This window comes from Pangasianodon hypophthalmus, chromosome 3 (assembly GCF_027358585.1).
Source record: "Pangasianodon hypophthalmus isolate fPanHyp1 chromosome 3, fPanHyp1.pri, whole genome shotgun sequence".
Classification (NCBI taxonomy): Eukaryota; Metazoa; Chordata; class Actinopteri; order Siluriformes; family Pangasiidae; genus Pangasianodon; species Pangasianodon hypophthalmus.
The window spans coordinates 16,709,170-16,837,287 of NC_069712.1; the positions used below are offsets into that span (position 1 = coordinate 16,709,170).

The window sequence follows — 128,118 nt, forward strand, 5'->3', positions numbered from 1 at the left end:
TGTCCTCATCTGTATTGACGTCATCCTCGGCCTCATAGAGAGGGACCACACTGTGAGTGTGTGTAGTGCATGCTTTCCGTGTGGTACATGTTTTTCCATAGACATATTTGTCTTGTGATTCACACTGTAATGTAACGAGGACAAAATACAGATACTGAACAATGCTTTTCCAGTAACTGTCCTAGCAGTTCCACAATCAGCAAAATAAATGTGAACACATTTATAACACAATATGCTGTAATAATTGGTGGCATATTGCCACAGTGGGTAGCATTCCTGCCTCACAGCTCCAGGGTCCTGGGTTTGATCATGAGCTCGGGTTACTGTCTGTGCAGAGTTTCGCATTATCTCCCCGTGTCTGCATGGGTTTCCTCTGGGCTTTCCGTTTTCCTCCCACTGTACCAAAACAAGCACATAAGCAGAATATAGTCAAATTTATCTAGTATTTCCTATTATATGTTCATAATAAACCAAATATAATATTATTAAGCAAATTAAGATTATCAAGATTAATTAAGATTATTATTACAATATTCAATCTTAAAATGCTTAAAAAACTAGTATTCTGTTGGCAGATCTCTCTTAAAATTAATGCTGTCTAGAAATAGGTTTAAAGTCTAGAAATAGGTTTGATAATCTTATATTTAGTTTACTGTAATCCTGTAATAGGAAATACTAGATTAATTTTACTATAATCTAGACATTTTCACTTGCAAAGATATTGTTTTTTGCAGTATAAAGAGATGAAAGTGAGCAAGTAGGAAAATACGACCATAGCAGTCCAAAATGCGTGGCCTTAATAGATTCATAAGGCAAAAACTTGAGTATGCATTTGTTTAATTTTAACAGCAGGAACATTAACTCGACCAAAAACAATGGTGACATGAGATCATATTTATTGCAAGACACCTGTTTAACTAACTGGGGTAGAGTGATAAGGACAGGGGCAATAGAGGTGAGTGAACAAAATGTGGCTATGATAGAGGTAGAAAAGAGAAAAAAAAATTACCAGACTGACAAGAAATATTTCCAACATGGTAATTTGCAAATTTTTTGAAATTCACCTGGTCTTACTAAAGCAAAATTTGTTCCTGCTTCTTTTAAGTTATTTTTTTTTAACCATCAATTTTAATGAAGTATGATCTGGTTTCCTCTTTGAACTGCTCATAACATACACCCACCTGCAACTGCTTTCTCAGATTAATGTGAGTGAGATTGTGAGGGAGATGCGGCTCCAGCGCCATGGGATGATTCAAACCAAGGTCAGTAAGCCAAGCTGCTAGTTGTAAAGTGAAATGTATAAAATTACACTGTGACTTACTATTTAGGATTTCATAGCCCACACTAATTAGAGAGTTTACAGATCTGAAAGCTGCCAGCTTCCCACCCATCCCTGATAACCACTAATGTATCATCTCTGATTTAAGCAGCCTATAATTAGCTGTCTCAGTGGAATGTCTCTCTGTTTCAGGAAGGGCATGTGTTTGCTTTTGTATACTTTGATATATGATTTACAGACACTGATATGAAAATTGCCCGGGCAGGGTTTCATTAATGAGACTGACTTACTGTTGTTCTTTCTGTTTCCAGGAACAGTATGTCTTCTGTTACAAAGTGTGGCTGGACGTGTTGCAGAGCATCTCCCTTCTTCATGGCAACCAGTGGCAATCAGAAACCCCCTTGTGAATGAGTGAATGAGTTCTGGCTTTTTTCCACACTAAGTTATTCCACAGTTTCCTCAGTGGGGCGACAGCTCTCATCTGTTTGAACGGTGTTGAAATACTGTTATATGAAGTTAATCATGTGCACTGAGTTTGAGTTTCAGTGCTGTTCTGATCATTTAGTATTAAATATATGGCACAGGAAGCACCCTAGACATTTTCATCAACTGTGTTATGACCTTGTATGACTCGATTTATATCCTCACCAACCATGTATAACTCAAAGCACAGATTTCCTAGCCATCAAAGGCCCTCTGTTATTTTGCCTTGAATGTGTAGTCAGGTACAATCTACTAAATATATGGAAATGTGTCTTTTAATATGTAATTATACAAACATGTTTAATTAATTGTCATTATTGTTATTACTATTATTTAGACAAGATTAACGCTGCACAATATCATGACAACAGCGACATAAGCAACAGCAACATACGCAAACAACCGATTGATATTTCATGTATGATTATGAAAAATTCAAAACAACTAGAAGTCATTATTATACTTTTCTTAGACATGGCTTAATCATTCTTCAGAGCTATTTTTACTTTTAAGAGCTAAAAATACATTGAGTAAAGTGCCTTTTAATTTGTCCTGTTGAGCAGGTTTCTCAGTTGTCTCTCTCACTGAAGTAAACTAATTTTGGCTGCAAGCTGCCAGCTGACAGAAATAAAAGAAAACAAACAAACAAACAGTTAACCCAAAGAAGAGTGGGTGAATATATGAGCTTAGCAACTAGAGCCTCCTTAATAGCATTTGTAGATTTCCAAACCTCAGCAGCAGGCATTAAATAATGCCATTAATTCCAACATTTTTCCTCATGATAATCTTTTTACTTTATAGTTTCTGTTGTTTCAGTGGTGCACTTACGATCGACTTAAAAAAAAAAAGACAAAAGAAAGATGGTGGTCTTTTCAGTTAAGATTTTTTGTTTGTTTGTTTGGTCAGAACTATATTGAAAATAATTGACATAAGGTAAAATCATGTATAAATCACAATTAGGTAGAAGTTTATGCTATTCTTTTTGCACACAATCACTAAAGTTTGAGTGACTTAAGGATACAGAAATATAAAATTAAGGATTTATATATATATATATATATATATATATATATATATATATATATATATATATATATATATATATATGTGTGTGTGTGTGTGTGTGAGTGTGTGTATATATTTCTGGTATCTACCTTTGCTAACATATCAGATTTTAGTATCCCACTTTTTTTTTCAAATTATTAAACATTTCAATTATGTTGGCAAACTTTAAATGATTGACAACCTAGATAATCCTTAGAGCACACCTGGCATTGAAAAGATGAAGTAGCAGTAGTAGTACAAAAACTGCCAATGTTCCAAAGTCGTTTTCCTATACAGTATATCTCCAAATTAAAGAGGTAGTAAAGAGGTAGACTGCTTATGATTCCAGGTTTTCTTGTCATTTTGTTAGAGTTTAAAATGCTGTGGTAAAACATGATTCATTCTGGTTTCCTGGTCAGCGCAAATATTTGTTGTAAAAAGCCAGAAATTTGAAATGGAATTTATTTAGATGCTGTTACAGAAAATGAACACATTGAAGCTGCTATTTATCCAATATCATTTTGCTGTTTCTGCTGTATTGCTATGATTTTCTAATGATTATTCTTGTTGTGTAGACATGTGCTGCTCTTATTTGTTCACACTGTAGCTATTCAGAGTCCTTGCAGTGTCTTTGGAATCTCTATGGTGAATGTGTTATATTTAGAAACGTTTAAATATCTAAGTAATCTTTTATTTTAGTTATTTTGCAAATAATAAAACTAACAGCCACCCTTACATTTATAAGTGTAGGTATAAAGCAGATAATGAGTGGTTCTGAAGTGTGAACGTTTCAAGTTTAACAGTGTGCTGAGACTATTCTGAAGAGAAGATTGATATAAGACGCATCTTTGGCGGATATCTGTGTCTGCTGATTTCCTCACATGGTTGCAGGTCTCGCTACAGTTTCACCGTTTCTGATGCATTTCAGGAGCGAAACATAAACAGGATTTGCCAGTCAAAGACACGGCACATGAAGCAGGGTGCTCGTGTTCAGCTTTTACTGCTGAATAAATACAGCCTCTCCCATGGCTCATAGTGACTGTATGGAAAGCCTGAGAATGTTGTGTTCAGGAGTGGGAAAAACCAGATCCTATTATTCTTTAAGTTGTGGTAGTGAATTTTTCTTTAATGGCATGTGCAGGGCTCTTACACCACAAAAGAAAAATAATTTTTTTACCTGGAGTAGGAAACAATATGGCTTTGGATTACGGTCTATCTTTGTGTATATTGCTGTAGTTTATTGCCTACATTCAGGCTGTCAGATTTTCATAGAAGCCCATCTGGAATGCATTAACACCTCTGTTTCCATTAAAACAAAGTCCACATGCTCTCAATAAGTTTGTACCAATAAGGCCACTGTGAAATTAATACCAAGCATATTGCTTAAAAACATTTTTATTCATTTAGTTTAGTAAATGCTAGTAATTACAACAAATAGTTTGATTACAAAGTCAATTAGAGTGCTACAAAACTACAATTAATCAGAATGTCTAAAGTAATAAAAAAAAAGGCCAGTATAAGAAGGAACTTCGTGCATTCTATATTCACCTGCGGAGGAAAAGGAAAGTTCATCCGCTGCTGTTACTAAAGACAATGTACACTCTCAGTTCACTGTGAAGTACAGAGGAGTAGGTGTGCTGAAGTGGTAAAGTCATTTGAAACAGTACAATTTGGGGGGAAAAAGCCAGTTATTTACAAGCCATGGAAAGTGTAGAAATGATCTCACAGCCTCCTTGTAAATCCACCAACCGCTGGGTTCACTACGTTGTGCAGACATGACTTTTTCTAGTACAAATGTAAAAATAGAAACCAAATAATGGGCTTGTACCTAACCACTCTAATTCTACTTTATGAATCAGAATTAAAGTGCAGTTAATGTTTACAAAACAAGTACAAGTCGCATTGCTGGTGTAAAATTTGATTACTTGACCCATTCAGTGGGCAAGATGATTTGTTAGTCACTTGTTTATGAATGCATTAAAATTACCAGTGCAGTGAATTAACTGTTGTTTGCATTGAGCAACACAGAAAAATGTGGACCATGCAGGCATGTTGAAATCAGATGAGAATCAGACATTTTTTTCTAATGACTTACCATTTGACTTCTGGGAATAGCTAGAGACCAATATGCTGAAAGCATGTGTCAAATACAAGCAGCTGGAACTTCACTTATGAAAACATTACCTGGAGAGCATCAGAAGATGATGATGATGATGATGATGATGATGAGAGGGGCTAATGGAGGAAGAAGATGTCTGTTAGCCAGTTTCTTTCTCTCTGAGTTTGGATTTTGTGGCTCCGGGGCATGTGATGACAGGAAGGCCAGTAGATGATGTGTTTCACCTCCGCTGTCTCTATGTGTGTCCTGCTTTTTATGACTGGCTCACAGAGATCATGTACAAACTTACCACCATGTCATCAAGACAACATTTTATAATAGATACTTAAGAGCATAAGTTAAAGTGAGCCAAGACAATCCAGAACTTGTTCCAGCACCTTCAGTAACTTGGAGAGGGTAAAACAATCTGAGGGTAATTGTACCTGTGGTATGATGGACAGCAGGAACCAAACTCATAGTCACTGCTTCACGGAAACAATAACACACAAATTTGTTTCACAGGACAAAGCAAGAGCCAATCATGTTTTAGCTTTTATACAATAGCTCTATTGACTTCTTGAATCAGAACGTGTTGATTAATAACAGCATGGCTCAGACAGTTCCATCTGTAATGTAAATGACAGATTTATATTAATGAGCTTGTTCTAATGTATTATCTTTTCTATAATAACAACTCATTCACAGCGACTTGTATGGCAGACGCTCCACGTACACTAAGCCCAATGATAAATAGATTAAGAAAACATTGTTACTTAACAAAGAAAACTGTATAATCTTTCATATTATGGAGCTTAGGGAGAATTATTCAGTCAGTAAGTTTTCCACCACAGGAAAACCATACATCTGCACAGTTTGCACTTTCCAGTTTCTTAGTAACATGACAAGCTGTGCTTCTTTGTCTTATTAACTTCAAGAGAGAGAAAAAAAGAAAAACTTACAATAACCTAGTTGCATAAGTGTGCACACCCCTAAACTAATACTTTGTTGAAGCACCTTTTGATTTTATTACACCACTCAGTCCTTTTGGATAAGAGTATATCAGCATGGCACGTCTTGACTTGCCAAAATTTTCCCCCTTTTTCTTGAAAAACATTCTAGAGCTCTCAAATTGTAAAGGCATCTCCTGTACACAGCCCGCTTCTGGTCACCCCACAGATTTTTAGTTGGATTCAGTTCTGGGCTCTGGCTCGGTCATTCAAAAACATTGATCTTCTTTTGGTTAAGCCATTCCTTTGTTGATTTGGATGTATGCTTTGGGTATTTGGATGTATGCTTTTGAAAGGTTAAATCCCTTTTCATCTTCAGCTTACTAGCAAACACATGAAGGTTTTGCACTAAAATCGACTGATATTTGTAGCTATTCATGATTCCTTCCACCTTGATAAAACCTGCAGTAGTTAGTACTTCTCAGATATTCCTGCAGCTCCTTTAATGTTGCTGCTGGTCTCTTGGCAGCCTCCCTGGTAAGCTTTTGTCTTGTTCTTTTGTAAACTTTGGAGGGACGGCCTGTTCTTGGTAATGTCACTGTGGTGCTCCATTTTCTCCACTCGTTGATGATGACCTTCATGGTGTTCCATGGTACATTTAATGTTTTGGAAATTTTTTGTACCCCCCTCCTGATCAATTCCTTTCGACAGTGAGTACACACTTATAAGCTCTTTGTGGACCATGGCTTCAGCAGTCAGATGAAACCCTTCAAGATGTCAAGAAAATCCTATAGACACAGCTGGTCTTTATTTGGGGTTATTCAGAATAATTTCATTGATGACAGCTGTATGATAATTACTTATGAACATGAGATTGAATGTGATTGGTTCATTCTGAACACAGCCACACCCCCAATTATAAAAGGGTGTACACACTTACACAACAAGGTTATTGTATCTTTTTTTTTCTTTTCTTAGTTTTCCCTAAAATGTTTGTGATTGGTTTTCACTTAATTTTTATCTGTTGTAATTTCACATTATGGGTGGGAAAAGTTCTGACATGATTTATCTTGGTTTAATTTTTTTCACTTGCCATTTTAACAGGGGTGTGTAGACTTTTTATAACCACTGTAGCTGGTGTAACATAAAGGATAACAGGACTTGTCTTGTGGGCATTCCATAACATTATATGTAATTATAAACAGTTATAAAGCACTGTGTGTCATTCATTAATAAAGGTGTTATAAGTGGACTTAACACACTTTGGGACATACTGTTATAGGAATTCCATTTTGGCATGAGTTATTTTCCTATTGCAGCACACCGCCTCATGTTTTATTCCTTACTTCGTCCCCAGTCATCGTCCCCAGTTCATAGTCCAGAGTGCAGTCTGACATGAGTTTGTGAACACTGAAAGGCAGCAGTGTAAACATTCAAAATCACTTAAAATCAAGTTGATTTTAAGAGTGCTGCTGAGTTAACTGTCCATGTTCAACTAACTAAGCCAGTAAAGATGCATACAGTATTCTTACCTTTAATTAAGTCCTTATCATGTTGAAATTTATCAGATTGTGTGTAAATGTAGCTAGCTTGCTGGGTCGGTGATAGGTTAGCTAGCTATCTGGTCCATAAGTGTAATCTGATCTCACAAACACAGATTCAGTGCTACAGGTGCAAAAACCACTAGCTAGGTGAATTAACTGAAAACCATGAAGGGAACACAAATAATATTCTATTGTGTTGTTTAATTTACCTAAGTTTAGTTTGTTAGTTCCAATCAAATATCTCAACTGACTTACTAAATGGTAGCCTGCACATGGAGATGCAAAATATAAGCAATTTAGCTCAACTCACTGATCAATCACCTTGGATAGAAGAGGAACAAAAAAGAAGCTGACTGATTATTTTTGAGGGTATCTTCTTAGATTTTCAATTATATTTTCATATATGTTTATTTGAACGTCTAAAAATTCATGGTGTAATTAAATAGTCAGATATCAAATATACAATCTGATCCTGCAAGTATGCAAGAGTTTTTATTTGGCAACAATTCTGTCTTTTTTTTTCTATATGTGATGATAGATCAAACTACCTTCTAAATATCAGCCATTATCAGCTATTTGGGCTGAAAGAAAGAAAACAACATCAGGTCAACTCTTGGCTGCTTCCTTGTCAAGAAAGTGTTTAGATGAACATGCACCTTTTATTCATGATGGTGAAAAAAAAAAATACTGAATGGTAGCTATGTTAAAAAGTCAAAGCATCCTGGGTTTGGAAAAGAACTCCAAACATATCAGCTCTAACCCTGTGGAAGTAACAGGTAATTATTCACTAATCAAAAGGTCTCTGTACTTGGTTAGCAACAAGCCTATGAATAAAGGCTCCCAACATTTACCTCTGAAAGGTGGTCTGTTGAATGAGAGAAGACTGAAGACATGTCCATCTGAGCCAGCATTGTGTAGCTGGCTGCGGTTCTTGTGTGTTTGTTGTTGATGTTGTCCTTTGTATGAATACACCCCCTTCGGCGTCTCTCTGGTGATCGAGTAGTGACACACAGAAGAGCCATTCAGTGCAAGCCTGAAAGGAAGTTCTCTTAGGCTTTGACAATCCCAGTGATGAGAAAGAGAATAAAGAAAAGTCAAGAAAAGCCAATTATGATAGGCCAGTCTTGTTGGTTTGGTTAGAATTATGTGGCATTCATACTAGAGCTGAAGGTGGCTTTTATTCTCTTATTCCCAAAGCCAGCTTGTTTCAAGACCTCTTTGCTTGTTCAATTGTACTTTGCAATCCAGAGTTTGAAGAACTGCTTGCTTTTATGAGTGGCTTGTAAAAAACAATAATGATAAATATTATATGTCCATTGCATTATCATGGTATGTATTGTATTCAAAGGTTTATATCGCTAAGTCTATATTATGTACCGTATACACCAATGAGCCAAAACATTATGACCATCTGCCTAATATGCCCTGTGGTATCTGGAACTAAGACGGTAGCAGCAGATTCTTTAAGCCTTTGAGTTGTGAGGTGCGGCTGTTGTGGATTGGACTTCCAGCACTTCACACAGATGCTAGATCTGCCATCACTTCCCCAGGTAAATGTTACACACGTGATGTGAAAGAAAATGAGACTCATAACCATTATTCAAATTTTCTGTGGTATGTGCAAAAGTAGTCCTTCTGTCAGTTTGAACCAGACAGGATAACCTTCATTCCCCTCGTGCATCGATGAGCCTTGGCCGCCCCCCGGTTCAATCCTGAGCCCAGGTTACTATATGGTGTTTGGTGTTTCACATGTTCTCCCCAACACTGTGTGGGTTTCCTGGAGTTCTCCAGTTTCCTCCCACCTCCAAAAAACATGTCACGCAGTGGATTGGCTAAAGTGGTTACTGAAGTTGAATGAATGAATTTTCATGTTACTGCTGAGATAATGAAACACTGCACTGTGTAATATGGCATTCATGCTCTCAGATCATGCTCATGCTTTACCCAAACAAGGATGTAGCACATATGACCTGTTGGACCATCCCCGAGCAACTCAGTCCTCAATATATCAGGGCATGTTAAGACACCAATTGAGAGAAGACATAGTCAATTTGATGACTTCAGAGGTAAAATGAAGCAACATTTGTGAGTCAGGTCTGATTTGCATCCTATTAAAGAGTTCAGTGCTCCTCCAAGGACAGGCAAAGTCAATGAAGTAACCAAAAACGATACTGAAAAGCACTTACCGATTAGCCTCTTTTATGTCATTCAGCAACAATCTGCCCTAAAGACAAAAACGGACATCTGTAGGGTAAAAGGAGTATGTTTTGGCATTGGAGTTATGTTTCACTATTAAACTTGCAAGCAAGGATAAGGCCAAGGTTGTGAAATGTGAAAGGTGTTGCAGATGTGGGAATGGGCCTTGGTTTGGAGAGTGATACAGTTAGCCGTTTGCACTCTGTGAGCTCATGTGTTCATTGACCACAAACCATTGTATTGTAGATATGTACTCTGTCACCAAAGTCAGACTTTTTTTTTCTTTCTTTCTTTCTTTCTTTTTTTATGAAAGTTCCCAACTGGACAGATTGCCAACAATGCAACCTCTCTACCAGCCTCACATTGTGCCAGAATGAATAAAAACACCTCTGTGACAGCCATCATCCCCCAAACCCAGCCACTCTGATGAAATAAAAACAAATGAAAGTTTTTTTTCACTCAAAAACAAATCATAAATTCAACAGGGGAAAGTGAATCATCTAGTTTCAGGCTCGTTGGCTGGGTCTCAAGTCTCAGCCCATCTTCCGAGCTCAAATTTTCCACGACATTAGAGCAATTATCATAAGTTCTTCCAGGGAGCGGGAGACATTGAATGAGTACCCATCATTAACATGACTGTGGGCTGGCGCTGTGTTCTCAAATGCATGTCTGTAAAAATGAACACCTTTCTTTCAAAGAGGTGCTGTTATTCTTCTCAGCAACACTGTGTTACTTATTTGGATATTTCACCTCAGTCCAGACCTGTAAATTTTAAGTCCGTGTATAGTGATAATTATGCTGATGTCATTTCCTACCACAACTCAGGCGAACGCTGGGTTGCGTGTTTTGAGATGATTAATCATAATTATATCTCATTGTTTTACAGAGCCAAGTTTAAACAATTTCACATCTGAAGTCAACAGAATCCACACGGCGCTTCCGTTTCTCAGACTGTTGTATATATTGGGGCAGTTGATCATTTTAATAGGGTATAGCAAATAATAAATATGGTTTCAAAGTAATAAATCAAAAGCTTTTTGCAGAGCTTGCTGTATAGAGGCAGACAAAAACCAAATACAGCTAGAATCATGTGCTTGATAGATATTAGTCATTAACAGTAAGACTTAGGGAAGTGGTGACAACAAATTAAAATATAAACACAATGAAACACATGGCCAGATGAGGAACAAAACAATCCCACACTTTAGAACACCAGATGCAAGGTTCATCCAAAGACTATGCACAAGAAGTAATAGCCTGGATTTGACTTTTATGAAGAAAACTTGGTGACAAGGTCCTAATTATTGTTTAATTGCTATGTGTTGGAAACAGCCTAGTTAATCAGGATGCTGTCTTCTATTTGTTAACTTCCGAGCCCAATCAAAGGTATAATTAGCACCTGCTTTCAATTATATTACTGCAGTGTCAAGCTGGAGTTACAAATAGATAAATCATGTCTTGCATCACAGAAAATGTGCCCAAATTAGAAAACTATTATAGTCAAGTACCAGAAACTTAATCTATCCCATGAAGATCGTTTATCTTCATCAAAGAGGGTGATCCTTGAACATCTCAGCCGGGGCATGTAATTGAAAAATGCAGAGAAATGTGATTGTTAGCAGCGATAATAATTCATTATGCAGAGCACCAGGAGCCCAGAGAGCCATTTGTTTTCATTAATGCAATTTTAAATTATGTCTGTGATTAAAATGTGACTTTGACAGCCAGAGGGGCCTTAATCGAGAAGACAGGCCTGATGAGACCTTTAATTCAGGTCACTTGTTTCCAGCATATGAGCCGTGTGAAAGATGCCTTTTACGTACCGCCTTCATTTTGTGCTTGATTTGCTTCTGAGCCACCCAAATTGATGGCCACAGCACAGTGAGCGCATCATTCTGGCTAGCAAAGACACAACAAGCTATCAGGCATCACAAAGTCACCAAAATCACTTTGCTCTGAATTCAATTCAAAAAGCCAGACACAGACTCTCCATTCAGAATCTCAGTGACATTTGACAGAACAAAAGGGCAAAAGTAGGTCACTGTCATACAGATAACATCAAATGACACGGAGTTCTTGTTCCTTCACTTGTCACATGGTACTGGAGCAGCAATACAAACAGCTCTGATAGCTCTGATGCTGAATTAGACTTAATCCATCATAGCACAGTGGAAAGTGAGTAACTTTATCAAATGCAAACTGCCAAAGGTCATTTGATCAGCAGGCTTATGTGAAAAATTCACTCCTTCTGTCTTCATCCAAAAAAAAGACAAAAACCTGGTCTAATGGGATTTCCCTCAGTATGTGTGAGGGGATACAGTTACACAGAGTAATCATGAAGAAGTGGGTGTTTGCCCTGAAATATACTGTATATTTGTTTTTCTGACATTCGACCTCCCATTAGCATGAAATTTTACTGTAACGGTGTTCTTTAGGTGTGAAAAGACAAAATATTATGTTTCTAATCCAAATCCCATGGTAAGAAATATATTGAAAATACAGAGTTTTAGAAAACCAAATCTTTGGCTATGCCACTTCATTTATTAAGCTGAAGGAAGGAAATGGAAATATATCAAAGCCAAAATTCAAGAACCAAATTCTCATTCATTATGCATTAGGAAAGTTACTGTCAATGCTTAAGACAAAATAAATTGATGTTTAGACATTATAAACATATATTTGCCATGCAAATACATGATTATCAATGAATTAAAGTTAAAAGCACTTATTTATATAATTAATTTATGTTATGTCAAATGAGCTTCTCTTGATTTCTTTTCAGTTGCAGTATAGGAAATATATGGTTAATATAGTCAGATTCTGTTTTTTGTGTGTGTGTGTCTTGTAGACATGTCTGTGTGGTTGGCATGCTCTGCTCTGTGCCTCTTATCACCTGCTGTAATGTGTAGTTTCCTGAGGCTCTAATGAAAGGCTCTTTGTTTAGGTCAAGAGAGAACACGGCTGCCAATGACATCATCCGTTACAAGGATGGAAACACTGAGATAAAAAGGGGTTTTATATTTATTCATACTGTACAAGGAACTGCAAAGACACAAGGGAAACACATTGACATGTTCTTAACCCATGTTAGTATAACGTTAGTATGAGAAAATGTACCATGAGATTTCAGTATACCAGTAGGTGGCACAAGTGGCTTCACTGATAACATTCTTTTTTTAAGTTGAACTGAATAGTATTGAATTTAATATGTATAATAATATTTCTAAAATTCTCATATAAAGACAAGTTTAGATAAATTTTCTATACATTTTGGGTATTTTGGCCCATTATGGGATTTTTGTCTTTTTGAAAAAAAAAATAATAAGGAAAAGCCTGTCATTTATGAATGAGAAAATCTCATAAACAGGTTTTTCAGAGTTTTAGGAACGATGCATTTATATGAGCAGGGACTATAGGAGCAGGGTTGTGCACCACATGGGCTAATCCCTGGTGTTTAAGATTTATAACTGGTGAGGTGAATAGGAAATGACTTACATCCTCTTCTTAAATGCAAAATCTACTTGGCCAGCTCAACACACTAAGCACAGGGAGCAATGAGGTCATGTTAAATCAAACTGGCTATTTGTTAATTGCAATTAGTAATAAAAAGCCCATTATTCATGACATCTATGTTTATACATATGCCTCAGTGTTGTAAACTCACTGACAGCATGTACCCTGCATTTACAAGCCTACTTTTCATGTTTTTTTATTCAGCTGTAATGCTATACCATTTAAAAGAGACAGACAATATAGTACAAGAGCCTGTGTGTCCTGATACAGAAGAAACACACAGTTCTTTCTTATAGAACATTAAACCCAGCTCAGATTCCTACACTTCAACACAGTTTAGAAAGAAAGCTCAGGAAAGGAGATAAGATGGTCATAAAGCTAGGTAACTTGGTAACAATATATTCACATCATTGGTTAAATTTCACACTTTTTTATCCAAAAACCACAGAAATATGAGCAGTAAGAAAGTGAAGAGTGAAGGGCTAGTAATGTTAATAATATTTTGTCACATATGGAATCTCAATGAATTTAAAATGGCCAAGATTATATTACCCAAAGTAAAGCAACATGGAGAGGAAGAGGAAAATGAAAGGGATTTAATGACCAGTTATATCAATTTATTATTATTATTATTATTATTATTATTATTATTATTGTTGTTGTTGTTGTTGTTGTTGTTGTTTTGTGTCATGCGTAATTGTGTTATACTGCTAAAAATGCCTGTGCTGTGTAAGAAGAATGTCATTGTGCTCTTGCTCATTTTTAACACACCACAGCCCTGACCAAGACAAAATGGTTACTGAAGATGAATGAATGAATGAATGAATGAATGAATGAATGAATGATGTATCACTAAAATTAGAAATCCCAAAAAGTCTACCTGTAAAACTGAAGACTGAGCCATCCAAAACAGCGGGGATGACATGAAATACTGCTATAGGAAAATAGTAGGTCTGCAGTTCCTGAGAGCATGAGTAAATGAAAGCCCCCCTGCTTTTTTACTGCTGCCATATAAGGTCACTGGCTTTGTGGTTCCACTGGGGTTCAAAGCCATGATTAATGTCATGCAACAATGAATGCTCACTCACACTCCCTTTTTGTGAAATATGAAATTCACAAGTCGTTAGGCAGTGTTGAAATATTAAGTTTGCCACCTCCATCCGCAAAGCAATCCAAAAAGCAATGAGGTCATAACTGATCTGCTACTCTCATTGTAAAATGCCTATATATATATATATATATAAAATGTAGGCCAATTTTTTTTTATTTTTAAATCACTGGTAATCTGTTTGATATGTCCCAAGATATGTCATGCATCCAAAAGTTAAACAATGTTCAAGAAAACTAATTTGAATTATTCACTTTAAATGTGGAAGAATTAATAACACTGTAATGCAAGACAGCACTCAGAATTGTATTTATTTCCATTTAAGCAAAGCTCTGGCACTATTTCACTGGTAAAAATTTCTGATGTGCATTGTGTGCCTTTAGATTTACCTACAGTGTGAGTCACACCACATCGCTCAGCGGGTGTGTGTGACTAATTTGGTATAGAAAGCATTTAGACATGGCAGGGCCTTTAGCAATTTATGCTCATGGGTGGCACAGCAGGGAGAAACGACGGCTTTGTACACAGCATCATCTCTCTATGTCTTATTCAGCCCTAAAGCAGAGGCTGCTGTGTTAGAGACCTGAAGCAGGTTAGCAAAAATAAACTACAGCTGCGATAGTGGGAACGAGGCCCGTATTCTGTTCTCTTTACCCAAATCCCAAGAGGAAATGAGTGTTTAATCCACAGTGAAAGCAGTTCTTTGCTTTGTATAGTTACACAGTTATCACACGTACAAAAAATGTTTATTTATATAATATTAATCTACCCCTTAAAATGTTTGGATAAAATGAACCCAAGCTATAATTAACCCAGGCCTTGATAAGTACTAACACTTTAAATGGAAATCACCTGTTTTGAATGAACTGTCACTTTATTATTACTTTATTAGCTCTTGTGTATGTCAGGATATACATTCAATTTTCAAAGATTAGAGCTGTAAAACTGTAGAATATAAGCTGTAAAACAATTACAACCATTTTTGTAAAAATTTCATATTCAAAATGTTTAACTCATACAGCCAAAAAAGAGCTCAGAGGCCAAAATTCTGCTGCTGAAAAACACCTGCTCATATATGATGACTAATGAGGTAAAGAATTAAAAAGGCTCAGAACACTCTTTATAAATAGCCAATATGCACACATATGCCTTAATATGCAATTATTGTGTATAAATTGTGTTCTACTCCATTATTAATATTTAAACGTTTACTCTATGTGGGTGTGCTGGCATGCACACACACACACACACACCATGTACTGGCATGACAGGAGAAATGTAAGGTTTCTGAAAGCAGACGCCTGTCCAGTGACGACCTCCTGCTAATGGAGTGGTCAGGCAAGGCTTTTATGAAAGGTGTAAAAATATCAACTTGCTCCAAGAAAAACATACTCTCGAGTCCTGACATTTACCCTGGCCAGAGCTGGAGGGCTTGCACTTTACTGAGAGAAAAGCCTCATTGATGAGAACTGCCGAGGTTTCCTTCCATGTTTGAAGTGTTCTGGCTCTGTAGGTCATGGGGAAACACTCGCTTTTTCCACACCAACCAGGCTGGAAGAAGGTGTGCCTGGGGCTATCCCTGTTTGGACAGGAATGTATGAAAGTCCTCAGGAAATGGTGAGGGGAAATCTGTTTTCAAACAAGTTTTTTTTTTTACAGTGGAGGTTTTTAGCCACTGGAGGAAACCCTTTGAGTAAAGGTAATATAAATGGCTGCCCTTTTTGCACTATGGCAAATTCTTTGGATAAAAGTAAAAAAAAAATGCATTAATAATCGTAAATATTAAATATAAATAGGCTATAAATATATGCCACAGAAAGAAAGAGCTGCAAAGTCTTCGCAGCTTTCATTTTCTGCGTTCTGCCCCCTCAGCATGAGTTGCGTAAGCCTTTGTCCCACCATGTTTCTGCACTGAATAGAAAGCCAGTTGAGGATTTAGTTTGGGGTCCTGTATTTTTTTTTTTAAGTGAGCTTTTAGTAGTGGACACCAGTGCTGTGAAAACTAATAGCACAAAACCAGAACTGAACTAGATGGATTTCTTTGGCGACTTCAGCTGCAGTCACTCATGACTCTATCTCCAATTTCAGCATTACATATTTCATTTTAAAAACTTTACAGTACCCAGAGGCCAGTGCTCCACTGTGATACTAGGAATTTAGAACTTCCAGTAATTTAGAAATCTTGGGATATTATTTACCTGGTATCGATCCTTAGAGAGCTATGGATATTTTTTTTTTTACACTTAATTTTACTTTCATTATTTCTGACATATATTACACCTGTCTCACCTCTCTTTTATGCTTCAGTGACTACATCATAGATAATTGGTTTTGCTTTTGCTGAACATCATGGTGAAAATAAGATTATAACTTATGCCATGTGTGAAAAGACACTGAATTGAAGAGTTAAGAAGCAATCTGGAATTACTCAGACTGGCAGATTAGTTTTTTGCTCTGCAGCCAGAAATCCTTTGAAATATATGTGTGATCTTATAGTAAATGATCCAAATTAGCTGTATAGGTTCTCTAACAAAGACTGTTTTCTTTCCAGAGAGCCTGCAGGTAAAGGACATCGGAGCAGCATGTCACACCTGCTACTGACTTGGACACTGCCACAGCTGAGATCAATTACTCCTTAGTTAACACCATGGCAATAACCTGGCAAAAAAAAAAAAAAAATGCGACCAAGGATGACAGGACTCATCAATCTTCTCCTGCTCCAGATGTGTCAGCATTACAGCAAAATGCTGTCATAGACGAGCCACCAGTTCTCAGACACAGGCCACCGTCGTGGTGAATTTATTTTCCTTCCTCTCTTGACATATTATGTGTTCTTTCATCTTTAAACAATATATGAAATGCTTTTTGGATTTCTACATGTGCTCTCTTCTTTCATTTATTTTGCTTTGTATATAGACAAAGAGCTCATAGTTATAATAAGTCTTTCAAAGTGAAGAATGTGCCGCAGGACGTTACGCTAGTTTTGCTCTGTTTGCTTTAAGACCCCTTCGGCTTACTGAGCCATTTCAGCCTGTTGATTTTACTTCCATAACAGTCTCCTACATCAGTCTAGCACGTCCCTGTGCTCTGAGGGCTGCCACTAGGATAAAATTCCTCCAGAGCTAGAGTATGGCTGTGATTGTGCTATGCTTTGGCAGAGGCCGTCACTTTCCCAGCTCACCCTGTGGATGTTTTTTCAGCATGCCCAGCAGGTCTCTTATGCTCCACAATGGCAGCTTCTTTCACAGCCTGAGAAGGCCAGCTGGTGTGAGAGCTAACCAAATAATGGCTCTATCTGCTCCTGCCTACTGACCTGCAGTAGAAGCACACATGACACCCTGTAAACCTGGAGCACAGATTTGTGGGGGGAAAAAAAATCCCGGGAAATTTCAGGGGCTATAAAGGGAATTAAGACCAAAGCTCGGGAGAGAAAGAATTCTTGAGATCATTCAATGTTGCAGAACCACAAGAGCTAAAGCCAGCACTTTTCAGTTTAATGTTCTCTGGTTCCACTTTGTTAAAGATGAAAATAATCAGTGGTGCATGTGAAATCGGCAGCCATTCCCATGCCTATATGGTATCTTACAAAGGAAAAAAAAAAACATAGATAATAAACTTGTCTTGTCACACTATTAGCTCTTTTCTCTAAATACTTTATCTGTATATTTGATATACTCTTAATTTTAGAGCAACTTGAATTAAGCAATGTAAAATGTCATTTTTAATCTTTATCAGTTTAACATTTTTTATTTGTTTTTGATATTAAAATTTGTGTCTATCTATCTTTCTTTATCTTTATTTATCTATGTTATGCTTTTAAGTGATCATTTTGTTCTTTAATCCTGAGAAGTCAAAAGATATCAGTGGTTTCGATCATCACTCATTATCTGCATTTCCTGCATCATTTTTCATCCCTGCTACAAGACAGTTTGCTGCTTCATGTTTGTGTGCATGTCTTTTAATCCTGAGTACACACAGATCTCCAGATCAAAGACTATGAGTCTGTTTTATACTCCTAGTCCTGATGCCATTTGATTTAGGGAGAGCCATTTGACTTTGTTCGCACCATTAGCAATGGTCTAAGCTAGGCAGAGGTTAATGGACAGGGGAAACCATGGCATTTGGGTTAGGGTAAATACCCACAGGGAGCAAAAAGGCCAACTTTCAGAGTACTAAATTACACTGGCCTTTCACCTTGGTAAGTGCTAGATTAATATCTACATCTATATGCACTTAAACATTTCTATAGGAGGACAAATCCGTAGTTCTGGAAAACCTCCCAATATAACAATGTGCTAAATCTTCAAATCCACACTAACAGAGGCCCAGGATCTCCAATAATGGTAATCTAAACTGTAAGCCTACAATGGAGACTGGTCATTCACTTTTTTTTTCTTTGCTGCACACTCAAAATACTTGGTCTGATGGATGTCCTCTTAAAAACTGCACTGGACCTAGCAAAGGTTGAAATAATTCCATGTTCAATGCTCAGGTTTGTTAAGATTGAAGTTTTAATCACAGTGAGTTTCTGATCAATTCATATAATTTATTACAAACCTATCTTTTGAGACATTTTTACAAGTTACTGAGCCGCTAGTGGTCATCATAGTGTTTGTAGAAAGGTCAACTATTACGGCTGAAATGCTGAGACTATATCTTACATTTACAAATACTCGACACTGCTTTTGACTTCTCACATGTGCATTCCATTAGTACATCTTTTTCCAGAACGTTGGAATGCTGTTCCTTTAGCTGTAAAACTGATCCTGTCTTCATCACCCTGGCCACATCTGAGCTGATCCAGTCAGGAACCTATAAGCTGGGCTCAGAGCGCACATATACACAACTGCCCCTGTGCCAGAGTGGGTGATTGTGTGATGGGGAGTGACTTTCTGACCTGTTCACATGGCTAATAAAACATTCATAGGGAGAGAGGAATTCCAGTGTATAGTTTTCCCCTGTCTGTGATGTTTGGAATCCTGTGGTGACCCCATAGAGAGCACCATTCTGTCTGCAAACAAAGGCCTGCTGTTCCCCTCCATATCATCACGGGCTAGAGCAACACCGCCAACTGCTCACCGCTAAGCCAATCAAATATTTTTCTTCCTTCACAGAAATTGTCTCAATAAATAGTGTTGCTCTGCAATCCCCTCTTCCCTATGTTCCCTATTTTTGCTATTGTACTGCAGTTCCTGCAGGTGGGCAAAGGTTTTGTAAGGTCTCTTGTGTTAATGAAGGAAAAACTGAGCCAGATTGACTTCTTTTGCTCTTGTGATTATCCACATTGTCCAGTTGCCTGGCTTGGTTGTGTGGAAAAATGTGCTTAAAGTCTTCCAGCAGTGCATTAATGTATTACTTGGTTTTTAAATTCGACTCTGTTTTGAGAATTTTTTTTGTTTATTTGTTAGTTTAATGACTTTCTACCTTTGTTGACAAAAACCAAGAGACTATTAAAACACAAATCCCAATGCTTCAACAGCTTGTGACCATAGATTTTGATGGGGACGACATTAAATAAGGACATAGTCTCAAACATAATTAAGTTGAGACAGTCACACTTGAATTATGCTATAGGCTACTATCTAGAGTATTACTATCTTTAACCCTGTAATAGGCAGTTAAGAGCCAACAAGACTTGAATGAACATAAACAAATTTTGTACACCATTTTTCAAAGATAGAAGAGAAGATGTAGTCTTGTCTAAAAGCTATAACCTCCAGGGCCTTTGTCGCCTTATGAAAAACAGAAACCATTCAAGTCCCTTAGTTGATCAAACTGAACATCTCTGACATAGAAATTTAGCCCATCGATCTTCCTGCTTTTCTTAAATCAATCTATAAATTTTATAAGCAGTTGATACATTTGTTGTTGTTGTTGTTGTTGTAAGAAGTTCAACTGTGCTTGATACAGCAGGTGTGGTTCCCATCGCCATTGTCACAGTATGTGAAATAAACACAGAAGAAGATTTTATTAACTGTCCTGTCTGCTGCCCCTCCCCCACGTGTAAAAAAACATTCATAGAGTGAGCATAGGGCAGTGTGATACCTGCCCCAATGGGGCTCTATTAGTGCTTATTGTAGTTTGCATTTTTTGACCTCTACATGCAATAATAAATCTACCAAGCTAAGTGAGGCTAGACAGGTGATTACATCAATGGAGCATCCACTTACAGTATATCGGTCAAATAGCAACATTTATTTTTAAATTGCTGGTTGCTCAAAAGAAGTAATTAGTATTTCAAGGGACTTAAAATGTATGGTGTTGTCAGTTGTGAGGACTTTAAAATTGTTGAAGGGCTGATATATATGGTGGAGCTCTGCCCCAGCTCTGCTATGGATGAGCCGCTACTGTTATGCCTATCAAACAGAAGCTGCATCTTTATTCTTAATTCACTTGGCACACCAATTTATTCTGGGAAATAAATGGTTACACTATACGCCCATAAAAGTGATGCCTGTCAACATTTCTAATACCAAAGCTTTGGGCCTGTGTGTGTTTATTATTATTATTATTATTCAAAGGACTCAATATACAAAGTAGTTATCAACAGCTTTTTTTTAATATTAGCTATGGCAGCTGGTCATTTTCAGTAGATTTGCATTTTAACATTTCTTGGCAATGACACAGGAAAGGGTTTCTCAACCGCTCAAAAATATAAATGACTTGATTTTGAGGGTAACATAATCCCCTTGGAGCCACTTCTTGACAGTTGGTTTCATGGTCCCCAACTGCAGCCCTCTAACCCCTACCCCCCACATGTGTGAAAACCTAGCACTCAAGGAAAGTTAGCCTTGAGGTTCTGTTCACCAGTATGCTTTTGTAGATAGAAAAATTCAACAAGGCAACCTCTAAAGACACAATCTTGCCGTTGTATATACAATGACACAGTTATATTCATTAACATATATACTGTGAGCTGCTGTTTCCTGAAAATGTCCCAGGGGCCCATGACCTTCACCTTCACACGGAACCCTAGGAGGAACACCAAGCAGGAAATTACACACAGGACTGGAAGCTAAATTGTTAAACTGTTATCATTTTGCTTAAGCTTTGAAGGATGAAATTCTTTTTTTTTTTTTTTTTTTGCAACAATAAAGAGAGAACTCTGAAAAATAAAACTTTTAACATCTTATGTGTTTATTTCAAACAAATTCCCCCTAAACAAACATGTAAATACAGTATTATGAAAAATGAATTAAGGAAAGACAATTTTGAATTATTGTAATGCTAGATTTATAAGGCAATTTCCATTTTTGTTTTTCTGTAAAAAAAATGACAGATGCTATTTCATTTTTAGATAAGAATCAACTGTTTCCAAATCAACTTAAATATCACTTGTTATAACTAGAAAGAAAAAGAGGAATCTCTGAATCTTCTTTACCCAGCTAGGCATTAATTTCTGGTGACCCCTGAAATTATTATTACCCTCATAAAACAAACTGCAATCTGAGAACATTCTGGAAGTTCAGTACTTTCTCTATCCCCATGTGATTTTTTAAAAATCCATTTTCATGTGGAGCACTTGGTCGCAGCCTCTCTGGCGCTGGTTTCCAAATCCATTTGGGAATATGGAATATCAAGTGTAACTGAACTCTTAACATTTACCATTACACTGCAATTTACCAGAACGGCCTTAGATTTAATGCTCACTGATACCATCTTGAAATTGCACAGATTAGTAATGTTGTGCAGACTGCTACTGCTGTGTTTGAAGTCTGCTCCCTTATTCACTTCTCCCCACAAAAAAAAATTGGAATTTGTTTGCTGATAGCTACAAGTATTTTCATTCTGTTTCTTGTGAAACAAATTAATACTCCTTTCCCATCTGCTTCATTATAAATAATATGGTTCTTGTGGGACTACACAGCTGTGATATCAACACGGGCTGATGTAGCATTAAGAAACTTACACTGATCAGCCATAACATTAAAACCACTGACAGGTGAATTGAATAATATTGATTATCTCGTATTAATGGCACTTGTCACAGGGTGGGATATATTAGGCAGCAAGTGAACAGTCAGTTCTTGAAGTTGATGTGTTGGAAGATGGAAAAATGAGCAAGCGCAAGGGCCAAATCGTGAAGGTAAGCCGGCAGAGGCAGTGTGATGCTCTGGGCAGTGTTCTGCTGGGAAACCTTGGGACCTGGAATTCATGTGGATGTTACTTTGACACGTACCACCTACCTAAACATTGTTGCAGACCAAGTACACCCCTTCATGGCAATGGTGTTCCCTAATGGCAGTGGCCTCTTTCAGCAGGATAATGCGCTCTGCCAAACTGCAAACATTGTTCAGGAATGTTTTAAGGAACATGACAAAGAGTTCAAGGTGTTGATTTGGCCTCCAAAATCCCCAGGTCTCAATCCGATCGAGCATCTGTGGGATGTGCTGGACAAACACATCTGATCCATGGTGGCCCCACATCACAATTTACAGGACTTAAAGGATCTGCTGCTAATTTCTTGGTGCCAGATACCACAGCACACCTTCAGAGGTCTTATGGAGTCCATGCCTCAATGGGTCAGAGCTGCTTTGGTAGCACAAGGGGGACCTACACAATATTAGGCAGATGGTTTTAATGTTATGGCTGATCAGTGTATATCAGGTCAGCTTTTCAGGCCAAAAGTGTCCTTGCTGTCTGTTAGAGCCATCAACTCTGTGGTGCTAAAAGGATAAAATTCAGAAGCCTGGATATGTGCATCATGTGTACAATAATAAAAGAAATTAAATAGCATACATTTTAACACAGACATAAATAACAAACGGGGGAATGGTAAAATGGTCATATTGTCTTACCTACTGTATATCCCCAGATCCCCATGATAGCACTAATCAGATTTATCTTCCACTCTGGCTTTTGCTGCAGCCTATATTTTACAGACTTAATGAATCTGAATACCCATAGGTAAAATTATCCATTCTCTCCCTCTTTGTAGTCTAGAAAGTCTTGGCATGTGTTTCAAACAGCCCTACTTTTGAACAGGCAGGTAAGGACAAGTGTCAAATGTGTCTAGACATTTGAGGTTAAACTAATTAGTGAGCTTGCTCTGCACTTGATCAGAAATCATTTGTGTTATATAGCCTAGGGATGTTTTTTTTCACTGGTGGAAGGTTAAATGAAGTACAGCAAAGTGTGTTTTAATGGTTTATTTATTAAGGACTGGGAATCTACATGAACTTGAACTTACCCTCGTATTATTTTAGAAAAGAGAGGAATTCTTTTATGTGGCATGCTTTGCTGTTGGGGTGTTTCATAAATCACTGGAAAGGTGTACACTGATAGAACTAAGCAGGGTGTATAAACTCACTCTGTACCATGAGTCACAGTCTTGGGGGAATAAGCTGCTTATATTAAGAGAAAACTGCACGCAACTCTGAACTTAATTCAACTTATCCAAATTTTGTTACTCTGGGGAAGAAAAAAAGCACAGATTGGCATTGCAGACATGCATGCAACAGCTAGACGTCAGCCATGCTTGTGTATTATGTGGTTGGAGATTTTGTGAGAATGTAGCTTATCATGTTTTCTTTGTAAGGAAAGGACAGATGTACATACTAGCCAATCTAGCATCTGGATGTGTTTTTCTCTGAGTAGGGAAAGAGAGACTTGGAGAGACGAGAAACTTTTGTCAGGCTTTATATAAGTTGGAGGACATTTGTGTGCTAGCCTTCATTTGATTGGTCTGATGTTAATGTAGTCCAGTTAAAATAGATGCACCATATCCACAAACTCACCACAACTATGGGAGAAAGTATGTTTGTTAAAAAGCAACCACCTACTGTGCCTTAACAAAAATGGATGACTTCATCCCACAGTTCAAGTACAAGTCAGGCAAGAAAAAGCTATTACATTTAGTAGCTAAGTTAGCAAAACTTCACCTGCTAGCTAACTGGAATCAAAACACCAGTTGTCATGCAAACTGTCATTTTTAGACCCCTTTAGCAACTTCATTTTAAAAAAAAGTTTTTAAAAAAAATTTTTTGAGCGGACATTAGCGACTGTCTTGCACTCGATACAGCTCTTGAGCTCATAACTGATGGTTATACGAGATGAGAGAGCAGGATCACTCAACTCACCACTAGTGTGTAAAACCTGACTGAGTTCCACTTGAGCAAGCCGATGTTCCCAACAACCAATCACTGATCACCATTGTTCCCAATGACCAATCACTGATCACCATTGTTCCCAATGACCAATCACTGGTCATCATTGTTTCCAACAACAAATCACTGATCACCATTGTTCTCAATCACCAATCACTGATCACCATTGTTCCCAATGACCAGTCACTGATCAACATTGTTTCCAACAACAAATCACTGATCACCATTGTTCTCAATCACCAATCACTGATCACCATTGTTCCCAATGACCAATCACTGATCACCATTGTTCCCACCAACAAATCACTGATCACCATTATTCTAAATCACCAATCACTGATCACCATTGTTTGTCCCACCCACACACTTTGTTCTTCATTTTAAACTCTTATCTAGGCTATATTTATAAGTAATAAAAGTGAATTATTCCATCTGTAACTATTTCGTTCATGTCTATTTCCCAACTAGAAAGTATAGCATTTTGTAAATTCATAACTATTTAATTTGAGTCTATATTGGAAATACATAAATAGTTTTTGGTACCATGACCAAGGATTTGTTCCTTCTGTAAGAAATAATCTATTATTAAGTAATAATGTATTATTTCCTATTCTGATAAAACTCTATTCTATTCTATTCTATGTTCTTCATTTAGCACATTTTTAAATGCAAATGACAATTCATTATATATGCAAATTAGTTTATTCAATTCAATTTTATTTAATATAGCTTTTAACAATGGACATTGTCACACAGAAGCTTTACAGAAATCCAGGTATGGATTTAGATTTAGATCTCTAATGAGAAAGCCAGAGGTGACAATGGCAAGAAAAAACTCCCTGAGACAACATGAGCAAGAAACCTTGAGAGGAACCAAACTTAAAAGGGAACCCGTCCTCTTCTGGCTGTCTATAATATCATCTGGTGACATCTAGCGACTTTTGGTTTTGGACTTTTAGCATGCATTAGCTACTTTCCCCTGAAAAGAACAAGGCATATAACCCTATATAGTATATCCTACAGAACATTTACAGGCAAATCTGTACTAAACAGATTCTTAACTGCAAAATTAAATAAACAAGACATTGATTTTATAGTCTTTGCTAACTTGGTTGATTAACTCCAAGGGTCTAGTTAGCTTTCTCTGCTTAGTTAGCAGTGTGAGAATATGAGTGCAGCCCTCATATTGATTAACTTCAATGGCATTTGAACTGCAGAGCAGCTTTAGAACTACATTGCAGCAGCTTGTTATATGCTTTTATGTTAATCTGTGTTGCCCTTTGAAGCAGCTGTGAGCTGTGGTCACACAAGCTTTTTATTACATTCAGGGTCTATATTTTACTGCTTGCTATGATGGCATGCTAGTGGTTTCTAAATTGTTCTTGGTTTGAAATTGTTCTTGAAGATGAAATGACCAAACTCAGGAGACAAGAAGACACCGAGCTCAAGGTTTTATTTAAGCAGACATATGTCGAGGTGGGTTCCAGCAGTAGTTATCTTGTCTGCATCTTAACAATGTGCTGAATCCTTTTATCAAAATGCCTACACAGCGTTCAAAGGTGAAAAGATGCATGACTTGTCACACGGCTGAGAATGCAGTGTTGATTTAGGAAGTCTCAGTTTGCTCACACAGGCATATGACATAGACATGATTAGGTTTCAATGTTGAGATAATGCAGTCAAGATAAAGCAATCAGGAGTCACAAAGAAACATCTAGTCCAAAAGGAAGGTTAAAGTTCCTCCACAAAATTAGAGTTAAAATCCATTTAGTTTATATATTATAAAAATTACATACCCTTAAAAATAATTACATATCCTTCCAACCCTACTGCAGCAGGAGGTGTTTAACATTCCAAACTTTGGGAAAGTGCTACCTGCCACTAGAGCATAGTGAAAATCTTGCAAAATTAACAAGGTTTATGAGACTGGATAAAGCAGAGGTTCTGAACCCTGGTCCTGGATTACCCTCTGTCCTGCACATTTTAGTGTTTTCCCTGCTCCCAACAAACCTGATTCACCTAAGTAATCAGCTAATTATCTAAATAACATCTCTTCCTGAAGTTGACGTTGGTGTGTTAAAGCAGAGAAAACACTAAAACAAGCAGGACACGGGGTACTCCAGGACCAGGGTTGGGAACCTGTGGTATAAAGTATTAAAATCATTCATCCATTTTCAGTGAACAGGAGTGGGCGTTCCACCCAAGCTCTAAATTGAACCAGAGACCCTGGAGCTGTGACCCAGCACCGCTGCCTCACACAAAGTAGCAAAGCAGTTCTATACTAATATGATGGTCAATACAGACATTTGCACATTTAATAAAGAAAACACATTTAAATGAATATTCCACCCTTTTGCTACATGAAACTGAAAAGGAATGATTGTGTTGTGCTACCTACAGTATGCCACATCACTTGTGGTGTAAAATGGGCTTTAGTTTTGGCTCCTGAGAAAAGCATTCAGGGGATGCCAAGGGATCAAGACTTTGAATCTTAATAATGCCACAACCATCCATGGTGCCCTCTGGTTGGGAGGAATGGCAAACTGTTTCTCCACTGTCAGTTATAGTGACACTAGGCAATCTTGGGTATTTTTGAGTTCCTGCATGCAGAAGAAGGCAGATAGCACTTTCCTCAGAGTGTGTTACACTGCCTTGTGATGCAGCATGAGCAGCAGTTTGAAAAGATGTGGTTGGCTGGCTTTACATGTCTCGGAGGAAGCACGTTAGCCATGTTGGATGTTGGGAATTGGCAGATGTTCAAATTAGGGAAAAAATGTGAGTGTGTGTGTGTGTGTGTTGTTAGCGGAATGACTTAGCTAGCATACAAACAGATTTTGCTGTATCTAATATTACATGTGACCTATTATGATTTTATCTGAAGTCTGTTTTGTTGTACCCAAAACATCAAAACTGTGTCAGTTTTGGGTAAGTTCTTACCCAAATCAGCTTGTAGAAAAGATCTCCCATTTTCAGTCCTAACTCTCACTCTGATTCGCAAGACAGATATTTCAGTTAATGGGCTTCCTCTAAAACAGTTGAGAAAGGTTTCCAATATCTGTCTACCTAAATGTTTTTACCATCCTATTACACAGTAAACTCAATTCTTAGCACAAAATCAATCAAAGCTCAAGCTTGAATGCGTGTACCATTAATAAATATGAAAAAAGAGAACCTACCATATGATGTAGACAAAATAAAAGACAAGAGCCTGGAACATTGTTTGTGTCGTTAGGAAAATGTCTGAACAGGAACAATATTCACTCACACATAATTTATTCATTTGTCTATAAAAATGCAAGTGCTTATTTTAATGGGAAGTGACAGTAAGAGTAAAATGTGAAGTGAAGTCATCTACTCAACAAGTGAATAGCACTTGTTGAGAATTATAAACCCAAGTGAAGCCAAGAGACCAGAGGAATACTCATTCAGCCTAAATGTAATTGAACAGCATATAATAACATTCTGAGAAATAGCTGAGAAATCTTTTAAACCATGCATTTATCCCCAGATAGACATTTTTTCCTCTAAGAATATAACCAGTTGTGTTAGAGTGTTACCTACAATGGTCTTTTGTCTGAATCTTCCTGCCAAATGGAGCCTAGAGGTCAGTGCTGAGACAGCTTAGCTGTCATTTACCTCATTCACCATGTCAACCTGTCACAGAGTCATTATCATCATCCTGAACTCCAGCCTGCTGCTCTTTCTATAATCACACACACATCCCTGCATTATCAAGCCCCATGTTCAGTGATGCACACTATAAGATTTATAGATATGTTGTAACATTTACACATTTAATCTGCCAACATGCCAGTGAAATACTTGGCTGACAGATGAGCAGAGTAGACATGTGGAAGCTGAGAAATAAACAACTTCATGGTGCGGCTACTTTCATGAAGACATTCAGTGTGTACAAAGCGTGGTTTGTTCTTAGGCTGGACTCAACACAGGGGAAGGAGGGGTCGGTATTGAAGGATAGCTAATTCTGATTGACAGAGAGCCAAAGATCAAAGACAGGCTGTTGCAGGAAGTTCAGCGATCACAGTAGTAAGGGGTGAAATCATGTTAGCTACAAAGCAGCAGCAGTAGGTCCTTGCAGCTCGGACAGCACGAGACTTTCATTACCTCTGGACCAGGACAAAGGGTCACTCTACATCTCCTTACACAGCCAAGTGATCTCATCCCCTTTACTGCGCCAATGGCCTGGACTGGACGGACAGAAGGGAAACGGACATGTCAGTCTAGCTCTCCCCAGGACCACGGGCACATCGCTAACATGCAGTCATCATTTGGAGCGAAATTCTATCTGTCTGTGCTACGGCGAAACTCATCTGTTTTATATTTTTTTTATGGAGAGAAAATAGGAAAAACATGGTGTTGCATTACAAGCTTGACAAAAGAAACCATTTCACATGCTATCTATCTATCTATCTATCTATGTATGTATGTATCTATCTATCTACTGAACATGTATTTCTTTAGTCATAACATTTTGTCAGAGAATGGTCTTTTCCTTTAAGTTAGCATTTTCATTCAACATTAAACAAGCAGTCTATTATAAATAATCTGAGCTGTTAAGTTTGTGGAAGCATTTTTGTAGTATACTGTATACGTAGATGGTTCTATAAAACACGGTCTGCCAAAAAAGGTTTGTCAAAACTTCTTTATATGACTTACCTAGTTATGCAATTCAGATTTGATATTTTTATAGGGGAATAAGTTTATGTTGCAGAAATCTACTGCTGAACAGACTTTTAGTGACCTTAAAGTTTCAAGCTGCCCTTCATGCTGAAAAGAGGCTATAGGGTTGCAGAGGCATATTAGTGAAGACTGAAATGTGAAATGGCTGCCCTGCTGATTGCATAATGGTCTGAGAGCCTGAGCATTTTGAGTTTGCCTAAAATGATTGATGAACAGTTGGTAGAATAGAGAACTGCAGGGCTAATTGGGTTTGCCTCACATAGCTATAGAGCCAACAAAATAGAAAGGGCAAAGGCAAACAGAAGCAGCAGCCAGTAATTTACCTTCTCACTTACGGAAATGTCTGCTGACAGTTACAGATGGCTGTTTAATATATGTTTGGACCAGTGCCATGGATACTGTGCAGAATGTAAGTGAAGCTTGTGATCTTTTTTTTTCTCATGAATGTATCAGTAAATTTCAAATCTCATGTAAAATGCATGCTTAACAATATTGTTTGCTCAGCACTTAAGCGTGATTTGCTACATAGCAAATGAGTAAACATTTAAAGAAATCCCCAAAGTAGTAAATCAAAAGAAAATAATCAGTACAATGATACTTTTATTTTTCATAATAATATTTTTTATCACAGTAAAAGGTATAACTCCAACATAAATATTTCATTATCATAAATAAGTGGCAAATAAATCTGTTATTTGTTAATTTCCCCCCACTTCACTGCTTCCAGACCACTGACAGATTTGCTTCTTTTACACCAAGTTTAAAAAAAAAAAAAAATCCAGGGAGTGGATAGGAGGGCTGTGTCTAAATAGAAATAATAGCATGGTTTATGGGCCACTGGCTGTTTGGTAATAAAAGAAAAACTTATTAAGGCTATACTTAGCTCTACTGAGTGTCCTCTCTGCCAAATACTTCTGCTTCTATTATGGGTTTTAACTATTACTATTATACTATTTAGGGGGAAAAAATAAGTAAATAAAGGCTGCGTGTCATGATGGAGCCACACTTTCATAGGTGCCACAGAGATGCCACTAATCGGTGACACTCAAGAGTCAACGATCTTCTATGACCCAGAATTAATTTGGATTCCTTCACCCCTGCACTCGCTTTTCTTTGTGTTAAAACGAGTATTCTGTAGTATTCTGAAGCTTAATGGCTGAACCTACCCATAGTGTTGCTCTTTCATGGGATGCAGTTGACAAAAGGAAGCTGGGAGGAGGGACGGTGAAGGAGAGTTAGAGAGTTATTTTCTGATTCACTCAGCAACAGTGTCCTAGTGGACAGTGTCTCAAAACGTTTTAATGCAGGGTGAAGAGAAAGGGAATCTCCAGTGGGGTCCCTAAAGGGCCAGAGGAGGTGTTTAATGGTGCTGCGCTGCTGTTGAGACCAAGCTTGTTACAGCCTCTCCACTGGAGCCCAGAGCTTTCACAGAACCGCATTGTTGGAACAGCACCGCAGAGACGCCAATGAAAAAGTAAATAAATAAATAACCAGAGGTGACTGGGGCATACCCCTGGTGGATTTCATGGGACTGAAAAGTGTCAATAAAATCAAACAAAGAGAAGCCAAAACACATTTAAGTAGATTTTTCTAAGCTAAAACTATAAACATGTTTTACTGTTATAATGACACACATTTAGAGAATATATAGTCTACCAAAAATGCAAATAAATTAAAATGCGGTTGCTTGAATGTGTTCCTGTCTGCAGTGGACACAGGCTATGAAAAATGATGGGAACAAAATTGTATCCAACAATTCAAACTGGATGAAAACAATACTGTAGGTGTTGATCGTACAGAGTGAAGCAGTTTTGTATTGACCAAATATCTGCATACAAACTCAAAAGTAACTCGAAAAGTGAAAAGAAGAAATGTTCTTTTGCAAATCAACTGATTAATCTCTTTAGTTCACAAAAGACAAAAGTCTTCGTAATGAGTGAGGACAGTTTGTTTTGGGCAATCCCACCTTTCCTTAGGTGTGCATAGCACTTGACTATCAAAACAGCATTAAAAACAAGGTTGCAACTGAAAATATTTGATTATTATGGTTGCTCGATTACAGAAAATCATGAATCAACATGTTGGTGCTCAGATTTGAAACAGCAACAAGTGATTTTCAGTAAGACATCTGCTTCAGTGTTACCTTGCTGACTCCTGAGTATTATCTTCATCAGACCTCAGAAGTTATTACAGACCTTACACATGTTCACTAAAAATATTAGGAACGTAATGTTAAATAATGTAATAAATATTCCTAAACATCTGCTTATGAATAAGAATTACTAGTGGGCAGTCTCAGCAATAAAACTGCCTGTGAGACATGAATTTCAGAGATTCAGATGTATTTAATAGACACTCAGGAATAACAAAACAAAACAAAACAAAAAAACCTGAAAATAATGCAAAATAACACTTTTAGGCTCCTATTTTTCTGATGACATGAGCAAAAATATAACACAGAATCACTATGTTACTGTATGTGTTCTTTGATATTTTCATGACCATTGGTGTTATGTATTGTTTGCTGTTTTCGTGACCGTTGGTGCAGGGTGGCACAATTGTAAAATCAGGTGGATGAGTAAAATCTGGTGGATTTTACAGCTTGTGATTAGCTGTGCTGCTCTCAAATCAAATCATTTCATTCCCTTCAAACCAAGTGTGTTCAGTGCAACGATATAAGATTTCACTTATAGATTTCACATTTTAGTATTTAGGGGTAGATAACTGGCTGGCTGTCATAATGTACAACAAATGCATTTTCTGTCATCTCCTAGTGTCACAAACGTGAAGGCTTACATACGAGCATGAGTCAACAATAATACTAATACTACTACTAATATTAATACTAATACTACTACTAATAATAGTGGGCTGTTTCTAATCTCTGACACTGATGTAAAACCATATCACTTACCCATATTACTGTTAGTCTGGCAATAATATCATAAACCTGATTTAAATAAAATTAGCACTAGGTGAATGGGAAACTAAGCTTAATCAGTAATTTGGGTCAAGTGATAATTAATTTGCAAGACAGTTAAAATGCCAGTTAAAAGTTAAAAGATGGTTTCAAAATAATGAAAACACATTGCTGTTACACAGAAGCAGCTGTATGAGTGACAGTAGCAAGGTTTGTTTATTACAACATTGTTTATTTCACTTCAGTAGTTTTTGTTATACTTTAAATTTCACTTTTGGTTGGCATAATGCAACCTTGAAGATCTTTTACATATTATTTGCAATTAAGCTGGATGGAGCAAAAATGCAGTGTCCTGTAATGATCAGTAAAATAATATGACAGCTTATTATTTAGCACTGTGGTCTGCAGTTTCTTATCTGTCAGGTCTCGTGTGATCCATTGTATGTTTATCCATACTATACTGTCCTTCCTGTAGCAGTAGCCATAGTGTGCAGTATAGCAGTATTGAGTGTGGTCTCAGTGCTGTCAGGTCTGTGTGCTTCTCCCTGCTTGCTGTTGGCTCCTGAGCGCGTGCGCCAGCCTCCAGTGCAGCATGCGTCCTGAGCCACGTTTTAGTGGCGCTCAGAAGAAACAAGCGCACATTCAACAGGTTCACCGAGACCCAGCAGATTCTCTCCTGACCCACTCATTCAGCACGTCATCAAAGGAAAAAAACATCACTACTAAAGCGGATACCTGTTTAAATGGACAATTCGTCAAGTTGGTCACCGGATGCGCAATCTAAAAACTTTTCCAAGACTTTGTAGAGTTTTTTTTTTAGTTTGCGCGCTGGTTCTTTGGAAGCTTGTCCATCTCGAGCGCTTGTGGTTGGTTTGCATTTGAAACCATGGCGTTTAAATGCACCGTTTTGGCGCACCTGCTCCTCTTTTCGATCATATGTGTACTTACTCATGGAGTGTCAGACTTTGTGCTGGATGTCGCACCTGATGAAGTCAGTGACAGCATGGAAACCGACAGAGTTTCACAGCATATGTTCAAACTCTACGAGAAATACACCAGAGAACCGCACTGGCCAAAAAACACAAATACTGTGAGAAGTTTTAAAGCCAAGCCTGGTGAGTTGGGGAACATTTCTTCTTCCATATGGACCATACTGATAGTGTGAATTTCATTTAGTGAAAAAAAAAATTATACTTTACTTGAAGTCTGATTTTATTGTTGTCAAGACCATTCAGTCCTCTGAGCTGGAGAGCATTCTCTCTGACCATGTAAGAATAAGGCAAATGCCTTATATTGTATATTCAGATTTCCAAAACCATTTTCTGGGTTGTCCTGACATTATGTGTAGGCTCAGAGATGGCCCTAGATAGATTTTCACAGAACTAGCCAATACCTCACCAATAAACTGCAATCATGTGCTTAGTATGTATACTGAAAATAAACCAAGAAGCATAAAGAAGCTATACGGGAGCTTTACATTTATACTAAAGACAACCGATTTCAAGCAATGTTTCAGTCTGCAAAAGCATTTTATCAGAACGTTTTATTGATATCACATTGCTAGATTCTAGGCAGGCTTATGAGAAGCTTAAATAATCATATCCACATGGTTCCAGCTGCTCCAGGAGTAATGTATCACCTCATTTTGTCCTTCCTTAGAACAAAAAGCCTGCTGTTGAAGTCAGTTTTTACAATGCGTATATAACTAGCGGTTGTTCTCTGTTTTCCTGCAGAAAGCTTGGAGCAAAGAGATTTGTATCACCTAAATCTAACTCTGCTTCAAGATTCTGAGGTCGTTCTCACCTCCACACTTCACTTCTTTTTTGACAAGCGGCCACGCCAGAGGTCCTGGTTCTGCAAGCGCCTCCGCAGTCCTTCCTGTCGCCTCCAGAACCAGCACTACTTGCCTTCATTTCATCTTTTGTTCCGAAGTTGTTCCTCTGATTCACTTTTGGGCTCATTGCTTGGGAACATCACTTTTTACCCACACAGTAGAGGGATATGGCAAACCAAGGATGTGTCTCAAATTATAAAGGAAGCAAGACTCAGGAAGCAGGCCATGATAACGCTGGAGTTTGACTATGGCAAAAAATATCAGAGGCATCAGGAGCGCTTGTCAGCCTTCAGCCTGCCATACATGCTAGTGCATGCCAACGACCAAGCCATATCAGAGCCCAACAGTGTGGCCATGAGCTTACAGAGGTATGACCCATTCCCTGCGGATGAGAAGACCACTCAGTCTTCAAACACTTCACCTGATATGCGGGTTAAAAGGGACTTGTATTTTCCTGACCCCATCCAGAACAATGAACTTCCTGAAGTGGAGTATAACAGCTTCACGGAGCATGATAAGTGGGAAAGCACTTATCTAGCACTGAAGCCAAAGCCTTCTAAAAAGGAGCAGAGAAAGAAGGATCATGGGAGTGTTGATGGAACAAACAAGTTAGAGGTTCTCAGCTTTGATGAGAAAACCATGAAGAAAGCACGGAGGAGACAGTGGAGAGAGCCGCGTGTCTGTTCCAGGAGGTATCTGAAGGTGGATTTTGCAGATATTGGCTGGAGTGAATGGATCTTGTCCCCTAAATCCTTTGACGCCTACTACTGCGCAGGAACGTGTGAATTTCCCATACCTAAGGTCTGAACATCCTATACTGAGTACTATACACTCACATAGATTAGAGTGAATAGTTTAGACATATTGAAATATTTTAAAATGCCTTAGAATGACTTTTGCAGCCAGACTTTAAACAAAGAATCCCTTCAGAAAGCATTCAGTTCCAGCATTAGTGAAGCACACAAGCGTTAGGTGTAATTGCGTTCACATCATTTTAGCTTTAATGGGGGTTTTAGAGGGACTCATTTTCTTGATTTCCTTTTTTCCACTACTTGAAACAGTGGGGTTTTTAAGGGTGGCGTGAAATGTCGAGATTGTGTCCTCTCACACGCTGAACAAAAATATAGACAGAAGAATGTGTTCGAAGTTACTTTTGTACATTTTGTACATTATTCAGTCTGGGATTTTTTTCTCTTCTATTTTAGGTTGTTCGCCCTTCCAACCATGCAACCATTCAAAGTATAGTGAAGACGGTTGGTATCATTCCAGGCATCCCAGAGCCCTGCTGTGTACCTGAAAAAATGAACCCTCTCAGCGTCCTATTTCTGGATGAAGCCAAAAACATTATCTTAAAGAACTACCCCGACATGTCAGTGGAGACATGTTCCTGTCGATAGGCTCAGTGGTCAATGGAATAACCACATATTTGGAGACATAGTTATGTGTTGTGGTTACAACACCAAAACGAAATGTGAAGATGCATAGTTGCCACATACTGTACAGTGCACACTACAAAGTTATGTTGTTAAGGGCTTTACACACTCTGTGCATTCATTCCAATTTACAGTTGTCTTTATAATGAGGATTTTTTTTATCTATAATGATGAACTTTGTCTCTGAGAATACATTCTGTGTAAATTTATTAAGAGATTGTTTGGTTCACTAGTTATTGCCTTGCTGCTTTTTGTACGAAATGGAGTCATTATTTGTGATGGCAAATGATGGCAGACAGCAAAGATTTTGTCAAAATTCTATGTAGAGATATCCAGGTGGAACAGAGTTTATTTAAATTATGCTTGGAATAAAAATGTCCATAGTAGGAAACAGTGTAGCACTTCTATTGTGCAACGAGACCAAGCACCAGGTAGTCAAAATGCTTGGCATTTAAGTTACTTTAAATAGTATATAAACATGTACCGCCTTCTGAACTGAGTTTACATGTCAATATATATCATATAACATCAGCAGATACTCCACAGCTAGAGATTCAGTTTTAAAACTAATACTGAGGCTTTGAAACCAGGCTTCGGTTTCAAGACTGTTAAGCATTGAGCTAACAATAAGCCACTCATATTTAAACGTTTTCCTTGGAATATTTCCAAGTGGTTGTGTGTCAGAAGTAGACTACTCACCAAGGGCACCAATGTGTTAAATCATCCTCAGACAGCTTGTGTTACTTTTAAAAATGTAATCCAAGAGTTCAGAGACACTATAGGGGATTATGAGTATGAATGGGAATGTATTATCTCCTTATCCATGTCTACATAACAGTATTTAATAATTGACCTAAGTGTGAAATATTTGGGTTGAATGTGTTTGTATACAAAACATATAAGGTCAGTGTTTCAGTATGATATATGTTAGAAAATGTATTTTTGTACATGTGGGTTTTTTTTTAAATTATGAACTGAAATTAGTTATATGTATAGTGATATATAGAATTTAAAAAAGAGTCTTGATTTTGTAACAGCATATTGATATTTACTGTTAAAAGCAGGTTCTATTGAGAAGCTTTTGTTGTACAGATCTCTGAAAACATGTGAAGAGGGTCAACATTGATTGCTCTCTGAAAGCACCCTTCTCCACTTCGACATCAAAGAAAAGGATAGATGAGTCCTCGCTTCTCCTAGTCGACGTTTCAAACCCACTTCAAGAGCACCGGGTCTTTGAGAGCAGGATGTTAACGTTTTTCTCCCAACAAATGATGTCACTCCTTTCAAACACACTCAAGACATTGTCATCTGCAGCAGACCAGAGAAGCTAATGATTTATTTGAACATTAGCCAGTTAGTCAGTGCTACGAATAAAAAAGTAAAATGAATTAGGATTTTTTTCCACTGTCAGTAGTTTTGGTTTATTTACATTTCCAAAAAATATACAGTATGTGGTAATATTTATATAATGCGTCTGATTCTCATGAATGCATTTTCCAGATTTATGAATGTTATTTGGTAGCAAGTTAATGATGTACATTACATTCTAAATGCAGGCATATAATTTTGGAAACATTTTGTATGATATATGCAATGCACATAACTGACAGAAGATGGTAAATGGATTCATTTTATATTTCCTATACTTAGTTATATATATTGTGATGTGCTCTGAGTGTTAGATGTGTTTTTTTAATCATAGTCCTACTGCCAGCAACCACTACCCACTAAAACACATAAAATCAGACATGCTACCCAAAAGGGAATCCCCAGTCCCAGGTTCTTCTGGGAACTACTTTAATAACATTAAATAGTTTCAATAGGATGTAAATACTAGGCAGTTAGTGAATGCTAATATTTCGATTTTCAAATGAGGTCAAGTCAATGAAAACTGTTCCCAAGAGGCAAGCAGTGCATGTGAATGGACAGAAGACATTTTGAATACAGCTGAAACATCTCGTTTTTTAATCTTATTAGCATCTCTTACAGCCAGGTCACTAATTATGACAGTATTATGCTGGAATTTTTTTCACAAATTGATGACAGGCAGCATTAAGAACTTTGCAGAGGACGAAAGTTTGACTTTCCCATGAACTGTCTCTCTCCCTCTCTCTGAGAGATGAGTTTACACCACTTGCATAGTCTGCATGGGACTCTACTTCAAAATGTAGTACAGAGTGCCCTCCACAGGACTACGAGTGTATGTGTGTTTGTGGTCAATAACTTATTCATGATCAACTTAAATAAAAACATGCATTAACTGATAAATTGACTTTTATTCATTAAAATATTATAATAGTTTTTTTTTTCATGTATTTGCACACAAACTCACACAAATATTAATTCCTTTGCCATTGAGCATAAGTAGGCTATACCCTACTTAACATTAAGAAACATGAATTTGTAAGTTGTATATAATTGACTTAATTCTTATAATAAATCAGAAGATCATTTCCTGTTTATCTTCTTGTGCATTTCACAATAATGGGTCTTTTCGACAATGCATACTGCATCCTCTAATATCTAATAGGCATAAAAAAAGAAAAAGAAAAGCAATATTCAGTTCCTTTTTGAGAAACGTCAACCACTGACACAAGATTTATTTGCAAAATATCGGTATCAGTAGAATGATATTAGCCTGTATTTAGAGTATATTTAAATGCTGTAATGATTACTAATTTTACTTCCTAAATCCCATCTGTTCACCTCAATGTGTATCACCTGTAAGAGCATGTCAAATGAAAATCATGGGAAATAGATGAGCACAATTTGTTCTTCTTGCCCTTGAAGATATTTTGCAGAGTTCTCCACAACATATACATTTTCCAATCACAGTCAAGTTGAATTACAGTGGATAATGTTAATACCATTTCAAGTTGAGCTTGAAGCATCTTGAAGGTCTTTAAATGATATTCTGGACAATGGATCATTGTATGACAAGCCATGATAAAAATCAACTTCTTTATTGTTTTAAACCTTCAATTCAGATGAGACATAACACAAAAAGTCATTTCTTGTTGACTGAATGAATTGTAAGTAAGCCCATTATTATTATTATTATTATTATTATTATTATTATTATGCAAATCTAGCCTCTTTCCATATGCAGAAATCTAGCTTCATTACTTGGATAGATATTTTCAACAATTCATTTAAAATATCTTATAATCCTTAAGCTTTAACGGGTACTTCGCAACTACAAGGACAATTAAGAATAAAAGCCAAACTCTTGCAGTTTTTAAAGTATGACTTTTACTGACATAATGTATCACCAAATATATAAAGACTATAGACACCATTTTACAAAAAAAAAAAAAGTTTGCAAATAAATACATATTTTTGTCCCTTGTGGTGAAGGTGAAAGTGACTTTATAATGATGAAAGTGTCACTGAACATGCCCTATACCCTACATAGGAAGAAATTACAGTAGTGCAACAACTATAATCAAAACAAAACAGGAAAAAAAGCTAAATAAACCCTACTCATGGATTAGTCAGTTTGCTAGTAAAGTTAGTGAAATGTCTAGACATAGCTCTATATTTTCAAACCTGAGATTTATAAGGCACTATCTACTGTAACTCAGTAGGCCTATTAGTCGCAGCCATATTGGGACATTAGTATTGTATGGTTCAGTTTCCCCTTTCACTGAATGGACAGATAGAAAGACAGATAGAAAACTAAGGTCATGATATGTGAACTGGAAATTGTGTTGTGGAGCTCTGTGGCCATCTTGTGGAGATTCATGGCACCCACAGAAAGTTCAGTACTGGTCTTGGGTGTTCATTTAGAGAACATTTAGAACTTTGACCACAGGAGGAAAAAATAACACCTCAGCAAATGATCAGATTAGACTGCTGATTTTTTTATCCTACTGAATTAATTAATCAATTAATCAATTAACCAATTAATTAATTATCACTTCAGGTTAATAAGGGATCTAAATAGTATATGAAAATTACCATAGGCTATTTGGATCTTAGTTCTGCTTATGTTAGACTATGGGCTACTTCAAATTTGCCATTGCTGTATTCAGGTCTCATTGTGTCATTTGGCCTGTTAACATTCAGCAGCAGCTACTTGAGTCATGTCTCTCTATTATGTCTCTATAATAATCGCATGAGCTGACGAGCCTAAAACAGTCCGAAAACATTTTTTATAGTCCAATCGTTCAGTTATGTGAAGTCATGTGACGCGAGAGATGATGACGTTCGCGGAAGTACTCATGGCAGATGGGGCAGGTGAGTTTCTCCTCTCTTCTCCTGCGACCCTGAGCCTCGGCGGCGAACTCCTTCTTGTGGTGCGAGCGCATGTGAAACACTAAGTCCGAAGTCATCCGGAAGGAGAGGTTGCACTTAGCGCACCAGTTCTGCACCGTGACACCCAGAGAGCTGAGAGTAGGTGGAAGAAGAGTGAGGGAGGAGGTGTGCTGTAAAGGGCCGCTGATGTTCCTGCACCACACTTCCGGTGCGTAATGGAAGGACCCCGCTGCGCCCAGGGGAGCCGGTGAGACTGTCTGTGTGCTAGACAGGTCGCCTTGAAACAAGTGAGACGACAACATATTTCTGTATCCCAAAGCTGCCTGTTCTGAAACATCATCTGAAGGGCCAACGGGTCTGTGATGCGGCTGGTCCTCAGTGATGCTGAGCTTACTGGGTTTGCAGAAAGCGCTCTTTTGCTCCGCATGCGCACTCCAGAGCAAGAAGGCACTAGAGTCGTACTGAAGGCCCAAAGCAGCCTGTCTGTCCAAGTGTAAAGTCGAAACGGATGGATTTTCCTGGGTTTTATCCTGTGTGTTGGATGGCTGTTCCGATTTCGCTTTCTTGATCTCTGCAAACGCACTGCTTTTGGCGCTTTTTAACTTGGAAGTTGGAGAGCTGGAGACTTTGATGGTCGGTTCCGTAAACTCCTGGTCATGTGGATAGTCTTTGTGGACGTGTGTCAGGTTATTGTGATTGGCCATGTTCTTTTTCTCCAGCAAAACAGGTTTTCTGCATCTGGGACTCAGGGCTTCCTCGTGTCTTCTTTTCCGATCCTCTGAGAAGCCCGGCTTTTTGTGTTCCATGTCCCTGGCGATGTTGTGAAAGTCAGTGACACTGCGCTGTCTCCGCGTTTCAGCGCGTCTCTCCTCGCTGTCTCCTCGCAGTGTGTCCGCTTTTACATGAGCGCACAGAAAGCGACAGTGAGCCAGAAAAGGGTTTTCGTGCTTGAACGCCTGTCCGCACTTCCCACACGAGTAACCTGCATAAAAGATAAGTACATTCGTATAATCACACCGTGTGCATTCCAGTGCACGCGCACCTTGCACAGTTGTTATAGTCAGCAGTAAATATTTGTGAACATGCGCATGGTGAACAGGGCCGATATTCATGACCCAGAGCAATGTGAGCATTCCTCACCATCTGTCAGGGCCCTGGTTTTAATGTCGCTGAAGCCCAAAAGATGAGACAGCTCCTCGTCGTACCAGACGAGCAGTTCCTCCCCTTGGGTAATGTCTCGGATGGTGCGGAAGTATAGCTGGCCGCCCTTCAGATAGGCCTCTGTGTTCTGCTCTTCTGCGTCCACAGCAGCCTGCACCAACCTGAGCCAAGGAACCACTAACGGAGAACTCTTCAGTGCATCCGGATCTACCTGTTGATAAATGTAATCGACTCGTAACTCCTGTGTTTACGCACAGGAATAATGCTAATAATTACAGTGCATTTCAGTGCACATGTCTTGTGTAGCCTGATAAGCCTTAATAGCCACCTCTAATATTATTTCCGCAGAATGTTGAATGTTGCTGTATGATGCAGGAATAACTCACCCTGAACACATAGGATTTCCCTCCTCTGTCAAACGACTTCAAGGCGATGAACGCTATTGTGTCATAAAAAGTATTATGAAGCACACAGGGACCGAAGGACACTCCGGCCGGTATGTCCTGTGTAACCTGGACACTGGTGAAGAAATCAGGGACATGATGGTGGAGAAATTTGCTGTCGTTGGTCCATAAAGAGCGCGGCATTAAACTATGTTCCATGGTCCTGAAAAAGACATGATAGTTATTAGTCTACACACACCTGCTATATTTCCTAATGCCTTGTGCTATTTCATGCAGTCTACTTCACTGAGCACTTATTAATATTAGACCCATTTAAAAAGAATGTATATCACTGAGCTCATTTTGGAGAGTCTAATAAATCATCTATCATCTATATATCTGGCTTATCTATATTATATATTTAAACATAATTTTAAACAGACCTAGCTATTTCATTTTCTGTCTCATCTAATTTTCTGACTCCTACAGTCTGAAAAATGGAGAACTATACAGGATATTTATAACAATAAATAGTTTATACCAAAATAAGATTGTGTGTAATAGCCACTGAGTATATACCACTGAGTAGGCTAACCTGTGCCAAATATTTATAAATAAACCAGCATTGATAAATCAAAAATAAATGATATTCAGTCAGAGTTTAACTTACAGAGAGATGCCAGGATGCTCCACAGCTCTTGGTCTAGCAGAGGAGCACACAGGAGAGAAGTGTGTGTGGTGTGTGTGATGAGGCTGAAGTGTGTGTCCGATCTGCAGCAGCTCTTCTGTGCGCCTCTGCAGTTTTACAGCGCGCTCATTAGAGAGGGGGGAGGTGAGAGACAGGCTGGCCACTGAGCTCACACACCACAAATAAGCAATTATCTCTGAGAAATTAAAGACCCAAGCCACACTAATACCACACACTGCTGCCAGAATGCTGGTGGGAAATTACGCAGTTCCTTAAAATGGTTTAAATTCTTCCAAATCTTCCTACAGCAATAGATAACTGGGTAAATAGATAGATAGATAGATAGATAGATAGATAGATAAACGGACAATATAAATTTTCAAACTAAATCCATAATCGTCCATATGCTGCTGCTGATTATTATTATTATTATTATTATTATTATCATTAAGTGATAGCAGCAGGCTAGCAGTATTCGTGAACTAAAAGGGTGTAAACTGCTGCATTATCCATGGGGGCATTTCAGGCAAATTACTTATTTCCATATTTACGAACCCAAGAGTAAATTTCCAGTCAGCAAAAATAATAACAATAATCAAACTTAATGCTATTTTGAGAGCCTTTATTATTATTATTATTATTATTATTATTATTATTATGTATAAACCTACAGTCGTTACATTAGTGGCAAATTACACATTAGTGTATGTGTGTGTGTGTGTGTGCGTGTGTGTGTGCGCGTGTGTGTGTAGCTTGAGGGACAAAAAACAGCAACAACAAAACTAAAATAGCTGAAGGACTTCCTCTGATTACTAAGTAATTAAGATTAATAAATCAGAACAGAATAGTTGTGTGTGTGTGTGTGTGTGTGTGTGTGCCCGTACTCTCCATTTACGGATGGAGACACAAAATCAGTATACTGCATCTTGATTGTTTGAAAGTGAAATTTAAACGACGAAAACAAAACAAAACAAAACAACACACACACACACACACACACACACACACACACACACACACACACACATCAGATTTGCAGCCAACAGCGCACTATCCTGCCTTATCTATTATTGAGTGCATCCAGAGATATTCTTGGCCAAGTTGTTTTCAGGCAGATGTTCACAGATGTTAACATCAGGCAGTACAGATGTGTTATCTTTACTGCAGCATGTAGGTTAAATCATTACTGAACCCGCAGCAGGTCTGTTAGTGCAGTGTGTGTGGGTGAGCAGCACACACAACTTCCTCCGATAAAGTGCACTCTCTGTGTCCGGAGTGTGCACTAGAGGAGGGGCGATTCAGGATGGTTTGGAAGCGGCCACTCGGATCACTGCGGCATTTAACACGCTGACAGCTCCATGTCATCTGGGTGGAATATGCTCGCTGGGAAAGCTTTGTTTCTTTTCTGAGGAATTATGAGAGATCTGCGTGTTGTCGCTTGTGTTGTCTGGGATTGAATGAGTTGTCTGGGGAAAGATGGCGCGCCCTCTGCGTAGCTTTGGTGTGGCTGTGGCTCTGTTAGGAATGGCGATGGTCACACTTCCAAATGGAAAAGCTGAGCCTAATGTTAAAGAGGAGGAGAGCTCTTGTCAAGGTGCCTTCGACTTGTATTTTGTCCTCGACAAGTAAGTGGTGCTCGACAAGTATTCACCAGTCTGAAGTGTCCATGCGTTCCCATTAGACTGCTGTATAGGATATGTGACGCGCATGACAAGTACCACTGTACCACGAGGTTTATTAAACCTATTCAAGCGCTTGCATTGCTGTTATTTATATTCCAAAGTACACGAAATGATGAAAAAATTTAGTGTCGAAAAACTTTAGTAGGTGTGAGATGAATACTATTTCCAACAAAGTCATTTTAGCTTTTATGGCTGGGCTTTGACAGGGATTTCTTGTGTTTCCTGTGATCATCTTTAATTCTGCAAGCTGCAATATTACTAAATGATTGAGTAAAATCTTATATAATTTTTTTTTTTTTTACAATTAGATGTTGCAATTAGAAACTTTTAACCAAACCCTATGACTAAAATGTAATAATAAAATAAAATAAAAATAAAATCCCTGTTTTTTTTTTTTTTGTTTGTTTGTTTTTAATGTCATGTAAAAAGACTGGTTTGTGTATGGACATAGAATTTAAAATATGGTACATATGAGCTAATACACAAGGTACAAAAGCAATTTGCTAGTACTATATTACATTTTATGGTTATTTTTAGCCTATAGCAACTCCTTCCACCCAAATCCCAGTGCAGGATGGTGCAGATCTCAGCTGCTTGGCCTCTGCAGGACCTATGAAGTGTTATTGAAGCATACATTATATCCTGATCACAGATTTGCGGCACCTGGGGGCTGTGAATAGCTGAACATGCTCTAACTTGCACTTTTACAGTAGAAATGGGCCTAAGCTTCTTTTTCTGCACCAATATAGAGCATTATAGACTTCAGTGCAGCAATTCCCAGTCGATTAAAGTGCTGTAAACTTTTTAGATAAACATTTTTAGAAATAAAGAAATGCAGTGAAGAGACAACACATCCACACACATTTCATTTGGTTTAACTGAAATAAATGTATTCAGCAATCTTGCAGTAATACTGAATAGTTTTAATAGAATACTGAATAGAATTTAAGCCACCAGAAGTCACAAATTATAATTCAAGGATACACCCATTTCTCATATTAGACAGGATTATATTATGTAAATAATTATTATGCAGATTATACTAGTCATATGAATAAAGTTCATGAAGTAAATAAAAATGTCATTTCAGTTGTTTTCAAAATCAAAAGTATCATGTTGCATGAATTTAGATTAAGTATCCACTGATCTAACATAGGTTATTTAGTTTTATGTATTCTACAGGTAAATTTGTGCTAAGCTTCTTTATTTTGCATATTCTTTTGCGTATAGCCAATTCAAAGTTGATTTGGAAAAAATATGTATAGTAGATGTAGTAAAAAAAAAATCTGCACAACAAATGTTTCTGAGGTCGATGCACAAAGTACAATGCTGTTACTTCCTGAATTCTTCTGTATGTGTGGTGGCCTGGGGGAAAAATAGTGTATATAGTATTATTTTGTATTATTTTATAACATATTATGAAGATATCAATATATGTAGATATCAATATATGAAGATATCAATATATATCAATATATGATTTTATAACATATATGAAGTCTGCTCTGGGCTTCACTCCCAGAATCTGTGGCAGTTACTCCATTAGTAACAATACAAAATGATGCTGAAGGGTTCAAGATTGATAATAACTCTAAAACCAAACTGCATGAAAGGAGTCCGGTGCCATATCTTATAATCTTCTTCTTGTCAGGATGTATTTTATCTTATGGCATCACATTAGCAGTGTCTTAGATTAGTAGCAGTGTCTTAGATAATTCACGTTCAGTTTGTTGGAGATGAAGGCCTGAAAAGATGTTGATGTAAATGCCAGCTCTACTTTGGATCTCAACCTGTTACGCTTGGCCCTTGCCATCTGTTCCAATTCAACTGACGATATCCATGAGGAGGGGGTTCAACTCCCTGTTAGCAGGGGACACAATCATCTGACACAAACGCAATTAGACCTTGTTGGGAGTGCTTTGGGGCCTGTAATTAATTAGTAATCTGCATTCTTTGCACAGGGTGGTCCAGCAGTTTCTTCAGTAAGACCATTAAAAATAATAATTACTGATTACTGTAATAATCGCAAATCAGTGCACATATTACAGTGTAAACGTCAAACAGGTTGTTCTAATACTGTGCTTTTCTGCAGATCTGGAAGTGTCAAAAACCACTGGAATGAGATCTACTCCTTTGTGGAACATCTTGCAGAGAAATTCACAAGGTAATCCCTGTTCTGTTTTGGTTGATATTTTCTGTTGAGATGTTGAGTATATTCTTCTGTGATATTTTAGTGCCATATTCTTGATTACAATTTTTTTCCACATTTATTACTGTTATAGCCCAATGCTAAGGATGTCCTTCATTGTCTTCTCTACGCGTGGAGCTATCATTATGGGACTAACTGAAAATAGGTAAGACATCCATACCCCTCAATTTACAGTCCTTGTTTAAATAATCAGTGTAGCTCGTAATTAAATTGGTTATGTATAAAATCTCAACAGTTTCTGGTCTTTTCATAATAAACAGGGATGAGATTACCAAAGGCCTGAGCGTATTAAAGAAGGTGGTACCAGGAGGTGACACATTTATGAATCTTGGATTACAAAAGGTATGATATCATGCTTCTTATTACACTTTTTAAGTTCTGCCCTGATGTATCACTTTGTGACTCTATTGAGGCTAAATTCTTTGCTACACTTGCTTTGCAATTTCAGGCAAATGAACAAATACGTCGTGGAAATTATGGTAAGTGTCACGCCAAGATACAGTGTGCGTAGTAATACTGTACTTAACCAAATTGGTTAAACCAATTTAACCAACATCGTGTGACAATTTCTTTTCAGGGACAGCCAGTGTTATCATTGCTTTAACGGATGGAGAGTTAAATACAAATCAGTTTATCACAGCACAGCAAGAGGCAAGTAAACAAGCTAGTGGCGGCCTTTTTCTTCATTTACTTAATTCTGCATGCCATTAATGTATTATTAGGACTTAGCATATGTTGGGTGTCTGTGTACAGGCATGGAGGGCCAGATCTTTGGGAGCCATAGTGTATTGTGTGGGTGTGAAAGACTTTAATCAAACACAGGTACAAAGTGCAACACATAACTTCAACTAACTATCTATCACTATGTTCACTGAAAGCTTCAGTATTGTTCAGGTTGTTTGTAGATTGACAGAACCTGTAGGAATAATATTGTACTGTTTGTTAGTTGGCTACCATTGCAGACACCATTGAACATGTGTTTCCTGTTGTGGGAGGCTTCCACGCCCTGAGGGGAATGATTGATTCGGTAAGTTTTCTGCTGTGATTCTCTCAATGTGCCTTTATAACAAAATGAAAGCTATATGATTATAGTGTATAACATATCATATTGTTTGGATATATGATTCTTTCTTTTTAGATCATCAAAAAATCATGCATTGAGATTTTAGCAGCAGAGCCATCAAGTGTGTGTGCTGGAGGTAAGAACTTCAGCAGAGGTCTAATTGTTTTGGACAGTTTAGAACAGGGGTTTTCAAACATCAAGCCATGGACCCCTTTAACTGTAAAATAAATTCATATTTCATTAATTTTGTTAACAGAATATGTGTACAATAATATTTTGTAATACTGATTAGAGTCATAGAGCTTTCTATTCCTAAACCTTGTTCTGACAGAACACATTAGGTCCAAGTTGACATTATTTATTTGATTCCCTTTTGAGTTATTGAGGTTTGGATAAAATCCATTCAATTCAAGGGACCAGTCAAACAGTTTTCTAACTATAACTATAAAAATAAGAATAATGAATATAATAACCTTGATAATGGTAGGTTGTGATTGCCACCACTGTATCTAAATAAAAAAATTATGACCCCCTGGCTATGCTTCATGGAGTCCTGGGAATCCCTGGACCCTACTTTGAGAACCACAGGTTTAAAGCTCATACAATGACTATAGAATTATTACTGTCAGGTATTATTTAGGATGCAGAAGTCAGACTGCATTGCTTTTGTGTCTCTTTACTAACTGGCTGGCTGTAGTGTAATGTGTCTACTGAGGATTACTCTGCATAGCTCCTCAGAAAATGAAAACTGATCATGTCTGAGCTGCGCTAATCTGCTTGCCGGCTTTGCCACAGTGACTGTGCTGTAAGTGCACTCTTCTGCAGTAAGTGCATGCTAAAAAGGTCATGTCAAGCCTCATCCATCCTGTGCACTCTATGTGGAGGCTTGTCCACTGAGCTGTAGCCAATTAAACAAATGGGTATTTCACTGCTAAATGCAAGACTGGGTAGGAGTTTGGCCATTCAGAAGCACAGAGCCCAGACAACGGATCAAATGTGGCAAAGTAGGCCAAGACGAATCGGCCAGACAAAGAAGAAAAAAAAAACAAAAAAGGAGCTCTGTCATATTACTTCATCATTTTCTACAATGGTGACAGATCATTTCTGTCACAATGTAAGATGTCAAGTGAAGACTTTTAAAAATTTGTTTTACTGTTATTCAACTGTAGAATTATAGTATAGTAGAGTCATCATTAGAGATATTAAATGAGTGTTTAATCATTCCAGTTATCTTAATCACATATGATTATGTTAACACAGAGATTTTGTCGTCTGTCTTTTACAGAATCTTTAAACATTTTTATTAATGGCTCCAAACCAATCAAATTTACATTATTAATGCAATGATTGATGGACTTAATCCTTAATGGAAATGTTTCATGAAAATGAATGTCATAATTAGTGGAACATATTACCCACTAATTAATACAGATGAAATGAAATTCTTTTGTGAAACCCATCATGGGCTAATATTCCTTTATCACCACCCAATAGGTTTAATTATTGCATACTGACTTGAATTATTAAGTAATGATGCGGAAAAGCATGCATCAACCAAACACTAAATTCTTACCTGAATTGTCTTATACAAGGAAGATATAATTGAATGACACAGGTATTGTTCAGTCTATTACAGACACTGTCGTGATTAGCCCTCTCATGTGTGAGGCTGATGTGAAGTGACCAGGCCACACAGCCTGAACACGGGCCAGCTCTCGCCACAATGAGAGCGCAGCCAGATATCTGACATGACAGTGATTGTTGCGTTGATGACTGCTCAGCCATTGCCCCAGCACCCCAACGTTCATTGGCAGTGATTGAAGTCCCTTCTTGTACATGTCACCTTGGCTCTATGAGACCTGGCCAGTCAAGGACTAAGGTGTGGATGGGAACTGTCAGTTTCTCAGCACGGTGTGGTGGGTGCCGGTCAGCAGCGTACCAGCCCCTGCTCACCATTTTGCTCCAAGCAGTACCCACTGCACTCCCCAGCACTGACCTTTATCCCCCATGCTGCCCTGTCACAACCTGACACACCACATCTGACAGTAACAGGGGAAGAAAAGGACAAAGATGCTGCAGTCTCTGAAATTAAAAGGAATTAGCGATTTCAGCCATGCAGATGTCCCGTTAGGCGGGCAGCGCTGAGCCTGGTAAAGGCAGAGAGAGGCAGAGGCATGTCATTTGGATTAATGCAGTTATTCACACTAATACATTGTGTATTCTTCAAGTAGTCTACTTGTATTAACAAACATGGATTAAGATGCATTATTGTATTTTTTTCCGATGTACTAGTAAGGAGATATTATCCGATAAGGTGAAAGAAGCAACGGATAACGTAAGGGTATGTCTTACAGCAGTGGCATTCACCTGACATTTACTTACCACACCGTTTCACTGATGGAATCATGTCCGCAGTAGTTTTTTATTCGGTGAACTTTGCAGTTAAATGTTAAAGGTCGAAAGAATGCTCACCAATGTAGAAGAGATTTCCTTTGAAATGAGTAAGACCTTTCAATTTTTAACACACATTCTATATATATATTCTATATATATTCTATATCCTCCCCATAAACGCATAAGCTTAAGATCACTCTGCGTCCTGTAACACCCACTGAGGTTGAGGGTGTTTTTCTTCCTAACATATGCTACTTAGCATCCGTCAGTAGCGCTGCAGCAGTGCCTGAGGCAGCGCAAAGGTCAGACAGCCAGCTTTGTCAGCCACCAGTGAAGTCCCCTCCCCAGTCAAACAACGCATAGAGATGTGAGAACTACATGGCTTTTATCATCAGTTCCAGTGGAAAATATGCGCTCTCACTCTCTCCCATTGAGTACAGTGTTTCTGGAAGATTAAATATGGAACAAATATGTGGGAATGGTAACAAGCTTCATGGTCTTGCATACTTTACAGTGTTTTTCATAAAGAACTGAACAGAAAGATTTTTCTCAGGGCCAGTGAAACATAGGCCAGTGATTTTTTTTTTAAGTTATTTTAGTTTTTATTATATACAAAAATGTAATCACATAATCACAGTTTTTTGATCATGTCTTACTGTTTACATATTTTCCAAGAAATAAATCATTGTAGATGTGTGTAAAGAAGAGTAGCATCATTGATGGTAATTTAAACCATAAGGGTGTATATTTCTTGCAGAGGCATTCCAAGTGGTCGTAAGAGGCAATGGCTTTTTGTACACCAGAAACACCAATCAGGTCTTGTGCAGCTTCAAAATCAATGACACAGTCACAGTGAGTAAGTAACAGTGAGTTTGAATAACTTTGCAATCACTTCCAAATTACATTTACAGATGTAAATGGAGTCAATTTAAATCAATTTATTTTCAGTGAAAAAAGTGACCATTTGGTTTATATACAATAAAAAAAATAAGTATTTGGACCTACAGATGGGTGATGGAAGTTTAAGGGTAAACTGACACACTTTCAAGCACTGCCAGGTTATATGCATAATGTTTTTCATTTTTTTTACTTACAGATGAGAAGCCTGTAAACATTGAAGACACACTTCTGCTTTGCCCAGCACCAGTTATAGATGAAGTTGGAAAGTAAGTGTCAAAGCCAATCACTACCTTCTTTGCCCTAATACATCACTACCCTTGAAACATTTGGGTCAATGTCATTGTAAATTCCTCGCATCAGTCAAGCTTTACGCGTCCTAACACAGTAAGACACCAGGCGTGTTGTGCAGAATGTTTAATTAGCATCTCTAAGAGATGAGAGATAACTGTAATTGGCTTCTCTCATTTGAGAAGAAGTGAATGTGTGTATAAGCCTAGAGCACACAGAGCCAGCAAAACATAGAGCCCTGTATCTACATAATCTGCTCTCACAGCAAATGAGCTGCTAGTAGCTGCATGCTGTGCTTCAAGCTTGCTGCATAATGTTGAGCACCGCTGGCTCTAGACACCTTGAGGAATTTATGTCTTGTTCTTGTCAAAGTAGATTTTCTGTGATTGTTTGAACCAATTCTTGTCTGCTGGGGAGGAAGAACCACAGTCCTGATGCTAAAGGGGGTCTTTTTCTACACAAACCTAACACTTGGTCTGTGTATTTATCTCTATATCATCTATATCATACTGTATTACATTTCATAACCTTTGTCTTTTTCAAACAGAATAAATCCACTTCATATTTGTCCATAATGTTTATGCCATATTCTTAGTTCTTTAAATCAGTATTAATATTTGTGAATTGACAGAGCTGGTGCAAATGTTACTTTTATTATCTGGCCCAAATGTGGTGCAAACCTGGTTCAGAAGTTTTTCAAACTCACTCAAGTCAAATGAGCAAAAATTGTGGTTTATTAAATAAAACAATGACTGTTGTGACCACAGCAGTTTTATAGCATTTTTGCTCTTTGCAGCCACCCCCTTGGTCTGATGCCAGGTTAAACCATCTGATGCCATGTTTATTGTTGTCTTGATTGGTGGCCTGGAAGGCAGCTGGGTTCTTGTGAACAGCCACTGTAGGCCTTATCAGATTGTTTGTACATACATGTAGGTGGTATTTCCTGGTGGATAACTCACATCCAGTCGACCACAGAAGTAGCTTGTTTTAAGTAGTGGTAAATATGTAAATAGACTGAACCAGAAGAATGGCAATACTGGTGAATAAAACTTATGATTTACTAATATATTGTGTATTATAGTCGGCTTTCTTTAATGTTCAGTAGTTTCCTAATACAATTTTTTTATGCATTGGTTTATAGACATGGTCAATATGTATTCTGAGTCTGCTGACTGACCGAGTGTTCAGAGTCATTAGCAGATGCTTGGCCGGAACTTAGCACAAGCCTGCTTCGTGGACGTGATTGCCAGGACTATTTCATGTCTTCCAGAACAAACATGCTTGCTGTCAAGGGTAGTGTAATGTTTTAGGGAATATTTCGACTGTACTAGAGTGTTAAAGGGTTACGCCAACTTTATCTTTTAACACAGTACATGTCAAATCAAATGGCTAACTTTATTGTGATACATTTATCCAGACACCATTGGTGCATAATACAATATTAATTCACAAAAAATCAGCACATACACGCTCACAGGCCGTGTTAATATGAACACATTTACACCTGCACATTCATGCAAAATGCATTAAATCATTCAGGTACAGGTTGAGAGCTTCAGTTTATTTTCACAACAAACATCAGAATGGAGAAAAACGTGATCTCATTGTCTGGATGGTTGACTGGACAGTCTTTTTCCAATCTTCAACTGTCCAGCTTCGGAGAACCTGTGCCATGTGTAGCCTCAGATCCCTGTTTCTGACTAATAGGAGTGTAACCTGATGTGGTCTTCTGCTTTTGTACCCCATCTGCCTCAAGTTTCAACAGGTTGTGCATTCTGCAATGTTTTCCTGCGCACCATTGTTGTAAAGAGTGGTCATTTGAGTTACAGTAGCCTTCTTGTCTGCTTGAACGAGTCTGGCCATTCTCCTCGGACCATGCTCATTAACAAGGCATTTCTGCCTGCAGAACTGCTACTTACTGGATGTTTTTATTAGCCCCCTCCCCAATAACCTAGATTATCTATTGTTACCATGGTTATGGCCAGCTCGTGCTTCATGGATACTATGAGCATGGCCCAATCTGTTTTTATCTATCAGAGTATGACTTATTTTGTCCATACTTGACTGAAATGAAACTAGAATGGATCACAAGCATATTCTGTTTTTTTCTTGTTATTAATAGTATTAAAAATTTATTGTTAATAAACTATTATTATCAACTCAGACTTGGCCATGTCTATAAAACAGTGTTCCAAATTGTATTAAGAAATTGCAGAACATTAGAAATTAGAGAAAACTGATTATAATATACAATATATATATATATATATATATATATATATATATATATATATATATATATATTATTAACAATAAACTTTTTGACCGTATGTAAAATATAAAAGAACACGTTTTCATTGTTTATGTTTCGGTTACTTCTCATGTAACCTTCTCTTTAGCCTCTTCTCAGGTATGCCTTTTACAGAACACTGTTATCATGAGATTACAAAGGCTTATGATAATGGTGATGCTAATAATAAAACATACATTAAATACTAGTTTGGTCAGGTACTGCACAGTTATTTACACTTGATAAATTAATCAGTGTGTCAGATGTAATGTATACCAGTGTTATTAACAGATTTGTGGATGGCCATATGAGATGTTTGGAGAGAAGATGGAAGAGAGGCGGGGAGAAGATGATTTTAGGGCACAAACTGCCTGTCACCCCCCTTCACTTTTATTGGAGCCATGTCTTATAAGATAAAGTTGTCACTGCTGTCACCCAAATGCATGATGACTGAAAGGCTCTCAGAAGATGTGCTTAAAAAGGGCCAGCCACTGCCTGATTGATGGAGAGTGAGATGGCTCTGTCACTGGAGCCCCGTTCATTCTGCTCCTGCTCCCCCTGCCAAGGGGCTATTGAGGAATTGAGCAGGCCTTCCACACAGAAGCAGGCGATGGAAGAGACATAGAGAGAGCTAGTGATGAGGAGTGAAATCCCTGCAGTAACTTATTGACAGCTCAGTCTTCTTCTTCTTTGTGTATATGGAAGGACGATTGCCTCAGAAAGTAAGCTGTGGATATTTCCACCAGGCTCAAACTTTAATGCCCATGATGAAGCCAAACATGAAAGCATGTCTCATGTTGGGTGAGCTTCCATTTTTAAGAGAGCTGTCATAAGAGAAGGCCAGAGGGGCAGACTGACAGCTTTCATATCCATAAGAATGGGCAATTAGTGTCAAACTTCTCGTCATCTCACAAATAGTCCTCTTTTTTTTACTGAAAACATCTCATTCTTCAAGAAAGACCAAGTATTAGAAGTGGCACACCAGAAGATTGTTTGCCCTGTCATGAAGAATTATGAGGTACAATCTCAATGATGCCACGTTCACCTGTGTCCAAGAGTACTCCAAGAAAGAGTCCAAGGGTACCTTGTCAATCAGAACCACACTAGTGACGGCAGTTGGCGGTGCTTGTGAGCTTATGTATATGGGTGAGGGCAGTTAGCACTTTCCTCCAGTGTTTCGGCTCATGGCTTCATGTCTCTCAGAGGAAGCATGTGTTAGCCTTCACCCTCTCTGTCTGGTAGCTGTTGCATGATTGGGGAGAGCTAGTTAATGGGTGGGAAAATTAGGAAAAAATGGGGTAAAACTAGTTTAGAATGGGCAATGTGGGGAGTGTATGTAAATTGATTCTCCATACTTCTGTCTTTTTTTTTCTAAATTTAAAAAGAGTGTGCTCTCAGACTGTTCAGCGCATGTTCTGGCCCTGTTTGGCCTTGTCTGTGGTTTAACCTTAGAACTGGACTACTTTTTAACTGCTGCTACTGATTATTATTTATACATTACATTAAATATTCACATGCCCAAATTGCCATTAAATCAAATAGTCAGCCCTCTCTGACTATTCAATATTCTTCTTCTCACTTATATACAGCTTTTATTCCCATTGTCATCATGATCAATATACTGTATGTTACTGTAATAATGTAAATGTATTATGCTGTGAATCAGTGATTAGGTCCACTCTTTCTCCTAGCTATTTGTTTTAAGATAATAACTGAGATTATTATTATTAAACTGGGGTGAAAAAAATCTATTTAGACAAACTATGTATTTTTAATACTGCTTTGTTAAAAGGTAATTGTATGATGTTACATTTTACAATGGTAGTCAGTACGTTGGACTTATACATTTAGGTTTTGTAACACAACCCTCTCTGGGCCTATTTTAAGCAGTTATGAAAATAAATATGTTTATGGGCTTACCTTGACTTAATAAAAATCCTGTTAAAAAGAGGCTTTCTTCACATCCTAAGGAATTTTACCTTGAAACCTTTCTTATAGGGAAACTGTCTGCTGTAGGGTTCTGCATAGCACATTGATTCTACAGTTGTAGATATTTTTTAGACTGAATAGACAATATTATATGTTTATTTGCTTTATAATACTGCATGTCTTTTATTGAAATATTATTATTTTCTTTGAATGAAAAAATGATATCACAGTAAATGCACCTCACGTATTGAACTACAATAGAAATTATTATTTATTTTAATAATTAATTTATTTAATTATTTTCCATGTCCATAAGCTGTAAATGAATAATCCATAACCTGTAACAAAAGTAGCAAATCTCATTTTAAACAGTTGGCATTGGGTTCTTTCCCATTTGCTAACTAAACTTGACAAATAAATATGCAGTAATTTATCTTACATAATGAGCAAATGTATGGGTGTGCCCCTTCTGCTGTGATAATGACTTCTGGGTTTTTTGAGCAGGAACTGTAAGACAAAGAGCTAGAAACTGTCTTACTTTTCCCTTCCTTTCCTCCTCATTCTGTCTGTTATCTCGACTCACTTCTGTAATCCCACTTTTCTTTGCAGTTTCGAATTTTTACCCACCTATCTTCCCATCTTTCCTGATCTGACATCTAAACCTCATGGTAACATTCTGGAAAATCTGATGTCCAAATGGCTCTGGCCAGTCTAATGACCTTTTCTACATTCTCTCAGCATTCCGATGGTGAAAACTGATACACAGCAGGGAAAACTTCAGTGGAAGTAATTGAGGCAGCTTTTAGGATTTTTTTTTGTAGAACTGTAAACATACAGTCTTAACCAGCTTTATAGTCCACTCTGCCAGGGCCGAGCTCTGATGGAAGAAAACCGAGACAAGCTCATACAGGCCACTGGAGGAATGTGCTGAGTTCATGTGGCTGAAAGTTTGATTTGTATCTGTTTGTGCTCTGATGCAGGGTGATATATCTTCAGGTCAGCATGAATGAGGGCTTGTCTTACATCACTAGTTCAGTGCACATCACCACTAGTGCATGTGTAAGTATAACAGTGTGTGATACATGACTGAAACACCAGATTTCTCTTATCCAAAACACCCTAAATATTTGCACTTCACATTTCACTTCAAAACATGTTATCTATACCCTAGACCTGTACCTACATCAAAAAAAAAAAACTTCTTATCAAGTACAAATATCTTGGATATCATCAAATCTATCTAGTATTTCTTATTATATGATTTCAATAAACCAAATATATGATTATTAATCCCATTTCTGAACATTTCCTGCTCATTTCAAGCTTAAAAAAGTCTTGTTCTATTGGCAGATAATGTTATAACTTTAAGGATTTATTTCTACAAACAGGCTGAATCTTATATATAATTCATAATAATCTCATAATAAGAAAGGTAGATAAATATCCCCATACTGCAAATATTTTTATTTGTTAAGATATTATTTTTTGCATTACAAGAACTGCTGCTGTAATCATAAAGACTGAATTGTGCTTACTCCAGGACTGTTATTCACAAATTGCTCTCACTGTACATCCTTTCACTTATTACTGTTTGACTTTGTTCTACAACTAAACAACTAAAAATGATGGGTGAAACTTTCTTACTCATGTCTTTTTTTCTTGACACTGTTGCCTCTAGCTTTCTTATTAGGGGTCTAAATTGACAGTTCTGTAAAGCTGCATCTTTACAGCGTTTATTGGTGAAATAAAGTGAAATAAATAACAATAAAAACAATTACAATTCAGTTGAATTGCTGTTGAGAGAAAAAGGCCAGTGCAAAAAGAGTAGCATGTAGGCTGTCTTTCAGCTGCTAATGTTGTTTCTGTTTCTCTGACTTCCTTTTAGTATCTGCTATGACCCTTCTTTTGGTTTCTTATACGTTTTCTTGTTTTCCTTTCCCTCTCTTTTCTCTATACTTTTGTGAGGTCTCCTCTGCTTTCTTTCATCAGAGGAGTCTGTTTTTTATCAAGTAAGTTCACATTCTGATCTGTGATAGTTCCTCTTAGGCCTCTTAAGTTCTGATAAGTTCCCTCTTCAATCTTTTCTGCTGTGTGCTGTGTGTTGGTTTGTGCTGACATGGCTGATATGGAATGATCTAATTTGTTGATGTAATTGTCTGAGTGCAGTCTGATGGCACCATTCTCCTCATTTCATTACTGGTGATCTTCCTGCTCCTGGGTCTGCTGCTGATGTGGTGGTTCTGGCCTCTGTGCTGCACTGTGGTGAGTATTTCCTTATAACTTAGAGGTTGTTCTTATTGCTTTCTTTAATATTATTATCAGTATTACATTTGGTAAAATTTAATTTTGTATTGTAAACAGGTCATTAAAGAGCCACCTCCTCCACCACCACCTGAGCCTGTAAGTTCAGTGTTCACTATTTTTTTGTGTGTTTCTCTTTGTGGCCATGTGCTTTGAAAAGGCTGTATATTTATTAGAGGTGGCACCAATCCGATACCCAGTATTCAGTGTTGGGATCGGGACGATACCAGCAAAAATGTGGTGGATCAAATATCAGAGAAAACATATCGGATATTGAATCCTGTAACAAATTCCAAAGGTTGGAAGTGGAATTGGAAAAGAAATTTATTTTTGGAATTGAAAATGTTTACATATAAAGAGACTTGACTGTTTTTTCTTTTGTTAGGAATGATTTTTATTATATTATACTTACAGCATAAGTGATTTTTTTGTGAAATAGTTAAACTGTACTCCAAAAAGCAAAAAAGTGCTTCAGTTTAAAAAAAATAATGCTTAATAGTTTTTAAAGAAAACACTATTGGATTGGAAAAGATAAAATAGTATTGTGACATCTCTAATATTTATTTATCCTTTGGAGCCACCACATACAATGGATTACTTATGCAACTAGGTTATTGTAAGTTTTTTAATTTTTCCTTTTTTCTGTAAAAAAGTTTCTGTTTGTTGATTTTTACTTAATTTTTATACACTGTAATTTCACACTGAGAGTGGAAAAAGTTGACGTGATTTATCGTAGTGTCATTTTTTTTACATCACAAAAACCTGCCATTTTAACAGGGGTGTGTAGACCTTTAATATCCATTAAACGTACCTCTATGTTGTGGAAATGTAGGATCATGAGAGGATCTTCACATGGATCAAAATCACCACTGTAGATTCAGTGACCTACAGTGTTAATTTAAATAGTAATGTATTCATTTATGTCCCAGAGTTTAAGTGGATTTAGGACATGCCTACAGTATTAGAGTAATGTTGTTTAATTTATGAGATTCTCAACATTGTTATCAAGAAAATATAATTAACACACGTTTTGGACATACTGCATTTGTTTCCATCCTAATGGATTAATTCAAGATATTCAATATTAATTAATTCAAGATATTCAAGAATATCAGTGTATCTGCTTATTCTTTTGTGGCAAAGATACATGATAGAGTAAAACCTTTAAACTAAATATTTTTTGCTTGATCAAATGTGTGTACACTGCAGTTAACTATTGCCTTGAACGGTGGCATCCATCTCACAGTTTTGAAATAAAAGCATTTCTCTGTAAAGCAATGTGGAATTGTATTGCACTGGCATCATCCATAGGTAAACCAGCTCCCCTAAGCTCCTATACAGGTGAATTAAACTCTTTGTTTTTTACGTCTACAGTATAAAATAAGACTGATCTGATTAAAGCTTTTATCATAACTACAGAATGTCTTTATAAAGCTTGACTGGCTTACACCCGACTGACTCGATTAGTGTCAGTGACACAGTGACATATGTGCTGGTACTGCAGCAGTATAAGTGAGCGACTATAAGGAGAGAAACTAGACCTCCAGCATGATAGAGTACACAGGCGCCGTGCAGTAGAACGTGCAGAATGGCCCTCTTGTGCTCGTTTTGTTCCCAGAGGTCAACGGCGAGCAGTCACCAGTGCTGATGGGAAATAAGAGAGCTTTGTGGGAGTAGTCTTAGAGTGTGCATCTGTGCCACTTAACACTGAATCCATAAACAAGGACCTCTGTCTGCTGAGGTTTAATGGATGCAAGTTTCCCTTTGATTAGGAATAACAATAAGAATCCTATTTGTGTCTCTTGTACTGTTCAGCTGTGTTTTTGTGTTTATTCTGTTTGAGTGGAAGTAGACTAAGAGTGAATCTGGAACAGAAAAGGTTTTAGGCTTTGTGTGCCCAGTGGCTCAGGTTTAATCTTTTACTGAAAGAAATTATTGTGTGTGTTCAGGAGTCTGATGATGAGAATGGGATGCCAAAGAAGAAGTGGCCTACAGTTGATGCCTCTTACTATGGGGGCAGAGGAGTTGGAGGCATTAAAAGAATGGAGGTAATAGATTTTTGCCTTTGTAGTGTTTTAATAACTTTTTTAAATACATTTTTAAAATGTTATCAAGATATATGGATTTTGTAAAGAGACCTTGAATTTGAGAATGATGCTTTTTGAACATTATTATTATTATTATTATTATTATTATTATTATTATTATTATTACATTACAAATGTGACAAAGTAGCTACAGGAAAATGTATTGTTACTCATATGCGTTCTGCTTAAAAAAATTGGTTACATTTGTGTTTATTTTGTTTTGTACTAGTGCATTATAACATAATTAATAGAAGGTGTAAGTCATAGTTACAAATACACAAACACAAGGATTTTTAGGTTCCTTTTTTGTTCATGAGGATTGTTTTGCTGCTGTTTTAGGTACGCTGGGGGGAGAAAGGCTCTACAGAGGAAGGCGCTAAGCTGGAGAAACCCAAGAATGCAGTGGTGAAGATGCCTGAGCAGGAGTTTGAGCCTTATGAGCCCAAACCGAGGAGACCGACAGCACACCGGTCTTCACAACAAAGGAGGTGGTACAGTCCCATTAAGGTACTGAGTTTCTCCACAGATATTTTGCTGTCGATTCATGCACATGTCTTTTTGTTTAAACATTAGCCAACTATTATGTCACATTATACCACAGTGTGACAAATCACAGATTTAGATTAAAGTGCTTGTTCTAATACATTATGGATATAGTAAAGCTTTGTGTAAGGAGAAGTTTATTTAGCATTAATGGAAGGAGTCTAGAATGTCAGCATTTTGCTATGGTCAGTAAGTTTTCCACCATGGGAGAGTCTTTAGGATCAAGACTTTGCACTACGATTTCTCAGTAATGTGACAAGCTGCTTTTTTTCTTATTAACTTCAAGAGAGAAAAAAAAAGAGAGACTAATGAGCGAATGTTTATAGATGATATAATGTAAGCGATAACAGTAATTAACTTGTTCCACAACATTAAATGCAACTATAAACCGATAAAATGTATGACATGAATAAATAAAATGAATGAAAATTGTAATTGTTGGCACTTTGATGTGGCGTAAGAGTAATAAAACACTTTAGGATGTGCCCTTGTAGGAAAATATCCATGACACGGTGGTGTGATGCAGCCTGTCATAGTTTATTCCTTTATATCATATTGATTTGCACCCCACTTTTTCACAAACCTTTAATTAAAGCCAGTGGTTCATAAAGTATAATTTAATTCTTGATCTCACAGGGCTTATGGTGATCTCTGAGTGTTTTTGTTTCTGTATCTGCTCTGCTCAGGGGAAACTGGATGCTCTGTGGGCTCTGCTCCGCCATGGGTATGACCAAGTGTCCCTCATGAGGCCCCAGCCTGGAGATCAGGTATGAATAATATATTAATCCATCCAAAATATTAGTTCATGTATTTGGTGTAGCAGACTGTGTCTGAGTGATATGTATGACCAAATATCACAGTCTCCATCTATGGAATGTAGTTTTATCTGGCTTCAGTGCCCAGAACTGGCATGTCTCTTTGCCTTATAAGGTGGTTTAGGGTTTACACAGTGTTTTTCTTCCTTTTGTCTTCACTAGCATATAATTATTGAAGTGCTTGATTTCACTTCTTGAATTTGTATTGGTTGGATTTGGTGTTTGCATTTGTGTGTAAAAATAAGGACACAACGTCACTGGTCTAAAGTTTAAACTGGCTCTGCTGTGCATAGCTGCTCAGCTGAAGTATTTTTAGAAATGTAAATTTTGCACTACTTCTGTATTACTTCTGTCTGTATCAAAAAATCATGAATATTTGTCATTGTAGTGCTTAAGAGAAACTTAGCAGTTTCGGAGATAAGAGCGACTCCATCACTAACCTACACACTGAAAACGCAGTGAAATACTTTCTGTACTTTAAACATTAGTAGTTATTTCTTTTCACATGGAGCAGATTTGTATCAGTACAGTCTCTTCTTCAAGTCCATTACCATCCTATTTCTGTGACCAGACATTTTTCAATGTGTGAGATCTTCTGTGACATGTTGCGTTATTCTGCCATACCAGACCGTATCATGGCAACACATCTGCAGGGCTGTGAAAGGCATCTTTCATGTGGGCCGGGGCGATGAAGACCATACAGTCCGACTCTATTGAGTTGGCCAAGCTATTGCTCCACTCTCACTGTGGATGGACACATGTGAATTTTGTCTTATTGAGCTGTGCTGCAGAATAGGCTGCTTGTGTGAGGCAGGGCCAGTGCCCAGCTGCTCTATATACTGCGCAGAAGCTTTGAAAAGCGTTGGGAAAGGCAGCAGATTCACTAAAGAAGAGGGTTTGGCTGATAACAGCTGTAGCATTCAGGCTGGGTTGAGCATATCCACAGTGAGCCGTGTGTTTCATGCCCACCTGCAGGACAATGTCCCATGAGCTGCCCTGGCACAGGCAGCACATACCACAGTGAATACACTCCCAAACTTCCTGCAGTCTCTCTGTTTACATACTCTCACACGCTCACTGTTTTACTACATCTTCGGACTTGCTGATTTCTCTCCAGCTATTCCTCTTCTGCCTTCCTCCTTTACTTTTACTCACTGAAAGTGTGTGTTAATGTATTAACTGTGAACCAGCCAAAATGATATTACTGAATGTAATGTAAATGAGGACTTATTTTTCCACTTTCTGAAAATATTTTTTCATGTCTCTCTTGCAAATCTTTTGCAAATCACTGGCAATTTTCTGTCACTCATTTCTCCTCCACTCTTTGGTAGCGTCTTTGTGTATATTTAAATTCTGAATTATGTTGGGTTTTTTTTTTACTTTTGGCAGTGGTATCCCTAATCAGTTCTTATTTTTTATCCTTCCATAGCAGGATATGTTTTCATGGCAACCTTTTCTTCTTACATTTCTACCCACATCAAACTGCTTGAGAGTTTGAGCCTGTTTTCTTTTTGTTTTTTTTCAAGTTTTCATACCGTAATTATGAAGCTAGTTATGTTGATCGTTTTAAGTTCTAGGACACCATAATCAGGCACATTAAAAATATTTTTAGCATATCAACAGGAATACAAACTTTTGATATAATTAAGATAACAGCTTAGATCATAAGAATAATTGTAGATTATAAGAATAATTCAATGAATAAGAATAATTATACAAATAATTATAGATTATAGATTATAAGAAATTATAATTCCTTTATATCATACTGATTTGCACCCCACTTTTTCACAAACATATACAGTATATTATAAAATTGTATTATATAAATATCAATTAAATGAACACAACTTTTGCTTCGTAGAAAATAAAATAGAGGTACGTATAGAAGGGTTTTTTTTATGCATGGAAATAACTTCTGCAAGGGTTTTATGGCAAGTTGCCTAGTCTAAAGTTCTGAAATTGCATGGCTAAGCATCCAGAATTGGGGTACAACCACACAGTTATTAATATTTGTTATTTTACTTTCATTTCAAATGTGCAGTTGAAAAACCTACTGCAGTAATGTGGTGAAACTAGTGAGGCTAAATTAATAAAATGGAAAAAAAAAAATATCACACATCAATATATGATTTGATTTTATCATTTGCAGGTTTGTTTGTTTGCTTGCGTCAGAAAAAGGCAAGAAAGGAGAGAAGATAAAAGGCACTTGGTTAATATTAATACCCAGCATTAACATAGAACCTATAGCTAATATATAACACAGAGGCCATTTAGGTTAAACTCATTATGTAAAAGCTTCAGTGCACACATTGTTATGCAAAGGTGACAGGTTTGTTTTATTACTGTCTGAAGAAAGGCGCTCTTGTCACTGAAAGTTTTTTTGTTGAATCCTTTGTCTGCCTGGTTTACAAGGCCACTCTGGTTGAAAGTGAGTAACCTTGCATGGTCTGGATCAGCCCATTTACTGCTAAGACAAAGCAAATTCATAGAAGAGTGGGGGGAGTGTTTTGGTTTGTTCTTTGGTAATGACCTACTGGTATGTAAAGGCAAAATGGCCCACTCTGACTAGCAGGATTTCCCAGTTAGCATCACTTACAATGAAATGAAAAGAATGTGAACTTAAGTTTTGAACTGATTTTCCTCTCAGGTTGCTCAGCCTTTTTTTTTGCCCACTAGGATCTCAGTCAGAGCCAGAGCACCCTCAGACAGATACTGTGGTGGTCTGATTTAACAGCTTATTAAACCGAGAGCCCTCTAATGTGACATGGGGCAAGTGAGCAGGGTAGGGTTTGAATTTTATTGTGCTTCACCATTGTTGGGAGGCATTGGGGGTGATGGGGATTAATTCATTGGTGCCTAGCTGGGAGGCTGAAGCCATCACTCTAGCAGTCATGTGTGGTGAATGGGACAATTTGGCGAGCAGCAGAGCAACAGCCTCGCACCGGAGTGAGCATATGGGCCGAATGAGAATGGAGCCTCCTGAATGCTGTGCAGATGTGGTGGAGGAAGAAGGGAGAGAGAGGAAGAGCAAGGGGGAAGGGGAAACGGAAAGAAATCTGTCCATATGGTGGTTTAACTACTGTGGATGTCCCCCAGCAGGCTTCAAGCTTCAGCAGCAGTTCCACAGCAGTTTCTAAAAAGACGTGTCAGAACAACACATTTCCCACCAGCCACCTGGTGCATTGCTGTCCACAAACCTGGACCACATTGTGACAGAACTGATTTGTAATCAATGACTTCTACATGTGCAAGCAGTTTTGGAGAAAAATGGCTGAGCTTCAACTGAGCAATGCACTATAATGGAGAGGAAATAGTTGTGAATTTTGTACACGTGTCTTACTGTGCTAGTGATCGTATAAAACTGTTTTCCTTTTAGTACTGTATATGTAATACATAAGGAGTGAACAGCACACGAAGCTAAAGAGATGCATGTGATCTGAGATCCTGTGTGATGGTAGACAGCACAAATTCGTTAAAGATCGGTGCATATTTTTACACTCCATGCTGGGATAAAGCCCTCTCTTTCCTGACATTAGCTGGAAGGAGTGACTGGCTGTGTGTACTGATGTACTTAATGTGAACGACCCAGCATTTCTTGAATGTGTCCTCATCACTATGGCCCGTAAAAAAGAAAATGATGCTCTTGGTCGCTTACCCAAGCCTTGATCCAGTGCTATAGAGACCTGGAACAAAAGATGGGATCTCTCCTGTCATGGACTGGCTCGTGGCCTTTAATCTCTCCATCTGTTTGTCTGATGAGCAATCAAACAGCATGGCAGAAAGTGGCACCTCCCTGACGGCTGCTCTCATTGCCACTCAAGTGAAAGTAATTCAAATGGATTTAAAGGAGATTCTGACCCTGTTTTTGGATTCGACACTGGACAAATATTCATCAGCTAGCGTTGTGCTTTTTGTTCCAGTTAGCCAGTAGAGCATCAACACCAGTCTTATCATATTAAGTGTATCCGATTGATTAGAATGGACTCTACAGCTTTTATCATCTAGCGAGATTTAACAGATATCATTTAACAGATCTCCTTTACTGACTTTAATAGAGAATATGTGAATACATACATTTGTTGTTTTTAAATTTTTTTAAGAGAATTACATTTTTTAATTTATTTTCTAATGGCGTTATTCATACAGGTTATATAGAATTTTTTATTTTTTTTAAAGTAATTACAGATGGGTCTCTAGAGACTTGTATGTCTAGTGCTCTGACAAAGGAGGAAGTTGTTCAACTTTCAGCAGTTTGTGAGCCCAACATTACCAAATGTTTTATTTTTCACAATAAATGATGCGTAAATACACTCTGAATACCTTTTTCTTTGCTTTGACCTTAAGTTAAAACTCTTGAAAACTTCCTGACAATGGCTTCTGAAAGTTTAGCTCTCCTGACAATGATGAATGACTTTTCTTGTAAGAGTGCAGGTTTTATTTCCCAAAGCTTTTGGAGGAAGGGTTTTTTTCACTGCTACTCATTCTTCCCAAAAGTGCAATGCTGCAACCCCTAAAACCCCACCCCCATGATTTTAGGGACAGAATGATGGCGGACAGCTGAGATTTTGGGTGTGTGAAGTCTTGTGCCTGTTTGGGGGTCATCATCTGGGCAAAGACACACAGCACTCTGAGATTAGGATTCTTTTATTATCGTTTATTCTGCAAGACATTCCTACTGCGTCTGTCGTTATCAGAGAACTACGACATTTCATCCTCCCATTTCCTACATAACATCTTTTTAACCCTTATGCTCTTCTTGTTTTATTTTTTTTATAAAGAACTGTAATGACTTTTCCAGAGTGAAACTTGTTTGGCTCAGTTTGTTTTGCCAACAAAAATAATTTTCAATCATGATAATTAGGAATGATCATGGTTAGATTATTTTGACTTGAGAGTAACTAGGTAAAATTATTTTCCTTAAATGTCTGGTATAAATATGAAAAAAAAGAGGTGACTGTTTTACATATTATTAGCCTAATCTTTTATTTGTACTCACACAGTCCTGCCCTTAAAAAGATCCGTTTACAAAATAACATTTATTTTTTATAAACCCCCTCAGATTTATTTTACAGACCAACTATTCAAAATGCTTAGGCACTATTTAAAAAACTATTTATTAAAAAAAGAGTTTTAAAAAATAAGGTATTATTTGAATATGTACAATGATATTTTGGCTTTTTTTGGAACCCATTTTTATTAAAACTGACATTAGGTTCCAGTTGACATTATTTATAGGTTTAATAGCTTTGATAATGGGTATAATAGCTTTGAGTTATGGTTTCCACCACTATAACAAAATTAAAAAATTGCAGACCCCTTGTCTATGCTTTACAGACCCCTCAGGGGCCATGGACCCCACTTTGAGAGCCAAGGCTTAAGAGCATCTCCAAGCATGAAACATTTTGAATTTATAGTGAAAATAAATAAAGCGATGGCCTGAGTCAATGGGACATCTTTGCTAAGTAATAAACAGAACTGGATGGTAAAGCACAGACATGACAAGGAGGTTAGCTTTAGCTCTTAACTGTCACTTATCCTGCCATCTGCTTTGTCCCTCCAGGGCCGATGCATCAACTTTACTCGGGTGAAAGACGAGGCAGTCAGGGCTCCACCGCGCAGCCCTCCTCCATCTCCACCACCCCCAGCAGAGCACCGGCCCCTGATACACCCCTCCACCTCAGCACCTCCCAACCAACCAGCCCGCTCACCACCCAGACCCCCACCGGTGCGATCACCCCATGGACCCCCACCATCACGAGCACCCCCAAGACCCCCTCCTTCTCTTCCCCCACCCTGCCCTGGGAACCAGCACTGAGAACAATGCAGAATCCTAAGCGCCCTAAGCTAAGAGTTGTTGCTGGACAGCAAAAAAAAAAGTCAACTACTGATTATTCCCGGAGATGGATGAGATGTGATCTAACTTACTTAGCTGGGCTTTGGGTCTGCTTTAAAAGAATCATATTGTTTGTGAATTATCACATTTTATGTAGTCAGTATGTGTAAGTCTTTGAAAAGTTTTTGGGCTTGAAAATGAAACTGGCATTAATGTATTACATGGATGGATGACTGAAGGTTTTGGCTGAAAGCTGAAGAATCAAGGGTTTAAGCATTTTGAAGTGTAGATTAGTCAGCTGTAAGTAATTTCCTAAGGCACTATCCTTAGATCACTTGATTGGACCTGTAAAAATAAAGTAATTGCAACTGCAGGGCAGTTCCATCCTCTAATTTATTTAGCCTTGGTTTCCTGGAAAGCACTTGAGCATAGAATGACAGGGTGTCCACCACTGTTATAGGACACTAAGCATGGCCTACTTTTGTAATTTTTTTAAAACTGTATTGTGGAAGGGAATGCGGGGCTTTGATTTTTTCACATAGGATGCTTCAACTGCAGACTACATGATAAAATTTAAATGTAATTGTGTTTAGTTACTTCTATTGTATATGAACAACTTTCTCTGGAAACAAAACACACAAACTAAATTGTTCCCTTCTTGTTCTCACACACAACTAACCAAATATCACTGCCATTTATTAAACATTTTTGCAACCGAATGTATATAGTATTTCTTTAAAATATTAACTTATTACACCAAAAAGACACCAGGTCATATATGGGTAGAGTCTGCTGTTGGACTGCAGAGATGTGGTGTAGTGAATATTTCCTGTGTTGTGTCTCAGTCTGGTGTACTCTGTAGTCCAGCTGCCTCCCCGGAGATCCACTTCCTCTCATTCCACACGTGTTTTCTGCACGAGTGCCACTCTGACCTACATCTGACACTGAGGAGGCCTTAACACACCGCCAACACAAACAAAACTTTGTTCTTTCCATCTCACCTACTCACCTATTAAGGTAGAGTAATACTTAGAAGAAAGTTCAAAGGGATCTAATGTGGAAGAATGTATATTTTGTATTTAAATAGTGATTTCTGTGTTTGGATTGGACCTACCTTGACATTTAGGTACCAGCAAGCCTATTCATTTCTGTTCATAACCTAAATACCTACTACCTCTGTATGGACTGACTTTTTTCCCCTTTAATTGTAATAACCAGGCATACTTTTCACATTTTCAGTTTAAATATGATTGGTTTGCAGTCACTTTGCATTTTAGGACCTTATTTTGCAAATCCCCCTATATAGTATAGTACCATCACACTATCTGTTTATTATCCCTAACACCAAGGGGAAACTCTCAAGGATGTATGTACGTAAGAACTTTTGCAAGTCAAACACTTGGATGGAACATGTGATGAGTCGCATACGTTTTACAGTCCAGCTCCATCAGCTCAGTGGCCTCAGTCAGACTTCCACAACTGTCCCCACTGTAGGTCAACTATAAAGATTTTTTTTTTTTTCATGTGATATTAATCTCAAAGCTCCGAGTACTGGCCAAGACCAACCCAATACTGACATCCCCTATCACTACCTTTAATGATTTTCTGTTTCCCAGAGGTCTAAATATTAGGTTGCACACATGTAAAAATCCCTTTTCTTTATTCATCACCAAGAGCAAAACCAAAAAAAAAAAAAGCGTGCTGACCTGCACCAGTCATGTAATGAATTTTAAAAGGTTTACAGCTGTAATGAAACACAATTACAAGGATACTAGGATATTTTAGGTCAAAACCAAGCACCTATGCCAGGAGGTTATAATCTGGCCATAGACAAGTTTTTTACCAAGACAATATCCCAAAATGAACATTTAAATCAACACAGTATTAAATCACTATATCATCTCAGTCTCCCTATATCCACTGGTGGTCTGAACTGAAGACTGCAGCCCATGTGTACAAATGAAAGAATATAAAGAAGAAAGGTTCTGCAAGGAGGAATGATCCAAGAGCTGTGTCCAATCTGATTAGACACTACAGGAAGTTAGTCTCTCCAAGGTAAGCTTCACCAAAAATATTGAGCTGCAGATACATCTGTTTTGCAGAAGGGAAAAATACTTTACCTTTGTGGCATATATTCTAAAAACGTAAACTTTAGTATGTCCGGATAAAAACATTTTTGGTATGTACTATCTGGAAGTAGCATCAGGAGTGCTGGGACAGAGGTATGACCTGTTTTCATGTGCGCTTTAAAGGAAACACTATCCCCTGCTGGACAAATAAAATGGTGCACTAGAAATAAACTATGATGACTACAGTTTTAAGAAATTTTATGTAAATCTGTTAAAAGATGACAGTGTAAGTTTTGTGTTTTTTAGGCCAAAAGAAAGAGACAAAGTTTGTCAGTGTATTTCTGAGTAGCTATGTTTAATACAAATATTAAATTTATAGAAAAAAAAAAATTTAATATTTTCTATTAACCATATTGTGTTATTAAAAACCTATTCTCTAAGCTTTTTTAAAGGCATTTTTCTAAACACAGAAAATGCAGAATATATTTATTTTAATATTTTCTTGTGGGAGGACTAAAGCACACGTAATTTTTTCCTTCCCTCCTCGAACAATGGTAAAAGAACACACAAGCAACTCCTTAGGCCATCTTTCTCAGTTTTAACCATGTTTACTTTCCAACACATAAATACATTTATCTCACAATTCCATCTTGTGTAATCCACCCATTTCCACCTTCAAAACAACCATTTGGTGGGAAAGGAGCACACACTGATGAGAGGAACACAGTTAGTCGTAATCTCAGTAGTGGAACAACTTTCTTAGTTGCACTAGTGGAACACGTTTGCAACCTTCCTCACATTTCTAGGCCACAAAGCATGATGTAGCAAGATGAAGTGATCCGATCCAGACTATAACCTCTTTAAGGTAGTCCATAAACAAAACTGTCCATCCACATTTAGAAATATTACAACTGTTTATATATATATCTCAGGCTCTCCTCTTATTTTTCTGCATTCTCTTTCCAGACAGCGCTCCCTTCTTCGCTCCTTTGACCATGCCCTTAAACTGGCCCTGCAGTTTGGCCTTTTTCCTGTGAACACAAGATTGCTGGATCAGACCGAGTGCATCACAAAATATTGGTAATACAGAGGTAATACAGTTCAGAGACTTCACAGCTTCATTACCTGCGGTTGAGCTGGGCCTTCTTAAGAGGGATGTAGGCATATGGGTCGTGCTTCCCCTTCTTCTTAATGTCACCTTTTCCTTTCTGCATTGACAACATGCATATTAGCAACTTTGTGCTTGTCAAATTTTGATTTTAAAAATAATCAATAATGGGGCGATATAATTCAGCCCAATGTGAAGCAAAAGCAGAGGGTCATTACCACCCCAGAGACGATTATTTTCATACAACAGCACATACTGAAGCATTATATTCCTCTTATACCACTGCAATTTGTTAAAGAATGGCACATCATAGATTTTATCCAGTTATAGCTTTATTTTAATGTTGTGGAAATCCACAAAACATGTTATTTCCTGTTATCACTTGCAGTATAGCATCTATAACAGTCATCCCCTCAGCAGCCTCGTTCTCTCTCTCTCTCTCTCTCTCTCTCTCTCTCTCTCTCTCTCTCTCTCTCTCTCTCTCTCATAGTTAAGACAAAAAAATGCAGCTTGTCATGTTACCCAGAAATCACAAAGCCCTCTGTCCTGAAGACTTTCTCATGTCAGAAAACTTAAATCTTTAAATACTTATCTTTGATTGTTACAAAGCACTGACACTGTAGACTCCTTCCATAAATGCTAAATAACCAGCTTCTCACAGAAAACTTAATTATAATCAACAATTATACTTGTTTCTATAGGTTATGTGACACATCTGACAAACAAGTCCCTGTGCAATTTGTTATAGAAAGGATAACATTTTAACTAGTATAATAATATAATCTGTTTCTGTTAATTAACACCTTTGGGCCAATCAGATTTGAGAATTCAAAACACTGTGGGATTTAAAAAAAAAAAAAAAACTCATCTCTACTATCTAGCTGAGGAGTTTATATCTATACCAAGATAACTGTTTCTCAACTATCAGATCCAAATTTACCTTAGCTTTGTAATCAGCACCTGACTCCTCTCTTCCTCCCAGAGGTCTGTGAATCCCACTGCCTCCAGCTGAGGTCAAATAAAAAAAATAAATACATAAAAAAAGTGGTTACTAAATTATAGAAAGATATATATTTTGAAACAATGCTGCTGAGAAACACACTTCCACCATGGACATTTTTTGCTTCAGTAATTTGCTCACAGATGAATGTGTCATACCTTTATATTTCAGTTGTGGCTCAATCTCCATGTCATCATGCATATCATCTTCAATTTTCCTCTTCTGGCTCTTTTTCTGCTCAAAAGAAAGATTTAATTATTTTAATTGTTTTAAAACATTGCATTTGCATGGGCATACACAACACTGTGTTTAACAGATCACCAACTACTCACCATTTTCACTCCAGCCTCTTTCAAGATATCATCAATTTCCTTGTCACCTGAAGAAGAAAGAGCAAAATTCGACTCAATGTACTGTTTAGCATTTTAACAATAGACAGTGTTATTAAATAACTTTATCGAATGATAAGCAATACAATACAGCATCAAACAGTGACACAAGTATAAGATGTACTGAAAATATATAAGATGTTAGGTTTGGCTATATTGTCGAGGCTTGAGATGAGCATAAGACAGGTTTTAATCACAGCAGCAGTTGTTGGTAATTGCACGTTTCTGAAGCAGTTGTTCTCAAACCAGTCCTCAGGGCCCCAATACAGTTCACAAATTTGCTCCATCCCAACTCACACAACACAGGGACAGAACTGGACTTAGAAGCACTAACAGCACTTCTGTTAGTGACATGTGACATTCATCCACCAAGCCAAGATTTATGGCCGACACAGCTTAAAGTGCATATCTTACCTTTAGATCCATCATCTTCCTCATCGTCATCTTTAATGATCAATCTCCCGTCTGATGTCACCTTGAAGCCATGCTCAATCTTGGGTGTCTTCTTCAAGTCAGGGTTGGTGGCTACACAAAAGAGGTAAACGTTTACAAGGAAATACAACTAAATGACCAAAATCTAACACATGTCTATTAATACCATTGTTTACTTTCATTACTGAAAGATCTATTTTAAAAAATCTCTTACAGAGAACTCTCTGTGCTGCTTTAGGATCAAGGAAGTTGAGCGGTTCATCAGACACTCCTTCTTTCAGCCAGGCCTGCGCCTTTTGTTTAACTGGCTTCTTCTGGCCTTTTTTAGGCTTCTCATCCTCCGAGTCATCAGAGTCCGTCTCTGCCAGGATGTCCTCAATACTGCAGGCACAGAGGAAAAGGATGTTGATTTTAGTGCTTCCTTCTATCTCTTTAATCTCTCCTTTAAACTCTAAAAATGTGTTGGGTGTGAGAACATTTTCATTCTTACGACGTGAGCATATGCATATTCACACCTAAACAAGCAACGTGCATTAGAAAGCTCGAGCACCTGTCAGTTTTGGTTTTAGGAGTGTCTTCCTCGCTGTCTGAACCTTCCTCCTCAGCCTTGTTCACCAGCTTGCGTCTCTTCGTTCTGGCCTCCACTTTACGGATGTTCGCCAGCACTTTGTGAAATTCCGCAGGCAGCATGCTCTTGACCAGCTCGAAGCTGAGCACACAGAGGAAAGCGTGAACAGAACAGTTCGTTTAGATACATGTACAGTGGAAAATGACATGTAAAAGTGCAGCTTTGAAAGTACTATAGCAAAAACCTACCCAAACTTGCGGATTAATTTAGTGAAAATGTTTTTCAGCTTTGTCCTGCAGTGTCTTCTCATGTCGTCTTTCATACTGCCAATGCCTTCCATCTGAGAGAGGATAAAATCCACAAATCTTAGAGTAAAACTATTTGGACAGAAGAGAGTGAAACCAGAGATTACATTTTTGGCTTCTATACTTACAATAACGGTCACATGACTGGCTAGAACTTTTACATCCAGGATGAAGAGGATGACCTTGATGAAGGCTAAAGAGGCCTTGACAATCTCCCTTGTCCTGCATGTGAGCAGCAAGCAGACGTTGTGCAGCAGCTGCTCCAGTGATGATACGTCTATGGAGTCTAAATGATATTATGGTCAAAACCAGCCCTCTACACACATTCCTGTTAAAAAAAATATATACTCTTTTCATCCTTATATCCAAATCACAATGTTGGTTACCTTTGTACTGAAACACAAGTCTGGTAAGGGCCAGTACAGTGCAGGTAATCATCGTGACTGATCCAGTGAGCCCAATGTACACATGGCCCAAGTACTCATTCAAGGCATCTGAAACATACAGGGATTGCAGTTTTTCAGCATAGCACAATATAAATGGACATGCGCATGCCACATGTAGCCAATCACGGCATCTTTTTGAGCTGCTCACACAATATTGACTGCTTACTGCCCAATTCTGTATGCATGACCAAAAGACAAATATTTGTTAACTCTCTCAGTATTGACAGATAAGAAGAAATAAGCTTCCCACCCAACTGTACTACAACACAACCTTTTTAACAGGACCACAAGACAACTCTAGATTAAACTACAGAAAAATTATTAATGATGACTGAATTGGTCAAGGAATGGGATCTGAAGTAGCTTTTGGAACTCAAGTGGCTATTACATTACAAACTATAAGAAAGGCCACATAGTGTGACTCTCCATTAATCCATTGCAAATCCAATATCCATAAACTCTATGCACAATTGGTCTATGGAGGTATACCACAGCACGCTTACTTTTGCACAGTATCTGCAGGTATTGTCAAGTCAAATGTAATAATAATTCATTTTTTAATGCCACTACAAATGTAATTTAAGACCAGACTGACAATAACAATACAGTAAATATAAACATCTCACATTTTCTGGTATTTGGAAAAGAATGGATATGAAAAAGAATGGAAGATATGGAAAATATCTGAATGTTCACTCTACACACCAAAACAATGAAAGCCCTCTTACTGCAAGTTACTATAACACCTTGTCCTAACAGCAACCGTAGTACCACCACCACAGCAACAATCAATCACCACAACAGGGACAGCAGGTGGTGGACCTTTTATAGTTTGAGCGCAAAAGCATCACAATACAGCCCATTCAGCAAGGAAGGAGCACCTAACTAACTGCGTCATTGCCCTAGCTGGAAAATACGTAATCATTGTGAAACAATACGTAATCGTTGTTTGGAAATTGCAATGAACAGTAGAATTCTTCACAACTAGGCTAATGGATAAAGGCAATGCAGATAAGAAAGCAGCTTTGGTGAGTTTCATTAACAGACCATGCTACTGAAACATTTGAAACAGCCTGTACAGGTACAGGAGAAAGGATACATGAAAAACAAATGCACTGGAAACATATTCAAAATGGCAAATGTAAATGGTTATGCATTTTGTCCACTTGTGATCGGATCACTCAAGCCAGATCTTAAGACCAAGTGTGAACAGGACCTCAGAGGAAGCACGTGTTTGCCTTCACCTTTACTGGTTGCTAGCTGTCATAGAGGAGAGTGGGCTGGTGGGTGGGAATTGGCAGGTAACTAACTTGGGGAGAAAATCTGATAAAATCCCATTGGGATTTGGGATTAAAAAAATGGGATAAAAATGGGATTTAAAAAAGTGCTATTTATACAGTTCTGATATCGATAGCAACTTAAATAAAAAAGACGGGATCAGTGCATCCCTAACAAGGACTCATGGTCTGAGAAATGATGCATATTTCTCCAAGCATTACAATTTGATCTGTATAACAAGCATGATTCAATGATGGATATTGGATATATATTCTAAGACAAGTCTACAACACTTTAAATCACTCAGTTTGCTGTGCTCAGTGTATAAATCACTTTGCTGAAACCTTGTGGAAAAAACCTTTTAGCTCAAGCAGACGTACCTGTGGTGTTTCCACAGAACCGGATAAAGGCATTGCCGATCTCCACCAAGAGGGAGTAGGCATTTTTGCGTGCTCCAACAGAGACTTCCTTCGTGCAAATTATAACCTGATACAAGACATTAATGGCATTATGAACACCCTGAAACACATAGAACTAGACTAGAAAAAGAAAAAACCTGCAGTGTGTGTGAGCTACCTCAGGGAGAAGTGCAGTGATGAAGTCCTTGTGTTCTTCATTCAGCTGCCTCACAATGTGACTGAGGCACTTCAGTCTGGGCTGTACAACAACAGGAAAATGAAAAAGTCAGCTAGGTTAATATGAATGTGTGTGTGTGTGTGTGTGTGTGTGTGTGTGTGTGTGTTTCAGCAGCATCCAGGTAAACATTTAGACAGTGATGTCCCTGCAGGGCTCTTACTCTTTTGGCAGGTGAGGATGCGCTCTTCAGACTGTCCAGCAGGACCACCTTGAGCTGTTCCAGATTGGCCAAGACAAAATGCTTACATGGCTCCCTTTCTCCACCACACATCTCCTCCAACACCCGGTATGCTTTCTTCTGAATACCAGACTCCTTACTCTGAGCAAACAGCCACAGACACAAACAAAAATATTAGCGCCAGCAATAAGTGAAATTTATGGTTTAAAACTGCATATCTGTGAGTCATACCTCCAAGTAGGGTTTGATTTGTTCGTATGTTTGTGCCATAGCCTCCTCGTCCACAAATGCAGACATTACTACCACTAAATCCATCAAAGCAAACCTTGGGAAAAATGGAAAGCAATCAGATTCAACAACTGCCTACTGAAAGGTGCTTAGATGCATCAATTTATTAAATGAGATTCTCATTTCTAAAATTCTCATGTAATCTAATTTATATATGCTTTCGAACTCCATAAAAGGCAAGTTTCTTTAGTAACTAAGGGCTTGATGCAATGCCTCCATGAGAACCAAAGTTACTGTCTGCTTTTTTTTTTTTTGGCCAACTTGGGAAAGCATTTATAAAATTAAAATAAGATTAATATTTTCTCTCTCACATAGTTTTCAAGGAATTCTTTGAAAGTACAATAACAGCCAGACTGGCGCTAAAGCAGTGTTTGGATGGAGTCCATGCGACGCTGTGTGTGTGGAATGTGAAGTTGTTTACCGTGTAAACTCGGAGTTGTCAGGGCTGCTGAGCCTCTCCAAGGATTTTTGCAGAAAAGAGCCTACCATCTAAAAAATACACACTGTTATTAAACCAGCTTGACAATTAGCTTCCTTATAATTCATTAGAATGTCAAGAATACATAAAAGATGAACTACAATAGATAGAGTATAAGGTTAAAAAAAAGTGAGCTACCTTGTGATCACTGACTGTCAGGTAAGCTCTGATGGTGTCGAGCACAGCCAGCCTGGATGGGTCGCTTTCTCCAGGCGCTAGCTGCTGTGTGTGGACGTTAAATAGAATGGGCAAAAAGTTCTTAGCGAAGCGGCCCACTTCTGCCTTCTCCTCCTCTGCAGCAAACGACAAACAAAATCATTATTACTCTGTAGGGGGTAAGGGTATCGAGTAGTACACCTAAACCCCAATATTCAGACTGTCACATTAGTTAACTGGACATGTGAAAGCGTGTCATTGCCAGGGACAGGAAATATACTGCCAGCTAGAAGTGGTATTGTCATTTAGGGCTCCTGCACCATCAGTATAGTAATACAGCAATACAGGACAAGCTTGGACGAGTAGGATGTTGCTTATAACCCCCAACGGTTCAGGCACATTCTTTTACTGCTACGCTAGCAGAAATGGTCATGTTTATCTTTTGCTACATTGTGTTAATATTTTATTTGACAGTTTGATGTTTTTAGAGTGTTATAGAGACATGTGGGTGAGGCTAGAAGGGCAATAGGAGTAATAGGAAATAGACTCCTGCTTTACAGAAATTCACTATTTATAGTTTTCTAGAATAAATCACCTCTGGATAATGGGGTTAGGTGTATATATAAAAGTGCTGACTGCTGAAAAGCCACACATGGCTACACAGATGCTGACCTGTCTCACAGCTCTTGTGGATGAGTGTGCGCAGGGCTTGGTAGATGCACATGCGGAGATCAGGGCGCTCAGTGATGGCCATACCCAGTGAGCGGGCAATGCCCTTAAACGAGCTGACCACATCAGTGGGCTTAGTGCAGAACCCAGGAAGCATCGTCCAGATCTGGGTTAGAAAAACACAAATGATATAGATGTATAAAATGCAAAATTAAAAAAAAAAAAATAAAAAATCAAGAAATAACTTTGAACTCATCTGTGCATCTTAATCAGGGGCATGGATTGACAATGTTACCTGCAACTGTAATGTCTGATACACTTTTGCCACCAGCTTCTGTCCTGTCTTCTCGAGTTCATCCGCTGAAAATGAAAATCCATCAGAGTTGGAAACATTCTACCTGAACTAAAACACTTTACATGAATTACAAAGTCAGCATATGCATTTAGAGTGCAATGTAATGAAAGAAAAGGTTTTTTAAATGTCTAAAGGTGTGCGTGTATGCATTCTTAGGTGACAGACTAACCTCTCTGTTTTAGTGTGGATGCCAGGGGAAGGAAGTAAGAGGTGAAGTATGCCAGCTGGGTGTTCTTTACATTATCTCTGATGACTGGGATAAGCCAGCTGCGTGGGAACTCCAGGTCATCACTGAAAAAACACAAAAACCAACACTCAGACCAGGCAGAACAGCACACTTCCTTACTACACACATCCTTAGTGCAGGAACCTAGTATAACAGAGGAACAGCTTAAACCAGGTGAACTGGGTTTTTGGTATGTAATAATGCAGTAGATATGAGCAGCAGTATCAGGTTAGTTAAGGGTTACAATACAATCATCTAGCAATTTATAAATTTTTGATTTTTCTTTCAATTTTATAATTTACTGTAAATGACCTGCACTACCTGATAATTTCTTTCTGTTGATCACGTTTCCCCTAGATCACTGAGCTTTATTATTATTATTATTATTATTCAATAATGATATTTGCATCCTTTTTAAACAGCGTAAATATCAGAGCTAAAAATGTCAATGTCAGATAGACAGCACTTAAAATTAAAACGATGTATTTAGTCCTATAATTTAACAGCAAGGTCCCCAATGAGAAAAGTTTTTCTCTTTCATCTGGTACTCAGTAACTGTGATGGTCACACTGATGTGCACAATAAAATTATTTTATTCAGATAACTTCTTTAATACTAAGTGATCATGAGTCAGTTTGAGACACAGCCCTGAATTCTCTCAGAAAGTGTATGATTTTTCACTTGCAGCCATGTAATCAATCCTTGCTATGGAGAACAGTGCAGAACAACCCAGATTTCTAAATATTCTATGATTTTTTTTTTCTACCAGAGAGGGCAAAACTCTTCCATCCTGCTGCTTTAACATTTACCTAAAAGCAAAACATGAAGAGCAAACCCTAATGCCCAACAGCGTGTTCAATATAGCGACCTATTTATGAATAAATGCTACACAGGAAACCTGCAAAGAGAATTTGTTAATGCTTTATCAGCCTGATTTCTACAAATACTGATAATACAAGCCTAGAGGATGTACAGGTTGTTGGAAATCATTTGAAGTGATTCTGAGATTTCGGTTTCGCCATGTAGCTCCTTAAGCACTTATAAGAGGCTCTTTAAACATCATCATGTAATATAGCAGATTTGTCTAGGCTTGGATATCTTACTGCTGATTGGGATGCTTTTTATGAACAAACATCCCAGTCCACCCAGTCATCTAAAATTGAACAGTACAACATTAACTCTATGTGTTCCTCCATAGTGACTTACTCAGTCCCAGTGATGAGGAGTGGGACAGCGCTGAGGACCACCTGTGGGCCCATGCTCTCCACTGCGCCCCCTACTGCCAAATCCAACTCGCCACAGAATGGGAACTGTGGCGTCGCACGTAGGTCACTCAGAGACTGCAGACTCTGCAAAGCAATAACACACAAATACAAACAAAATCAGTGCAAATAGGGATAACATCATTATTCTCTTATCAGAAGACCAGATGAATAGATAGATCTTATTCAAATCACTAACATACTGATTAACAGGAAACTTGGCTATACTTCAGTGCAAACCATTAATACCCAAACCAAAAATTTAAGACTGCCAAAGTCAGAGCTCTCACCTTCATCATAACAGGATGAGCCTGTTTCCCTGCAGCTCTGTAGAAGCAGCCAAGGATCTGCAGCACAAAAGGCCACGAAGCATGGAAGCGATAAGACAAGCCTTCCTCTACAACACTGCAACACAGTACAACACCACAAAAGAGAGTGACTGTGAGGAAAAACATTGATCCTCTGCATAAAACTAAACTGGGCTGTGTTAAATTTAGACCTGAATTATCAATATATAGTTCTAGCTCACTGGGATAGATGGGGGTAGAATTTGTTAACAGGGTTAGAACAAGGAAAGGGTCTTTTTGGACAATTTGCATATAACATATGGTGATATAGAGGGTGAATTTTTATAAGAGATCTAAAATTACATTTTAAACAAATTTAACTTACCGGAACATTTTACAGACGTAAAGCGCATTACCAGCAGATACACTGGGTAGAACAGGCCCGATCTCTGCCATATGCGGTGCCACACACTCATTGATCAGGGTCTAGGATGAGAATCATCAGGCTAAGCACAGTAGCAGAACAAACAGCCATAACCAACAGAATTCAGGAATGGACAAATCAGTAGACAAGCAGATTTTGTGACTTGGTATTAGTTTTAATTGATAGCTGTCCAAAAGCATAACTAGAGAAATGAAAAAAATCCAATTACCAATTAATTAATAAAAAAATAATAAAGTTTTCTTTTTGCATGTATTTTTGAACTTAATGCATTTCACGGTGGTGCGACACTCATCAATGCTGCAACGCTATAATGTATAATGTAACGCTGTACTGCTATAGCACACTACTCGCTCCAAATCCCTTTGCACCATCCATTGCAAATGGTAGAATGATTTTTTTTCTAGCTGAATTATTTAGCTTGAATGAAAATGGCAGACAATCTTTTCTGAATCAGGCATTTGAGCAAAATGAAGTCCAGCGCAAAGCCGTCATAAACTCTCCTGCTAGCATAGCCGGCAGTCACCTTGCAGTTAAACATAAAGAAAGTTAAATATAAATAAAAAGATGTTTCATGATTTGTTCACCACATAATTAAAATAATGCATTCCTCTCCTCACTGAGAAACTCTCAACAAAGACAATTTATTACTTCTGCAACCATTATAAACTTTACAATTATGTAATGTTGTATTGCACTATGGTCCCATTTTCAAGCTTAATAACAAGACCACTGATGCTGTTAGCAGAAGAAAAAAAAAAGATTTCCCATGAAAACTAGTAATCCAGATAACTGCTTATCAAAAAAGTACTCAACATAGATGGCACATCGTCAGAGGGCCTAACTCAGATTACTAGATAATAACTGGGACAGGATGCAACCTTACTCCAAAAAAAAAAAAAAGATCGTACACCACAGGAACCATCATAAACCACTTATAACCTACCTTCAGAGTCTGTGTGGCGGCAGAGACGACCTGTGTGTGGGGGGAAAGGAGACAGGACATGGCAGCGGAAAAGAGACGAGGAAGGTGACCCAGACTCAAAGAGCTCTGTAAGCTAAACACAACAGATTTCACTCACTTCTTCACTCACTGAGCCACACAGTAGATAAATCCACAATCACAATATTCAAGCGATAAACACTACCTGGATAAATGGACATGGGCTTTCTCCATGACAGCAAGCCAGGCTAGCAGTGGCTGCAAGTCGTTTTCACTAGGAATATAGTCATACAAAGCCTAGCAAAAAGAAAAATCAAGTTCAAAGAGTAAGTAGCATTAATTGAATAAATAAAGCCCTGGATGAATATCAACATGTGTGACGCTGAATGAGTGTCAGATTTACCGTGATAATCTGGGCATTGAGCTCTGCAGACATGGAGGAGGGATTTGGTTTTCCCCTGAAAAGTTTGTGGAAAGCCTGCATTGCACTCGCCGTCACTAGCTTTGAACACAAGAAAAAATAAATAAATAAAAACTTGTGTGCAACTCCACATTTCAGTACAACAATGTCACTCTGTACAAATTCATGCCCTGAAAGCAGTTGTAAATAGTGATGTCTTCTCACCACATGACTCAGGGTCATCACACGAAGAAGAGTCTCACAGCAAGATTTCACTGAGCTGAGAGGAAACGTAGTAATCAGTTCCTTCAGAAGCCCCAGCACATGCAGCGTGGTCGTATCTTCCTTGCTACCTGTTCAAATTCAAATAATGCAGGAAGGTTAATGCAAAACCTAATAGAAACCTCAAAAACCTGAGCACTGTTGTCACAAAGGACATCCCAAAGTGAATGTACAGATACCAGCCTACCTCCTGCCTGCTCCATCTCTTTAATGCAGTACTTGGCTGTGGTAACGGCAGCGGGATGGTGGCTGGGCGCATTATCTCCAAACATGCAGTCACTGCCACGCAGGATGGCACACACACCCTGCTGAGCTGCTTTACGCACCTGTAACATACAGCAAATCGGCAATAATGTTAATTACCCGTGATAGATGAGATGTATACAGTGCAGACTCGCAACATTCGCTGGCACATTTTGTTAATAAATGCCAAGAGCCACCAATTTGACTTCACATGACAGAGAAACAACTAAAGACCTTTTCTCATAGCCTGCTGGCAAACATGAGATTATCTAGTTCACTCACCACTAACTGTTCCAAACTGTTCCATATATCAGTGTGTATACAGGGAAGTCTGGAGAGCCAGTCAGACTGCAACCTTCTGAAGCTTGTGGCCGGAAAAGCATGCGAAACATCAGAAGATTTGTGGGACATAGGCTGATACTACTAATCAGCCAATCATGTGGCAGCAGTGCAATGCATAAAATCAAGCAGAAACGGGCCAGCAGCTTCAGGTAATGTTCACATCAGCCATCAGAATGGGGAGAAATCTTGATCTTGGTGATTTTGACCATGGCATGATTGTTGGTGTTAGATGAGCTGGTTTAAGGTTTATTTCTCTAACTGCTGCTCTCTCAGAATTTTCACACACAACAGTCTCTAAAGTTTACACAGAATTAGGCAATAAAGAAAAATCCAGTGAGCAGACAGAAACGCCTTGTTGATGAAAGAGGTCAAGGGAGAATGGCCAGACTGGTTCGAGCTGACAGAAAGGCTACAGTAACTCAGATAACCACACTGTACAATTGTGGTGAGCAGAAAAGCATCTTCCGAATGCACAACACATGTAGCCTGGTCTGATGAATATAGAACACCTTTGGGATGTGGTAGCACGGGAGATTCGCAGCACGAAATTGCACCAGAAAAATCTGCAGGAACTGTGTGATGCAATTATGTCAACATGGAACAGAATCTCAAAGGAATATTTCCAACATCTTGTGGAATCCACGCCATGAAGAATTGAGGCAGTTCTGAGAGCAAAGGGAGGCCCTACCCAGTATTAGTATAGTGTTCCTAATAAAGTGCCGAGTGAGTGTATATCATGATATACTACATTTTCTCTAAAACTGACGAAAAAAAGATCTATACAAAATAACTGCAGGCATTCATGACTGGTCTGTGGCATAACTTACAAATAGCTGTTTTCTCATCTTTTAGACGGGATGATGCCTGTTCTGTGTTGGAGTGCTGTGGAGAGTTTTGCTCTGTGTCATGCTTTTCCATACTTGTTTTTGTTACAGCACACCGGTAGTAGCTATTTTTCAATAGATATTTTTCTGTCGTCCTACAAAAAAGTATTCTCCCCATCCTGATTCCTTCTGTTTTTGTGTGTATAAATTATTTCAGAAATGAAAACAAAATCTAATATAAAACAAAGGCAACCTGAGTAAACACAAAATAGAGTTTTTAAATGATAATGTTATTTATTGAACCAAAAAAGTTATCCAATACCAACTGGGCCTGTGTGAAAATATATTTGATCCCATAGTTACTAATTCCCCAAATCTATGGAACCACATTCAAAATGGGGTTCAGCTAGATTTGACACAACCAAGCCTGATTACTGCCAGCAATGTTCAATCAAATCAACTTAAATAGAACTTTTTCAACAGCATGAAGTTGGTTAAAAGGTCTTACCCACTAACACACTGCCAAATTTGAAAGAAATTCCAGAAATGATGAGTAAGAAGGTGACTGAAATACATCAGTTTGGGTTACAAAGCTATTTCAAAGGCTCTTTGACTCCAGAGAACAACAGTGAGAGCCATTGTCTCCAAATGGAAAAAACTCGGCACAGTAGTGAGCCTTCCCAGAAGTGGCCGATCTTCCAAAATTCAACCAAAAGCACAGCGACGACTCATCCAGGAAGTCACAGAAGAGCCAAGGATAACATCAAAGAAACTACAGGCCTCTCTTGCATGAATAAAGGTCACTGTTCATGACTCCACTATCAGAAAGACACTGGGCAAAAATGGCATCCATGGAAGAGTGGCAAGGCGAAAACCACTGCTAACCCAGAAGAACATTAAGGCACATCTTGATGATCCTCAAACCTTATGGGAGAATGTTCTGTGGACTGATGAGTCAAAAGTGGAATTGTTTGGGAAACAGGGGTCCCATTAAATCTTGCGTAAACCCAACACCGAATTCCACAAAAAGGACATCATACCTACAGTCAAGCATGGTGGTGGCAGTGTGACAGTGTGGGGATACTTTGCTGCTTCAGGGCCTGGGCAACTTGCAATAATTGAGGGAAACATGAATTCTGCTGTCTAACAGAAAATCCTAAAGGAGAATGTCTGGTCTTCAGTCCATAAGCTGAAACTCATGCACAAATGGATTATGCAGCAAGTCAGTGATCCAAAGCGTAGGAGTAAACCCACCTCTGAATGGCTCAAAAAAAGCAAAATTTAAGTTTTGGAGTGGCCTAGTCATAGTCCTGACTTGAACCCAACTGAGATGCTGTGGCAGGACCTTAAACGGGCAGTTCATGCTCAAAAGCCCTCCAATGTGGGTGAACTAAAGCAGTTCTGCAAAGAAGAGCGGGCCAGAATTCCACCACAGCGCTGTGAAAGACCACTGATCTCCAGTTATCGGAAACATTTGGTTGCAGTTATTGCTGCTAAAGGTGGCACAAGCAGATTTTAGGTTCACGGGGTCAATTAGTTTTTCACATGGGTGATGGGCGTTGGATAACTTTTTTTGCTTCAATAATAAAAAAAATTGAAAACCGTATTCTGTGTTTACTCAGGTTGCCTTTGTTTTATGCTGTATTTAATTTGAAGAGCTAAACTATTTAGTATGAGATATACACAAAAACAGAAGAAATCAGAAATACTTTTTAACAGCACTGTATAATCACCATATCGCACATCCCTAACTTGGGATGTAGAATATACCTAATTCGGTATCTAATTATTTATTTATTTGTTTGTTTGTTTTTAAGGGAAGGCAAGAATTACTGTAAAAAGCATCATTTAAAAATGCTATGGAGACGTTTGAGGCTCTGAAATGCTGACCTTTGGTTTGGAGTGCACAGTGAAGCTGAGTAGACCATGATACACCTGCAGGGTGGATGGATAACTCCACACGGAGAGATCCTGCTTCCTCAGCAAAGTGGCCAGGCACGACAAGATCTGCAAGCAGTCATAATTATCTCATTACTATGATTATTAGAAAATTTAGAAAATGTAAGAAAATTAAGTCCAAATGTAGGACAAATGAGAACACTTTCAATGTGGAAATTGTGGCATGGCAATATGCACCACTTCCTCTCTTTCTGATTTTGTTTGCAGCTTTGTGATAACAAATAAATCTGAATTGGGTTTAAGCTGATGATACTCAATTCTGCAAGACTTTCAATTGCTAATGTGACCTTACACTGATATATAACATTTAGTCAACGTTTCACAGTGCATATGTTACTATGCTGAAGATGTTCAGGACTGATAGACCACAAAAAAACAGCTCTTCAGGTAGGTTTCTGCAGAATCCATTACTAACATTGTAACTGTAACTACTAATCTACTCTGTTCCAGCAAGCTGTCACAAAAAATGCCAACTCAAAAAACATTATCTATAACTGAATACAATGCCAGCTTACAGCTTATAGCTCTGCATTTGCATATTACAAAAGTCACTTTGCATTTATTTTTGTTTCCATCAAAATCGATTAGTGAGAACGACAAGCGTTTGGTCATACATCACACTTACGTATTGTCATTTTCAGTTTAATAAGACCTCTGTCAATCACCTTTTAATGCTAGTTAAGTGCGTTAGTATTAACTTAGCTAAAACGTTATCATACTTTTAAATGCCCCACAGATACCCCTCTCTCTTAATATGCTACATCTTTTAAATAGTTCATGTATATACAATATTTAGTAGCACAAATAGTGTATATATTGTATTGTGAAAAAAAATGCATTCCTACAAAGGAGAATCCTGGGAAAGTCTGAATTTAAGAAGTATCAGAACATTGAACATACCCATCGAACACAGGACACACAGTCAGCAGTGGCTTGTTTTGACATGACATCCATGAAGGCCTTTGCTGTGTCTGAGAATTTCTTTATCAGCACTGGAGCAGGTACCCTACACAGCCGGAGTACATGTTAAAAAATAACATCAACTGTTTCTCCAGTATTTTATTCAATCCAGTCTTAGTGTTTTGACAGTAACATCACTCTGATGACAATTAAACTAGCTAGTGTAAGGCACAGTAATAAACTGTGAGGATGACTATTACTCAAGATTGATAACTTTAGATTGTTCACTAGTTCTTCTCCAGATAGAATCTATGAAACCTCAGGAGATTCAGAACGATTTGTATCAGTTAAACAGCACCTGTGTTGTAAGTGTGTGAGCTGGACTATTTATTTCTTAATCCCACTTCCATTAATCCCAAAGGAATCCTGACCAATCCCACCTGCTCCCATAGAAAGTTTCACAAATCCTGCCCACTCCCGCAGTTATTTTTAGTTTGCACCTGTCTGTGATGTTCTCTAACGAATTTGATTGGTACTATTTCCCAAAATATAAGCAAATTAGTGTTTGAAACTACAGCAAACCAGCATAAAGGTTACTGAGGAGTTAGACTCCTATGTTAATAAATATGCTCCTGTAATATTGTTTGGGTCTCGCAGTATCCCAGTCCCTATCCACACCTCTACTGTGCTGTAATTCAAAATGAGATTATGTTCCATTATGCAGTGTATATGGACTGAATGTGAGCATGACACACCTTTTCATTACCAGGTTGAGCAGGTAGGCAACAGCAGCCAGCGACTCACTGCTCTCAACCGCCTCGAGGGTCGTCATCTGATATAAGGAGGTTTTGTGACCAGTTTACAAACTTGACAGCATCAAGAACTATTTACAAAATCAATTTACTACATCTTATGTTACAAAACATATATAAATCAATGATTGTGTTGGGGGAGCGTTTATAGCACTTTACTGCAATACATCAGTGGAACTCATTCTGTTTTATGGAACTGTATGAATATGAAGTGTGTGTATTTGAGACCCACCAAAGCAGCGAAGTATTCTGTCTCTGTCTCCTTTCCCCCTTGAGAGCGAATCACTTCTGTAACAGCTGCCAGTACAGCACAGATCTGTATAACAAACAGCATGTATTTTAATGCGGTACACAAACGGATACATTAAACTGGCAATCAGATTACATCCAAAATAAAAAAAACTATTAATTCTTGATGCAAACCTCTTTGTGTGCAGCAGAGTTGGATTCCCAGTATCGCTGAACTTTTCTAAAAGTCAGATTAGAGCAATCAGACAGTCCGCTCAGAAATGTGCCTGATGTTCGCTCAGTGAGCGCTGCCGTCTCCTCCATGGCATCCTCCAAGCCATCTTTCTTTCTTTCCAGAGAACCTGTCTGAAGCTCATTATGCAGTTTCAGGGCATCAACCGTAAGATCACTTTTTTCTGTGAGAAAAAAATAATAGTGTGGTCTGCATATAATCACTGATTATTTTACTCTGTAACAGAAGCATGACAGTGCATGTATGTTTACATAGGTTCATTGTCTATAGAATACATGTAAGTTTATATATACACAACTGTAATGTAAAGCAAAATTCAGCCCATCGTGTTTATAACACAGTCAGGGCCTTGCATATTTCAACCAAAATAGCATAACTGGTAGTTCAATGCCTCAAAGTGAACAAAGTTAAACTTTACACCTGAGTCTATTGTCAAATTATGCAATTAGTTCCGTGTTTAGAAGTGAACATGAAGCACACCGTCTGTGTGATTTTAACTAACATTACCCACGTGTTCTGGGGAGCTGCCCATTTAACTCCGTAAACACATCTTTGCTAACTTTTACCTATCGGCCGACTGAAAAATCGGCTTCTGGCAGCTTGTCGATATCGACTCGTCTGTGGGTTTGAATCGCTGCTGTGTCCTTTCTTCCATCGCTTTAATTTCTGCGCCGTTCCCGACCGAAGTTTACCCGATTTCACCATTTTGGAGAGAGAAGTGATCCCTCAAGTGCTCAGCCACGCTTTCTCCCCGGCCTCCACGTCGCACCTTAGATGTCGTCATCACTACGCGCCGCTCTAGCGCTACTAACGGAGGTGGGCTGTGTTTGGGAAAGTGTTCTTTAGTGCTCCGGGTTAATACTTTACAGAGAAAAGACAGTTAAATAGTCAGTTTAACTTAAATTTGCACTTCAACAATGTTTTCTTTCTGGTTACTAATATAGACCGATTAAAATCACTATCAGATGCTAAAACTAAAATTACACATTAACAAAATAATCAGGAAAAGAGAAGTTATACTTCAAGCAAATCCTTCACAAGCTAACAAGCTTCTGAGAACAGATTTTTGATTGTCCAGAAAGATTGTCTTTAGGGAAATATAATGTTTTCTTGCGCATTGTGGTTCACAGAAAGGGGAACATTCCTATACATTTGGTTGTCATCAACTTTTATTAATAATCCATTAACTAATGGTGTATTAGTAATTAATAACATACTAAATGGTTAATTACTGCTACTAACTTTCTAACTAAATAAATGGATCTAAAAGACTGCTAACTAATAAGAAAAAAATAAATATAGCTGCAAGCGGCGATCTGCGGAGGCCAAGCACCATGTGCAGCTAGCATCACAGCTAGCTAGTTCTCACACAGAACATGTTGCTGCGTAGAACACTAAAGCAACCACAGATGAACATACTTAGAAAAGTTTGTGACAGTAGCTTAATGCTAAAACTATGAATTGTGTGCTTGAAGTAACCAACAGTAGAAATCTGCTCACAGATTAGCACAACAATGCAGCACAACAAATTTTTAGGTGCTTGACCTGAGAAACAATGATTTGAATCTAATTCCACCCCTATTAAAAGATGAACTGTGTTTTCTTTTACAACCATTGTACTGTAGGAGCGCATCATGAATCAAACACACCTGTAGGACAGGACAGGCATGCTGATTTGGGATTGTGAAAAGAATTTGGTGCAAAGGCTTACATGGCAAATATAAACCTTTGTTTGATTGATTATTAAAAATACCCAGTTTTTAAAAATTAATCCACCTTTTTCAAACAGATGAAAATTTCATTTAGATTGGCCACACTTGAGTTACTCTATTACGATTGGTAACATTTACATGCAGCCCAATAATCTGTTAAATAGACCATGTAAACTTTACATCCCATATACTTTTCAATCAAAATCAATTATGCTTTTTTTTAAAATAAATATATTTGTTTTCAAAATACTGAAAATATGTAACTTTCAAAAACAGGCTAAACAGTAACTCACATGCAGATATCACTGCTAAGAACAAATATGTCCCTAGACTCCAATGTCTCTCTTTTCCTGGTGATGTATGCGTGCACACACACACACACACACACGCACACACAAGAGTTCAAAGGTCTGCCATTTTCAGAGTATGAAAGGTCTGCCATTTTCAGAGTATGCAGTTGGTAGGCTATATTTCTTCCTCAAATTTTTCAATTTTGACCAAGAAAAAGCAATCTTTCTATATCAAATTGCTGAGAAGTTATATGCATTTTTTTTTGTTATAGCACCCCCATGGGCCCATTATTATGAAATTTGAGGGGTGATCAGAGAGTGTCCTCCTGACTATGTAAAGTTTTTAGAAATTGGACTTTGCATTCAGAAGATAGAGCTCCTTTAGTACATGCATGCAATGGCCTAAAATTCATTGACATGTAGCAGCCAAACGTTTGACTAATCAAAATGGGTTGTTTAGTACGTTTTTGTCACAAAACTTTCTACTTGCTACATTTCATATTTCATGATCAGAACTACTTTTAAAAAGAAGGTTTTTCAGATTATTAAACAGGGCAGGAAATTTGTTAGCCAAAAACTATGAATCCATATGGGAAAAATATGCAAGAGGATTCAGGCATTCTGCTGATATAAAATTTTTACTCTCTTCTGTACAGTTGTGTACATAAAAACCAAAAGATAAATTCATTTATTCTAGCACCCCCATTAGGTGGGTATGTGTCATTTCATTTTGCTAAGGGGTGAAGAGGGTGGCAAATCTGACCTAAGTACCAAGTTTTGTGGTGAAAGGTCAATGACAGCCCTGTCTTACAGCTGTTTCAGTTTAGAATTGATTGACATGTGGTGGCCATATTGTTTATAAATGTCAGTATGTTTTTTGATAATTATTGAGTTTCACACTCTGCTGAGTAGTTTGACACCAAAATTGTGAAACTAGGACAAAAATCCTAGGACAAGTTCTCAAAAGGAGATTTTGCATATTATGGAAATTATCTAAAAATCTAAGTGGTCAGAGTTAAATGGTTCTTGAGGCCTTTTTGTTTGGGAGAATCCATGGAATAAGTAGCAAAAAGAATTTTCACTGTAGCTTTGTGCGTACAGTTAGTCTGGTGTTTTGACCTGAAGTCTTTCCCATCACTGTAAATATTCATATTGCACAATATAGATATCATAAATGAAACATTCTTGCCTGTCTTTTTGTCCATTCGGATTCTTTTTCAGTCACACCTATTCCGCACTCAAACCTAAGCCTAGACTGAGGAATAACACTGGCGTAAAATGTAGCATACGGACCCATAAATCGTTTTTTAATCTCACAAATATGTAATGTAACATCAGGAATTAAACAGAATTAAGCATGGAAAAAGGCATTTTATCTGAAAAGAAAAAATATGATGTGCTGGGGAGATATCAGACAAAAAAATCATACAATACAAAAAAAACATTTAAAACGAAAAAGGAACATATTAGCCATTAGCTAATATCTGTGCTGTGCATATGTTTAAATAAAAAGTCTTTCAAACAGTTATGCACATCCTAATAGTGTAGATATTTTGGGTCAGCCACTTTATTCAAATGTTTTAATAAATGCTACAATTTGTACGCCTGAGCTTGACTAGCATCAGTTTTGAAAAGTTTCAGATGAACCTTTTATAATAAAGCATGAAAAAGCTTTAAGAACAATTTCATCTTCTAAAAGTTTTGAGTTTTGAGCTCCAAAATGCACTGAATATCAAGAATGACCCATATAACAGCACAGTGTTAACTGGTACTGAACACACTGTTGAAGACCTTCTATTTGTGATATACTTCAGAGTTCAAACCAACATATGCCATTTCTGTCTGTTTATCAAGCTTTACTCACTCCTCTCTCTGCAATGCTGCTACTTTAACTGAATTGTCTTTAATTAGGTCACTGCAAAGCAGCATATGAATAATGTTCAACATACATTACAACACTCTTCCTTAGCTTGTAACATTTTTAGTTTTATTTGTTATGCACGGTGGATGAATACGTAAAAAGGCTAATATATTTTACGAGCAAGAGTAAAAAGATGTCTGAATGTGAGCAGCGAAAATAATCTGTGTCTTTATAGTAAGTGATCCACAGAGAGAAACAAAAACCCCACTGAGTGAAACAAAACCTTTTAACATACTTTATTAGCTTTTGACCTCTATTTCAATAGAAAAAAATATGAATAGAAAAAAAAAATCCCTCATGTATACTTTGCTCCAATTCGTGGAACTTCTTCCCACAATATACCTATTGTTTTGGTTGTCTACTATCAGTTCTCCTACAACGTTTGTCCATTGTAAATCATGAAAATGTAATTCAGCAATATGTTATTGAAATACATTTATATAACCCATATATAGGCTCCATATAATTTAATCCAGTAAAATAAGCTGAACAAAAGAATTTATGGTCTAAATGTGTTTTAAATTTAAAGGGTTTGCTATATGAAAGTGTTTGCAGTAAACCTAGAGCCTGGTTTGTTATATCACTATTGTAAAAGTACCACTACATAATGGTCTGTCAACAGACAAGTTAGATTTTGTCATCATAAAAACATATGGGTGGATTTTTTTTTTTTGCATTGGTTTACCGTGTAAAAGAGATATGCTTTCAATCTGCCATTTTATTGAGCAAAAAACTCAAAAGCTAAAAGTAGTTTACACAGTAGAAAAATAACATGTTAATCTGTGACTGAAAATTTAAAAATATCTTGTTTGCTAGCAACGTTGTTGTGCATCTGTTGTTTTGCCTAACAGTATTAATTAAATGTGACCAAGATTTTATAATAACGGGGTAATATTAATGAAGTTTTGTCCACAATAAGAAAAAGCAAGATGTACTTTATTTTTAATTATTGGGCAAATATTTGTTGGAAAACTGTAAAAAATTATTAGTGACAGGCTAGAAAAACCCATCACCTTCTCCACCTTGTGCGGTTCTTTATAAAAAAAAACCACAGACAAAAAGTTGTTTGTGATTATAACTCAGTCCGTCCCCGTTCCCCCCCCCCCCCCCCCCCCCCCAAAAAAAAACAAACAAAACAAAAAAAACAAAACAAACAAAAAACAAAAACAAAACAAAAAAAAAGCACTGCAGACTTTGGGTGGGTGAAAATGCATATAAAGAGAAAATAAATACCATGAGTATAAAACATGGGCAATTGGTCATCATTTAGTCAGTCATATATAGTTTTGATATTTGAGGGAGCACAGCTCCACTCTATGTCCCAGTTCTTCCAAACTAACATCAGATCCAGCCTCTGGAAATGTGTATTAGATAAAACATGATATCATCATCATCATCATCATCAGGTTAAAAAATTCCATTATTCCGGAGACACAGCAGTTTTTTCCTCTTCATGGCTGCTTGTCATCCCATGTCATAGCTGTAAATCTGGGCTTAGCAGACTACATGATGTGCAGGATTATGGATCCACAGGCACGCAGTGACCTGAACACCAACCTAACATTAGCAGCATTACATCTGCTAGCGCTCAAATTTAGACTGGTATCATGTCTTTTTTAATCGGGTAGATGTCCCACGTCAGTCCATCACCGTAGGGGCTGTGTCCAGAAGGCAGTAAAACCCGGGTTAGCCAGTGACTGTTAAGAAGTTAAACCACATAATATTACACTACAGAAATAACAAGGCTGTTTGAACTGTACTATTTTAACCAAATAGAGAACAGTACAGGTATGCCACAATATCCTTTATGCATTAAGACTAAGTTAGCTACAGCTGTCATCTAATCACATTTTGAACATATATATGTGATTATATATATATATATATATTATATGTGATATATATGTTCAAAATATATATATATATATATATATATATATATATATATATATATATATATAATCACATATAACAAGGGCTTCAACTAACAAGTCATAATAAATTCATACATTGACCATTTTTCTATGAAATAGCAAACAGCAAATTATTTTTTTAGCTAGTCAGAGTTACATATTTTATTAAACTTTTTTCCCCTAAAACCTTAGAAATTTGTCCTTACAATGGCCTTTTTTTTTTTTTACATAAGTAAGAGAGGAAGGATAAAAAAATATGGTGTCTAAAACAACTGAGCATCCGTGTTAAGCAGAGTTCAGTATGATTACAGAGTTGGAGTGTGCTTTTCTTCAGGATATGAAGGATATTTAATACATGTTTGTATTAGCCATGTACTGATAAAGTCTATACACACACTAGTGGGCTTACCGTAAAATAGAGGTGAGCTAAATAAATAGATGTAAGTGCTAAACTCTTTATACTTAACCCAACAGATGACCCGAAAATAGCCACTAACTGAGGGGGAAGCTCCTATAATGATAAATTGTTTTTGTGAAATAACTGAGATTCATAAAAAAGAAAACATTTTATCCAATTTCTCTAATTCTATTCACAGCGATGCATAGTTGCTTGTTCACCTGTTATGTGCTTGTGCATGCTTATTATCGCTTCCTCTAGCATAGAGCATATGCCCAATAATTAGCTATATTTTGTTTTTTGTATAAAGTATTAAAAAATCCACAGACAATTTTTAATTTTTAATTGTCTACTTATTATTGCAGCTCTTACTGCAACAGTGATTTGTAAAGCACCCTACCTCCTCTTCTCTACTCCAAAAAACACCTTCCAGTTGTTCAGTTTCCCATAGTCAAATGGATTCCTATAAACCTATCATGGAGAAAAAAATAATGTAGCTCAGAATTAGTATATATTGGATAAATGTAATTTATCATCAAGTTCTCCTAGTTATACTCTTAACAGTATGTATATACTGTATACAGTGGGGTCCAAAAGTCTGAGACCACATTCAAAAATTTGGGATTTTTATTTTTTCATTTAAACTTAGAATTAAATGGAAGGTTTTAGAATTTTGAATATTTAATATTCAAGATACTGCACTATTTCTAGGTCACTATTTAAATGTAAGCAAATTTGTGATACTGACCATGTTATTTGCTTTGTACAAAAGGTCAGATTTTCCTCATGCCTAATCTCTTCTACTGAATCATTTGTTCAGATGCCACTCCGATAGATTTGATCTAAAATGGATCATAAGGTTTTGCACAAACTTGTGGAGTCCATATCAGCTGGAGTGCACACTGTCATTAAAGCAAACAATGGACGTACTAAATACTAAGAAATTCTGAAATTCATGTAAATATTTCAAAGATTCCACTTTTCACTCAAGTTGTTGTCAGTATAATTTGTAATGAAAATTGTTGTATTATATTTGAAAAGAATGGACTTTTGGACCCCACTCTGTATATGTGTGTGTGTATATACATCACCATCCAGAGGTACTAAGCATTACTATGCTAATATTTAAGGATATGCTATGATTCAAAAAGAATGGTTTCAGTTACTGAGCATTAATGAGCAAATTGCATGGGCTTTTAAATGTGTGTGTGTGTGTGTGTGTGTGTGTTCTTCGTACTTTTCCCCGCTTGGCCATGCGTCTGGCCTCTTTATTGTTGATATGCCTCTCAATACTGGTCTCTCCACGGGAGATGAGGACAGCATGCCATAAGGTCAGAGCTCCTAAAGCAATTGCTACTGTGCTGAAGGCCACAAGACACATGCAATTATAATCAACAAAAGTTTTTACCTTTCAACAGTAAAAACACTAAGAAAATAAACATGCTTAAGAAAGAGACTGATCAAACAGCTTACCTAGTAAGCACCCACATGTAGATAACACTCTTATGAAAGACCCGGTCCTTAAAGGTGAAAGGTGCTGAAGTTTGACTCTAATCAAAAACAAAATAGGTTAGACTGTATAAAGCAATAATTAACACACTTAGATACAGTACCTGATTTCTACATTTTGTGCAGAAAATTATTAATTTTGTGCACTGAATTAACAAAACAAAAAAGTGTAGATGAGTGTGAATACAACTCTAATCACTAATCAATAACAGTGTTGTTCAAAACTAATCACTTTTTGGACACTGAAAATTGTATCTTGGAAAAAAAAATTCTTGGAAAAGCCAATGTTTTTCATGTGAAATTATTAGAAAAACAAATACAACAAATAAAGCCTATTTCAAGACATTCCTACTCATTTCAAGCTTATCTTGTTCTCTTGGCAGATAACTTTGCTTTTTTCAGAAATTAATGCTTGAAATAAACAAAATTATCTGCTAATAGAAAGAGCTCGAAATGAGAAAAAATTTAGAAATTGTTTTATCATAACCTCACAATGAGAAATGTTAGAAAATTCTCCCACAATCAACATATATATTTATTTGCTAACATGATTTTTGCAGTGCACCAAACAGGTCCACTCACACAGTTTATGTAGCAGCAAGTTCATTATGTTCCACCGTACCACCATTTGTTGCTATTAAATAAAAGATACTTGACTCACAAAATGATCTCAGTGAAGTAAAATGAATTATATGACAACAATGATCTTGTGACCCACAGGGATAATCATTTTTCACAAAATTAATTTTGTAACTTTATATACTACTTTTGTAACTAAATGTATTCAGTGGCTCACACAGTTATGTGTGATAATATTCACTCTTCAATATCCACAAAATGACTGCTTTTGTCAGTTCAGTGCACAAAATGAATTATTTCATTTTCATCTGAAAAATATATATAGTTTCTTCTTTCTGTGCAAGTACTGCAAGGATGTTTCAGAGGAAAAAATATGAATTGCTAGTAATTATTAGACAATAGAATAATTTGATCAAAATCATTATATTTGGTTTCACTCTCATTAGAAATAAGTCAAAAACGAACTACGGCTAAGAGCTTCTCACAACCAGCTTTGCAGTTGTCTGAAATGGAACCTTTGATATTCAAGAATTAGTTAGATACTTACCTACCTCTTAAATAAACTGTATAATAGTTTTAAAATAAGCGCTACTATTACTAGGGGGATTGCAGTTGTCAGTAATGGTGAAAGCAAGTGTATGAACTGCATCGAAAAGAAAAACACGGAAGTAACCAGAGGATACTAATTATTCTTTGATGAAAGTTGCACTGTTTTATAGCTCAGAGTCAGAATTTTTCACGACCAGGTATCCAGAGCATTTACCTGTAAACAGCTACTACAGAGAAGGTAATTTCACAAAAGTGGTAAGAATACTTATTGCATGATGCCCTGGAGTTTATTTTAGAATAGTTTTGTGTATATTGTTGTATAAACTAATACCCTCATGTTACTTCCATTCTTATGATTCATGCATCCTGCAGGCAAGTCCAATTGCTGGATTAGGCGGAAATTAAGATGACCTCTAACCTCAAGATGACTTCAGAAACACCAAACTGAGTAAAAAGCCACACTGTGCAATCAGATGCAAAGCCCTCTATAGAATAATACCTTCTCAGTCAGAGTTTCTTGAGGAAAGATTCCTATGAGCAGACCTACACCTGTCACTGGAACTCCCTCTTTTTCCATGTCCATGTGCTTGATGTGCTATTGAAGGAATAGGAGAGATAGAATTGCCCCGTTTTTAGTCGAAGAAAGGGAAGAGAAGCACCAGCATAGAACAAGCATATAATATACTTGTGGCTTAAAGTACAAGCTATAGTTGTAACCTTACATCTAAGGCATGATATGCATCTAAGAAGAGATTACGGCCACTGATGCTGCAGTATATACAGCCAAGAGTCATATAGAGACAGAAGGAGAAGAAGTAACGGTGGTTGAAATGACCAACGCAGTTGTTAAGCCACGCTAAAAATGGACAGTTAAGGTTAATAGTTGAAGGAAAATATCAAAGCAAATGGAAGCAAAATTCAGGGTTTGCTTCTATAAAGTAGCCAGCACTTCAAGGTGGATAATTTCCTACCATAATGCAGATCAGCAATAAAGATCAATATACTGAATGTCACATGGCTTTGGCTAAACACTGTTAAACATCTGGCTAATGTGATGCTGTCAGTTATTTTTATTTCAATGCCCTAAATTGTTGTAATGAATTTATGGCCTATTTGACATTTTCTTTCTTGCAATATTCTTACTTGTGTATAGCCCTCATTATAACCACAGCCTGTAACTTTCATTTTTGCATTTGATTTAATGTTTAAACGGCAGGCATGTATAATGTGTAAGGTATAACCATGACAGAATATATTGTTTTAGCAAAATAATCAAAGACAGGGTGATGTGATGCCATTATCACCCCAAAGTTGATTACTTCCCTATATGTTTTGCTCCTCTTATAACACGGCAATTTGCCAACAAATGCATTTTTTTTACTTATTAAAGAACATACTTTTTATCCATTTAGAGTTACATTTAACATTGTGGAACCCCTGCGAAACAAGTTAGCGCCTGTTACTGTTTACATTACAGCAGTTCCATCACTTTCTCTTAAAGTTAATCAGACAGAAAAACACAGTTTGTCATGTTACTGAAAAAGTGCAAAGCGCAACATCCACTGTTATAAAGCGCTGAGACCGGAGACTCCTTCCATAAATGTTGAATAAACATCTCCTTACAGAAAGCCTCACTATATTAGCAATGGTTAGATGTTTTTTGTTAACTAATAACTTTTTTTTAATCTGTTTTTTCTTATTAGCCTTGGTTGTGTGGATAGTCCACCACACAAGTCTCTGTGAATTACTGTTTCAGTAGAAATGCTAATGTATTACAACAAGCACATTAACATAAACCTGTGATTTGCAAAGAGCCGTGCTGTTATAGAAGATTAATCAACACCTTTTGAGCAATCAGAATAGAGAATTCAACAGTGCTGTGGTATAATAGTACATATGAAACACAGACAAGGCACCTACGACCTGCTGATGAGCTTCAGGTCCAGTGTAGTTAATATCTAACCATGTAGTGAGAAATTAATTGACTCAGCGGACACAAAACACAAAGAAAACTGAACTACTTGCAAAATTATTAAAGTAGAAAATGCTTTCACTTTCTAATGTATGTTATTTGGTCTGCTTTCAATTCTCCAGCCATTTAGTCGAAATGAAGCACATTACATATCTTGAAAACATTCAGATTTCACTTTCTATATGCTTTAATCTCACAGCATTCAATCATCTGTATGAACGCTGAACAACATTGTGATTGACCAGAGGCTGAAAAAACACAATTAATGTCTCATAGGTGCTGTTAGATTAATATTGTCACACTGATTTCTTACAGTGTTACATCTCTGCCCAGTTTAGCATCACTACACAACAGAATAATCCATTCAGAAGTTAAACCATGTATGCTGAAGTGTGGAAACACTAAGGGTGCAGTCGCCTGTCAGATTATGACTAGAGCACGACTGATATGGGATTGATGCTGAATTTTTCTTAATCTTCCTGAAAAGGATACGACAGTGATGGTCCATTTTCAGTATACACCTGCATGGAAAAAGCACTGTTAATGGCATATTCTAGATCAAAAGACAGATTTCTTAACATGTTGTGTATGGTACTTACGTTTTGCAAATGCCACAGTGATGAGTTCTTGCTGGTTTGGGCATTATACACTTTTTACAGACAGACACGAATGCAATATCAGTCTTCATCTAAAAATTAAAAAAAAAATTGAAAAAAGACAGTGGATTAATTTTCAAGTTAAACATGAACAGAATCATTTCACTAATTTTCTATATACTTGTTTATAAGTACTGAACCTTAGGAGGGTATCCAGGAGACGTCGTGGTGGCTTTGTAGTAGTGGAAGACAATCATCACCAAGTTCCAGTGTCCGTAGCATAAGTGCCATACTAACCAGCCAAGAGAATATGTATTAAGGGCCAAAGGGAGGAGGCACATATATGCAACTAAGAGGACAGAGCTGGTGAGAACTATCACTAGAAACACAAAGACCTTGAAGAAAAGGAAAAAGAAAACATTTTACAAATGACAAAAAGTCATATGGAAGATTATGAACCAATATGTAATTGACCTAAAATAAAAACCCATTTTAGACAAAGTGCCAGGCTTACCATCCCGAACCAGCGGGTAATAATCTCTACCATCCAGAAGACCGGCTCGAAAAGGGAGTCGGTCACGAGATCACAGTTGAGGAGAGAGTTGTGGCAGAGGGAATTAAAGATGAGTCTGGTGTAGCTCAGAGGCTCCCGCAGTCTCCGAGGCAAGCGGCTGCGAGTCCGCCTGGAGCAGCTGCGCATCCATCGCACCAACATGTGCACGGCACAGGAGCACAGCCGCATTCTGACCTGGGAATACAAAAGGTTTGATGACTGCCCATGATATTCAGGTTCCAAAGCTTCAAGCCTCATGCTAATACCACTGTCAACACTATTGTCCCTGTTATGTCATAGAACTAACCGAGTCATCTCTGTGCCGTAACTCAGTGCTGGAACGTCACTAGAATATAATGCGTGAGAAAAATAGCTGTTGCTCTTTTTTTAAGGATCTTATAGCAAAACCTGACTGTGACCACTTACATTTGAGATTGTTTAAATTTTTTTCTATTATTAAATGCCATTGTAACTGCGCCAACATTGTTATCCTGTCATGTCAACATGGTAGACATGGTAAACACTAACTTCTCACAGGAATAATGAAAATACAGCAGCAACCAACACATTTGTAATTTAAAGTGTTTCATGGTGGAGTTTTCCTTTAAGTTGAAGTTTGCTTCACTCATGTTTGTGTGCAAAGAGGTTGCTGTTATTTTTATTTGTCTTCAGTCGTTCATGCAGTGACTGAGAAATATAACATGCACATTTTCACTTAAAATAAGATTTGCCTGATTTCATTTTAAAATTTAGAAAAATTAGATTGAGTAGTACTTCACTACTCGTGCCTATCACTCGTGACCCAGTCACTTCAAGAGACAGCTAGAGTTATATGCTGGGAAACAACAGACACACTCAGCAAGGAGACAGATAGTCCTGGATTTGGATTTGTTAGTAGCAATAATTTTGAACCCTGTAGTCACTTTAAAACTGAAATATAAATAGTCACAAGAGGACAGATCATGCATCCAAATTTGAAGACACTGCAACCCTTCACTATTCCGTACATTCAGCAAGATGAACTAAAGACTAAAGGTAAAGCTTTATATGTGTTACAAACATCTCACCACAGAGAGCAATGAGATCACTGGCCAGAAGCCTTCCTGTGGAACTTGTAAGCCAATTAGTGAGAAGTATTTAGGGATGCAGTGATACTGATGATGGCCTGAAAAGCTGAACCAGTATCAAATAGGATTTAACATGTTCTGATCAGGTCCACTTACATAATGACGTAAATGTGTATGACGTTGACTGACGCAACAACCATCTTCCCTTTAAAAAGTGGGACATAAAATAACTTCAAGCCTGCCTAAATCATTGCTGTTTCACGTAATTTGAAAACAGGAGTTTGCTGAGAGTGGAAAGCAACAAAGCGACTGTGTGACAAGTGACAATTAAAATCCAGATTTTCTCAATTCTGTGCAAATTAGGTATATAAGGCGATAAATCCAAGCAACTGGCGTGAATGATTCCTCAGACCAATCCTTTGTTGCATGTGGCCCGAAGTTTCCTACTACCTGCATTAGTTCCCATTTAAATGGTTACTACACACCCACAAGAGACACAAACATTACTTTCTAATATGAACATAGGGTCAGTTCTGATATCAATACTTTTGAAAAATAAAAAGTGGGATCAATGCAGCCCTAGCAGTATCTAATCTCATAAGATATATATGAAATCAATGGATGCAATCAAGAAAGTAGACTCTAGTCTAGCAGATCATCAAATCTCATTCATGGTATTTATTTTCAAAAGTAAAAACACTTGGTGCAGTTGCAGGGCTTAAACAAAATTAACATGGTACAGGATAAACAGCACTGACAGCAGCGCTCGCAATCAGAGAAATCCTACAGTTCTAGATTTCTAGAACACAGCTCCGCTGTGTCTTGTCTCAATTCTAAGTCACTTTGGATGAAATCATCAGCCACATGAGGTAAATAAATGAAATAGATTTTACTATACTGAATGGGCAATGTTACAAAAGAAATCATAAATCTGCTCAGAAAAAAACTCCCAGGGCGTTAATACTCCTTTCTCTGGATTACTGGGTTTGGCCAGATGTTTAATCTTCGAACTGTTCCTCTGCATTCTGTCATGAATGGCGGATTAATGCAAAGCCCCGTATTGCGCATGCGCGATTCTGATTTCACGCTATAATAGAAAGGCAAGTGACGTCATACTGTATTGTGTACATTTGTTGCCTTCACAGTAGTGTCTTTACAGTTGATGTCTTTATATGAGATCTTTAATTTAAAAAAATAAAAAATAAAAATCACACAGCACTCAGTTAAAGGCTGGCTGGTAAAATGATTTGTATTGACACTAAATCATAATATATAGGCTAAATAAGAGAAAGCAAATCCTGCTATTCTGCATTCCGCACAGGGCGTGAACTGTAACATTACCATGACTTAATTAATTCAGTCATTCCATAATGAACCCCTAACTTGTACATCTAGTCTGTGATTTAGTACTAACTTATCATATCAGATTTATCTCACAGGATATGAAAATGTATACTTCAAGCTGATCTGCTAAAATAAGCCAGTGTGCCACTGATAATAACACAGGCACCTTACAAGCAACCGCACGCGCAGGAGACGAGATTATTACTATTATTATGAATACATTCATATTTTACAGAATCTACCACCACCGCCTCACCTGAGTGTGTTCGTCTGGTGAAAGTGTAAAACGCCACATCAGCTCATGATGCTCCTGAGGAAAGCTTTAACCGCAGACATGATGAGAATTCAGCCAGCTGCTCCAGCGCTTTGCAGCTCTTCTCCCTGCTCGGCGAGGCTCAGGTCTCGGGGCTGGAACTGCGGTGGATTGTGGGAACTGGATTGTTGTTCGGGCTACATGCATGCCATTGTGCCAGGAATATGGCATGTTAGTAGCACCATGTTAGTGGAATAGATGTCAAAATAGTATACACCTTACGCACAGTAAAAATTAGTACATTATGTGTTGTTTTAGACTGTGTTTTGAAGTGTCTGCGTGTGACGTCGTGCGATAAAATAATTTAAAATAAATAGAAAATAAAAGGTACAAAATAGGTAATCGAAAGGCAAACAAATTGTTTAAAAAACTGTTTATAAAAAAAATAATAATTATTAAAAACAATGAACACTTCACTGTCAACTTGTGGGGAAACGGAAGTTCCGCCGAAAAGCATTATGGTGCTTGTAGTTCAGTGTACACTGCTACAACGTGTACAAGTCAAACACCCGCTACCCGGTTATGGCATTTAGTTTTAATTTCGATATTTCATCGCAGTTCAAACAGAACTATAACAATGACACTCTAAATGAGAAAGAAGAAAAAACAAATCAAGATACTGTGAAGAACCAAAGCCAGGTTAAGGTAAGTAGCCTGCTAGCTAGCTAGCTGCATTTAGAAAAGCATGTTGCCAGCTATATTCATACTTCCGATAGCTCTTCGCTGTAACTTGTTTTCCTTCTATATGCTGATTTAAGGCTATCTAGCTTTGTAGAGTACATGATAACTCTTGATTTAATTTCAACTTTTCTGCATATACAGGAGACCAGTGCACCTAAGAAGGTGAAGGAAGCCCATGAGCATAAACATGCACCAGATCTTCTCTCCCACATTGAGAACTCAGTCACTGAGACAGTCACTGTAGGTGCATTACCACCTCTTCTTTACCTCAATGAATCTGTATTTGAGCAAACTGCCCCAGAGCGAGACGATGCTGAGAAGGTCCTATCTCAAACCATCACCCAAAACTCTGACCTTATAACCGGAGTGTATGAAGGAGGTCTTAAAATCTGGGAAGGCACCCACGATCTGCTGGAGTATGTTGATGATGAAGGGGAGACGTTCTCTGGAAAAAGGGTGCTGGACCTGGGCTGTGGTGCTGGGCTTCTCGGCATTCTTGCATTGAAGAGAGGCGCGAGCAAAGTCCACTTCCAGGATTATAACAGCACTGTGATCGAGCAGCTCACAATTCCAAATGTGTTCCTCAACTGTGAGGAAGAAGGTGATGATGAGAAGGGAGGAGATGATGATGGCAGTCCGGCACCTAAACAAAGATCCATGGAGAAAAATCACGCGCTCACAGAGCGGTGCAGCTTTTTCTCAGGGGATTGGGTTTCATTTCTCTCACTGATTCAAAGTCAAGATCCCACACTCAAATATGATCTCATCTTCACATCAGAAACGATCTACAACACAGATTACTACCCTTCTCTTCATGACGTGTTTCATAAACTGCTCGCTGAGCATGGACTTGTCTATTTGGCAACCAAGTCTCACTATTTTGGAGTTGGAGGTGGACTGTATTTGTTTGAGCGTTTTGTGGAAGAAAAAAATGTCTTCCAAATCAAATCTCTAAGGGAACTGGATCAGGGGCTTAAAAGGCATATTGTTTCTTTAAGGTTCAAGAAATCACCCTCATAATACTTTCTGTCCTTGTATGATCACAGTGATATGAATGATATGAATGATGAGAGGCTGTCAGTCATTATTACATCCTTTAATATTCAAGGAAAATCCTCCCTTAAACCTATTAAATATGTTCATATTGAAATGCTTGTGATGTGCTTGGTGATTCTGGTGCTAATGTGTTGGCTGGTGCTGTATTTTCACTATTCCTGTGAGAAATTAGCAGTTATTAGGCATTCTGATGTCACAGAGGGGGTACAAGGGTGTTTAACGGGAGAAAAAAAGTTAAATGAACTCAAACGTAAGACAGCACTCAGGTGGTTTTTTTTTAGCCCCGAAAACAAAAGAACAAGAGCATTTTTCCTCATTCACCATTTTCCAGCAGACTCCAATGCAGCCATGAGACACAGTTGCACTGAGTTATGGCAGAGACTCGGCTCAGCTGGTTATAGCATTCTAAGAGATGATGGGCACGATGGCATTGACAGTGGTATTAGCATAAAAGCTGATCTGTTTGAGCAGACTGTACAGGTGAGGTGAGAAATCTGGACAGACTAAAGGACTAAAGCGCTGCTGCATCACTCTCTATAGATAGAGATGAAGCGAGGACTAATGCTGCATTCGACTTACCTCATCATCGGTAATTCACAGGTTTTAAATGCCATCATTTTCAACCTCAGCAAATTCAACATACAAAGTGGAAGAAAAACCATACATGCCTCCTTGTTTGTGGCTTGTTAGAAACAAGCTAGCCAGCTGACTGTGATGAGTATGTTGCATATTTTTCCTCCTCAAACAGCAAACTGTGTAGTCGGTGCTATAGATTTAACAAGCAAATATGTCTGTATGTTGATTGATCTAAAGCAAATACTTGAATACACAGAAGAACTCGAGTAAAGGTAAAAGTGCAACACTGTTTACTTCTGATGCTGTGTAGTCATGTTGCTTTGATGTCACTCCATAACTGGGGAAGGAACTCATAGTTGAAGAGTACTCCAAGTTGACGAGTAGGATTTTCAAGTTGAGGGGGCATTTGCTTTGTCTTTTACTGGCTGGAGATGGAGAATTACAAGTTCAGACTGTGAGTCAAATGCGGCATAATTACCACTTTGTGGTAACTTGTGGGCATTGTGGGTAATGTAGGAAACTGTTAACCAGTGTGAAATCAGATCAGTGTGAAATCAGACCAACATGTTGATGAAAAGTTAAATCAAAAAATTCAGAATTTCATTAAAAAATAAATTAAGATAAAAGCTCAAGTTATTTATAATAATCAATATGCAAGTCCTTCAGGGTGGATTTTTCCTTTAAACTCTGCATGTATCTATACTGCAACATTTTACTATATTTTTTGTATTACCAAAACTCCCCTTGAAGCAAAGAGCTTGCCAGAAAGCTAATGAACTAAGTATTAAATGTAGTTTTGATCAGATTTTGTCTATTAAAAACAAGTTTTCATATGTGATGCTACTTTACAATGTTACGCCAGTGTATAACTAGACAGATTCACAATAGATATGAAACAGATTGTCCATCACATTTCAACCACATTGTACTTTTATTGGGCTTCTACTCAATGTAGCACTACATAATTCATTATACAAGGAAATGACTGCATTTTAATCTTTACAACCTGAAACAAGACAAACCTTTGTGGAAGAAATTGCCTTGTCTTCATTCCTTTCAAAGTGCTCAGCATTCAAAGACATCAGCATATGTTATATGCTAGAGTCCCTTGTCTAAATGTACAATCTGATTGTACCTTACAGTAAATTCTTTCTGTAGCCTAAAGCTCAGCTTCCTGGTCCATCACAAAATATGAAAGCATTTGGTTGAAGGATGTTGAGATAGAAGTGGTCCACAATGGTATTTGGTCAATAAATAATTTTCATAACTACATTTCAGTTAGACATTTAACTACCAATGTGACTCGACATTAATATACAAGTTTCCAATCATGCACTGAATCATGGTGTTAAATGAGTTTAGCAGTAGCTTCTTTTAGAGCCTTTCAGTGCTTTCAAACAATCGGTCTATGGAAGTTTTCTACTTTTTGGCCTTGCCCTGTGCTGCCACAGCCTCCATGGCCTTTCGCACAGTCTCCTCATCTCCCAGGAACTGCATTGGCTTGATGGGCTTCAGGTTCTCATCTAGCTCATAAAGTATGGGGATGCCTGTAGGGAGGTTCAGCTCCATAATGGCTTCTTCTGACATACCTGTATGAAAAAGAGACAGTGGATTAGTTCATACATGTGAACAGTGCACAAATATAAACTTGAATGCTCACTCTAAACAGTTACAAATGGTTTGCCGGAACATTTACACAAGTAGTGTGGTATTCATGAAAACCCAAGTTTAAATAGCTTATTTATTTCAATTACATGTAGGAATATAATGAAAAGTTTGCAAAACTTCATTGTTTCTTCTTATGAAAGAAAGCAATCCAAAAGAAATCCATAAATTAAGACAAATAAGTTGTTCAATTAGACAAAAGAAGGAGGAAGAGGTAAGAATCTTAATGGCTAAGCTGCATTATTGGAACATTATGCGCACACACCTTAGTTTTACACACATTTTATGATTTTCAGCTGTCTTCCAACATGCACATATGAATATGAAGAATAGCGTATGAAGCTTTACTTTTGTAAATCTGGTAGGGAATTTTTTCCTTGGTTTGGCCTACAAAACGTTTATACAAAGCTTTACTAAAAATTGATAACTGAGGCCCAAAGTCTATGATTTTGTTATAATGTGTGCATCAAAGGTCACAGCCAGAAATAACACTTCAATCAATATGCAAACATGAATGAAATACAGAAGTCACATTTAATGGTTTGAGGTTACAGAAAGCAATGTACCGTCCAGGTGCTTGACTATACCCCTCAGGCTGTTGCCATGGGCAGCAATCAGCACCCTCTTGCCCTGTTGGATCTGAGGGACAATCTCTTCGTTCCAGAATGGAAGTGCACGAGCAATAGTGTCTTTCAGGCTCTCACAGGTAGGAAGCTGGTCCTCGGTCAGGTCAGCATAACGCCGGTCCTGCAGATGGATAAGGTGTAAAACTCTTTGCCTGCAAGCTCTTAGCTCTAAATAGAGTACTTATAAATTGGTAGTATAGATTTGTACGCTTTCCAACATGCTTGATTCTTGTCAGACCCTTGCACAATTTAGTTAAACTTTGAACTATAGCACTCATGAACCATGCTGCACAGATATAGCTGGGCTCACCTTGCTAATAACACTGTAGAAGTCATGGTCAGCCTCCATGGGAGGAGGGGGGATATCATAGGAGCGCCTCCATATCTTCACCTGCGCCTCACCATGCTTGGCAGCAGTCTCAGCTTTGTTTAAGCCAGTCAGACCACCATAGTGGCGCTCATTAAGACGCCATGTCCTGTGCACAGGAAGCCACATCTGATCGATGCCATCCAAAACAAGCCATAAGGTACGGATGGCCCTCTTCAGAACAGAGGTATAGCAAATGTCAAACTCAAAGCCAGCATCTGAAAAGGAAAAGGGATCTTTTAAATGTACATCGTCTGGTTAATGGTGTAAACAGTTTTCATAATATGGAGATGGTATTCTAGATTGATAGTACGATTATAAGAAGAAAGAGATCAGATTATTAGGCTTGTGAATTATAGGATTGACAGGATAGGCTAGTCGGTACATGAAAGAGAGCACGTTCAACGCTGCACGTTCACCGCCGATCAGACACGCCCCCTCCTCGCTATTGGCTGACAGCACGCGAGTGGAGGAATCCGATTGGCCCGAATAAAAGCAGACCGTGTGACGAAAGGTTGAGACATAGCGGAAGACGGAAAAACACGCCTCCTTCAGTGAATTCGCTACTTGTGACTAGCCGCTGGGAAATGTCACGTTTAGAAGGGGGGAAAAAAAAAACGTGTCCATCGTTATCTTAAAATTGCTGTCACCTTAAACTGATGTCGAGCTGTCACAAAAACGCCAATAATTTAGGGAGCTATTATAAACAGGCTACTAACTGGTGGAGTAAGACATTGTAGCCTAAGCCCTGCCATTAATAACCGAGTTAAACTATTAACCGCATCCAAAATATTTAAAAATATATTTACAAATTACAAACCCTTTAAAGCCTGTCCGCCTCTCTCTGCCTCCTGAATCCCGGTCTCACTAAGGTCAGCATCGAACCAGCCGCAGAAGCGGTTCTCCTGGTTCCAGCAGCTCTCCCCGTGGCGAATCAGCACTAATTTATGAGCAGCCATTTGTATTTTTATCTCCCTCTCTCTTTTAATAATAATAACCGTAACGTGCAGGTATTAAGAGCACTCTTCACAGGACCTGAGCTGAAATCATGCAGGCTGTCGACCTCTGCGAAAAGCTCTAAAATGTACCGTTCTCTTGCTTTGATTGGATGTTCAGCAGATTTACGTCACTTTCCACTCAGGACTCCACCAATTACAATGAGAAGACTCCCGGAACTTCTTAACGTTTCCCCGCCCCTTCTAGTTACTGCTGCAACCCCATTTCTCAATCGCCTGCAGGAAACGAGAAGAGCAACGTAATGAGCAGAGGCTGCTGTGGTGCACATGGCGTATAGCTGTTTACATAATACTGCACTGGTACTCTATACTCTGCTAATAATCACAAAAAAGCACAAAAACAATTAACTAAGATGAAGAACCAATACCATTTTACACTAGTACAAATTATGACCGTTCACCTTTCATTCCTGTATTCATACAGAGACTATTCAAAAAGCCGATTTATTTTAGATTGAAATAAAAGCAGTTACGTGTTTTCTTTCTTCTGTAGCCTAATAATTATTCCTTGCTGGTTAAATATATAATCGCTGTAATACAGTACATTTACTGATCCACGTAAGAGCCATCAGAGAGGATTCTGGGAATAGCGCTGGCCTTGGAAACAAAACAGAACGTTCCAGTAACGTTGTGAAATGGTTCTCCAAAATACCAAACCAGATGCTAACGTTAGAGAAACTTTCTGTGTTTACATGCTAATAATTCCGTATGCGAAGTTATGGATAGTGAATATTGCGTGTAGTACGCGATTTCAAAGACAGGCTTCATATGAAATATTATGTAATAATGTGCTGTACTATTTTATACACTTTATTTTTTACCTACAGTGTTTAAAAAAGAGTTCTTTAAAGGTTATCAGGATAGTTTGACAGTGGAGTGGCTGGCCGCTTTATGCCCCAGGGCGCTTCCTGTCTGTGTTCACTTCCGGCTCTCCTTTCAGTTCTGCTGTTACAGCTAATCCTGCCAGAGTCCCTGCTTGCTCTCTGTACACAGTGTACATATTCTTTAACCATTACGTGACAGTTAGCATATCCCTCTCTCACTCTCTATCCCCTTTCTCGCCTCCCCTCACTCCCCCCTCGCTCCTCTCTCTCTCTCTCTCTCTCTCTCTCCCCCTCTGTCGAGCTACACATGCTACTCCTGCGGTACCACTGATGATCCTGACCCCTTCTGCTCTCCTGACCTGCCTGATCCATCCTGATGGCCTGCTTCTGGCTGGAGTTCTCATCACTTGGAAAACCCTCACACCTGCTGAGGATAACCCCACATGAGAGTACTGTGGATGGTACCACTTAGAAACCATCATGAAGATGGCTTTGGACTTCAACTTATATGAACAGTTTTGCTATGATGGCTTAGGACTACAGTTTCTACGATAGCTTTAGGACTGCAATTCCCATAAACAGTTTTGTATTCAAGTCTCCATCAGTGAATGAATTTCCTGTTTACACAATTGTATTTTTTTGATCATGTAGTACACAGTTATAGAAGGGAATTATTTATAATCGCACTATCCGGTGTCATCCAGATGAGGATGGGTTCCCTTCTGAGTCTGGTTCCTTCCTCAGGTTCCTTCCTCATGTCGTCTCAGGGAGTTTTTCTTTGCCACCATCATAAAATTTATATCCTGAATTTATATATTTCTGTAAAGCTGCTTTGGGACAATGTCCATTGGTAAAATTGCTATACAAATAAAATTGAATTGAATTAAGGATTCCTGACAACCTTCCTGTAAACAGTTTTGGACATAGCCACGTGCAACAGTCTGGGAGCTGCACTGAAATCTTACCGCTAGAGGTCGCTGTTGACTAACATAAACAATTATCCCTACATTTCTGTTCCCAATCACATTGTTGTGCGGAAAAGGAGCTAGTTATTAAAATACTGTATTCTTATGAGGGAAAAAAGCCAACAGTCACAATCTGTGTAGTGGATATTGTTGGTTATGGTTGGGTTAACTAAGCTGTCCTGTATTTCAAAGATTAAAAAAAAGTATCAGTGTAAGGTTACATTTTGGTTACAACAGATGCCAAAGGTTGAGGATGATTTCTTTCTGTAAATTCATGCAGCCTGTTAGTGACAGTTGTGTCACGTGATTATACAGTGTGAAACACCTCGTAGAGTGTGTGTGACTTTGGGTTGATTTCTCAGCTTGCTTCATTGACAGATTACACAATAACATCAGCAGTACACAGTAACACATGTTCAGCAGTGCCTGAGATGCTTGTGAATGCAGTCAAGGGTGGAATGAATGGGGGAGGTGGATTACTAGCTATCATTCTTTTTCTTTCCACAGACTGCCATTAAAGGAGCAACTAGAAGTCAGTAGACTAAGTACATATTGTCCACTCAAAGTACAAATCACACAAAAAGACAGATATAGCAGCACCGTAAGTTTGTTTGTTTGTTTGTTTAAGCAAAGGGTTATAACTTTTAGGTTTACCAAATTTGATATTCAGAGGAATATTAGAAACATTATTCAAAAAAGTATTAGAAATTACAAATGCAGCTGCCTATCTGCCTTTAAGTGTGTGTGTGTGTGTGTGTGTGTGTGTGTGTGTGTGTAAAAAACTTTGCCCCATCATTCACATTATTCCACATTAGACGCTATAACGCATTGTTCAACCCTAATAGTTTCATTGTCGAATTGTTGAATAGATTTTACCCCTCTGATATCACCTAATATCACAACCTGTTGTCTTTTACCAATGTATACTTTCTTCATCTACTTTATATTTAATATTACATTTAACATTGATCTATTAGCCAGAAATGAGAAAAAAAAAATGATATTATAGCCAAAGGCGAAGCTTTTTATTGGAACCATATCATAGACCCAGCAGAATCATATTGTAAGCTTAATTGTGACGTAGAGGCCTGTCTGTAAAGAGACTACAATGCCCATTACTAAACAACCATTACAGACTTCCAGGCAGAGCAGCCCTACAATTTGTGCCTTTAGAGCACTACAACTGTAATAATTACCCATCTTGAAGTATGTTATGCATAAAACAAGAGACCCTGCAGTGTGATGTGAAGGCTATGGGTGTATCCCGTTATCTACTGAAGAATATAATCTATGTAATCAGGATATAACAGGTGAGACCATGGGCACAGAATGTAATCATCCACATAGCTTCATACCAAGTCGTTCACATCATCACTGGGACTGAAAAACTCCCCTCCCTTCAAACTTCATTTGGCATGTTCCACCTCATGTGCATAATGACTTCCACTGAAGAGCATGTCTCTTTAATAAGAGGCTGTAACACACAAGTGACTTCATAATGACACAACAACAACAACAACAACAACTACTACTACTACTACTACTACTACTACTACTGCTAATAATAATAATAACAGTAATGTGTTAAATAGGCCTGTGGTGCAGACGGTAGCATTTCTGCTTCACAGCTCCAGGGTCCCCAGTTCAAATCTGAGCTCAAGTTACTGTCTATGTGGAGTTTTGCATGTTCTCCTCATGTCCTTGATTGATTTCTTCCAGATTCCCCAGTTTTCTCCCACCTCCCAAAAACATGCCAGTAGGTGGATTGGCGACTCAAAATTGCCCCTAGAAGTGAGAGTGTGTGAATGGACTGGTGTCCCATCCAAGGTGTATTCCTGTCTCACTCTCAGTGGTGGACTCAGGATCTGTTGGGACCCTTACCGGAATCTTCTTCAGTGGTTAATAAAGATGAATGAAGGCTGAATGTTTTCTATGTCTTTGATACACATATCTGAACTGTTCAGTGATATTTAAAGAATTTGATGTTGCATGTAATGATGTAATTTTCTTTTATAAATCTTTTATAAATATCCTTTTTTTTTCATGAAAGAGTTAAACCAAAAGGTTAAAATCATCTTTCCCTTCTTCCTTCCTCCATGTCTGTGGGTGTGACCCTCAGAGAGAAGGATGGTTAGGGTTTCAGCCAACCCTCTGCTCTCTGAACCTCCTCCTGTGGCTGCTGGAAGGAAAAGAGGGGGAGGGAGACAAAGTCTTCCAGCTGCCACAGAGGAAACGGAAGGGACGAAACAGAAAACTAATTTCAAAACTTCAAGTCTATGCTCAAGGATTGCTGTCTGGGATCTTCTTCTTCTTCCTCTGAATCTTCTACAGAATTCTTCTGAAAATTCTACCTTTGTTTCTAATCTTCAGTTGTTTCTGTGGTTGCGAGAAAAAAGCCTCCACCCTAAAGAGAAGAAAGACAGCTAATCCAGTGTGAGGAGATGTCCCCCCAGCCACAGGTGACAAGGAATTTCCAGGAGTTCCTCAAGAGCTTTCCTGGGATTATACGGATCCTTCAGATTCTCCTGGGAGCTGGTCTTTGGGTCACTGTCGCCACCAGCAAGTATGAGGGCTCCGTTCACTTTGTTCTCTTTGTGGCCGTGTTTTTCTGGCTTCTCACACTCGCCCTCTTCTTTCTCACTATGCTGAACAAGCAGGACCTGGTCCCCATCCTAGGAGGAGAGAGATGGCTGTTAACCAATGTGATACACGACTTTGCAGCTACATTGCTTTATTTGTCTGCAATCGGCATCATGATCTACAAAACATCAAAGAACTCCTACTGCAATCTGCCACAATACAAGCACACATGCCTGTACACCGTCTACCTCACTGGCTCTGTGTTTGCCTGCCTGACTGCCAGCGCCTACTTTCTCTCAGCCATTTACGGCTCCTGCAGAAAGTGCCGGGGTGAGCAGACCGTGGTGTGAAAACCCAACACAGGACACATGAGGGATGGGGGAGGTACACTTCTCCTTCTCGCTGAGAGCCCTGAGAGGGAGAAAAACAGCCCTTCTCCAGGTTGCACACAGCTGGCTTATGGAAAAAAAGATCTTTCTTTTTCTCTTAAAGCAGAGAGTTTGATCACCTTGTCTCAGGCTTCCAGGTTGGTCGATTTTGTATAAAGTAATTTAAACACATTTATACCTTCAGCAGCCACAAAAATATGTATTTTATTTTATATTTGTATGTTTCTAGCTACTCAACAAGTTATGTAACAGAGTTCTATGTTTTCTTTTACATTTTCTGTTACAATGACAAACCAACCAGCAATCTGATATGCCAAGTCTGTAGCATTTTTTTTATCAGTTGTTTGATAACATAAAGTGGTGTCTTTTTGTGACTGAATGTGCATAAGATACATGTGTTGGTGTATGTGTACAGAGTCTAGCAGAATGAATAATTTCATGTCAAGAATATCATTGACAATATCCTTGCTTAACATGCGCACAGCAACAATGCTATGTAAAAATGTCAATTTACAAGTATTTAAATTTCACATAAAGCAACTGTCAGTCTGAACAAATAATGAATAAAAAGTAAATGATTACCTGAAAATCCTCTCTGTCAGTAGTGGGGGAGATTTGTGAGTCTTGGCTGTCCTAGTTAAGTCCAGATAAGGCTAAGAGACAACAGCTATGTTAGCATTCCACAGCAACCAGATTGCCGCTGTACACTAGTCTGAGCCAACAATTAGAGAATTTGAGCAAAATGCGTTTATTTAGGCTCCATATGCTCCATTTGTGTGTTTGATGTTAATACAGAGATGTAAGATTTTGGAATTTATCAAAATTCTACTGTTTAACTGAATTACAGTGAAAGACTGTTGATATTGTCTCAAGAGGGAGTTGAGGAGGAGTGTGTTACTGTAATCTCTGAATAATGAGTGTACTTCCAAAGAAATGAAATGAGGCTGGGCCTCAGCTAAGCAGCATTCCTATCTCCTGTTCAGTGAAAAACTTCTCCATTTATTTCAGTAAGTAACACTAAATCTTATTTTGAATTGCTTACTGTAGCTCCAAAAACTCATTTAGTATTTCAGTGAGAAGACATCCATATTTTAATACCATAAAAGGCCTACAATTGTAAGTGACCCTCTTAAGGTCAGCTGCTACCAGCATAATCTCTGTTACAAAGGAAGAGGCCCACGATGAACACTGATCCCCACAAATATTTTGCTGGTACAAGATGGAATGCAAACAGCGTTTTTCCAGGAAAGCAACAACAATGTGTAGCTACTATTTTTTTTTTTTGCATTCCTTCAGTATATGTAAAGAGTCTATGACTGTATTTTTAGTTGTATCATGTTGAACATAGGAAAATGTCAAAAGGCTCCATTCTCTGTTTCTCTGCTTGTTACTATGACTCTACTGAGCATGCCAATAAGCCTCTCACTAAAATTCCTGTGAAGCGGCAAGGCTGTACAATGCAGGGTCTGTTCCTCACAGGGTCAGTTATGGCCCTGAAACTCTCTGAATTCACTACTTTTTTATGTACTGAGCAACAAAAAAAAATGTATTTCCTGCTTTTTCTTCCAAAGGCATACTATTACCATGTGAGCTGCTATAGATAACAAGTAACAACAAATATTAAGCCAGAACAAACTTTTGGAAAAGAGCTCTTTCAGCAGTAGTTATATTAACTGCTCAAGCATTTCCTGTATGTACCCAGACAGCAAGTACAACAGTCTCAGTGTTATGACTTAGGCAATTTCTCTTTTAATCAGAGCCAGGATTTGCTTAATTTGCTCATTAAACAACAACAACAACAACATTGCTAATCATATTTTAACATTTTTAAATGTATTAAAATGCCACTGAGAGAATTGATAACTGATTAGAAATAATGTTTGTCTAAGTACTGGGCTCAGTGGATGTCCTTCAGTCAATAATAATACAATCAATTAGTTGTGGCACATTATAACATAATTGCAAATTACTTTTAAGTGCTTCCAGTGTACACAATAACCACCACATATTAGTACCTCATAAATGGAAATGCCTCATATACAAGAAGACCAGCACACTTTGACTCCAGAAAGAGGTATTGTGAAATCCCTAGATGCATATACTAGCATAGTAAAGTGTGTATCATACATTTCTATCCTAATAGTCTACATTTCTGCAGGACAGCTGCTGATGAATAAGCTCTCCACCCTGACTATTAGTGTATCCGGCAGTGCTTCGATGAGATCAGGGCTGCATATGTGGACCCCGCCATGGCAGCACTAACCACACACTCCACACTGTGCTGAGACACACATTCCTCCAAGTGATGCACCATTGCATATGGTAAAGGATAAAATATACTGAGATAGAAAATGAGCAGAGAAAACACTGAAACCCAAAGAGTGCCAAAGAGGTACTTAAACAATTTAATGGACTTAATTTTTAATCTGACTGAAGACTACATTGAAAAGGATACCTTTGTTCCACTGCTGCCTGGGTATAGATCCAATAATGTGTAATAAAACACAATACATTATAATGTCATCTATGTCAGTATGTTAAGTTTCTGCAGTACTGTTCAATTCTTCAGTAGTCACAATGTTACTAAGAATTCCATTCTCTGCACAAAAGTACCAAATGTTCCAGAAGACAGAATTAGTTTTTTGAGGTAAGAGGAAATTACGTTACATCCTCTTTCTTAGGTGCCATGTTTCAGTTGAATGTGGTAGAGAGGAGAACGATTTGTGGGTTGGACATGCTATTTATAAGATTCTGGAAATACCGAGACTACAGATTTTGCTGCCAGCCTCTAGCAGATGGCAGAAATGTGTTATTAATTCCAGTAACATTTTGCCAATTGTACTTTGTGTGCAAAGTGCTATGAGGAAAAGAACTGAGCATAGATCTGTAGGTGCCAGCTTTCTACTAAACCAACATTCACAGTGACTTCACCTTGTTTTTCCACACTTCTCAGCACTGCCATGGGAACTTCAAACAGATGTCTGTAATTAAGTAAACACAGGGAGTCTGAATCACTATACCACCGGAAGGAAACTAATAATTTTTTAAAGTAGGCCTATTTGTGGAACAGTTGTAAAGTTAAATTAAAATGTCCTGTTCAAAACATTAATGTAAGAACACATTATTATTATTCCGTCAGCCTAATATAAACAAACTACTCATCATATAAAACACTGTAGGCATTATGTCACTTCCCCATGATAAATTCAGCAGAAGATGAAAGTCAGGCAATGATGGGTGTAGTAAAAAATTTGCAGCTTTATGGATAGATTTTCAATTTGGGTTTTGTGTAAATTAATATTTAACTTAACTTGATTTGCCTCTGAGCCTCTGAGCTGCCTCAATGTTATTATTGTAATGTAATAAATTATAGCTGCTATGTGTCCACACACACACACACACACACACACACACACACACATACACACAAACCCAAAAGACAAACAAACCAAAAACCAACACACATTGTGGGATTGCACCACAAACATAAGAGTGTAATTTTGGGCTAAGGTATTATTATTATTATTATTATTATTATTATCATTATTATTATTATTACATTTCAGGCCCAGTGAAGCTGTAAGAATATGGGGTGTGACTGACCATGATGTGGATTTGGCAGAGAAGAAGGAGTCAGGGTTGCCAGGTCTTTGTGAGAAAACTAGCCCAATGGTCATTTAGAACTAGCCCAACTGTTTAATTCGAATTCAAAATCTGACTGTTTCAACCCCTGTATAAACTAGCTGCAAATGTTTAAATAAGTAATATAACACAACACGATGTGCTTTTATAGAAAAATAATTAACAACAGGCTTGTGTGATGCTGTTAACAACACCGAAAGTGACTCAATTTTATTCATCTTATACCACAGCAATTTGCCCATGATTACAATTTTTACTGAATGACCCATCATGTTTGAACCTCTGTTCATTCCAGTGACTATCCTATTTCTCTCTCACAGCTTGCAATATTGTCTGCCTGTCTGGGAATCTTAAGAATTTTGCATTGATATGTCATGGTGGTTTCCCCTTGTTTTTGCAAGGCCCCAAGAAATGATAAGCTTGTTTGGTTGTGATACATCACTGAAAATTTGCAGCATCTCTATCCTTGACTACTTTAGCAAAGGCAATGAATTACTGGGTTGCATCATCTCTCCTTATTCTTAACGTTTCTACCTTCTTATGAAGCAAGTGTAGCTACTTCACAGTAGCTGCATGGGTTGCAATAGCCTCTTTCACTTTATCATGTCAGAAGTCCAGTCAGTTCTTGGCATCAGAAAGGCAAGATGGGACCTCAAAAAGCTTAACTTTAACTGAAGAGGAGGTTCTTTTTTTCAAATAGTCATTTTAGTTCTCAGACATCTGTTTTAACAATGAGTGTACGGTAGCATTAGAAACATTTGAAGCATTGCTCTATGCTGCTATAGCTTTGTGCTTTGTGCATCATGCTCAGTGTCTCTAACATGTTCTGCTGTCTTCAAGATATCAGACACGCTGATGATTTTTTTGAAGTTCAGTACAATAAATATAGTTCAATTAAACAGCTGACTTAAACAATATAATCATCAAATAAATGTGATGGTGCACATTATGATTCTCTTAAACAGCCATCTTTGATCTTTGAAGGTGAGTTAAGGTTGATTGTAAAAATGCTCACCACTCCAACTTGAATGGAGATATTGGGTTATTTCATTGGTTACAAAAGAATGAGTGATGAATGTTGTGCAATAATCTCATTCTTTACAGGGTTTCTTGGCTGCATTTTCTCTTAAATGAGTAGCAGGTTTGCACATAACACAGTTGAGTTTTCTAGCATAGAATAAGCAAATACTCAAAATGTAGTTAACTAGCATGTATGCTAAAGTCATGAAGACATTAAGGACCTGCTAATGATTTGCTTCCTTTTTTAAACAAACAAACAAACAGACAGACAAACAAACAAACAAATAAATAAATTTCAGTCTATAATTTGGGTAACAGGGAACACTTTCAAAATGACCTCATCAGTCAGAATCACAATATAACTATAAATAAAGAAAAAAGAATGAAACTTACTTTTCTTCTTCCCATGATCTTTAGAAAATTCAAATGATGCAACTTCCTCTTGAGAATGTGACTTATGTGAAACTTGCACATAGTGTGTGAAGAACACTTTGCCTATATTTCTTCCTTTTAAACGTGTTTTAATTTACATTACATACATATTTGTAAATGAAATCAGTGGGACACAAATGACACTCCAATCATGGAATATATTTCACCCATATATTCACACTCTATAGTGCATTGGGATTGTGTAAATGTGCAGTATTACTCTGGTTTTTATATGTACGTGCACTGTTGCACCCTGGGTACCCATCAGAGGGCATCCAAGATCAACGCCAACCTCAATGTAAACACTGAGCACTTGCTTTAGCTGCTCTTTCTGTGTTGTCATAGCTGAGTGTTTGCAATGGCTGCTACTCCAAGAGCATAAAAATATGTGAAATATTACTTCTATTTGTGTAAGAAATATTAATGCATAGGGCTGAGTTATTAATGCATTAATACATTAACTCAGGCATACTTTACTTTTCCTACTTGAAAACCAGCACTTATCATCTTTTCAAACCTTCAGCTGACAAAGAAAAAACATATAGAAACTTTAAATTGAAATAAATGACCATCCTGAGCACACTGACAAATTTTTTTGATAAGCAGAAGGAATGTAATGGCCAAATACCTCTGAAGATGCTGTAATGTACGAAGATGATCTTCTCAAATTAAATGCACATGTATTTCTTTATGTAACATTGTGATATGGCTGGTAGGTCCATTCTTTTTTTTTAACAACAACCAACACTGTCAAGCATAACCTTTTATGGGTGTTCTAGTTAAAATGTTCTTTCAGGAAATTCCATTGCGTATGTGTGTTTTTTCAAAGTGTCCACTAGAGGATGCTAGAAGCTTTCTACTCCATCATATTCAAAGCAGTTTTACATAACAGCCACATGGTACTCTTCAGCATGTGCCCAAAGGGAGTGCTTAGTTATCCCAAGAGGGTGAAAAGCTGAGTACAGTTTTTTTCATTCAGGTTTTGCAGAAATCTATCTATATATGGGTATATATATATATATATATATATATATATATATATATATATATATATATATATATATATATACATATATACATATATATATATATATATATATATATGTAAAATATATGTAAAATATATTTAAAATAAGGATTGCTCTTACCACTGATGGCATGTAGCCTAGTTGTTACACAGTTAATTTCACCATCATTATAAAACTTGATTTCTTGAAAACTTCTTGAAAACTCAGCTTCCTTTTTCACAGACAGATGTATTCTTTCAAATTTGACAGTGAAGATTCCTGACAGCTTGTCTTCCATTTCATTTCTGGTTATTTCCCTGTGTTGCATCTGTCAACACCTTCATCATTCATTTTAAATCAGCGCACAAGAATGAGCTGTCTAACAGAAAACCTCAAGTAAATACATTGCAAAATGAAATTTCAAATACATACAGCAGAAAATATACAGCAGTTGATGCATTCTGAGGTTGCATTTCACGTATTATTTTGCATCGACATGTCGTCCTGTGGCTTTTACACAGTGTTAACACAATCCATAATTATAGACTAACAACATACAAGAAAATAGAATGATGGTAGCAAATTAACAGGAGGTCCTAGAACTAAACACCTACAACATTACATTACATTAAAAGAGGAGTAACTGGATTTCCTGTCTTTGTGATAATAATAACATGGTCAAATGGCTTTGGCATCCATGCATTACAAGTTAAGTACTGGAGGTTAATTAAGCAATATCGCACAAGCACGAGTGCGGCTATACTGAATACGGCTGTGATTTGGCCGTAGACATGAAGCCGCAGGCTGAGTGCTGTAGCTAATCACATCCATGTTGATATTCAGTTTGACCGCAAGATAGCCAGTGTAATATTGCTTTTATACAACAATTCTTTAAACAAGAAATTAATATTGGATTTGACATTTTGGACAGAATATGGCCAAATGCTCTGTTTGTTTTTGCTCCACTAGCTGAAATAGATGCCGAAGAAGCCACACTCACTTTATAGCCTGTAGGCTAGCTGTCTAGCTAGCTCACAATGATTTGTACATTACCATTAAAGATGCTTCTGGTCAAATTGGCATCCCTTCATCCATTTCATTTTCCTGATGAGCATTCATATTTTAAGTCAAAAGTTAAATTCATGAAAAATATATCATTTGCCATGTCCACTGATGATGTCACTAACACTACTGTAGTAACTGTTTTGAACTAAGAAGTGTAATCTTATGTGGTGAACACAAACAAGTGGAGTGATACACACAGTGAAACATCCCAGTGCGGTTATGCTACGTATAAGCACCCTTGGAACGCCACTTGATCAATCAAATTAGTTGACTGGAACTAAGTGTTGTATAATTAGTGATATACTGACCAGTGGATAAAATAAAATCTTTGGAATTCACTCTTTTGCAATAGTAATTTGTGGCCTGGCTGGATATGCTTGATTTACCAAAGTTTACTGAATATAAGTATCCATAACCACACTATTAGAGCATCTGAATTAGGTACTCTTCTAGCAAGCCTTGTCATTTATTGAAGGTAGTGATTATGTTAGAATTAGAGTGGTAATTATATTATGGTGCAAAATGCATTAGATCTTGTACCTGAAATTACAGCAATTATTGATTACATTTTCCACATTCATACAGTCTCACATAATTGTTATTTACACACAAACTCTGTTCACATTTGTACTTTTCATGCATGTACTACAATTTAATTATGTATACCTTTAACCTTGCTCAGTCAGAATTACATCTGAAGTGGTTGCCTTACAATAGTGAGTCCTACAGTCACTAAGAACTGTAATAAACAGATAAACAGATGAGTGCTCTCTCTGTGACATAGCACTTCTTCACCTGCCTGTTGCCCCTGGCAAAGCTTGCTCGTTCAGAGCACGCTGGTGGGCATATGGGCCTGTGTGGGGGCCTAGGGAATCGTTCATGCGATCAGCCGGCTCAGGCCAGAGTTTAGCACAAAATATCATGAGCAGATGGACATGTCTGACATTTACCAACTAGAAAACACAGCAAAAGAGACTTTTGTGTGAGAGTGAAGCAATAGAACATTGTCACTTGCACATTAATGCAAATGAAACTTGACAAGGGAAGATATTGTTATATATGGATATATATGTATATTTCCATTGATTTCCATAAAAAGATTATGCAATAATTAAGCATATTTCTAGATATTTATGCCAATTCCAAGTTTAGAATTGCCTTATACAATTTAGCTTTTAATTTAACGTTAATACATAATTAGTTTTAATATTTTTATTATGAGAAATGTTAAACAGATTTGCCTATATTCTAATGTTTTCAGTTGCTGAGATATTGTTTTGCAGAGAAGGCTGCAAACATTTTAGAATGAAGGCAATGACAAATTCTGTTCCCTGTTCCCCATTTATTTCTATTTTTATAAGAATTTAAAATACAGTTATCAGAATTTGAAATGTTGCATGCTCTTACATAACTTCACATAAAAATAATAATAAAAAAAACTTCTGTCTATAGTTCATAGAACTGTGCCTAATGCCCTCCTAGTGCACCACTGAGCTGCACACTGAATAATTCACTTCAGCCAAATGATTACAAATTTGGGACATGCTGTGCAAAAAAGGGAAACCTTCGTCTTAGTAAGGGTTATTGACCTAGTCATTCCCTCAGAGCAAAAAACCATGAGATGACAGCTATTTCTCATTGCTTAAGCCAAAAAAAAAAAAAAACACCCTGATTCATTCCCATGAAGTGCAATGGATTGGAATTTTTTCATTCCCAACCACAGCAGAAGGTACATTTTAATTTAACATTCTGGTTACCCCCAAAGTTTAGAAAAGCAGAAAATTTGCAGGCACCATACTGACACCACAGAAAGGCATGACACACTGAATGTCAAAAAGCAACTACAATTTTATTAGTCTACGTATGGAATAAACTGCCAAATTTTAAAGAATTATACACTTACATTTGGAAATGAGTTATCACTTGGTTTATCAGCATCATCCACATCAGTCTTTTCACCTGAGGTAAAAGAAACATTTAAACATGAGTTTCATCCTCCTCTCTTCACTAGACTGTTTACTCTTACTGTACATCAGTGCTGAATTAATCGCTAATTAATTAAGTGTATTCTGTTGGATAATTTTCCATTATTTTTATTTGGTCATTTCATTTTAAAACTTTGTCCATTGTCATCAGTTTTGCACAACTCCTCACATTTCATGTTACCATACTTTTCTTTGGCAAGTTAATTAACTACTGTTCAAATCAGAGGTAACTTTAAAACAATAAATTAGAGACATATTTATTTCAGTTTTAATTTACTGTGTCAGTATTCCTTTGGGTCCAAATTTTACATGCACACAAATATCTACACATCCCTGCTAAAACCCCTGATGTAAAAAAACAAGATAAACAACATAAATCATGTCAGACCTTTTTGCATCCATCGGGCATATGGAAAAATCTTCAACACTTTAGATGTACCATGGTACACCATCAGCAAGTGCAGAAAATGGGGCACCACAATGACATCACCAAGATCAGGATGTCCCTCCAAAACTGAGAAAAGGATAAGAAGAAAGCTTATCAGGGAGGCCGCAAATAGACCTACAGCAACATTAAAGTAGCTGTAGGAACATCTGGCATGTACAGGTCACTCCCTGCATCTGACAACATTCTCTTGTATTCTTCAAATTTCTGGGCTATCGGGGAGGGTGGCTAGATGGAAGTCCTTTCTCACAAAAACAACAACAACAACAACAACATCCAAGCCCACTTAAATTATGCCAAAACAAGCAGCAAAATGTACTAAATGTGGTGAGACCAAGGTAGAACTTTTTTGGCGTAAATCTAAAAGATATGTTTGGCACAAAAACAAGACAACATATCACCCGAAGAGCACCATATACACGGTGAGGCATGGCAGCATCATGCTATGGGGCTGCTCCTTTTCAGCTGGGACTGGGGCAATAGTCAAGATCGAGGGAATAATGGATAGCTCCAAATAACAACCTATTTTGACACAACTCATTAGCCTTCATTAGACAACTAACGAGGAAGAAAAATTTCACCTTTCAGCACCACAATGACCCAAAGCTCAAATCCAAGTGAACAAAGTAATGGCTTCAGGAGAAGAAGTTCAATGTTTTGGAATCCCCCAGTCAGAGATCAGATCTAACCTAAATCCTGTTAAAAACCTGTGGAATTGCTTGCATGGAAGAGTGGAATAAAATTGCCAAATCAAGATGTGCTAAGTTGATAGATTCTTAGCCAAAATGACTGAGTGATGGATTACAAGTAAAAGGTGCTTTAACTGGGTCGCCCCAAAACATTTTTATTTGTTTTTCACTTGAATTTTGTTGGTTGCTATAACACATTAAAGGTAGAAAAAGATCTGACATCTTGGTTTATATTGTTTACATCACAAAAACCTGCAGTTTCAAAAGGGGTGTGTAGACTTTTTATATCCACTGTATACCAGGTTGACTGTCTCTTTTAACAGTCTGGAAGATTCCAGATATTGATGTAACAGCTTTTGGAAGCTTCTGATTGGCCAGCTGTCATAATTAGAAGTTAATATAGAGTGCACCTGTGGCTGTAAAAGGGCCTACCTTTAAAGATTGTATGTTTTTGCTCTTAGTACAATGGGAAAATCCAAGCAACTCAACTAAGACCTCAGAAAAAAGGAATTTCAAACAACCGAAGGTACCACGAGCACTTGTACAAACAATTATATGCAAATATAAAAATCTTGGGACCAAACAGACACTGCATTGCTCAGGAGAGAGGCACAAATGAACTCCCAGGGATGAACAATCTTTGGTCTGAAAGTTTCAACTGAACCCCAAGGCAACAAAAAAAGAAACAGGTGAAGTTGTTGCAGGCATCAGGTACCAAAGTACACTATACGGCCAAAGGTTTGTGGACACTTTCACACCTATATATACTTTTTGAACATCCCATTCCAGATTTAGTCTGCCATTGCTGTTATAATAGCCTCCACTCTTCTGGGAAGGCTTTGCACTAGATATTGGAGTATGGCTGTGGGTATTTGCTCATTCAGCCAGAAGAGCATTAGTGAGGTTGGGTACTGATGTAGGGCTAGGAGGCCTGGGGTGCAGTCGGCGTTCCAGTTCATCCCACAGATATTCAGTGGGGATGAGGTCAGGGCTCTGTGCAGGCCACCCAAGTTCTTTCACACCAACCTTGGCAAACCATGCCTTCATGGGCCCCGCTTTGTGCACAGTGGCATTGTCATGCTGAAACAGGTTTGGGTCCCTTAGTTCCAGTGAAGGAAACTTATAATGGTACAGCATACAAAGACGTCCTATAAAAGTGGGTGCTTCCAACTTTGTAGCAACAGTTTGAGGAAGGATGTGCTGGTCAGGTTTCCACGTACTTTTGGCCATATAGTGTTTTTAAAGCCTTAAAGGCCTCAAAGGCTCTCACGCAAGGAAGAAGCCCTTACTCCAAGGCTAGCATAAAAAAGCCAGACTGAATTTGCAGCCTTTTTGTGTTTTGAGCCACTGAAAATCTGATAGTAAATAAAAGCTGAAATAACTCTGTCTTAGCTATTATTTTAAAATCACGTCTTGTGGAAATAAAATAGACACCCTAATAGAGTTAACAAAGGAAATGTATGGTAACACGAAATGTCTAGAGTTAAAAAAAATTGGGTTTGAATGTCTTTAGCCTAGGCTTATGTAAACTTTCGGCCTCAGTTGTATGTCTGTTTTGCTACAGCATTGAGATATCCAATAACTTGATCAATGTCTGACGTTCACTGGGTGAAAACATACTTGGTTATTCTGGGTTAGCAAGGTTTTATACATCTTTAGGCAGACTGACTGTTTCTGCCACCAATTTGGAAGTGTGTGTAATAATATGATAGTGTGTGAGAGATTTGTTTGATCTATTGCTTAAAGGACCTGTCTTATAAATAAATACCATACATCACATGGGTAACCAATGGAGCTGGAACTATCCTTTAAACTTGAGAAATGCCAGTACAAATGTCTAAAAAGTATATATGTCACTGGTTATCTGACAAATATGGCAGTTGGTGAAGATCATTTTATTTCCAAACCTATGAATGTCTGCTTAAAACCATGTTGTCCATAATTATGATGAAATTTTAGGCAACAACCCTGAGTTTGTACATCAGCATGAGCTTGGATTGGGATGAATACCTCATGGGTTGTGCCAATAATAAAATCACAAGGCAACATGATGCATTTCAATGAAATATTCTCAAGCCAGAAGAACATATCTGTCATGTAATGAAAACAGAGACAGATGCAAATGCAGGTAAGGCAGCAAGAATAAAAAACAAGAACAGGGAGAGGTCAGGCGATCAACAAACAGGATATCAGTGGTATAGGCAATACACAAAAACAGAGGGCAAAGTCAAAACTAGCAAAAAAGGAATTGAGCATGTACTTCACAAAGTTCTAGTGACTGAAAGTCTCTTTATAAAGGGTGCATGTGGGTGTGAGTGTAATTTCAAGCAGGTGTGCACAATCAGAAATCCGGTGACTGAGAGCGAGGTAGTGTGTATGTGTGTTGTGGGAAATGGAGTCCATGATGGCCGTGTTTGGAGGCTGTGGTGCATGTTGGGAAATGGAGTCTGTAGACTGGGCTGACATGACAATATCTTGTTGGGGCTGAATCAGAATGTAAGGGATATTTCACCTTTCTGGAGTCTTGACTAACCACTCCATTTACATTGACATTAAATACACTGACAATGCCACATATGCTACGTATAAATTACATATCCAGAAGTATCACGAAACCTCTTAATTGGCGGATTATGCTACTTAAAGTATATAGATCCCTGATGTTTGATACTGTGTGTAAAGTGGAATTGAACAGAAAAAAACAGCAGTAGTATAAACACAGTGAACTTCAATACACACATACATCACAGGTTTTCACCTTTCGTATAACTCTGTTCAAATTTTGAATGGAAACCAGTGAAACTGTGAAATGAGAGCAACAAAGTTTGGAACGCTACACAAACTTAGATAATAGCACAGCAGAGTGCTGAAACAGAGCAGAAAAATCTACCAGCCTTGGAAGAAACAATTATGAGTTCCAAATATCATATAACAGCACTGTCAGCACATGAACTTTTTGTCTGGAGCTAAACAATAAAGGTTTCTATGGCTATTTAGTCTTATAAGAAGCCTAAGCCTAATATCACTGTGTGTCATGCTTCACTTTATGCAATCTTTTGGATGATTCTGGGGTTAGTGGATGTGTAATGTGCAATGCCTAATGGAAATGTGGAGGACGAATAATGGTCTGGAGCTGTTTTTCCATATGCACGCTAAACAACATAGTTGCTGTTTTGTTCTGCTTCAGCATGATAATGCTTTTGTACAAAGAATGTCACATATTTCCTTATAGAAACAGTTGATTGTGATATGCAAGAATTCTCCTGGCATGCACAGAACCCTGATGTTCAACTCATCAAAGACCTTGATGAATAGAGCGCCATTTGTGATCAGACATCACTACATGAATTTCAGTCTAGTGGAAAGCCCTTCTAGAAAAATAGCCTTGATGCTTGATTTAAGGTGTGTCTAGATACTTTTGAGCATACAGTATATTTCCAGATGATTGCCACTGAAGTAAGCTTGAATGTACATTTTATTAGTACAACAAGGAAAGACATAAAAATAATGAGGCTGATTTATTGTATGTTTTTATTTAAGCATGGCATGATATCAAGAGGGACTATTCAGATTTTGGAATTGTTGAAAACTTTTGAGAATTAAAATTTGATGTCCGTGCATCTCTCTCTAAAGCTGGTCTGAAACTAAAATGAGCACCCTGCATACAAAGCAAGAACACATCAGGTATGTGAGGTATGAGATCTGTGCTCCATGCACCAAGCTCCAACTTATGAGAAATGAAATCAGACCAGCAGTGCTTACTCCTTTTGCTGTTTATCCCCTGCCTGAGAATGGGGAACAGCTCTAAAGATGCCTAACCTGTGCCCTAAGAAAAGAATATCTTTACAGTGCTATAAGTATTCAAGGCTACTTACATTGCTTTCATGTTAGGTTTACCATTTTATATTGTATGAAAATGACCAGTGAAGACAGAGAACTATATGTTTGAGTTTATTACATTCTGCTTTGTTGTGGTATATTGGATTGTGTCTTTGGCATTTTTGTTGTGTTCTGTAGAGCTATGGTCCACTCTGTATCTTCTGCCATGACTGCTTAATATCTCAACTGCTCGATATCTTCTATCACGCCATATAGTTTGACGATTCAAGAACTGAACAGGCAGTGCTGACTGATGCTTCAGGACCTAAAGAAAGTAGTATATATAAGGCAGGAAAAGCAGGTAGATTCATCACCCACACTATGTAGTGCAATTTAACAGACTTCAAGAAGATGGAGGTAATGCTCATCAGAGTCTCATGAGAAAAGAAAAAGATGAATAGAAACCAGGGCTGGATTTCATCTGTCTTGATTGGGGGTGCAGTCAAAATGTCTGGTGGGCATCTTTTACAATCATGGATGCCAGTGAAATATAATATATATTTTATATTATATATTGTAATGAAGAATTGTAGGCTCCATGCCATATGTTTTAAATTTTATTTTATTTTTCATTTCTGACAGTAAAGGTTTTCATTCATTCATTCATTCATTCTTATTTAACATATTCTATCAATTAACACCAGTAACCTAGGCTCTGAACTTATATGATGTTTCTAGGAAAAGAAGAGCTATCAGAAACTATTTACGTATATGCACTATTAGATGATAACAGCTATTATACTGATTAAAGGTTTTTTATGTGAATGAATTCATTTATTTTCATTTAATGTTTAATCACATTTTATTGGCTACCAGCTGTTGTGGTGGGAAATTAACCAATTGGGATCATGCATTTTCCCATTTCTGTTTTCAAAGCCACTAGCCAGATAGTTATACTATAAGCACAGAGATATGAGATGAAGGCTGATGAAGTAGCCTGGTAAGAGAAAAAGAAAAGTAGATCAGGATTTATAAGATGTAAGGTGTGATGTTCCCTTACTGTTGATGTTATTTTAATTACTTTAGTGGAACTCTCATAAAAGTATTTTATGAAAAGAGTATTAATATGGCAAGATTGTTTGCTGGTAGATTGTGCCTTCTTTGCGGGTAGATTGTGACAAATTTTGGGGGTGGTTTAGCCCAATCTAGCATCTCCTTAAATCCAGCCCTGATAGAAAACTTTTCAGTGACGTGAGCCATTTGAGCCAGATAATAATGAATTCAGATTCATTTAGTAGCACATATGATTTAATTATATTGTGCATCATGCCTCATGATTATTATTATTTGGTGTTATCTTATAATATGCCTGTATGTCCAAGAATGATTTTTAGCAGATCACAAATAAATCTTTATTTTGAAATTATAAATTAACCTTATATTAATTGTCTTTTCCATCCAATAGAATTTTTTTTAAAATTGCTTAAGTTTTTAACCTTTAACAGAGGTATTGCAGCTTCCTCTTTTTCTGAAAAGCCCCAGCCACCTAACAAAGATGAACAAACAATGCATTAGGTGGTGTTTCCAATCAGCAGCCTATGTGGTTGAATGCAATGGATAGACAGCTACAATTGTTAGAAGCTGTTTTTACTAGGTTTTGTGATTCTTGGTTTTAAACCCAGTGAAGAGAGAATTTGGAAAAGGCATGGTTGCTTAAAGGCATGGTGTCTTTTGTTTGTTTTCTTAAATGTCAGCATTCAATTATTTAATTCAGTGCTGCCCCTGGCTGTAATAAAACATTTAGGCTAGATGATGATGCAAGTGGTGCAGGGGATGACCATCCATTTAACATTTGTATCAGTCAGTTACAGCACCATAGAGAAAAGGACTCTTTATGATTAGCGCTACATTTATCTATAAGACATAGTCCTGTTCCTGTTCTTGTGTATATTGGTCACAACCCATTAGCCTGCCTTGAACTACAGGTCAAATTCTTCCCAATGTTGCTGATCTCTTATGGTACAGAACGAGGGTGGGTAATAATACACTACATTTACATTAAATTGACTTAAGTAATTAAATTGTACTTTTTACTTGGTCAAACTATACTTGTTAAACTGTACTTGATAAAGAACTCCCACTTGAGTTCTTCCCGCTACATTTTTCCTGTGTCTTCATCCTAAATACCCTTCTACTGGGCATGTCTATTGGGCAAAACATCATTATGTTATACGCTATGTAGAGAACACATGCTGTGGATTAGGAAGCCATTTGGGATTCTGCCAGAGTGGGTTAGCAGTACTTAAAGAAAGATTAATGTAATAGGCTAATTAAAATTACAACGCATTTGAACACTTGTTTAAAGAAATTTTATATTCATTGTCTATAATATTATTTTATATTTATATTAATGAGCTCATTCTAATGCACCATTGTTTATAAAGTAACAACTAATTCACAGGAACTTGTATGGCAGATGCTCAACATAATTTAAATCTAATAACAGGTGGAATAAACCCATGCTGTTATTTAGCGAAGTATAATCATAACAGAATAATAGTAGTATGCTATATTATAATAATAGCCCATGTCACATGTATGCTGCTTAGAATTCCAGCACCCCCTGAAGATATTTAATAAATATTTAACATTTATGGAGGAAGTCTCCAATTTCAGTGCTTGTATCAGAAGTAAAGCTGTTCTTTTTAAGATTTCCACCACTGGAAAGTCTTAATGATGGGGATGTTGCATGTTTCTTTGGGTG

The 128,118-nt window shown here is 37.7% G+C and overlaps 9 protein-coding genes across 13 annotated transcripts in view; 5 read left to right on the top strand and 4 right to left on the bottom strand.

Moving 5' to 3' along the window:
- Positions 1-2,773, top strand: part of ptpn20 (protein tyrosine phosphatase non-receptor type 20) — a 35,206-nt gene extending 32,433 nt beyond the window's left edge. For both annotated transcript variants that reach the window (XM_034301942.2, XM_034301949.2), the window contains 3 exons: positions 1-52; positions 1,200-1,262; positions 1,591-2,773. The exon at positions 1-52 is cut by the window's left edge and continues 164 nt beyond it. In XM_034301942.2, the coding sequence (XP_034157833.2) occupies positions 1-52; positions 1,200-1,262; positions 1,591-1,686 (211 nt within the window). In that variant the 3' untranslated portion in view covers positions 1,687-2,773. The remainder of the gene's footprint in view (positions 53-1,199; positions 1,263-1,590) is intronic.
- Positions 2,774-32,418: 29,645 nt separating this feature from the next.
- gdf10a (growth differentiation factor 10a) lies at positions 32,419-36,594 on the top strand. The gene is made up of 3 exons (XM_026933289.3): positions 32,419-33,054; positions 33,673-34,574; positions 34,979-36,594. Exons 1-3 carry the CDS (start codon positions 32,826-32,828, stop codon positions 35,168-35,170), a joined length of 1,323 nt encoding a protein of 440 aa, XP_026789090.3. The 5' UTR covers positions 32,419-32,825; the 3' UTR covers positions 35,171-36,594.
- Positions 36,595-37,569: 975 nt separating this feature from the next.
- On the bottom strand, positions 37,570-42,377 carry prdm8 (PR domain containing 8). Its single transcript, XM_026938880.3, has 4 exons — positions 41,678-42,377; positions 41,011-41,230; positions 40,604-40,835; positions 37,570-40,445 (listed from the first exon to the last, which is right to left on the bottom strand). The coding sequence occupies exons 2-4, from the start codon at positions 41,224-41,226 to the stop codon at positions 39,376-39,378; spliced, it is 1,518 nt and encodes a 505-aa protein (XP_026794681.3). The 5' UTR covers positions 41,227-41,230; positions 41,678-42,377; the 3' UTR covers positions 37,570-39,375.
- On the top strand, positions 39,406-66,751 carry antxr1d (ANTXR cell adhesion molecule 1d). Of its 3 annotated transcripts, none has more exons than XM_053232228.1 (18): positions 39,406-39,445; positions 45,470-45,541; positions 45,660-45,731; positions 45,847-45,928; positions 46,035-46,065; positions 46,164-46,237; positions 46,340-46,408; positions 46,533-46,613; positions 46,725-46,785; positions 49,801-49,899; positions 50,140-50,209; positions 55,431-55,509; positions 56,617-56,712; positions 56,812-56,850; positions 58,701-58,799; positions 59,178-59,345; positions 60,068-60,148; positions 65,760-66,751. In XM_053232228.1, the coding sequence occupies exons 3-18, from the start codon at positions 45,664-45,666 to the stop codon at positions 66,012-66,014; spliced, it is 1,452 nt and encodes a 483-aa protein (XP_053088203.1). In that variant the 5' UTR covers positions 39,406-39,445; positions 45,470-45,541; positions 45,660-45,663; the 3' UTR covers positions 66,015-66,751. The 3 variants fall into 3 exon arrangements, with proteins under 3 accessions (XP_053088203.1, XP_053088204.1, XP_026794644.1); XM_053232229.1 differs by lacking the exon at positions 39,406-39,445 and adding an exon at positions 39,719-39,750; XM_026938843.3 differs by lacking the exon at positions 39,406-39,445 and adding an exon at positions 42,696-43,320.
- A 1,938-nt stretch (positions 66,752-68,689) lies between these two features.
- Positions 68,690-86,572, bottom strand: rrp12 (ribosomal RNA processing 12 homolog). Its single transcript, XM_026943744.3, has 34 exons — positions 86,357-86,572; positions 85,733-85,953; positions 85,542-85,625; positions 85,253-85,329; positions 84,498-84,603; positions 83,529-83,645; positions 80,417-80,555; positions 80,173-80,300; positions 79,951-80,049; positions 79,753-79,844; positions 79,551-79,662; positions 78,548-78,648; positions 78,166-78,280; positions 77,820-77,962; positions 76,557-76,678; positions 76,328-76,392; positions 76,036-76,198; positions 75,346-75,500; positions 75,151-75,218; positions 74,673-74,766; positions 74,424-74,582; positions 74,204-74,284; positions 74,008-74,113; positions 72,290-72,397; positions 72,032-72,189; positions 71,847-71,938; positions 71,581-71,739; positions 71,245-71,411; positions 71,013-71,123; positions 70,542-70,588; positions 70,368-70,443; positions 70,150-70,217; positions 69,227-69,309; positions 68,690-69,132 (listed from the first exon to the last, which is right to left on the bottom strand). Exons 1-34 carry the CDS (start codon positions 86,493-86,495, stop codon positions 69,030-69,032), a joined length of 3,858 nt encoding a protein of 1,285 aa, XP_026799545.3. The 5' UTR covers positions 86,496-86,572; the 3' UTR covers positions 68,690-69,029.
- Positions 86,573-90,863: 4,291 nt separating this feature from the next.
- zdhhc16a (zinc finger DHHC-type palmitoyltransferase 16a) lies at positions 90,864-100,678 on the bottom strand. Of its 2 annotated transcripts, XM_026945499.3 has the most exons (11): positions 100,449-100,670; positions 97,743-97,976; positions 97,429-97,623; positions 97,232-97,320; positions 97,125-97,153; positions 95,383-95,516; positions 95,160-95,255; positions 93,497-93,573; positions 93,261-93,384; positions 92,424-92,494; positions 90,864-91,410 (listed from the first exon to the last, which is right to left on the bottom strand). In XM_026945499.3, the coding sequence occupies exons 1-11, from the start codon at positions 100,485-100,487 to the stop codon at positions 91,308-91,310; spliced, it is 1,191 nt and encodes a 396-aa protein (XP_026801300.1). In that variant the 5' UTR covers positions 100,488-100,670; the 3' UTR covers positions 90,864-91,307. The 2 variants fall into 2 exon arrangements, with proteins under 2 accessions (XP_026801300.1, XP_034159072.1); XM_034303181.2 differs by lacking the exon at positions 95,160-95,255 and having other exon boundaries at positions 100,449-100,678.
- Positions 100,679-100,888: 210 nt separating this feature from the next.
- mettl18 (methyltransferase like 18) lies at positions 100,889-102,336 on the top strand. Its single transcript, XM_026942625.3, has 2 exons — positions 100,889-101,150; positions 101,328-102,336. Exons 1-2 carry the CDS (start codon positions 101,028-101,030, stop codon positions 102,204-102,206), a joined length of 1,002 nt encoding a protein of 333 aa, XP_026798426.3. The 5' UTR covers positions 100,889-101,027; the 3' UTR covers positions 102,207-102,336.
- Positions 102,337-103,730: 1,394 nt separating this feature from the next.
- On the bottom strand, positions 103,731-106,556 carry pgam1a (phosphoglycerate mutase 1a). The gene is made up of 4 exons (XM_026945407.3): positions 106,297-106,556; positions 105,420-105,694; positions 105,050-105,230; positions 103,731-104,407 (listed from the first exon to the last, which is right to left on the bottom strand). The coding sequence occupies exons 1-4, from the start codon at positions 106,433-106,435 to the stop codon at positions 104,238-104,240; spliced, it is 765 nt and encodes a 254-aa protein (XP_026801208.1). The 5' UTR covers positions 106,436-106,556; the 3' UTR covers positions 103,731-104,237.
- A 3,871-nt stretch (positions 106,557-110,427) lies between these two features.
- On the top strand, positions 110,428-111,839 carry marveld1 (MARVEL domain containing 1). The gene has a single exon (XM_026932698.3). It carries the CDS (start codon positions 110,723-110,725, stop codon positions 111,209-111,211), a length of 489 nt encoding a protein of 162 aa, XP_026788499.3. The 5' UTR covers positions 110,428-110,722; the 3' UTR covers positions 111,212-111,839.
- Positions 111,840-128,118: the final 16,279 nt, after the last annotated feature.

Bases quoted from the DNA above. Each gene is read 5' to 3' on its own strand.
- zdhhc16a (XM_026945499.3), bottom strand. From the start codon at position 100,487: ATGTGGCGTTTTACACTTTCACCAGACGAACACACTCAG. The intron at 97,321-97,428 runs GTTCAGTACTTA...TTTAATTTTTAG, and splicing joins CTCCTGGATACCCTCCTAAG to ATGAAGACTGATATTGCATT. The intron at 93,385-93,496 runs GTAAGCTGTTTG...TGTGGCCTTCAG, and splicing joins TACATGTGGGTGCTTACTAG to CACAGTAGCAATTGCTTTAG.
- gdf10a (XM_026933289.3), top strand. From the start codon at position 32,826: ATGGCGTTTAAATGCACCGTTTTGGCGCACCTGCTCCTCTTTTCGATC. The intron at 33,055-33,672 runs GTGAGTTGGGGA...GTTTTCCTGCAG, and splicing joins AAGTTTTAAAGCCAAGCCTG to AAAGCTTGGAGCAAAGAGAT. The intron at 34,575-34,978 runs GTCTGAACATCC...CTTCTATTTTAG, and splicing joins GTGAATTTCCCATACCTAAG to GTTGTTCGCCCTTCCAACCA.
- pgam1a (XM_026945407.3), bottom strand. From the start codon at position 106,435: ATGGCTGCTCATAAATTAGTGCTGATTCGCCACGGGGAGAGCTGCTGG. The intron at 105,695-106,296 runs GTTTGTAATTTG...TTTCCTTTTCAG, and splicing joins AGGCGGACAGGCTTTAAAGG to ATGCTGGCTTTGAGTTTGAC. The intron at 104,408-105,049 runs GTACATTGCTTT...TTTTTCATACAG, and splicing joins TATAGTCAAGCACCTGGACG to GTATGTCAGAAGAAGCCATT.
- antxr1d (XM_026938843.3), top strand. From the start codon at position 43,172: ATGGCGCGCCCTCTGCGTAGCTTTGGTGTGGCTGTGGCTCTGTTAGGA. The intron at 56,713-56,811 runs GTGAGTATTTCC...TATTGTAAACAG, and splicing joins GGCCTCTGTGCTGCACTGTG to GTCATTAAAGAGCCACCTCC. The intron at 56,851-58,700 runs GTAAGTTCAGTG...GTGTGTGTTCAG, and splicing joins CTCCACCACCACCTGAGCCT to GAGTCTGATGATGAGAATGG.
- marveld1 (XM_026932698.3), top strand. From the start codon at position 110,723: ATGTCCCCCCAGCCACAGGTGACAAGGAATTTCCAGGAGTTCCTCAAG.
- prdm8 (XM_026938880.3), bottom strand. From the start codon at position 41,226: ATGGAACATAGTTTAATGCCGCGCTCTTTATGGACCAACGACAGCAAA. The intron at 40,836-41,010 runs GTGAGTTATTCC...ATTTATCAACAG, and splicing joins GGAAATCCTATGTGTTCAGG to GTAGATCCGGATGCACTGAA. The intron at 40,446-40,603 runs GTGAGGAATGCT...TCTTTTATGCAG, and splicing joins AACCAGGGCCCTGACAGATG to GTTACTCGTGTGGGAAGTGC.
- rrp12 (XM_026943744.3), bottom strand. From the start codon at position 86,495: ATGGTGAAATCGGGTAAACTTCGGTCGGGAACGGCGCAGAAATTAAAG. The intron at 76,393-76,556 runs GTTAGTCTGTCA...TTTCATTTTCAG, and splicing joins ATCCACACTAAAACAGAGAG to CGGATGAACTCGAGAAGACA. The intron at 74,114-74,203 runs GTAGCTCACACA...GTCTTGTATCAG, and splicing joins TCACTGCACTTCTCCCTGAG to GTTATAATTTGCACGAAGGA.
- mettl18 (XM_026942625.3), top strand. From the start codon at position 101,028: ATGGCATTTAGTTTTAATTTCGATATTTCATCGCAGTTCAAACAGAAC. The intron at 101,151-101,327 runs GTAAGTAGCCTG...CTGCATATACAG, and splicing joins AGAACCAAAGCCAGGTTAAG to GAGACCAGTGCACCTAAGAA.